Source organism: Schistocerca serialis, chromosome 10, assembly GCF_023864345.2.
Source record: "Schistocerca serialis cubense isolate TAMUIC-IGC-003099 chromosome 10, iqSchSeri2.2, whole genome shotgun sequence".
Lineage (NCBI taxonomy): Eukaryota > Metazoa > Arthropoda > Insecta > Orthoptera > Acrididae > Schistocerca > Schistocerca serialis.
Window position 1 is genome coordinate 69,782,142 of NC_064647.1, and position 144,179 is coordinate 69,926,320.

Here is a 144,179-nt window from a genome sequence, read left to right on the forward strand (position 1 = left end):
GGGTGCCACTGACGGAACTGCTTCTAATGAAATGATGTCACTTCTTGGTGTCTGCACCTGTTCAACATTGCTGACTGCCACTGTTGGAGCTGTTTAATTACTGCTGATGAAATGTTATGAGGCTGCTATTTGCACCTGTTGACCATTGCTGGGTGCTACTGTTGGAAGTGTCAACTACTCTGAGGAGTGCTACTTGTTTATTGAACTATTAAAAAGATTTTATGTGAATAATTGTATAAACTGATTTGTTGTGTATTTACTGTTTATGAAATGTTATGAGACTCTTACCTACACCTATTCGTCATTGCTGGTGCCACTGATTGAATGATACTTGTGTAAACTATTATGTAAAGTCACATGTTTGAAAGAATTTGTATTACTTACTGTATTTTATATATTAGGTTATTGAAGGGTCAGTGCAAAGCCAAAATTTATTTAGTTATGTGATATTTACTTATTAATATTATCTTTTATTTTTGTCTGTATTTTTTTTGACGAATTTGGTGGTATTTTCACCACCAATGCTGGCAAAAATACCATCAAATTCTAGCCCGTGGAGGAGGGGCATATAAAAGGTGGCTACACTGAGTCACAGCGCCAGAGATCGTGCCAAAGAGTTTTATTCCGCCGCTTCCACTGGTAGTGCTAGTTGAGAAGTTGCCGTGGTTAGTGGTTGTTGAGAGGATGTCAATAGCAGTACTAGTTGTGACCATGTCGTGTGCAGTTGTTCTGATGGGCTAGACACCCGATGCTGTTCGATTGGGGATTTTGTAATAACCAGAGTGTATTTTTCGTCAATATATATGAGGTAATAAAAAAAATTTTGTATTTCAAATTTCCTAACTAACAATGTCTCTTGGTCACAGGTTCAGTCAACAAAGCATCTGGCTTGTGTTCATGTATTAGAGTGTAATTCTGGTTTCTATGTGCAATCATAGTATTTCTGGTATTTTAATTACTTCATTGTGAATGGCGTTTAAAGCATCTTGTCGAAGTGAGGAAGAACCGTGCTAGATGTCTACATTGAATCGCACTTCCACACACGGAACAGTTACACTTGTTCTTTGTTGTTTCGGAGTTTTTTGTTTCGTAGCTTTTATAGTTGCTGGGGACTTAATTAATTAATTGTGTTAACGGAAATTTCCTTTCATTCTTTGTCGTTATTCTATGCAGTCAGATTGCGGAGTAATACTAGTCAGGGCCAACCGGTTACGAGACTGCGTAGCCGGACAGACAGCTACTGAAATTAAAATTATTTGCGTTATATTTAATTAAGCCCCCATGCAATTGCGTTCCAATAGTGGAGGAACACGCTATTAAGCACATGGTAATTATGTTTTGGCTCAGCAATAAATATATGCATTTGCCACAACAAAGCATTTCTGGGTTATCATCTGAGGCCGATTTCAATTGTTTGGATGGTGGCCAATTGAGGCTAATTGAATTTAATGGCCGGCCAGAGTGGCCGAGCGGTTCTAGGCGCTTCAGTCTGGAACCGCGTGACCGCTACGGTCGCAGGTTCGAATCCTGCCTCGGGCATGGATGTGGGTGATGTCCTTAGGTTAGTTAGGTTTAAGTAGTTCTACGTTCTAGGGGACTGATGACCCCAGAGGTTATGTCCCAGAGTGCTGAGAGCCATTTGAACCTCTTTTTTCTTTTCTTTTTTTTTGATTTAATGATGCAAAATATTTTCTGAGATCGTATAAAAGAAATTTGTACAATTCAAAAAATTAACTCTTTCATACCCAGCAGCGAGGAACCTGTCCATAGCTACCAAGGTGCGTGTTTTGTGAGCCAGTCTTTGGTGAGTCTTAGTAGCACAGAGAACCACCGTTCCCCTTTCTGGAGGCCCGAAACAACAGCCACACTGCAATACTCACGTCTGGTGGTCACCATTCTTCACTCGGTCTCTTTCCTAGTGTATTCAACTACAAGAGTCCAACAACTGCTCCAGCCACTCGTCAAACACACACTCTATTTGTTCATCCAAGTCATGAGGTCATCACACATATCTTACCAGATGGATCCTCACAGGTTACCTGCGCCCAATAAATGTTCCAGGTCTTTGTAAATGTCACCCAATATGTTCACATAATCCCTCTGATTACACAATAGGTAGAAATTCTCCACAAAGCTTATGTCCTTATGGACTGCCTTCCACACCTGTTCGTTTTTAGGGTTGAGCCTGTACAGGTCACCACCAGCCTCTAGCAGCTCCAGACCTGGGACACTGCCCACATCCTGGCGCTGAAACATGCTGTGCCTACTGTCATCAAGGCAGGCGTTCGTCAGCAAGACGCATGTGACTCTGCCCTTCACCAGTGACTTGTTAATTTCTCTGAAGGAAGTGCAGTACTTGCTGAAACTGAAGTCAGGCCTGGGAGACAGGGTCAGCCACATGCGGCTGGGGATGGTCTTCCTCACAGAGGATTTGTGTTTGACCTGGACGAGCAGGGCGTGCGCCTCAGAATGTTCCTCGCGTCGCCACACCAGCACCACATCGTCGAACCTGCCTGCATCGCGATTGTTGGGAGACAACTGGAAGAGAAGCCCACGCCTCAGGCAGCGGAGGAGGACCAGGGCCAGCACACGCTTCTCATACAATGCTCCAAATTCTGCAGTGAGTGCTCCCTTCTTGTACTCCATAGCAGCAGACCTACAACAAGCAGGATGATGATGATGATGATGATGATGATGATGATGACAGTGGTGGTGGTGATGTTGGTTTTAGGGTACTCAAGTGCGAGGGTAGCAGCACCGTTTCTGAATATGAATATACTTATTTAGTACGAAAGTAAGTCAAAAAGTATCTACACAACACCTTTCTAATACATTAGAACACCATTATAAAATCTACAATGGCACAATTTCGCAACATAGACACCCTACCCTGCCTGCCAACATCTTCTGTCTATCGCTGCATCAGTTTTCCAGTACCTTTAGAAACAAGTTTCTCAGTCGAGCAGCATGGGATGTACTCGCCACTCCCTTCCAAAATCTCTTTCTTCACTGGAGGAGAACTGACAGCCTTTTAAATTAGAGGTGCTGTCTAGGCTCCAGCAGGGTGGGCAGCTACGTCAAAAATTTAAAATTAATACCAATAGTTTGGTGTGGAGTTCCTTACAATCTTGCAAGACGAAGACGTTTTATTTTGAATGGACTGCTTGTGCTAAACACATTCACTTTTCAAACTTTGCTCTCCATAAGGACAAACTCCGAGTGGTTCCCAGACAAACGAATCGCACATGAATTAGCATAACCAGAAGCTTTAAAGGACTTTCATATGAGTTGGTATCCAGCGAAAGTCGATTTTTCCGTTCCTCATTTCATCCCAAAATTGGCCCTATAAGGCATCAAACATTGTTTCCTTGATATCACTGCTGTGGAAGGACGTACTTGCCCCTTATAATCGCAAAGAACAGTGGAAAAATGTCAATTTCAAAACTGAAATATATCAGAAGACGGATTCGAACCTTTATATTATAACACAATGCTCAACGATTTGACACCATTAAGTAATGAAAGTGACGTCTTAAAACAACTAAGTCAACAAGGTATTATAAGAAGCTTGATGAGAACATCGAAGTAAAACAATCGATTCAGTGGTTTGTTAGAAAACATTCGACTTACTCGTATTTGGTTGCAGTTTGATGTATCGATTGAATCCTTCATTCATCCTTTTGAGTGAAACCAGTCTACGGAGACAACTGAAAGGAAATAATTGATTTAGCTAACTGTTGTTTTATAGCCATTCATTTTTTTTTAGAGAAACCAGAAACCGAGGGTACATTCTGTTGTAGTTATACATATTGACTAAGTTATTCGTTCTTTCTTTTCAAGTGAAACTATTCTGTAGTCTTTCTGTTGGCCACCCGTTAGATTAATTGTTGTTTACCTGTTCATTCTTTTGAGAGCAGTCAGTCTGTGCTACTTTTATTTGTTGAACCAAAGAACTGGTATACATCGGGCATATCTGTGGTACGAAAACATCTCGGGGGGGAGGGTGGGGGGGATGAGTGCGGGGGGGGGGGGGGGGTACACCAAAGTTAAAATACGATATTGCAGTGCCTGTGGTGTTCAAAAGTACGATGCATAGTTCCTTCAGACTTGCATGCATGATCGGAGGAACAGGTGCTGTAGCGACTACAGCCGTTATGAAAACCATCAGCTGTATATGGGAATGATGACAATGAAAATTTATGCCAGACCAGGACTCGAGCCCGAATTTCTCGTTTTATGTGTGTGGTCGCATTAACTGCTTTAACTATCTGTGTACGACTCACGGTCAGAACCAAACTTCCATATGTTGTCGTTTCTGTCGCAACATATATTCATACACACATTATGTAACTCCCTTACAGGGGAGGACATTTTAATTGAAAGTTGCTGCCTGGTATCGGTGGATAAACACACTATTGCGGTGTCTGTGTTGTCAAGAATGGCACATTGCTCCTTTGGATATGCATGCATATTCAAGAAGCGATAGTAGAGAAGAGGAATAGAAAGGAATGACGAAGAACGGCAAGATCAAGGTATTTAGCGACAGAGATGTGACGTGTGGCGAGAGCTGTAGAACCCCGCCGCAAGAAGAAGAAGAAGAAGAAGAAGAAATATTATGAGTGATGGATGAAAACTAGCCAAAAACGATAGAAAGAATTTCAAAAATTCAAATCAAAAAGTAGTTGTTCATATATTCTAAGGGCAAATTTACAATGGAGAACCGCTTATCAAACTTTGACGTCAACCGAATATTGAATGTAACGGCAGAAGTACAAAAAAATAGCTTTTAAGTAAGTGAACAAGTGAAACAGTTTAGAACTGTAGCTTTTTTACATCTCTTTGAAATGAGATACATTACTTGTGCCTTAAAATTGTCATAATAATGTAGTAACGAGTACCTGGTGCCCTCGTCGCTATCCTGCCAGTACTCATGCCACTTCGCTGCTTGCCCACAGCCACTGGAGCCTGCTGGAGACCCCACCTGATCCTCTGGCAGGGGTGTGGTGCACCCATCTGCAACGCCAGTGGCACGACAGGGGCTACTGCTGCTGTAGCTGCCATTTCCTCTGTTCTCGCGAAGATAGCTCAAAACTCCTACTGTTCTGAAGTTGTGAGGGTCAATGAAAATGGGCACCTGAAAAATAACACCTGTCTTTAGAATATAATCGCAACAAAGTGATAACGTAATAAGAACAGTAACTGTTTTGTGCTGTCTGCAGTACTAGGCACCCATGCCATGCCTAATTCTCAGGAAAGGAGAAGTATTATAGTGTAGTCAGCTGTTTTTCTTTCGAGGAAATGATTTACATATCGGTATTACGGAGGTTTTTAACATAGTCGGAACTGGAACTTTTTTTATGGCTACTTACAAGTCACCGTTCACCTTCCAAAATGCACGTTAAGACAAAAAAAAGTACCACAAAGGAACTATCCGACTGGGATAGAAATGGGTAGTTGTGATGTGCATATACAGCCAAACAAGTGATTGCAATTTCAGGAAAATTGGGTGATATATTCAAGAGAAAGATCTTCACAAATTGGGCAAGTCAGTAAATCGTTGGTCCACCTCTGACCCTTATGCAAGCAGCTGCTCGTCGTGGCTTTGGTTGACAGAGTTGTTGTATGCCCTCCTGACGGGTACTGTCCCAAGTTCAGTCCAACTGGCGCTTTAGAGACTCAAAATCCCGAGTTGGTTCCTTCCAGTAACGCTAATGTTCTCAATTAGGGAGAGATGTGGCGACCTTGTTGGCCATGACAGGGTTTGAAAGGCACGAAGAAAGGCAGTATAAATTCTATGTGTGGTTAGTCATTATCTTGCTGAAATGTAAGCCCAGGATGGCTTGCTATGGAGGACAAGGACAACGAACCTGGCCAAAGAACATCGTCGACATATCGACATACCGCTGTGCTTTAAAGGCAGCTCAGTTGACAACCAAAAAGGTCCCACTATGAAACGAAATGGCATCCCAGATCATCACTCCCGGTTATTGGGTGACAGTCAGGTTGGTATCTCACCAGTGTCTGGGGCGTTCAAATGGTTCAAATCGCTCTAAGCACTATGGGACTTAACATCTGAGGTCATCAGTCGAACTACTTAAACCTAACTAACCTAAGGTCATCACACACATCCATGCCCGAGGCAGGATTCGAATCTGTGACCGTAGCAGCAGTGCGGTTCCAGACTGAAATGCCTAGAACCGCTCGGCCGCAGCGGCCGGCGTCTGGAGCGTCTCCGGACACGACTGCGCTGGTCATTGGGAGCAGGAAGGAGGATTCATTACTGAAGACAATTTTACTCCAATCAATGAGATTTCGGGCCAAATGTGCCCGACACCACTGAAAACGGGCTTGTTCACTTGTGGATGTAGAGAGGTTCAAAAATGTTTCACATGGCTTTGAGCACTATGGGACTTAACATCTGTGGTCATCAGTCCCCTAGAACTTAGAACTACTTAAACCTAACTAACCTAAGGACATCACACACATCCATGCCCGAGGCAGGATTTGACCATAGTGGCCATGTGGTTCCAGACTGAAGCGCCTAGAACCGCACGGCCACACCGGCCTGCTGTAGAGAGGTCAATGGTAGTTGGTGCAAGAGACGCCGTGAGCTTAGTCCCCTTTTTGTGAGCGTATTTATGATCTCTGTGGGTACTGAAGCATCTGTTGCACGTATGTTGGATGACAATGGTGAACACAGGGCTATGAGTACCTCTTGACGATTGCTTGGTCGACACATTCTGTCATCTTTCTAGGTCGACCACTTTCTTCCTGGCATTATATTCGACCATAGTTCACTCATTCCTGCAAACGTCGTCGAATAGTGACATCAGTCCCATTCAAATGTCGAGCAAATTACCTATTACTCCAAGTGGCTTCTTTGAACTCAACATCCTCTCTGAAACGCAGACATCTGTGTGTATTGCTCATGTATCTGTCTGTGGGGCATAATCACTGTGCATATGAATATACGGAACGAAATTTGGAAAAAATTTATGCCCTGGTATCGACACGACCGTTGTTTACTATCCTTGCCAGCTATGAGGTGAAACTGCTCTGCAACATCACACATCCATCCATCGGCCGCCAAAGTTTATAAATTTGATTTTCTGTCGATACCTTCATGATTTACGATTTGTGACCAACTTGCATAACTCTGTATCGTTTTCTTTTTCTTAAGAGTGTATTAAAAGTACTCCGTACCACCTGGTTATCCCCCCCTACCCCTACAAAGTAACGTATGGGCACACTACAGGACTATAACTCAAAAGTAAGTAATAAGTTTGCATAATCTATACACTGAGCGGTTATAGTTAAACTTACCCTACTTAACACGTTATAGGACAGAAACTAATTAGCGTACAGGTACCAAACTTGGTAGCATTAATCTCCAGAGAATGAAGTTCACGATTTCCATGCATCACAGCGCCACCGTCCAGTTCCAACTATGGCCACCAGGTGTCATGATCAGTCATTGTGATTTACAGTCTCACACACACCTGACCAGCCGCAGTGCACCTGACATGTCAACATGGCCTTGGACAAAAGGAGCAGGGCATTACTGGTGAAGCTCTGTTATCAAAACAACAGCAATGCTGCAGCTGCACTTCGGGAATATTGCTGGCTGAAAGGATTATGGAAGGGGCTTCTTTATCCACGTGCTGTGTGGAGCATTTTGAAGAAGTTTGAATGAACTGGAGAACCGGGCGTCGCTATGGGAAGAGGCCAACGACCGCTTGCACTACAGGTTGTTGCTGAAAACGCTGTTGCTATGGCAGACAAGGCAGCTCAAAACTCCCGATTGTCAGGCAGTACACGTGCTGTGCCACGACAGTTGAACATCCCGTGTTCCACTGTGCGGAAGGCGCTTCGAATCATTCTCAAATGGTGTCCATACAAGATCCATATCGTACAGCAGCTTGCACCTCAGGACGCACGACAGCGTGCTGATGTCGCTCTCCACTTTCGCGTAAGGATTGAAGTTGACGAGGGCTCGCCCTGGACCATCTTATGGACAGACGAAGCTAATTTTTCTCTGACGGATGAGGCGAACACACAGAAATGCCGAGGGTGGGAATCTTCACCACAATTCATTCTGCATGAAGTTCCTCTGTATGGTGAACGTGTCAGCATATGGTGTGGCTTCACAACTACGTTCATCATTGGTCCATTCTTTTTTGAAGAGACTGGCGCTATAGGATGAAAGACGTGCAGTGTGACTGGCCAGCGTTACTGCAGTATGCTTCTCCAGCATGTCATACCCGCTCTGCACTAGAGAGACGCCTTGAACTCAACAGTTTTTATGCAGCATGTGACCCCACCGCACTTCGCTCGTGAAGTTCACCTGCTTTTCCGAAACACAGTTGGAAACGATCGAATTATCAGCCCGTCGTTTCCAAAAGCTTGATCGGTACCATCACTTGATCTCACTCTCTGTGACGTCTGGTTGTGGGGCTTATCTGTAGGACAGGGTTTACCAGGGGAACATTCACACATGTGCTGGTCTGAAGTGCAGCATATCAAGAGAGGTAGCCACCATACCCACGGACATGTTTCGTTCTGCCGTGCAAAATGCAATCCTGCGCTTTCAGACTCTTCTGGACACTGATCGGCGCCATATTGAACAGCTTTTGTAGAAGTCATGATACTGGTATGTAATGGCATGATGTACCGTAGCAGCGTATTAAAAGTGTTTCAATTGAATTGATCCTGCATTATTCCTCTTCCTTAACATCAATGCCACCAAGTTTGGGGCTTGTAGGGCAATTAGTTTCCATGTTATAACGTGTTAAATAGGGAAAGTTCAATTGTAACTACCCGGTATATAAAAAAAGAGTGTTCGTTTGATTATTAGTTTGTAATTCACAAAAAAACTACAGTTTTATTCCGACCTTCATGATATTTTTCGCACTTTATCTTGAAGACAAGAGGAAGATCATTTTCAACATAAGATTTCTGACTTTAAATATATACATATGCAATCTATAAAGAGGAAATGTGGTTTCCAAAAATCTCTAAAAGTTCTTGGCCGATTTACTTCAATTCCGTAACGATACTCGAGCGGACATAGGCTACATATTTTTTCTCCCCCCCCCCCCTCTCTCTCTCCATATATATACAGGTTGAGTCAGGAGGTAAGGTACGTGCTTTGACGGGTGATACTACTGGTGATTCTGAATAAAAAACTTCTAATAAATAGATGGCCTTTTCTTAACCGTCTCTGGGTAAACCAATGTAAACAGCTAGGAGCAGGAAAGGCGCAGGTGACGGAAAATTAAGATACTTTTATGTTATGGTTTGTTTAATTGTGTACGTTTCCTCACAGAAGATGTGCAAACAGTCCACCGTCAAATTCAGCGCATGATGCTGCTCTTGTAGACAGGTGTTGCGTCGCCAATCGGAGCTCAGTTTCGCATTCCTTTACCTAGGCACAAGCATGTAAAATACGAGCTAGAAGTTCCTCTCTTGTGTCCACTCTGCGCTTGTAGACGTCGCTCTTCAGCCACTCCCACAAACAGTAATCCAATGTGGTAAGATCGGGTGACCTCGGTGGCCAAGCAATGACTCCACGGTGACAGATCCAACGACCAGGATATGTTGTGTTGAGATACTGTGTCACTGGCCGTACGTAATGTTTAGGAGCTCCGTCATGCTGAAAGTATACATGGGCTCGTGTTGCCAAAGGAATATCCTCCACGTATTCAGATAACACATTTTGAAGAAACTCAAGATACCGTGTCCCAGTCTAAAACAACTGGACCCATGAGTTGGTCATCAATAATACGGCATCACACGTTGACTGAGAAACGTCGTTGAAATTTCGTTTCCACAGTAGCGTGCAAATTTTAATTTGCCCATACATGATAGTTGCGCGTGTTGCTGATTCCGTTGCGGGTAAATACTGACGCATCAGTGAACTGAATACGTGGAATTAATCGATCGTTGGCAATGATCCATTGACAGAATTCTTGCCGGGCGGCAGCATCATCTTCATGCAGATGTTGTACACTCTGCCGATGAAAGGGATACAGACTGTGCTCGTGTACTGTGCGTATCACTCGTGTCTGTGGAATACCAAGCTGGGCAGCAATTCTTCTAGAGCTAGTAGTAGGGTTGCGTTCCACTAATGAAGAATGTTCTCAGCTACATCAAGAGTTTGTTGTACGGGACGTTCAGAGACAACATTTACGCTGGGAAGCGTACCACGCTCACGCAATCAGTGAAACACGCAGCTAAACCTCCTGCTATCTGGCCCTCTGCGATTCGGAAATCGTTGTTGGTATTCTCACACAGCACCTCTTTAATTCCCATTCGACAAACCATAGACAAACACCATGTCAGCATACTCTGCATGTGTGAAGATCCGTGGCATTTTCACCACACAAAACTGTATTCGTTGTTCGCGTAACAACACTGTAGTACCTTGCACTACGACAAGCACTGTCAGACTGAGACTTGAGGTAAACAACTGCACCATGCACAAGTGAACTGCGTACTGACATAGTAAGGACGACGCTACACGTTTCCCTTTCCTAGTAGTTTTCATTGGTTTACTCGGAAACGATTACGATAAGGGCATATTTATTAGAAGTTTTTTTGTTCAGAATCATCACTTGTATCGCCACTCAAAGCTTGTACCTTTTCTCCTGACTCACTCTGTATATACACACATCAAAAAAAGTTTTGCATCGCCTCAGTTCCGAGAGTTCCGGAACCTGTGAAGGAAATTGGAATAGTGATCCATATAAACATCATTTCTGCCCTTTTTATTGTTCGTGAAAACCACAAATTGAATGTTGTACCAACATACAGCGAGACATTCAGAGGTGATGGTCCAGATTGCTGTACACACTGGTACCTCTAATACCCAACAGCACGCCCTCCTGCACTGATGCACGCCTGTATTCGTTGTGGCTTACTATCCACAAGTTCATCAAAGCACTTTTGGTCCAGATTGTCCCACTCCTCAACGGCGATTCGGCGTAGATCCCTCAGAGTGGTTGGTGGGTCACGTCATCCATAAATCAGCCCTTTTCAATCTTTCCCACGCATGTGCGATAGGGTTCATGTCTGGGGAACATGCCGGCCACTTTACTCGAACAATGTCGTTATCCTGAAGGAAGTTATTCAAAAGATATGCATGATGGGGGCTCGAATTGTTGCTCTTGAAGACGAATGCCTCACCAATATGCTGCCGATATGGTTGCACTATCGGTCGGAGGATGGCATTCACGTATTGTACAGCCGTTACGGCACCTTCCATGACCACCAGCGGCGTTCGTCGGCCGTACACTCTTTGACATAAAACTTGACCGGCGGCCGGCCGCTTCAGAGGTTAAGTCCGCGCCGATCGCGACATGGGACAAAAAAACTGGCCAACTCGCTAATTCTCTAAGTCCGGTTATCTGCACAATCTGGCAACACTGTAGACTGCGGCACTTCCTGGAGGAAAACTTGTCCCATGATGGAGAAACTCGAGGCTGATTACGCCTGTGGTCTAGCGGTAGCGTGCGTTGTTTCTGTTCATAATGTCAGTGGATCGAGAGCAGCTGGCATAAAATATTTTTATAGCCTCTTCTGTCTGAATGCTGAAGACGTGAATGTAATGGTAGCGCAGATTCAGTCTATTTCGCTTTGTGACACACCGATATCAAAATTTTATCCAGTAACGATTTTGCGGCAGATTTCCTGCAGACTGTCCTCCTCTGGACGCCGTATGCGGCAAAGCTCCGGGATCCATTTGCTGGCTACTGGCAGCGGCCGTGGCGACAGCAGCGGCGCTGCACACCCCCGTTCTTTATCGAAAGCGCCTGCTACCGCTCATCGCTTTTGATGATTTAAAACGCTTTATTATTAAATGTTGCTCCACAGAAAATTTCTACAATTTCCATTCACGCTCAAAAGCAACGGAGACAGACGCCCTGATTAGTAGGCGGGTATTATATTACATTAATCGGCAAGAGCTGAGTATGGCCCGAAATTAATTTTATAGACTGGGACGAAATGAAACCACCTCACTACATTCGATGAATTTATAAATGCTTCATACCTCGTTTCTTTTCCTTTCAAACTCAATTATTTGTGCAACCTTTGGTCAATGTTTGGATGTTTTCGTCAAGCCAGAGTGAGCGTCTGTGGTGTAAAGTGTATTACAGTTCTTGTTTCATTCCTTATGGTAAGTCTATGCGATAAACTGTGTGAATACCTTGCAATGCATGCTCTGTAGCAGTGCAGGAACACTGCACATTTGGAGTTCATGAAGTATTTATTGTTGATCGGAAGTGATAGTTAAGGTCATCAGATTTAAACCAGAAAAATTTGTCGTTTTGAAAGTTTCAGAGAACGGAAAGGAATTGCTAACGCCGGTGTTAGAAAACGTCTACAGTTAAATGCTATTGCAAAAATTTAGAAGAAGGGAAGTATATTAATGAACATGTGCACTTCATAAACAACCTTCTGACATGTTAGACCTATATGACGAACAAAGCTCAAATTTATATCGTTGACAGTCGGTTTGAATCTTTTCAGGGTCTATTTTACAGTGAAGCACCTTGGAATTTGCAAAGCAGAAATCCATGATATTAACTTAATTTACTAAGTCGAAATCGGACGAAGATTGATGTTTAAAGGCATTCTTCAGATTTCGCACAAGAAATTTTTAGTAGCAGTTTGCAACTCCATTAATTAAAATGGAAAATAAAAGGTTGTAGTCAGCGGCTTCTACCGTGATTCGAACTGCCATGTCTTATAGCACAAGCACTGCAACGCACAAGGGAACCTCTGAGCTAACGACACACTGGCTGCCAGAGGCGGAATATAGTCACTGCGATGTTGCGTGAGCCTCAAAACGCAACCTTAAACACACGAACAGAGGAGGTGGAGATTACTGTTTTAACGTCCCATCGACAACGATGTCATTAGAGACGGAGCACAAGCTCGGATTAGGGAAGGATGGGGAAGGAAATCGGCCGTGCCCTTCCTAAGGAACCATCCCGGCATTTGCCTGAAGCAATTTAGGGAAATCATTGAAAACCTAAATCAGGATGGCCAGGCGCGGGATTGCACCGTCCTCCTCCCGAATGCACACACAAACAGGTGTTACTTATGTGAAGAACGCCGTTCTTGGAGTCCAGAAATTAAATATACTTTCTAATTGTGTCATCTTGCAGTGGATTATATCGTACGAGTCTTCGATGTGGAAAACGAATGTCAAGTGAATTTAGCGAGGTAACGCCGGCCTTCACCCGGAAGTAAATGCACTATCAGAGTGTTGACAAATATTTGCTACGACGCTGCCATTTCTAGGCTCTCTGACGAGGCAGCTCTTCAGCGAAATGCTGGCCGTGATTCTCCGATACGGTTCTTCAGAGTGGAGACGCGCGCGCACGTTTGGTTTTTATGCGGCGTTCTCCCCTGATGGTTTCTGACGTCGCCTTGTGGGCTATGTATACGTATGAGACATTCAATTATCATTAATCCAGAATCATACAAGTTTCAGCTTCCGGCGTGGAAGAAGGCTGTTGACGCCGACATTATATCATTTCAACGTAGGGAAAGCAAAACGGATCATTCAATGTTTCTCATTCAACATAAAGCATGTGAAATAATTTTCCGTAACGTTCATAATCATCTAAAAATACAAACGAAGTAAAAATACACCGGAAGCTTATTCGAATTGAATATAACGCTTTGCACCTCGATGTCGAATTTGTCCACTTGCAATCTTTTGCAGCATACACATAGAATGTCATGATTACCACGAGAATGAAGAAATATGTTGGTAAGGATGGAAGCAAGAAGAGACGCAGTCAACAAATATTCTATTCCTCATGGCATTCATTTCATTTGACACGTAAGAAGAGGTAAAGCGGGAATTTACTTTCGTTAACACGAAAGATATGCCGCACATATTGATAACGAGGAAGTCTGCGTCTTCATACGTTTCCTCCTTGAAATCTGTATGCTCTATTATATACTAAGTAGCCCGATCATTGTTTCAGTAATGTTACCCTCTTGTTTGACCCCGTAACGATGAACAGATTCCAAATGCATGTCTCCCTTCCTGGGTTGTTTTTTGTGTTTTATTGCTTGGAATTCCTGAAGCAGACCACTGTGCCTTCCCCCCTCGTGGGTTAGGTCTCAAAACTAAACCGCTTTGTATCCAATGGCATAATTTATTCAGACAGCATCAGCATAAGACTATCAAACAAAGCCTTCCATTTACAGTTGCAGCACTCTAACCAGCACTGACCAAAGTGTAATCCACGGTCATGGTCCTAAATTACCAGCTGTCTGCTACTGTGGCAAAGTCCGTACTACATTTTCGATTCCGCAGCACCATTTTATCTGGTAACACTGTGTAGTTGCACAGTTGTGCTACCAGGTCTGTCCTCACACTGTCAACTTTATGTATCTCACTTCTCCTGTAGCGTAGATCACGAGGAGCCGAAGTAAATGAGTGTATTCTGCATGACGTAACATTCAGTATTCCCTTCTTTCATAGCCACTCTTCATGTGCATCGATACCAAATAGGAATGCGAAAACTCTTGCGGGTGAGAGAATGACAATAACAATCGTAACAAGAACAAGCAAATAATGAATGATGTTTATTCCAACGCAGAACGAGAATGGCTTTAAATATAAAAATCTGTATCTATATCTATATCCATATCTATTGATTTTTGAGTTGGCACAATGCAAATATATTCTTAGCATTTAGTTACTGAATTTAGTTCTGGATGTTTGCAGAGAAAAGGAAAAGTCGGTACTTCTCGCTAGTGTAATATAATGTGAACCAGCAACTACCCTTTCCTTAGTACACGACTCAAGCAGGTCCTCAAGTAGGTAGCAAGGCACTGCTGCATTCTGTTCCCTGACATTGCTCTGATGACGGTTAATGCAGATAGTTCCGATTATGAAAAACAAAACGTATTGCAGGTTAGTTCCTAGGATAGTAACATTAAATTTGCGGTGTAGACGACACATGAACGTGACGACTATCCATATTACTCATCAATATAAAAAGACAATATTTTGGGAATTTAGCAGGATTACTCAAAATGAATTCTGAAATTGGGTGACAGACTGCACAGGTGCTAAACGTCGTCAAGAGTATACGATGTCCTAATCGCATTAGGAATATGAAGATCGTCTTCGACAGCTCGCAACTTTCACATTGCTATCTCCACCCTACTCCAGACAGCCCTCGGTGGAGTTGCACTACGTTGCCGATGTTATGGAAGGCCTTCAAACCGACAACAGACCACATATTGAAAAATACAAGCGAATTCTCTTGCAGCGTAAGCTTATTGTAACTAATCTAAAAATTATTGGAGAGGAACATTGTCCTATTCAAAAAAAAGTAAAATGTTACACACTGTTGACGTCAAACGGACATTATCTATGTCCTGTCTTGTGTCCTACTCATCTATAATATCAAGTGTACTATGAAAATGATTATATATAATGGATGATAAGGTAATGCATTGATACCAGATGGTGGGGGCCGGCCGGTGTGGCCGTGCGGTTCTAGGCGCTTCAGTCTGGAACCGCGTGACCGCTACGGTCGCAGGTTCGAATCCTGCCTCGGGCATGGATGTGAGTGATGTCCTTAGGTTAGTCAGGTTTAAGTAGTTCTAAGTTCTAGGGGACTGATGACCTTAGAAGTTAAGTCCCATAGTGCTCAGAGCCATTTGAACTACTTAACACAAAATGACATTAAAAATTAAAGTTATTCACGAGCAGCTAGTTGAGAATATGTATGAACATTAAATGACACGACGAACTGAAATAATATGACGAAGAGTTCAGCGCTCACTGGGAATAGAGCCCCACACATATCGTTGTTGACTACACAAAGAGACGTCAGCTACCGAATTTTTCTCCACCAGCTGCTCAGAATAGCATCTTGAACTTACAGTCATCTCGCACATAGTTCTGTGTCTCACTGGGAGTTAAAAACGTCAGATATCGTTAGTGTTGACAACGAATGAAAATACATTAAAAATCAAAATTATTATCCACCTGCAGATAGGTGTTCTCCTGATAGAGCTTGATAATACATAATTAAATCTTTAGTGCCGGGCCAGGATTCGATCCCATTCACGCGTAATATGTGAAGGTGTTGAGGAATCTGCAGTTTTGAACAAACAACAAATTGTAGCCGAGCTGTATTGCCACGAAGGGATCAAATTCCGCGTTAAGGGCGGTCTGAGTTGCATTCCCAGTTTAGAACCAATTTTATCGACATACAGAAGCTCAAATAAAAGATGGAATAAGTGTCCTGTGACCATACATAGCGTTTGTGTCGTCACTTGAAATAAATAACTAGTATAAGAAAGGTTACTGGTGATAGAGTTTCTACATGTCGCCACTCCAGACTTTATTGTGGTTCAACCTACCGTCTACGTGGTAAAGAAGGAATATCATCTTTAATGTGAATTTTCAGACCACGCAGCCATTATATCTCCTTCACTTGGTGTAGCCAGGAGAGAATGGAATCTGTCTCTCCCTATCTAAAATCATTGACGGAAGTGGGAATCGAACCCAGACCATAGGTATAACAACCTACCATCCGTCCAACAGACCACGAAATCCTCTTCTCTGCGAGTCATTTTTCTATCGTAACGCAGTTGCGCCACACTGGATGAGAATTCTGACACACAGGCTCCCTGTAGTAATTTGCAGCATGTTCAGTAAATTCATTTACTTGGTTGACCAAATCACCATGAACTAGCTGCCTCGGCTACCCAGTGCATACATTCGACTATTTTGTAATCACAGAAATAAAATCACGTAACTGCCACCTACACACAACTGCCAACAGTGTAGGATGCAGAAGTTTAAATTGGAAGTGTTCCTTTCCACTTGAGCTATTCTATTGCGCTATCTGTTACTAGAAAACGTCGTTCAGTCCAAAAGAAAAGCTGTAACTGTTTGTCTCTCAGAAGTCAAGACCTGGCCATATGCATAATCTCACAGTGCTGTGGAATCCAAAAGTTCTGGAGGAATAGTTGCCGAGCTCTGGAGCTTATGTAGCTACGTGTCAGCTTGTAGCATAGATAAGATGTCGCGAGTTCGAATACATTCAGTGCTACATTTTTTAAAACGCAATTCTGCTCTCTGCTGAAGGTATCAATCTAATGGAACTTTGGACATAATTCCCTTCACTTCTCAACCCAAAGTAGTCGCATGTGGAAAAAGGGCTAACTACTGTGACATTTTGTTCTATTCGGGTTTAATAGACAGCAGGCAGCAGATGCATCTCGAAGATGTGGAGGGAGAGCGCATCGTGCCATAATATGTCAGAAAAGTATTTTCTACATTAGCCGTCGTGTGGTAGTGATATTTTATTCTTCGTCAAACTTTGTTTGACAGCTTCAACTCAGAACAAGTTTTCTACATGCATGTAATCAATAAACTGCATGTGCATTGTCAGACTGTCATAGGTAACATCAGAGAATTCGCATATATCGTTGATGATTAATTTCTCTCTCATGTTTACTATTGTTTTAACAACACTAAAGGAAACCTTACGAAAATTGTCCACTGTATTATAAGAAATGAAATAAAACTAACCATGATAACCTTACGACGAAAGTATCTGTACACAAGCATGCCTCTATCGACATGAATTAGTAAAATACTACTCACTCAGATTTTGATTGGGTCTGTGTTTAATTGGTATGCTGTGTCATACTCAAGAGGTATGCAAATGTGGCAATTCATAAATATAGTTACGTATTCCTAGAAACCCAAAATTCGCTTGGCAACAGCGGAAAGAGGCCTTACCTGTTGTGCAGCATTGTAAGTTTTTCAACATTGCACTATGAGCTGAAAGCATTTTCTTGCGATTTCCTTATTGATGTTTGATCTGACTGCTTGTAGCTCTTTCACAGAAGGGATAAAAACGTTACAGTCAGTGAGACTGGAACTGCGAACCGTAACAGACGCTTTTTCACAGGTCAACACGATACCACAGAGCTGGCGAGGAGGTATGGGTCTGAGCTTCCTATTACGAAGGCAATAGGAACTCGAACTCGTAAACCGCTATTTGAAGGTCGAGATTAGTTGCGGTTTCCACCTGCAACGACTTTCCTGGGCTGAAAACCGTAAATTTTCAATCTTTTGTTACCCTTCAAGCGATAATAACTCAGATTATTCAATGGAAATGACAGGTAAAATCAAGTGAACTTTGAGGCTTAATTCCGTGCACACCAGGAAGTAACTCGTCGATCACAGAGTTGCCAAACATACGTTGCCTTGTTGCCAAATCTCAGTTACAGTACCAGCAGGAAGAAGACGAACCGATGTGATCCTACAGCGGTCTGGGAAGTGACCATAGCTGGTGTCTCCAAGTCGCGGCTGCTACGGCCTGGAATACGTAATGCGTCTGATTCGCTTTCTGTAACTAGGTTTAGGGACTGGAGCGTAGTTACTAATAATACTCAGAACTGACTGCTAACTGAGCATCATAAATCAGTAACTCTCATTGTTGTTTTTATATTTCTTTCGTAAGTGTACTCAAAACTAAGAAACTCATTCACACGCGTTTTCGTGCCTCGCCGATAGTCGAGCACAACATACAAATAAAAATAAAAAAGAATGTGTTTGTGTATGTGTGTGTGTGTGTGTGTGTGTGTGTGTGTGTGTGTGTTTGTGTGTGTGAGAGAGAGAGAGAGAGAGAGAGATAAATAAAAAGCAATGAGAGAGAGTGTAAAAAATTGTTGTAAAGAAATTGAATCATGGTATTTAAAGAAATCTTTCATTAAAATGACACGTTCCACATCATTACGAAATGTCGTATTCATGATCTATGGAACAAGAGTTAATCTAATGTAATCTAATGTAATCTAATCACATCATATTGATGATTAGCCATGAAGAGTCATGAATTACCGAAATTTTGGCCCATACCAGTAACCAAATCTAAACTTGAAAATAAAAGACGACAATTTTTGTAATAAACCGTGACTCCTATCAAGACCCTTTCGTCCCTGTTATCTAACCACGAAAGATGTCTGATGTGCCTCCATTCTGAAGTAACAAAGTGTGCATGCATTTAAAGATGAAGTGCATGATGTGAAGTTCTGTGACGGAGATACGAACCCAACACGTAAACCGATTGTTAACTAAAAAAAATCAAATGTTACGTATCGGCTTTTCTTACGAGCCGCTAGGTGTCTGAATCTAAAATAAGGATACAAACTTTTGTGCCTAAGCGACAATCGAACTGCACACCTACCGTGCATCCACGAATATAGCTTAAGTATCAGTTGCTTACTCATGAACAGTAAGATGTGTGCGTGTTTGACCAGAAATAACGACACCTGTTGCGATTGTTGGAAACACATGAACAGACATTGAAATTGCGCGTTAATTTTCACTAGCAGGTGGGTGTGCACTTGATAAAGCTAGAAATGAAATTATGAATATTTTTGTACTGGATCAGGTTTCAGACCCACATACTTACCTTTGGAGGAGACCTAGAGAAGATTGCAGTCTTGGGAAAAGGAACGAAATGACTGGACTATACTGTTCCGAGAGATTCAGATCCTCGAAAGAGGAGATACGAATTTGAATCACAGTCTAGCACCAAATTTTTAAACGTCTCTAGTTCAATCAAGTACAAGTAAAATAAGAGCCCTGTCCCTTTAAATGGCTATCGGTTCATCAAATAAAATAAAATTTTCTAATGTAAGTAAGCTTACTAGCGACTGTATTTCTGTTTACCATGACTTCCGCTGTGTCATTTCCCAACGTAAATCGGCTCTGTCCAGTTGGTAATGAAGGAACATGATGTTTAATGCGGATTCTGGATTATAACGTCTTTCTCTTGAGGTTACCACAGGTAAAATAAATCTGTTTGTGCCTCTTAAAAGTAAATGCCTGAACCCACGCATTGCACCTGTGATAGTTCGTTCCACCAGACCATTGTGGCCACATTACCCAGCCCCAAGAGTGTGCTGTAACGGATGATGTGCTTAGCTTACAAAATTAGTCACGGTGGAAAAAATGCGAGTCTATTAAATGGTCAAGTAGAAGCAAGCTTCTGACGCAGAGATTATGCTATTCTCATGTCAGCAGGATGTAAAGATTCTTCTAGGCATCATAGGCTGGATGTGAAGCCATTTTGATTTTTCACAAATTCAGCAAATTTCTTAGTTCGAGAAAATCCACTGTGAAGTGTTAAGTTGCCGGATAATTCGATTATTACTGTTATTATTACTATCATTTTATTCATACCGCTGCTGGAACACGACCGTAGTCTTCAGGTAAAACGCGAGACCAGCTAATATGACGTCTGCCGACCGAAAGCACATATCGACAGAATTTTTATCGCCCCTTTCCTCTCGGGGCTGAAGCTATGAGTGTAATTCAAGCGAATCTACAATATCATATTAGCTGGTCTCGCGTTTTACCTCAAGACTACGGTCGTAATCAAGAGTAATGTACTAAGACTGGAATCAAGACTTCCTCTGGGAAGTGCCGCAGTCTACATGTTGCTAGATCGAGCATATTGCCAGACATAGAATTCTGAGAGGAGCACGACTGTATTGTCCACCTTACGTGAACGACTCGGCGGTCAATTTTTTGGTCTGAGACTGTATCTACAACACATATTGCACGCTGAAGACCCAGAAGAATTTAAAAAAAAGTAGTTTATGAGTGCAACGTTAACCATAGCGTTCGAAGTATTCATAGTATTGTATACGTGTGTGTAACGCCTTCCAATGACCACTCAAGAAAGACAAGGGTACACAGTCTAGCTCCAATATTAAAAATACGCCTCAGTTTGTGGATGAACTCAGACTTAGGTTGATAATAATTGTGAAAATTTAGCAGCACTGTACCCATTGGTGTTAAACTCGTTTTCAACCAATGATTCCCACAGCTACAGGGATACTACTTGTGATACCTCTTAGACAAAATACTTAAGCAGTGTTATCCGACGAAAAGATCAACCTGACACAAACTGTGGGAAGTTTGTTTTACAACCTTCGTACCTGGATATTCAGCTTTTTCCTATTTGAGGTATCTGTGAACGTTGCTGCTTAAGACTATTTAAGCAGAAACTAAATTCCCTCAGCTTCGACAATGTTTAAAGAAATCGTCTTATTGGCACTAAATCGTGGTTTGTGAATTGTTTACCGGCCGTACTCTGCCGTATTTTGCCGGTTGGAAGGCAAAAGCTTACTGACAAATTTCACACAGAAATTACTGTTACAGTGTACTTATGGAGCCAAATGAGTGAATTGCGTATTTTCCGGTGAGAAAGAGCACTGGCAAACAGTCTTCGCTACATTAGGTTATTTAAACTGGTGTCACTCTGAGCTAGAATTTATGGTCAGCGACTAAGTGTAAGGTCAACGTTTCGGATGCGAGTTTTGCGACTGTGAAATACTTTCCTACATTATAGAAGCGAATATTAAATTTGAACTAATATTGCGAAAATTTTGTACTTGGACAGCTTAGAATGAAAATACTTCTGTTTATTTCAAGGGGAAACAATAGATTTTCTAAAACACTGTCTGTCATACACAACTTGAAACAGGTCATGTCGACCAAATCATGTGGAAGAACTAACAGCAACGTATATCCGAAGGCAGTAAGATCTCTTGCCTTTTGTTTTGTCAGTACTCGATAGCCATTTCTAGCCGAAAGTAAATGAAGAAAGGCAGTGCATTTTTGTTACCAAGTAACGTCTTCGTCAATTACTTTAGTTTTAAAGTAATCTACGAGTAATTGCTGGTGTTTGATACTACCATGAAAAAGATTCCGTAGACAGGGAAAGAACCTGTTCTTGGGAAACTACATCTATAGTGACCAAAAGGCATTAAATGATGTTCAAGCGCTTGTGTTCCAGCAGCGGTATGAATAAAATGATAGTAATAATAACAGTAATAATCGAATTATCCGGCAACTTCACACTTCACAGTGGATTTTCTCGAACTAAGAAATTTGCTGAATTTGTGAAAAATCAAAATGGCTTCACATCCAGCCTATGATGCCTAGAAGAGTCTTTACATCCTGCTGACATGAGAATAGCATAATCTCTGCGTCAGAAGCTTGCTTCTACTTGACCATTTAATAGACTCGCATTTTTTCCACCGTGACTAATTTTGTAAGCTAAGCACATCATCCGTTACAGCACACTCTTGGGGCTGGGTAATGTGGCCACAATGGTCTGGTGGAACGAACTATCACAGGTGCAATGCGTGGGTTCAGGCATTTACTTTTAAGAGGCACAAACAGATTTATTTTACCTGTGGTAACCTCAAGAGAAAGACGTTATAATCCAGAATCCGCATTAAACATCATGTTCCTTCATTACCAACTGGGCAGAGACGGTTTACGTTGGGAAATGACACAGCGGAAATCATGGTAAACAGAAATACAGTCGCCAGTAAGCTTACATACATCAGAAAATTTTATTTTATTTGATGAACCGATAGCCATTTAAAGGGACAGGGCTCTTATTTTACTTGTACTTGATTGAACTAGAGACGTTTAAAAATTTGGTGCTGGACTGTGATTCGAATTCGTATCTCCTCTTTCGAGGATCTGAATCTCTCGGAACAGTATAGTCCAGTCATTTCGTTCCTTTTCCCAAGACTGCAATCTTCTCTAGGTCTCCTCCAAAGGTAAGTATGTGGGTCTGAAACCTGATCCAGTACAAAAATATTCATAATTTCATTTCTAGCTTTATCAAGTGCACACCCACCTGCTAGTGAAAATTAACGCGCAATTTCAATGTCTGTTCATGTGTTTCCAACAATCGCAACAGGTGTCGTTATTTCTGGTCAAACACGCACACATCTTACTGTTCATGAGTAAGCAACTGATACTTAAGCTATATTCGTGGATGCACGGTAGGTGTGCAGTTCGATTGTCGCTTAGGCACAAAAGTTTGTATCCTTATTTTAGATTCAGACACCTAGCGGCTCGTAAGAAAAGCCGATACGTAACATTTGATTTTTTTTAGTTAACAATCGGTTTACGTGTTGGGTTCGTATCTCCGTCACAGAACTTCACATCATGCACTTCATCTTTAAATGCATGCACACTTTGTTACTTCAGAATGGAGGCACATCAGACATCTTTCGTGGTTAGATAACAGGGACGAAAGGGTCTTGATAGGAGTCACGGTTTATTACAAAAATTGTCGTCTTTTATTTTCAAGTTTAGATTTGGTTACTGGTATGGGCCAAAATTTCGGTAATTCATGACTCTTCATGGCTAATCATCAATATGATGTGATTAGATTACATTAGATTACATTAGATTAACTCTTGTTCCATAGATCATGAATACGACATTTCGTAATGATGTGGAACGTGTCATTTTAATGAAAGATTTCTTTAAATACCATGATTCAATTTCTTTACAACAATTTTTTACACTCTCTCTCATTGCTTTTTATTTATCTCTCTCTCTCTCTCTCTCTCTCACACACACAAACACACACACACACACACACACACACACACACACACACATACACAAACACATTCTTTTTTATTTTTATTTGTATGTTGTGCTCGACTATCGGCGAGGCACGAAAACGCGTGTGAATGAGTTTCTTAGTTTTGAGTACACTTACGAAAGAAATATAAAAACAACAATGAGAGTTACTGATTTATGATGCTCAGTTAGCAGTCAGTTCTGAGTATTATTAGTAACTACGCTCCAGTCCCTAAACCTAGTTACAGAAAGCGAATCAGACGCATTACGTATTCCAGGCCGTAGCAGCCGCGACTTGGAGACACCAGCTATGGTCACTTCCCAGACCGCTGTAGGATCACATCGGTTCGTCTTCTTCCTGCTGGTACTGTAACTGAGATTTGGCAACAAGGCAACGTATGTTTGGCAACTCTGTGATCGACGAGTTACTTCCTGGTGTGCACGGAATTAAGCCTCAAAGTTCACTTGATTTTACCTGTCATTTCCATTGAATAATCTGAGTTATTATCGCTTGAAGGGTAACAAAAGATTGAAAATTTACGGTTTTCAGCCCAGGAAAGTCGTTGCAGGTGGAAACCGCAACTAATCTCGACCTTCAAATAGCGGTTTACGAGTTCGAGTTCCTATTGCCTTCGTAATAGGAAGCTCAGACCCATACCTCCTCGCCAGCTCTGTGGTATCGTGTTGACCTGTGAAAAAGCGTCTGTTACGGTTCGCAGTTCCAGTCTCACTGACTGTAACGTTTTTATCCCTTCTGTGAAAGAGCTACAAGCAGTCAGATCAAACATCAATAAGGAAATCGCAAGAAAATGCTTTCAGCTCATAGTGCAATGTTGAAAAACTTACAATGCTGCACAACAGGTAAGGCCTCTTTCCGCTGTTGCCAAGCGAATTTTGGGTTTCTAGGAATACGTAACTATATTTATGAATTGCCACATTTGCATACCTCTTGAGTATGACACAGCATACCAATTAAACACAGACCCAATCAAAATCTGAGTGAGTAGTATTTTACTAATTCATGTCGATAGAGGCATGCTTGTGTACAGATACTTTCGTCGTAAGGTTATCATGGTTAGTTTTATTTCATTTCTTATAATACAGTGGACAATTTTCGTAAGGTTTCCTTTAGTGTTGTTAAAACAATAGTAAACATGAGAGAGAAATTAATCATCAACGATATATGCGAATTCTCTGATGTTACCTATGACAGTCTGACAATGCACATGCAGTTTATTGATTACATGCATGTAGAAAACTTGTTCTGAGTTGAAGCTGTCAAACAAAGTTTGACGAAGAATAAAATATCACTACCACACGACGGCTAATGTAGAAAATACTTTTCTGACATATTATGGCACGATGCGCTCTCCCTCCACATCTTCGTGATGCATCTGCTGCCTGCTGTCTATTAAACCTGAATAGAACAAAATGTCACAGTAGTTAGCCCTTTTTCCACATGCGACTACTTTGGGTTGAGAAGTGAAGGGAATTATGTCCAAAGTTCCATTAGATTGATACCTTCAGCAGAGAGCAGAATTGCGTTTTAAAAAATGTAGCACTGAATGTATTCGAACTCGCGACATCTTATCTATGCTACAAGCTGACACGTAGCTACATAAGCTCCAGAGCTCGGCAACTATTCCTCCAGAACTTTTGGATTCCACAGCACTGTGAGATTATGCATATGGCCAGGTCTTGACTTCTGAGAGACAAACAGTTACAGCTTTTCTTTTGGACTGAACGACGTTTTCTAGTAACAGATAGCGCAATAGAATAGCTCAAGTGGAAAGGAACACTTCCTATTTAAAGTTCTGCATCCTACACTGTTGGCAGTTGTGTGTAGGTGGCAGTTACGTGATTTTATTTCTGTGATTACAAAATAGTCGAATGTATGCACTGGGTAGCCGAGGCAGCTAGTTCATGGTGATTTGGTCAACCAAGTAAATGAATTTACTGAACATGCTGCAAATTACTACAGGGAGCCTGTGTGTCAGAATTCTCATCCAGTGTGGCGCAACTGCGTTACGATAGAAAAATGACTCGCAGAGAAGAGGATTTCGTGGTCTGTTGGACGGATGGTAGGTTGTTATACCTATGGTCTGGGTTCGATTCCCACTTCCGTCAATGATTTTAGATAGGGAGAGACAGATTCCATTCTCTCCTGGCTACACCAAGTGAAGGAGATATAATGGCTGCGTGGTCTGAAAATTCACATTAAAGATGATATTCCTTCTTTACCACGTAGACGGTAGGTTGAACCACAATAAAGTCTGGAGTGGCGACATGTAGAAACTCTATCACCAGTAACCTTTCTTATACTAGTTATTTATTTCAAGTGACGACACAAACGCTATGTATGGTCACAGGACACTTATTCCATCTTTTATTTGAGCTTCTGTATGTCGATAAAATTGGTTCTAAACTGGGAATGCAACTCAGACCGCCCTTAACGCGGAATTTGATCCCTTCGTGGCAATACAGCTCGGCTACAATTTGTTGTTTGTTCAAAACTGCAGATTCCTCAACACCTTCACATATTACGCGTGAATGGGATCGAATCCTGGCCCGGCACTAAAGATTTAATTATGTATTATCAAGCTCTATCAGGAGAACACCTATCTGCAGGTGGATAATAATTTTGATTTTTAATGTATTTTCATTCGTTGTCAACACTAACGATATCTGACGTTTTTAACTCCCAGTGAGACACAGAACTATTTGCGAGATGACTGTAAGTTCAAGATGCTATTCTGAGCAGCTGGTGGAGAAAAATTCGGTAGCTGACGTCTCTTTGTGTAGTCAACAACGATATGTGTGGGGCTATATTCCCAGTGAGCGCTGAACTCTTCGTCATATTATTTCAGTTCGTCGTGTCATTTAATGTTCATACATATTCTCAACTAGCTGCTCGTGAATAACTTTAATTTTTAATGTCATTTTGTGTTAAGTAGTTCAAATGGCTCTGAGCACTATGGGACTTAACTTCTAAGGTCATCAGTCCCCTAGAACTTAGAACTACTTAAACCTGACTAACCTAAGGACATCACTCACATCCATGCCCGAGGCAGGATTCGAACCTGCGACCGTAGCGGTCACGCGGTTCCAGACTGAAGCGCCTAGAACCGCACGGCCACACCGGCCGGCCCCCACCATCTGGTATCAATGCATCACCTTATCATCCATTATATATAATCATTTTCATAGTACACTTGATATTATAGATGAGTAGGACACAAGACAGGACATAGATAATGTCCGTTTGACATCAACAGTGTGTAAAATTTTACTTTTTTTTGAATAGGACAATGTTCCTCTCCAATAATTTTTAGATTAGTTACAATAAGCTTACGCTGCAAGAGAATTCGCTTGTATTTTTCAATATGTGGTCTGTTGTCGGTTTGAAGGCCTTCCATAACATCGGCAACGTAGTGCAACTCCACCGAGGGCTGTCTGGAGTAGGGTGGAGATAGCAATGTGAAAGTTGCGAGCTGTCGAAGACGATCTTCATATTCCTAATGCGATTAGGACATCGTATACTCTTGACGACGTTTAGCTCCTGTGCAGTCAGTCACCCAATTTCAGAATTCATTTTGAGTAATCCTGCTAAATTCCCAAAATATTGTCTTTTTATATTGATGAGTAATATGGATAGTCGTCACGTTCATGTGTCGTCTACACCGCAAATTTAATGTTACTATCCTAGGAACTAACCTGCAATACGTTTTGTTTTTCATAATCGGAACTATCTGCATTAACCGTCATCAGAGCAATGTCAGGGAACAGAATGCAGCAGTGCCTTGCTACCTACTTGAGGACCTGCTTGAGTCGTGTACTAAGGAAAGGGTAGTTGCTGGTTCACATTATATTACACTAGCGAGAAGTACCGACTTTTCCTTTTCTCTGCAAACATCCAGAACTAAATTCAGTAACTAAATGCTAAGAATATATTTGCATTGTGCCAACTCAAAAATCAATAGATATGGATATAGATATAGATACAGATTTTTATATTTAAAGCCATTCTCGTTCTGCGTTGGAATAAACATCATTCATTATTTGCTTGTTCTTGTTACGATTGTTATTGTCATTCTCTCACCCGCAAGAGTTTTCGCATTCCTATTTGGTATCGATGCACATGAAGAGTGGCTATGAAAGAAGGGAATACTGAATGTTACGTCATGCAGAATACACTCATTTACTTCGGCTCCTCGTGATCTACGCTACAGGAGAAGTGAGATACATAAAGTTGACAGTGTGAGGACAGACCTGGTAGCACAACTGTGCAACTACACAGTGTTACCAGATAAAATGGTGCTGCGGAATCGAAAATGTAGTACGGACTTTGCCACAGTAGCAGACAGCTGGTAATTTAGGACCATGACCGTGGATTACACTTTGGTCAGTGCTGGTTAGAGTGCTGCAACTGTAAATGGAAGGCTTTGTTTGATAGTCTTATGCTGATGCTGTCTGAATAAATTATGCCATTGGATACAAAGCGGTTTAGTTTTGAGACCTAACCCACGAGGGGGGAAGGCACAGTGGTCTGCTTCAGGAATTCCAAGCAATAAAACACAAAAAACAACCCAGGAAGGGAGACATGCATTTGGAATCTGTTCATCGTTACGGGGTCAAACAAGAGGGTAACATTACTGAAACAATGATCGGGCTACTTAGTATATAATAGAGCATACAGATTTCAAGGAGGAAACGTATGAAGACGCAGACTTCCTCGTTATCAATATGTGCGGCATATCTTTCGTGTTAACGAAAGTAAATTCCCGCTTTACCTCTTCTTACGTGTCAAATGAAATGAATGCCATGAGGAATAGAATATTTGTTGACTGCGTCTCTTCTTGCTTCCATCCTTACCAACATATTTCTTCATTCTCGTGGTAATCATGACATTCTATGTGTATGCTGCAAAAGATTGCAAGTGGACAAATTCGACATCGAGGTGCAAAGCGTTATATTCAATTCGAATAAGCTTCCGGTGTATTTTTACTTCGTTTGTATTTTTAGATGATTATGAACGTTACGGAAAATTATTTCACATGCTTTATGTTGAATGAGAAACATTGAATGATCCGTTTTGCTTTCCCTACGTTGAAATGATATAATGTCGGCGTCAACAGCCTTCTTCCACGCCGGAAACTGAAACTTGTATGATTCTGGATTAATGATAATTGAATGTCTCATACGTATACATAGCCCACAAGGCGACGTCAGAAACCATCAGGGGAGAACGCCGCATAAAAACCAAACGTGCGCGTGCGTCTCCACTCTGAAGAACCGTATCGGAGAATCACGGCCAGCATTTCGCTGAAGAGCTGCCTCGTCAGAGAGCCTAGAAATGGCAGCGTCGTAGCAAGTATTTGTCAACACTCTGATAGTGCATTTACTTCCGGGTGTAGGCCGGCGTTACCTCGCTAAATTCACTTGACATTCGTTTTCCACATCGAAGACTCGTACGATATAATCCACTGCAAGATGACACAATTAGAAAGTATATTTAATTTCTGGACTCCAAGAACGGCGTTCTTCACATAAGTAACACCTGTTTGTGTGTGCATTCGGGAGGAGGACGGTGCAATCCCGCGCCTGGCCATCCTGATTTAGGTTTTCAATGATTTCCCTAAATTGCTTCAGGCAAATGCCGGGATGGTTCCTTAGGAAGGGCATGGCCGATTTCCTTCCCCATCCTTCCCTAATCCGAGCTTGTGCTCCGTCTCTAATGACATCGTTGTCGATGGGACGTTAAAACAGTAATCTCCACCTCCTCTGTTCGTGTGTTTAAGGTTGCGTTTTGAGGCTCACGCAACATCGCAGTGACTATATTCCGCCTCTGGCAGCCAGTGTGTCGTTAGCTCAGAGGTTCCCTTGTGCATTGCAGTGCTTGTGCTATAAGATATAGCAGTTCGAATCACGGTAGAAGCCGCTGACTACAACCTTTTATTTTCCATTTTAATTAATGGAGTTGCAAACTGCTACTAAAAATTTCTTATGCGAAATCTGAAGAATGCCTTTAAACATCAATCTTCGTCCGATTTCGACTTAGTAAATTAAGTTAATATCATGGATTTCTGCTTTGCAAATTCCAAGGTGCTTCACTGTAAAATAGACCCTGAAAAGATTCAAACCGACTGTCAACGATATAAATTTGAGCTTTGTTCGTCATATAGGTCTAACATGTCAGAAGGTTGTTTATGAAGTGCACTTGTTCATTAATATACTTCCCTTCTTCTAAACTTTTGCAATAGCATTTAACTGTAGACGTTTTCTAACACCGGCGTTAGCAATTCCTTTCCGTTCTCTGAAACCTTCAAAACGACAAATTTTTCTGGTTTAAATCTGATGACCTTAACTATCACTTCCGATCAACAATAAATACTTCATGAACTCCAAATGTGCAGTGTTCCTGCACTGCTACAGAGCATGCATTGCAAGGTATTCACACAGTTTATCGCATAGACTTACCATAAGGAATGAAACACGAACTGTAATACACTTTACACCACAGACGCTCACTCTGGCTTGACGAAAACATCCAAACATTGACCAAAAGTTGCACAAATAATTGAGTTTGAAAGGAAAAGAAACGAGGTATGAAGCATTTATAAATTCATCGAATGTAGTGAGGTGGTTTCATTTCGTCCCAGTCTATAAAATTAATTTCGGGCCATACTCAGCTCTTGCCGATTAATGTAATATAATACCCGCCTACTAATCAGGGCGTCTGTCTTTGTTGCTTTTGAGCGTGAATGGAAATTGTAGAAATTTTCTGTGGAGCAACATTTAATAATAAAGCGTTTTAAATCATCAAAAGCGATGAGCGGTAGCAGGCGCTTTCGATAAAGAACGGGGGTGTGCAGCGCCGCTGCTGTCGCCACGGCCGCTGCCAGTAGCCAGCAAATGGATCCCGGAGCTTTGCCGCATACGGCGTCCAGAGGAGGACAGTCTGCAGGAAATCTGCCGCAAAATCGTTACTGGATAAAATTTTGATATCGGTGTGTCACAAAGCGAAATAGATTGAATCTGCGCTACCATTACATTCACGTCTTCAGCATTCAGACAGAAGAGGCTATAAAAATATTTTATGCCAGCTGCTCTCGATCCACTGACATTAAGAACAAAAACAACACACGCTACCGCTAGACCACAGGCGTAATCAGCCTAGAGTTTCTCTATCATGGGACAAGTTTTCCTCCAGGAAGTGCCGCAGTCTACAGTGTTGCCAGATTGTGCATATAACCGGACTTAGAGAATTAGCGAGTTGGCCAGTTTTTTTGTCCCATGTCGCGATCGGCGCGGACTTAGCCTCTGAAGCGGCCGGCCGCCGGTCAAGTTTTATGTCAAAGAGTGTACATAATGCCACCCCAGAAAATCAGGAAACCTCCACCTCGCTGGACAGTGTGTTTAAGGCGTTCAGCCTGACCAGATTCCCTCCAAACACATCTCTGACGATTGTCTGGTTAAAGGCATATGCGACAGTCATCAGTGAAGAGAACGTGATGCCACTCATGAGTGGTCCATTCGGCATGTTGTTGGGCCCATCTGTACTGCACTGCATGGTGTCGTGGTTGCAAAGATGGACCTCGCCTTGGATGTCGGGAGTGCAGTTGCGCATCATGCAGCCTATTGCACAAAGTTTGAGTTGTAACACGAGTCACGTGAGTGTGCGAATAGCATTATTGAACTTGGTAGCATTGCTGTCAGGGTTCCTCCGAGCTATAATCCGTAGATCCACTGCAGTAGTAACCCCTGGGCGGCATGAGCGAGGCATGTCATCGACAGTTCCTGTCTCTCTGTATCTCCTCCATGTCTGAACAACATCGCTATGGTTCATCTGAGATGCCTCGACGCTTCCCTTGTTGAGAGCCCTTCCTGGCACAAAGTAACAATACGGACGCGATCGAACTTCGGTATTGACCATATAGGCATGGTTGAACTACAGACAACATGAGCCGTGTACTTGCTTCCTGGTGGAATGACTGGAACTGATCGGCTGTCAGACCCCCTCCATCTAATAGGCGCTGCTCATGCAAGGTTGTTTACATCCCTGGGCAGGTTTAGTAACATCTCTGAATAGCCAACAGGACTGTGTTGTGATACAATATCCATAGTCAACGTCTATCTTCAAGAGAACGGGGGTGACGCATAACTTTTTTTGATCTGCCAATTTACTTCAAATTTCTACATGCAGGTGAGATACATAATCTGATGATCACTCAACATGGCACAAGGCCAATCACTTTGTGTAGTAGTGATAACCGCACACGTATGAAGCCATCTCAAAGGACATTCTGAGGATGATTCCACATCGAAAATGATCATACTCCTTCAGCACAGCACGACTGCAATATTCGCTCCTGCCAAGTTGTTCGAGGTGCCTGCAGGCAGACAACCCCTCGACACACCTTCTGTTTCACGTGCCTGCCTATAGGCGCCTAGGAATACTTGACAGGTTGAAACTTCCTGGCAGATTAAAACTGTGTGCCGGACCGAGACTCGGACTCGGGGCTTTGCCTTTAGCGGGCAAGTGCTCTACCATCTGAGCTACCCAAGCACGACTCACACCCCGTCCTCACAGCTTTACTTCTGCCAGTACCTCGTCTCCTACCTTCCTGCGAGTTCGAATCTCAGTCTGGCACACAGTTTTATTCTTCCAGGAAGTTTCATATCAGCGCACAGTCCGCTGCAAAGTGAAAATCTCATTCTGGATACTTGTTTCAGTACAGTTTCACGTTTAAGGTAGGTGGATGTCACGAATGATTTTCCTGAACCGAAGACTCTTAGAGGAACCCTTTGCCGCTCTGTTCACATGTGTGTCAATATTGCACCCCCTCATCACCAAGCTACAGGAGGATGCGAAACAGGAGGTTTCAAAATCATAAGCACCTTCTGCTGCTTCGAGTCACGTTCAGATTCCATCGAATGGTACTGAGGGGTCCCTAGTGGTACCAACCTCTACACGAGAGTAAAATTGCCGATCGCGCTGTATGTCGAATGAATGCAATCACGTTCATTAGAGGTGCCACCCCCAGTGTCCTCAGGGAAGACTTGAAACGTCGAAGGTTGTCAGTAGTGTCGAAGGCTGTGAAGAACTTCGTCCTGTTGCTCATCGCATTGTGAACTGTAGTTGTCCACAACGAAATGTGTGGATATCAACGCCCCAGGGAAAATGGTGGTTGCTTTTATGCAACCCCCCCCCCCCCCCTCCGTAGCCCTTCCGTGTGGATCCTGAGCGGCTGTGCGTGTGAAACGTTTTCCTCGGGCACCCGTAACCAAACCACGCGACTTCAACGCTGGCGTCGCGGTTCTGACCTCCACAGCAGAGGCGACAAGAGAAGGGGTGAAATGTGGGTAAGAGGGGTTACGACGACCTTCCCATCATGTGACACGTCGACGGCGGCGTTGGGAAGAGTTGTAGGGAAATTTGGTGCCAATGTGACACCATTAACCCACCTTACACCTCACATGAAGTTCTGAGCTTTGGCCTTTTTTTCGCACGTGTCGACACGTTGCTGTTTGAAACGCCGCAAGGCAAAGGCTGACATCGCAGGGCGCCACGCTTTTGCACCGTTGCCACGGAATTTTGTTGGCACCTTTTAGCCAAATTTCAATCCCGCCTCCGTAGCGCAGCGGTAGTGTTACCGCCTACAGCGCAAGGGGGCCCGGGTTCGATTTCCAGCAAGGGGCTGGGTGTTTTATGTCCTTCACCATCATTTTCGTCGTCACTGACACGGAAGTCGCCGAAATGGTGTTAACTTCAAAGACTTGCAATACGGCGGCCGAACCCCGAAGGGGATATCCCGGCCAATAAATGCCATACGCTCATCTCATTTTCAACCCTTTGCATCGCGATTGGGAATAACTGCGGAATAAGGGGATTTCGAAAAAAATAATCCTATAATTCTGTTGCGCAGCGCGCAATATTAGCTAGAGACCTTACCACTTGTAAATAGTTAGGTCAATAAAAGCTAATTACAGTCCATTCGTCAGTATATTGTACACTATATTAGGCAACCTTCAATATCATCTTAAGACGGTCATTATTACTGTGCAATATGAAATATTGCGCAATATGATCGCCACTTGAGGTACGTTTCACATGTCGCGTAGATGAGCTAAAGAGAGATTCCATTGGCTAATTTTGTGATTGTCTTACAGTAATCGTATTAATTCAGTTGAGGACTTGGTGCGTCAAGATTGATTCTTAGATCCACAGTAAAGCAGTAGGTATTTCTAGGCAACCAGCGAGTACTCATGATCATATGTGCTTCTTCTTCAACACTCTGGAGTCATTCATTGTGAGCTAAGAAGGGTTTCACTTACTGGCTAAGATAGTACAGTTTTTCAGTGGATGGCTTTAGTCGTATCGAGAAAGTGACTTTTGTCGTATCGGGGTACGTGACTGAATGCGAGTTTGCACATTTCATCAGATGCTTACACATTTTTTTCGAATGCGCCCTCCTCAGCTGACATGGCCCTTCACTGCCCCAAAAATTTTGCCTACTATATTCATGACGAATATTCTTCAGTCCCAATTTTCACATGCATATGTTGACTATAAGTGATTTATAGATCTCCGTTTTTGTTTTTCTATATATACATTTGCTCTTTAGGATACCACACAGGGCATAAAATATTTCATGTACGTTTTCAATCCTAATTTTACGTTGTGGGCTTCATTTACGAATCCTCCATCCCACATATTATACTTCATTTATTTCCGCAACTGTTTCGGTTTGAACGTTTACAATTCTTATTATCTTTGGCAGTATAACTGAGCACAGAATAATTTGTTTTGTTGCTGATATTGTTGAAGGTAAAGCTAAGAAACTGAAATTTGGATCTTCGGTAACACTTGAACATTTTAAGTGTCAAATTCCTAAAAAAAAAAAATAAATGAATAAATAAATAAATAAATACAAGGGGAAGTCAGAAAGTAAAGAGATTTTTGAGAAAAAGAAGTCGGCCGCTGTGGCCGAGTGGCTCTAGGTGCGCGAAGTCCCGAACTGCGCGACTGCTACGGTCGCAGGTTCGAATCCTGCCTTGAGCATGGATGTGTGTGATGTCCTTGGGTTAGTTAGGTTTAAGTAGTTCTCAAGTTATAGGGGACTGATGACGTCAGACGTTAAGTCCCATAATGCTCAGAGCCATTTGAGAAAAAAAAAATATTTATTCTGATGACAGAAAATTGAAACACACATTATTTTTCTACATAACCTCCCTCGACTTCAACACACTTTGTCCAACGTTTCGCAAGTTTTTTGACTCCGTCGGGAAAAAGCTTTCTGGTTGCGCCTGTAAACAATTTTGCACCGCATCAATGACTTCTACATCGGTTTGCGAATCTTCTTCCCCTGAGCGCTTCCTTCACTGGTCCAAACATGGAAACCGATTGGAGCCAGGCGTCGACTGCATGGCGGGTGTTCCAGCAATTCGAGTCCCAACTTCTTTACTGTTCCAGCCGTCCGTTTGGAAGAATGTGGCCGAGCGTTTTCTTGCTGCAGGGTAACAACTTTTCGCAGTTTTCCGCGATCTGATTGCAAGTAGCAGTTTAGTTCGCAACACATCAAAGTAGCTCTCACTGTTCACAGTCTCGCGTCTTGGGGTGAACTGAACGGCTACAAGACCTTCCATGTCCCACAACATTCTTAGCATAATCTTTACCAGGTGATGGCTGACGTTTAAATTTCTTAACCTCTGGTGATGATGGGGGTTTCCAAACCATGCTCGCGCCCTTACTTCCCAGTTCGTTATGCGGCATCCACGTTTCGTCTACCGTAACGATTTGCTGTAAAAATCAATCTCCCTCGCGATGATAACGAGTCAAATTTTTACGAGAGATGGCCATCCTTCGCGTCTTACGCTACGCTGGAAGTTCGTCGGTACAAATCTTGCACATTCTTTCCGAAAGTTTAGCCTGTCGTATAAGACGGAATGTGCTGAACCATGGCTGATATGTAAAGTACTGGCGATTCCGTCCACTGTGTTTTCCATCACCACTCCCTCAACGACTTGCAAATTGTCCACAGTTGTTGACGTCGATGACCTGCCCGATCTTTCCTCGCCATTCCTTGTTTCAAGCGCTCTGTTCATTCGTAGATCTTGCTACGCTATAAATAGCTGTCACCACACTACACTTGCATTCGACGAATAATTTTCACAGGTTTAACGTCTTCTGCAAACAAAGAGCGAAAGACTGCCCCTATATCCTCCTTGGTGCAGATTGACAATGGAGCTGCCATGTTCCACGGTCTGCTACAATACACAACCAGCGCGAGAATAAGACTGACATGTTGTGTAGAACTGATCCAGACGACATACTTCAGCCCTGGATACTAGCAGTGTTACCAAGCACTTCGGTGGCAAACTGCAAAAGTCCCTTTAGTTTTTGATTCCTCCTCGTTGTTGCCGAAAGAGTTACAGTGAAGCGCCAAAGAAATTGGTATAGTCATGCGTAATCAAATATGGAGATTTGTAAACAGGCAGCATATGGCGCTCCAGTGGGCAGTCCCTACATAAGACAACAAGCGTCTGGCGCAGTTGTTAGATCGGTTACTGCCGCTACAATGGCAAGATATCAAGATTTAAGTGAGTTTGAACGTGGTGTTATAGTCAGCGCACGAGGGATGAGACACAGCATCTCCGAGGTGGCGATGAAGTGGGGATTTTCCCGTACGACCATTTCACGAATGGACCTTGAAATCAGGAATCCGGTAAAACACCAAATCTCCGACATCGCTCGGTCGGAAAAAGATCCTGCAAGAACGGGACCAACGACGACAGAGGAGAATCGTTCAGTGTGACAGAAGTGCAGCCCTTCCGCAAACTGCTGCAGATTTCAATCCTGGGCCATCAACAAGTGTCAGTGTGCGAACCACTCAACGAAACATCATCGATATGGACTTTCGGAGCCGAAGGCCCACTCGTGTACTCTTGATGACTGCACGACACAAAGCTGTACGCCTTGCCTGGGCCCCTCGACACCAACATTGGACTGTTGATGACTGGAAACATGTTGCCTGGTCGGACAAGTCTCGTTTCAAATTGTATCAAGCGGATGGACGTGTACGGATATGGAGACAACCTCATGAATCCATGGACCCTGGATGTCAGCAGGAGACTGTACAAGCTGGTGGAGGCTCTGTATTGGTGTGAGGTGTGTGCAGTTGTATTGATATGGGACCTCTGATACGTCTAGATACACCTCTAACATATGACATGTACGTAAGCATCCTGTTTGATCACCAGCATCCACTCAAGTCCATTGTGCATTCCGACGGACTTGGGCAATTTCAGCTGGACAATGCGACACCCCACACCTCCAGAATTGCTACAGAATGGCTTTAGAAACACTCTTCTGAGTTTGAACACTTCCGCTGGCCACCAGACTCCCCAGACATGAACATTATTGACCATTTCTGGGGTGCCTTGCAACGTGTTGTTCAGAAGAAATCTCCACCTCTTGTACTCTTACGGCTTTACGAACAGCCCTGCAGGATTCATGGTGTCAATTCCCTCCAGGACTATTTCAGACATTAGTCAAGTCCATGGCACGTCGTGCTGTAGGACTTCTGTGCGCTCGCTGGGGCCGTACATGATATTACGCAGGTGCACCAGTTTCTTCAGCGTATTTTCGAAAGGAAATCTTATAGTTCTACTCAAACCAAATACTTAAATTTGCAATAGGCATGAACCACTGAACAATCGAATTACAATATCATAGTGCAATAACGCAATCAGAACACCTCCAAATATTTTCAGTCAGAAAAATTTCACAGACCTTAATGTGACACCTCCTTCATAGATAAAGCATCAGTTGTTATAAAAAAGTCATCATACTTACCCATACGTGTCCTTGCTCCCAGGCCTTTTCGGCGATGAGATTGAGACACTGTCTTGGGATATCTTCATACATCAGGTTTACAGCAAACTGAAACGTGAGACTATGTCAGTAGGGATTCTATTTTTAATGATCTTACTTGTGGTAAAACAAAACAATAATCACTAAGAAGTTATTGAGTTTTTCGATATGGCTACATTTTGTGCCACAATGAAAATACTCTTTCGTCCCAACCTTGTCACAAAGCACTCTTGAACTATTAGTGTCGGCCGCGTCTGTACGATAAACATCGTAGAGTTCTGGATAGTACAGTGACCAGTGCGATATTTTACATTAACTACAGCAACGCAGATACATCGAAAATGATGCAACATATTCACATGTTAACCCTGTCAATGTGTGTGTACTGTTCCATAGCTCTGTATTTTAATCACTTCACTCAAATTCCACATTTGCACTTCGATAATGAATAAATGAAGCACCTACAGAAACACATCACCTTCTGTTTTGGGAAACATGAGTCTATAAGCAAGTGGTAACATACAATGTTTCGAACAAATGCTGGGCTTTTTGCCAAGTAATAACTCATTTATGACTCTTGTGAATCTGATGGATATAATAGTTATCCATTACACTGTAGTGTGTATTTTGTATTGAAACAGGGACCTACAAACGACGGAGAGGCTTCGTCTCGTCGTAGCTCTCAGTGGTTTACAACCCCACAACAGGCCACAGCAGTCCACATACCCCACCGCCGCCCCGCACCGAACCCAGGATTATTGTGCGGTTCGACCCCCAGTGGATCCCTCATGGAAACGTCTCATACCAGATGAGTGTACCCCAGATATTTGCGTGGTAGAGTAATCATGGTGTACGCGTACGTGGAGACAGTGTTTGTGCAGCAATCACTGACGTAGTGTAACTGAGGCGGAGTAAGGGGAACCAGCCCGCATTCGCCGAGGCAGATGGAAAACTGCCAAAAAACCATGCACAGACTGGCCGGCACACCGGACCTCGACACTAATCCGCCGGTCGGATTTGTGCCAGGGACCGGCACGCCTTCCCGCTCGGGAAGCAGCGTGTTAGACTGTGTGGCTAGCCAGGCAGGCCAGCTACATGTGCTTCTGTAGTCTTTACGACCATTAAGAGAAATTTGTGGCACAACTTGACTAGAAGAAGGGATCGGTTGGTAGGGCATATTCTGAGGCATCAAGGGATCACCAATTTAGTACTGGAGGGCAGCGTGGATGGTAAATATCGTAGAGGGAGACCAAAAGATGAATACACTATACTGATTGAGAAGGATGTAGGTTGCAGTAGGTACTGGGAGATGAAGAACCTTGCACAGGATAGAGTAGCATGGAGAGGTGCATCAAACCAGTCTCTGCAGTGAAGACCACAAAAGCAACAACCTCCAAGCATTGACTGCACATATAAACTGAGTTTGAAAGTTAAATGATCTTGATAGGTCGCAGAACTGATTCGTCTTAGAATTTTAGAGGTACTTTTATTCGACTGCAGCCGTTCGTGACAGGGTAATTCTCTTGTTGTAAATAAAAGGCGGTAACGTGGAAAAGCGAAATACGTTTGTAGAAAATGAAAAACGTCACTAAATATTTTTTCTGATGAATGTACAATTTTCTCTCATCGAACGGCGACTATATTCCGAATATCCCTCGAATGTCACCAACAATACTGAAATGAAACTGCATACAAAAACCTAAAACTGCAAAGTCCATACTATATTTCACTAGTCAAGGTAAGAACTGAAGTAAATTGCCACATTATTATGTAAATTAAAAAGGGAGTTAGACTATGAGCTACACAGGAATGGCATATCGTATCTGATAGTTAATGACATGTACACATGTTGCCGTTCTTAGGAGTCGTCAGTCGCGTTTTCTGTGGCATTTCGCTAGTTATTTGCAAATTTCTTTTTTTCCAATGTGTAGCTGGAGTCAGCACAGACAAATGCTGCTCATCACTTTTGTAAGCGACGCCAAACGTCAACGGAAAGCGTAAGTTTATTTGCCATTACAAATAAAGTTTTATGTGCCCAATCGGCAGAGCGGTGGAAAATTAGTCTAGTGTGATATTCCTTTTATCGATGTGTATTAACGGGGGCAGTAAAACACGAAGAATAGCCAGTACCCCAGCACCGCTATGGCCCACTGCGTTTGCTACTGCGTGCAGCAGCACTTCTTAGTCGCTTCTGTAGTACTGGTTAATCTTCGTGTTTAACTGTTGCTGTTACGAGAGTCACTCCAAAAGAAATGCACGCTATTTTCCTAAAAAATAAAGTTTTCATTCTGCATGTGTGAAAGTTTCACAGGGTGTAGATACATCATTCCCGCTTGTTTTCAAACTTAGTTCAACCTGCTCCCGTGAGTGGCGCCGTCACATCATGTCTTCAAGATGGCTGCAACACTTGACGTTCGTCAGAAGCAACGTGCTGTCACAGAATTCCTGTGCTGTCAAAACGAGACAGTGGGAAACATCCACAAGAGGTCGAGAAAGGTGTATGGAGATGATTCTGTCGATCGCAGTACAGTTAGTCGGTGGGCAAGCCGGTTACGTGATGAAAGCGGGCACGGCAATATTTAGGATTGTCCTCGCAGTGGCAGGCCTCGTACTGCACACACTCCAAACAATGTGCTGAGAGTTAACGAATTGGTGACTGCTGACAGACGCATCACAGTGAACGAATCGTCACGCTACATCGGAATAGGGGAAGGAAATGTTTGCAGAATACTGAAAGTGTTGGCGTTATAAAAGATTTGTGCCAGGTGGGTTCCCAGGATGTTGATAGTGGCTCACAAAGAAACAAGAAAAACGGCATGCAGCGAACTTTTAAAACAGTACGAGAATGGTGCAGATGAATTTCTTGGAAGAATTGTGACAGGTGATGAAACATGGGTCTATCATTTTTCACCAGATACGAAGAGGCAATCAATGGAGTGGCAATTGAAAATTCGCCAAAAAAATTCAAAACTACACCTTCTGCTGGAAAAGTTACGGCTACGGTGTTTTTCGATTCCGAAGGACTCTTGCTTGTGGATATCGTGCCAAGTGGAACCACCATAAATTCTGATGCATATGTGACGACACTGAAGAAACGTCAAGGTCGACATCGGCAAAAGCATGATGTTCTGCTGTTGCACGACAATGCACGGCCACATGTCAGCTAAAAAACCATGGATCACAAAACTCGAATGGACAACACTGAAACACCCGCCTTACAGTCCTGACCTGGCTCCATGTGACTATCATCTCTTTAGGAAACTGAAAGACTCTCTTCGTGGAACAAGATTTGAAGATGATGACTCCCTTGTGCACACTGCCAAACAGTGGCTCCAACAGGTTGGTCCAGAATTTTACCGTGCGGGTATACAAACGCTGGTTCCAAGATGGCGTAAGGCCGTTCAGAGGGATGGAAATTATGTGGAGAAATGAAAATATTGTTCCTAAAAGATGTATCTACACACTGTAAAACTTTCAAACATGTAGAGTAATAGATGGATTATAAAAAAAATAGTGTGCATTTCTTTTGGAGTGACCATCGTAATATGCACGAATAAAGCACTAGACTACTCTAGGGCACCTAAAATTCCATTTTAAAATCATTCCGTTTGTAACAGGAAACAAACCTACCCCCCCCCCCCCCCTCCCCCCCCCGTCGACGCTGGCCATCTCGTGAGACACTTGATAAGCAGCATTTGTCTGGGCTCACTCCGGCTATACCTTGCAAAAGCTAAACTTCAAATACCTATCGCAACAAGAGAGAAATAGCGCCTGATGAACCGTGGGAGACACATCCAATATGCGGGGTGAAAACGGTATAAACTGCCAAAAAATCATCGCAGTAGATCACAAGTAATTAATTTAAAAGTCTAGTAACATGATTGTCCCTTTCCTGCGGTTGTCCCAGGTCACTGTTTTTGGACATGTTGACATTGGACAGCGCACCCGGATTAAACGTGACTTGTGGAAATAATTACGCACAGAGGTCCGCCTGTTTAGCTGGGTGGTAACGTGCCTGCCTCCCATGCAGCGGGCCCGAGCTTGGTTGTAGATTTTTCTCCACTCGTGGACTGGGTGTTGTGTTGTCCTCACCATCGTTTCATCCTCATCACCGGCACACAAGTTGCCCAATGTGGCGTCGACTAAAATAAGACTTGCACTTTGCTGCTGAACTTCCCCGGTTGGGGCCTCCCGGCCAACAATGCCTTACGATCATTTCATTTTTTCTTTACGCACAACAGACTGGGAGAATTCATTAAACAGGATCAAACATTTACGAGATTGCCTGCTGCACCCCCTCCTCCAACACAGCCGCATCGGTTCGTGCAAAAGAACTTGCTCACCTTCTACCAGTAATTTATCGTAGATCACTTGAACCATGAAAGGTTCGTAACGACTGGAAAAAAAAGCAGGTCATTCCCGTTTTTAAGAAAGGCCGTAAGACAGATCCACATGATTATAGACCTATATCGCTGACGTCAATCTGTTGTAGAATTAGGGAAGATGTTTTACGCTCAAGAATTATGATGTTTTGGCAAAATGAACATCCTCTCTATAAAAACGAAAATGGATTCCGCAAACAGAGACCCTGCGAAACTAAGCTCACTCTGTTCCTCCATTAGATACACAGCGCAGTGGACAACGGCGCTTAGGTTGAGGTCGTGTTCCTTGATTTCAGTAAGACATTTGACACCGTACCGCATTGCTGTTTAATGAAAAATATACGAGCTTACGGAGTATCGGAGCAGACCTGCGATTGGATTCAAGACTTTTTTGCAGATAGAACTTAACACGTCGCTCTTAACGGAACTAAATCTACAGATTTAAAGGTAATATCCGGAGTACCACAGGGAAGTGTGATAGGACCGTTGCTGTTTACAATATATATAAAGGATCTAGTAGAAAGCGTCGGCTGCTCTTTAAGGCTATTCGTAGATGATGCAGTTGTCTATACCAAAGTAGCAACGCCAGAAGTTAGTTAGAATTTGCAGAACGACCTGCAAAGAATTGATGAATGGCGCAGGCTGAACGTAAATAAATGTAACATATTCCGCATACATAGGAAAAGAAATCCACGATTGTACAGCTACATTATTGATGATGAACAGCGGGGGACAGCGTTTGCCGTAAAATATGTAGGAGTAACTCTCCAGAGCGACATTAAGTGGAACGACCAGATAAAACATATAGTGGGAAAAGCAGACACCACACTCAAATTCATAGGAAGAATCTTGAGGAAATGTAACTCATTCGCGAAAGAAGTGACTTATAAGGCGCTTTTTCGTCCGAGTCTTGAGTATCGTTCATCTGTCTGGGACCCCTATCATGGAGGACTGATAGATGAGATACAGAAGATCCAACGAAGAACGCCGCGTTTCGTCGCGGGATCGTTTAGCTGACGAGAGAGCGTTATGGAGATGCTAAGCAAGCTCCACTGGCAGACGTTACAAGAGAGGCGTTGTGCATCACGGAGAGATTTACTATTGAAATTTCGGGACAGCACTTTGCAGGAGGAGTAGGACAACATATTACTTCCCCTTACATACATCTCGCATATTGACCACGAGGAGGTAGTTCGAGAAATTAGAGCCAATACAGAGGCTTACCGACAATCATTCTTCATTCCCCCGCACTATTAGCGAGTGGTCAGTGTTGGAGGGATCAGATAGTGGTACCGAAAGCACCCTCTGCCACACACCATTAAGTGGCTCGCGGAGTATGATGTAGGTGGAGATTTTCCGCTGCGCGTGTTGAAATCGCGAGCTTGAGTCGCAAACACGTAGGCAACGACGGCCTGCGTGGTTGAGTCACTGCAATGCTCCAATCCTGGGCAGTCGCCATGTTGCCTGTGTTGACGTTATTTCAGCTCTGTTAAGGGGGAAACCACATTAGTAGGTTCAAAATATACGATTTTTTTTAATTGCGTAAATCTTTAGGTTAACTATCCAAGAACACCTGTCAAAATTTCAAAGCGAAATTCGCACGCGTTTAGATTTTATGAGCATAGAACCGAGTGCACATCGGGTAACGAAATTCTTCCAATATATTAAGATTTAGCAAGGGATGAATTACTGGAGAGATGTTTAGGTGGCCACACACAAACTGCGAATGAAAGTTTTAATTCCACCTCCTAAACACTTGCACTCCGCACTGAAAAGTCGTTGAATTGGCATCGTATTTAGCAGCGGGCTTATTCAATGAAGGAAATTCATCCCTTCTGATGGTGATGAACGAGGCAGGAATTGTAGTAGGCACACGAAGCTTCAGTTATGCCGAACAAATGGATAACCAGCGCGTGAGCCGGCAGAATCTACGTAGTTAGCTGGAATCGAAGGAAGGTCGGAAAGCTCGAAAGCACTGCTGCAAGTGCAAAACGAAGCCTATCACGAAGAGAAAGGATTGGTATATGATGCTGGACTCGCAGATTAATCGATAAGCATTTTACCCTATTGTTAACTTCTTTGAATTTCTAGTTTCCGCGAATTTATTTTTCAAACGCGCTTATCTCGAAATGACTTTTTTCACATTTTTCTAGAAGTATAGAACGGATCATCATGAAAATAGATAGTATGATTCTTTGGAAAATTACGAATTATATGAACCAACTTCTGAGATGATATGATTTTAAGGGTATTTTTATTTATATAATTAGAAAAAATATAGTGAAAATCGAAGTAAATTCTTCCGACGCCTGCAAAATGTTTCATTTTCATTATTTTCACCTGTATTGAGGTTCATATTCTTAGAAAATAAGAAATCAATATAAACTCAAAACCTTTTTGATTTCAGATGAAAATCGGGATGACTATGCTGAACGCAGTTGAAGAACTATACTCACAGCCTTCAGCGGACATCACAACGTAGCTTTGTTATTTTTGGCTGAAATTATTGAAAAAATTCGCAAAAACTGTTCGAAATATGGATGAAATGATGTCAAAATTTGATTAAATTCTAATTAATTGTTACCACCCAAAAAAATCCCAAAAAATCAGTGTCAAACAGCCGTCTAATGTGGTTAGGGTGGAAGGGAGATTTACTGTCACTGAGCTATGCAACATTCATTTAATTTATGGCGAATTAAAAGGTGTTGCGAGGGCAGCTATACGTGATTGTCGAGAACGCTTCCCACGACGAAGAGTTCCCGAACGATCGATATTTATTGGTATTCACCAAAGGTTTATATCATCATGAATCTCTACTTTTAGTCGATTATTTTGATTGGTTCGTTGATTTGGGAGAGAGGAGTAAACGGTGCTATAGGATTAGGAAAGGATGGGGAAGGATATCGGCTGTGGCCTTTCAAGGAAACCATCCCGGCATTTGCCTGAAACAATTTAAATAAACCACTGAAAACCTAAATGAGGATAACCGGATGCGAGTCTGAACCGTCGTCCTCCAGAATGCGAGTCCAGTATGCTAACAACTGCGCCACTTCGCTCGGTTGATTATTTTGCAATTCACTCGTAACACAGTACACCTGTTATCAAACTGCCCGTTAGCTACTGTCTCTGGTTCTGCGGCCGATGTTTGTTTGATGATTTTTCTGACGTTTCGCCAGCTCAAATGGCTGGCATTGTCAGAGCTTCATCCTCCATTGCTGGTGGTGGACGGAAGCCAACAGACAGTTTGTCAACAAGAGGTCACGAAAACCTTATCAGTTTCGTGCAGTAGTTATCTTTACTTTTTCATATTTAAGTCTGTACGCGAAACCTATTGTCTGCTCTGATATGCTTTCGTTTTATTATCAAATAAATAATCACAGAATACAACTTACAGTACCTACTTAATTTGTATAGATTGAGAGATGCTGCTCTTTACTACCCCACGTAGAGGGCAGAGGCCCACAACGCGAAGAACGTACGTTGGAGGCTGAGGAACAAATTCTCGACTGCATCCACTAAGATCCTACTTAGGGTATTAGAGGCATCGCCCGCCAAGTGAGTGTATCGCACACTGTCGTTTGTCGCAGTTTGAAAGAGGAGCGTCTGTGGCCTTACCACATTTAACGCGTACAAACGTTGGAAGAGGAAGATTTCCCTCCGCAACGACAATTCGCAGTGTGGTTTTTGTTACAAAGCGCGCAGTATGAGTTTGTAAACAAAATACCCGTCACAGATGAATCGTGTTTCACACGCGACGGAATAACTAATTTCCTTAACATGCAGACATGGAGTGTACACAATCCACACCAAGTAGTAGCAACACTTTTCCGTAAATGTATGAGCGGATAAAGTCGATGCTTGGATTATTGCGCCTTATGTTTTACCTACACGATAGACTGGTAACCATTACCGAACCTTTCAAGAGGAAACATAGCTACCAACTTTATTAGAAAATATTCCGTTAACTGTACGTCAATGGCACGCGGGGTAGCCGCGCGGTCTCAGCCGCCTTGCACGGTTCGCCCGGCTTCCCCCGTTGGAGGTTCGAGTCCTCCCCCGGGCACAGGTATGTGTGTTGTAGAGTAAGTTAGTTTAATTAGTGTGTAAGCCTAAGGACCGATGACCTCAGCAGTTTGGTCCCACAGAACCTTACCACAAATTTCCAAAAAATTTCCGTACGTTATAACATGTAGGTCCTCAACGATGGTGCTGCATCCCACATTGGTCACAGAGTACGAAGATTTTTGAATAGACGATTTCCAGGACGATGGATAGGACGTTTTCGTCCACATTGATAAACAGCACGCAGCCCTGATGTAAACCCACTGGATTTTTACTTTTGGGGCCATATGAAGGAACTTATTCGTGCTCAGAAGGTAAATAATGTGGATGAACTTACGCAGAGGACTTTTTCACGGCTGCCAGTACCATAAAGGCAAATGTGCATGTGTGTGAACGAGTGTGACGAAGTGGGTGCGCAGTAATGAAGCATTTGTCGAACCGAATGTTGGGGGGGGGGGGGGGGGCGGCGGGCGCTGATGACCTTGCAGTTTAACGCCCTCCGCTACAAATTATTATCATCCCAAATGGTGGGCATTTTAAACACTTATTTTAATATTTGTGTACAGGAGCAAAGTAATCTCGGTGTCATTATCATTGTGGCACTGTTGCAGCAAAGGAAAATAATCTGATTTTAATTTTCGTTATGGTATTGTTGTAAAAATCGGAAACAGTTCATTGTAATTAATGCATAACAAATTACGTGGTAAGTGGTTCATTTTGTACTGAAGGAGACACATTTTATTTTATGTTAGCTTCTCTTTACTACCACAACCTTCGTTATGGTAACGCTGTAAAAGAGCAAACGTCTGTTTTTACTAAATTCATTGTTTATGTAAAACGAATTACACGTTCTGGACAACCCTGTGACTGTTTACATTGCTTGTTTCCGTAGTACCTAGCCGCCGCGCCGTCTCGTACACATCCAATGTTTACATTTCTCTGGTTCGTCCGTTACCTTTCTCTGACCGCATCAGTTGAGAATGTAAAGAGAAATGCGCCTACCATCAAACCTATAAATATCTGTTTTTAGGAATACAAAAATAAAGGACGTGATTCAACGATATTTCATTAGACTTTTTTTTGTCAAGCACACCGAGATGTGCCGCCTGAATAATTTTAGTAGCTTATTCTGTTTACACGTTGTACCGAGTTAACCAAAGTTGTCGCTGATAGGGCGACGTAATACCAGTATAATGATACACACTTTCCCTCCACTGTTACTAAGGTCGCAACTACATATCTTTGTAGCATATTATGACGAATCTATTTTTAAAAAATATCCACGTGTCTTGAATTTCTGGTTAGTCTTGCCGAGTCTACGAGACACAGGCAGAGCTGCAGAGGGTCTATGTTCTGCTGATCATTCTCCTTTCGTTTCCCTGTCTACTATGAAGTCCACTTTTCGGGTTTGGAAAATTTTATTTTATTACTTAACTTCGAGTCCAGGCATATGCTCTTCCTAAAGCCACAGTCGTGAAGGTAGGCTAAGTGGAGGAAGTCGTGTACACCATCTGTGTGTGAAGCCTGTTAAGTCTCTTGTGTGTGTTCTCGTACCTTAACTGTGTGCATATCGTATACTTGGAGGTGCAGTTCGGGGAGCAGCGCAGCATTTGCGCAAACGACCGTGACAGCTGCCTAAAAGTCACGCGCAGGGTGGCCGCTGTACCTTGTCTCGACCGCTATCGCGACGCGCATTCGATTCAGGTCGGACTCACCTCCCTGTCTAGCAGACTAACGCGCTACATGTTAAGCTATTTGAGGTGGTCACTGTTAAGAGCAGACTCATTACGTTAATTCTTGTCAGACCACGGTGCTTCATGCTTGTTTTTTCGTGATAACACTACAGACGGGTGTGAAGCTGGCTTCTACTTTCAAGTCAGGTTTAGTGTAACCTAACAAGGCCTTCGCCTACTGCTAAAGATAATGTCTGTTTTCGATGGGATGACTTTTTTCACATTGCGACAGTTCTTACTGCGGGATCGCACTTTGTAATAAACATCGTAGATATAAACTGCACTATCATTAAAATTACGTGCATGATTGCTAATTGTAAAGGTCTAGTAACATTCACACATACACGTGTTAAGAGAATATTAGCTATGTTTATTATGAGGAATAGTCAATGAAAACCGGACACCTGCCACCATGGGACATGGAATGGTTCCATTCAAAAGTAATCACCACATGCGTCAAGACATTTATCCCACTGGGAAACAAAACGATCAATTCCTGTTTCGTAGAATGCGTTCGGCTACTGGCGTTTCCACAACCACACCCACTCTTACACTTCCAGAACCATTACACAACTGAAACCGACGTACATGCACGTCTTTCTTCAGGTCACCAATGTTGAGAAAATCGCATGGTGAAATATCCAGGCTGTGCAGAGGGATCCCAACCAAATCGCTGGAGCGTAGCCATCTTCTGATTGGCAGCGTCGGGGGTAGGCATTACAGTGCAACGGGACGATTTTATGCAAGAGCATTCCAACAGCCGGACGTTGTGGCCCAGCGGTTCTAGGCGCTTCAGTCTGGAACCACACAGGTTCGAATCCTGCCTCGGGCATGGCTGTGTGTGATGTCCTTAGGTTAGTTAGGTTTAAGTAGTTCTAAGTGCTAGGGGACTGATGACCTCAGATGTTAAGTCCCATAGTGCTCAGAGCCATTCGAACCATTTTGAGCATACCAACAAGCCGAAGGCAAACAGCAATGACGATAGTGGAAAATTCCACATCTACCGCACCAAACAAATCCAAAGCTGTTGGCAGACGTGCTGCTAAGGTCATGATGACCTGCTTTTTCAACCTCAGGGCCCCTCTACGCATCTAGTTCCTCGCGTGTGGTATCACAATTGATCTCCAATGCTCTGAAGACACTTGCAGAGAACCAGTGCGCAATAAAGTCAAAACGTCCAGGAATGCTGTCAGAGGGATTCATCCTGTTGCACGATAGCGCCCATCCCCACACTGCCAATTGGACGAAGACTTCACTTCAATGATTTGATTAGGAAACACTCCAACATCCTCCATACAGCCTGGATTTTTCACTGTGCGATTTTCAAGTCTTTGGTGACTTGAAGAAAGACGTGTGGATGTCGGTTTCCGCCAGACGAGGAAGTACAAGAGCGGGAAATATTGTGAATCTGTCATTAACTGATCACATTCTATGAAACTGAAATTTATCATCTTGTCTCCTAGTGGGTTAATTGTCTTAATGCATGTAATGATTACTTTTGAATGGAACCATTGCACGGTCCCATTGTGGAGGGAGCTTGGTTTTCATTTAAGTGTCCCTCATAATTTCACTCCATTGTGGAGTGTGCACCTTTCTTGGCAAATGAAAACCGCGAGCCAGACCAGGCCTCAAACCTGCAAGCTTTGCCTTTTGCAGACAAATACTCTTATGTACTGAGCTACTGAGGCACGACTTCCAAACCACTCCCACAACTACACTTCGTCTCTACTACTTTCTCAGCTTCACAGAAGACATTCTGCACAACTTTTGGAACAAGTGCTCCTGGAAGAAACGAAGGCAGAACACACTTCGCTGCATAGTGAAAATTCACGTCGGTAGCAATCTCCTCAGCTGGGGTGTTGTGTACATAGTTCCACGTAGTCAGCACATACACAACTTTCCCAATAGAGTGCGCCCCGCTAAGCACAACAGTGCAGGCGCAGCGCTCATCCGTCTCCGCACTACGAGATGGCGCTGTCTTAGAGACGGACCAAATTCTGCTTCCGCCAATCCAGTTATTAATATGTAACGCAGCCAATGAGATTGCTGCTAACGTAGAACCTTTTCTCCTTGCGGATCACACTCGCGCAGTGATACCTGAATGCTCGAGGTATTATAACGAGCGTACAGACCTCCGATTAGTCAGTCTGCATTAGTCTGTAGTCAAGTTTCACTCTGCGCCTAATAAGATCATCATATTACTGTACATAGCCATGAAGATAAATGTATAGACACTTTGTCAAGTATCAGAGATATGTGAGAATGAGATTAACGTACCAAGACCAAATGAACTTCAGATTGTCAATTGTAAACAGCATCCAGAATCAAGTTAAGTAATTTCTATGCTTTTTATTATTTTAATAAATGTGTGTGAAAATTAATCAAGTTCTGTTTAAAGTTGGTCACCGTCAGCCTGCTACTCTAAGCGTGCAAGTGGCATTTCTACCGTCTGACCTAACGGCAGAAAATAAACAGGCCGCAATAAGACTACGAGATATATTGCTGACACTCGCCTACTTCGTTAAAGCAACAAGTCAAATAATCAGATGGTGTGCGTACCGAATGTCTTACAGTACGCACACCACATGGGGTAAGCCATTTTTTGGCAATATACTTTCTTCCGAGAGTACCGATCCCTGGTATGCTTCCAAACTTGAGTGGAGTTTGGAAAGTAGGGGAGAGTACTGTCGGAAGTAAAGCTGCAAGGGTGGGGCGCGAGTCATTCGTACCTGAGTCGGTAAGAGCATTCGTCTGCAAAGGCCAAGATTCCAAATAAGGTTACCAGCCAGCAGTACTGGATTAGTTACATGTAATGCACGGTACATCTTAATTTACCTCTAATTCTTCTCGCACCATACAGATGTAGGTGTCATTCTGTACGCGACGTTTCACCTCCAGGATGTGCTGGTACAGGGCCCGGCATCCGCCCTGCTGGAACGCGGCCTGCAGTTGTACGGGGTCGTGCTGCCCTGCCTTCACGACCCCCAGGTGGCTGAATTCACTTCCCGCCATCAGCAGCACTTCCACAGCAGACCAGCATTTGCGCTCCCAGGCGTACCTCACCGGCGTCCACCCGAGCAGGCCGTCCTCTGCAGACAGTGTGCCCTCCCCCGCGCGTCTCCACAGTCGCTGCAGCAGATGGAGCGACCCGTGGGCCACCGCCAGGTGCAGCGCGTTGCGCCCACACGCGTCTGTCTGCCTCCAGTCGGCACCCCCGGCCAGCAGTGCCCTCATCTCGCCCTCGTCGCCACCCGACAGGGCCTCCAGCACCGCCTCCAGCAGTGGCCGGCCCCTCACTGCCCTGCGGTCGAAGGACTCTCGAAAGAAATCCAGTCTCCCGGTGAGGTAGGCCTTACGGTACGCCACCGCACGGCTCCGATCTCCGTATCCGAGGAAGCACCACTTGGCGAGGAAGTGTTCGGCGAACGTCCTGTGCAGGAACTCTGGTTTCCTGTAGGAGAACTCGTACACGATTCCAGCTTTCACGAAGTCTCCCCTATCGGACGGTGACATTGCTGGTACGTCTGCGCTGTGCAACAGAACTGACGCCGCGAGGAGCATCAGCTGTTCTTCGTGCTTCTCCTGTGCCTTCTCGACCTCTCTCCTCTTCCCGGGAGCGGAAAGGTTGTCACCTAATTTTTCCTCGTACAGCCTTCTGAATTTATTTTGGAAGAAAGCTTCGTACAGAGTCACAATGTCATACGTCTCATCAATTTCCTGCGACAGATTTACAAACATTTCAGCAAACAGAGGGATCCTCAGAAGATTCCTCAAGTTCTTGTTGAGACCACTGATGGCTGGGATGTTTCCCTTCGAGGAATGGCTCGTGAAGAAATATTCTAGCTCCGATTCACTGAAAGGCTCCAGCGTGTGTGGCGACACTCCCATCCGAGCCTGTAAGAGCTTCACCGGTTCTGGCCTCGTCGTCACCAGGAGCTTTCCCTTGCGTGGAGACAGCAGAGGGAGCACCTCGAGACACTTGTAGACATAGTCGGGGCACACCTCGTCGAAGCCGTCCACGAGACAAACGACTTGCGTGGACTGCAGCAGGCAGTGTCTGAGCAGTGTGTACTCCAGTTCACCTAGAACGCCCTCGTTAAAAACTGTCCACCTCAAGATGTCTTCTGCAGCACTCACACCATTCTTACTGTGATCTAAAACTGCGTAAAACTTAAATAGATTAACTCTCAATAGCCAGCAAGAAGGGACCTTCTCTTTTATTTTTTCCGCCACATGTGACAGCATCTTTGACTTGCCCACTCCGGGCTTCCCCTCCACAATTATTGTGTTGCTGCCAGTACCTTTGACGTGCTCTTTCTCTCGCTCTCGAATCTTAACCAGAGTGGAGAAAAACTCGCCCGTCAACACTCGCTGGTCCACGAGCTTCCTGGGCACGTAGTGCGCGGGCAGAGTTTCCAGCTCCCGGCCCATCCTCAGAGGCTGTGACAGCTGTGCTAGAGCCAGCAAGAGTGCCGGCTCGCCATCCAGCAGTGACTGGAGGGCGTCGACGTCCGCCACCAGGTCCTGCAGGCGGCATCCGTAGCGGTCCCCGTTTAACGCGACACTAATGTTCAGGAAGTCGTTCCAGCTGTCGCCGCTGATGTCGGCTGTGCGGCAAGTGTCGCTGAAGCAGTGCCTGCCCCTCCACGACACAACGACGAAGCGGCGATGACTTCGGCGTTCACTTTGCATCTCGTTCGTAAGCTCATCCAGAATCGCAGAGCTATCTTCAGTCTCATCATCTACAATCACCTGAAGATAGTTGAAACAGATCAGTTAGACACAAATATATTCAAAAATCGTTTTTTTAAATACAACTTGCATAATTATTTCACAATTTTCGCATATTGAAATTTACACTACTTATTCACAACATAAAACAGCTTTAAATGCCTTGTTTCTCTTCAGAAGAATCAATTAACACATTTTTGTTCTATCTCTGTATGATTCCATTTTCACTTCGTAGTAATTAAACTTGATAAGATCTATTGGCACTAAGAACCACCATTACTCCCAGTGAACTAATACACTATGTGGTCAAAAGTATACGGACAAAAACATAGGTTTTTCATGTTAGGTGCATTGGGCTGCCACCTGCTGCCAGGTACTCCATATCTGAGACCTCAGTAGGTATTAGACATCGTCAGAGAGCCGAATGGGGCGCTATGCGGAACTCACGAACTTTGAACGTGGTCAGGTGATTTTCACTTGTGTCATACGTCTGTAAGCGAGATATCAACACTCCCTAACATCCCTAGGTCTACTGTCTGCGATGTCATACTGAAGTGGAGATGTTGTGTACATAGTTCCACATAGTCAGTGTGTACACAACTTTCCCACTAGAGCGCGCCCCGCTAAGCACAACAGCACAGGCGCAGCGCTCGTCCGTCTCCGCATTATGAGATGGTGCTGCCATAGAGACAGACCAAATTCTGCTTCCACCAATCCGCTTATTAATATGTAACGCAGCCAATGAGATTGCTGCTAACGTAGAACCTTTTCTCCTCGCAGATCACACTCGCGCAGTGATACATGAATGCGCGAGGTATTATAACGAGTGTACAGACCTCTGATTAGTCAGTCTGCATTTGTCTGCCCCAGTCTGTACCAGTCTGCATTAGTCTGTACCAGTCTATAGTCAAGTTTCAGTCTGCGCCTAATAAGATTACCATATTCCTGTACATAGCCATGAAGATAAATGTATAGACACTTTTGTCAAGTATCAGAGATATATGTGAGAATAAGATTAACATACCAGTACCAAAGGAACTTCAGATTGTCAATTGTAAATAGCATCCAGAACCAAGTAATTTTTATGCTTGTTATTATTTTAATTAATGTGTGTGAAAATTAATCAATTTCTGTTTAAAGTTGGTCACCGTCAATCTGCTACTCTAAGCGTGCAAGTGGCATTTCTATCGTCTGACCTAACGGCAGAAGATAAACACGCCACGATAAAACCACGAGACATACTGCTGACACTCGCCTACTTCGTTAGAGCGACGAGTCAAATAATCTGATGGTGTGTGTACTGAAGGTCTTACAGTACGCACACCACAGGAGACGTGAAGGGACACGTACAGCACAAACACGCATAGCCCACCTCGTCTGTTGACTGACAGAGGCTGCCAAGAATTCAAGGGGGTTGTAATGTGTAATAGGCAGATATCTATACAGACCATCACACAGGAGTTCCAAACTGCATCATGATCCACTGCAAATACTATGACAGTTAGGCGGGAGGTGAGAAAACTTGTATTTCATGGTCGAGCGGCTGCTCTTATACCACACATCACACCGGTAAATGCCAAACGACGCTTCGCTTGGTGTATGGAGCGTAAAACATTGGACTAATGAAAAGTGGAAAAACGTTGTGTGGAGAGACGAATCACGGTGCACAATGTGGCGATCCGATGGCAGGGTGTGGGTATGGCGAATGCCCGGTGAACGTCATCTGCCAGCGTGTGTAGTGCCAACAGTAAAATTCGGAGGCGGTGATGTTATGGTGTGGTCGTGTTTTCCATGGAGGGGGCTTGTACCCCTTGTTGCTTTGCATGGCACTATCACAGCACAGGCCTACATTGATGTTTTAAGCACCTTCTTGTTTCCCACTGTTGAAGAGCAATTCGGCGATGGCGATTGCATCTTTCAACACGATCGAGCACCTGTTTATAACGCACGGCCTGTGGCGGAGTGGTTACACGACAATAACATCCCTGTAATGGACTAGCCTGAACAGAGTCCTGACCTGAATACTATAGAACACCTTTGGGATGTTTCGGAACGGCGACTTCGTGTCAGGCCTCATTGATCGACATCAATACCTCTCTTCAGTGCAGTACTCCGTGAAGAATGGGCTGCCATTCCCCAAAAAACCTTCGAGCACCTGGTTGAACGTATGCCTACGAGAGTGGAAGCTGTCATCAAGGTTAAGCGTGGGCCAACACCAAACTGAATTCCAGCATTACCGATGGAGGCCGCCACGAACTTGTAAGTCATTTTTAGTCAGGTGTCCGGATACTTTTGATCACATAGTGTAGATTTTGTGGGGGACAAGAGCACTGAAATAGTCTGTGTTAGGCGAAACAGTTTATTGTGGAAATATTCCATTCAACATCTATTTTAGTAATACTGTACAGAGATTTTATATGTTTCTAACACTAGTGCTGTTATAACACTCCATAAAATAAGTATCTTGTAAAAGTGATTTAAATGTTCAAGGAAGTCATATTTTGTGACTCAATAAACGACACAAAAATATCTTACAATGTTTCAGTGCTAACTACAATGATCGCTTCACTGTATAGTATTTAATAATAGTAAACTAGAAAACAGCTCTGCTTAGTGGGCCATAGACAACAGTAATGGTAAAATAATTTCGGTAAATATGAAGCAGTTGGAGGTCAAAGGCATACTCGCCAGAATATGATCATTTTGAATCTATTACTCAGAAATAAAAAATGTATGCTAGGGGATAAGTTTTCACCTTCGTAGACTTTAAATAAGCTTATGACTCAGTGGACCGTAACAGCCGCTTCAAAAATCTAAAGGAGTTAGGCCTAGACCTCAAAGTCAGTGCACTTATTAGACAAACACTAGATTGTGCAAAATCTAACGTAAGGTTCAGGGAAAATTTTCAGCATACACGCATGTGACAAGATGGTGGAGTGTCTCCATTAATTTCCGTCTGTCCCTCTCAAAACTTTTCGAAAACTTGAACAAATCAAAGGTTAAAATGGAACAAAGACTCAAGTTAAGAAGAGCCATTACCATGGTAGTCAGATTAGCTCTTGCATAATAACCTATTATTCTGATTTGGAACATTCCAACAGATCACAGCGAGTATATATTCTTAAAGAAACAAAAGAAAGGGAAAGAATCCGTACCTCGTCATAAAAGGAAACGTAAGTGTTTGGCATCCAAAAAAAAGAGAGAGCTTCCCTATTTTTTGGCGAAATCATTTAAGACACTAGCATATAAAATATTGTTTATGAAATTCAGTACCACAAAAACTTAAACAGCAAGATATTTACGATAAAAGATGCATCAGAAAATGGACAAAGCTAAGAGGCTGTAATATGATAATCAAATACTAGTGGTTTATGGAGCTGAAACGTTCATTTTAAACAGATGCACTGAATAAATCCAAAAATATCTGGGGAAGCTGTGGAGTTCTGCAAAACTCGCAACAAAGCTAAAACTGGAACAATGTAATTGATCACTGCAGTAAAAGAGGCCTGTAAGAAGAAGAGGTAACAAACACAACGGGAAAGAAAATTTTGTAGCAGAAAATTCATGGTCACGTAGTCAGCTAGTCGTTAGGTGTTTATTGCCTAATTTTCAGCTTTCCCGTGTTTATTTCCAGATGAGCTGGCCTTTGGAGACCTTCAGTAATTTAAGACTGTAGTAATTTTCATTAAGGAATTCAGTGCTACAGATGGAGAGTTTGCTTAAGGAGCTGTAATGTGACAACATTATGAGGACCGATGAATTACAGACTATACAAGATGGTCAGAAAGAATCTGAGAAACTTTTCAGGGTGTCGCATGGTAAGGTGTGCTGAAAAATTATTGTTAAGAAAAAAATTCGATACATTGCGACGTTTCAGAATTAATTAGCATTTAAGTTAGCAACCCGTTGCTTGTGCAAAGCCAAACGACCCGCCATAGACGGTGTTGCCAAATGTGTTCTTCGTTTCGTTTCCTAAAACCAAACAAGAGAGCGATACAAAATTTGGACATGACGATATTAAGGGCCGAACCAGAGCCAAATGCTGAGCTATCGCGTGCGCTATCACCAACAATATGAGAATAACTGACACTAAGCGTATCTGACGGGGTGCCTGAACTTCCGCTCAGCGTTCTGGTTGGCTAACTTCAATGCTAATTGACTCGGATACGAGGCGACGTATCCAAGTTTTTTCTTGGCAGTTATTTCGGATCGCACCTACCCTGCAGAACCCTTACAAGCTTTACAGACTTTTCCTGACCGCCCTCCGTATGAGTCAAAACATTATGACCATTGTCCACAGCGAGACTGAACGCCGAATGGTCACGCTGCAGTCATATGACAGGGTGAGCAAAGTATACTGGTGCAACAGAGACTAATGGGGAACTGTAATATCGACGATACAAACAGCAGTTGAGGTAATCCACCGATCTAAGCGACTCTGACAAATAGCATGTTACTATGGCCCAGCATCTGGGAACGCGTATCTCGGAAATAGCGAAACTTGGTAGGCTGTTCGTAACTACATCTATGGAAAATGGTTAAACCATTGTGGAACCACAAGCAGGCGCCAAGCTGACTGACCTCCACGCCTCGTCACAGAACGTAGAGGGCAAAGGCTTGACCACCCAGGACAGAAATGATGACAGAGTACTAGGCTGGTGCAGGCACAAGTGTTTCGAAGCTCACCATTCAGCCACGTTTTTGCACACGGAGCTTCGCAGCACAGGACCCCTATGTGTTATCTGCATCTACACTACTGGCAATTAAAATTGCTACACCAAGAAGAAATGCAGACGATAAACGGTTATTCATTGGACAAATACATTACACTAGAGCTGGCATGTGACTACATTTTCACGCAATTTGGGTGCATAGGCCTTGAGAAATCAGCACCCAGAACAACTACCTCTGGCCGTAATAACGGCCTTGATACGCATAAGCATTGAGTCAAACAGAGCTTGGATGGCGTGTACAGGTACAGATGCCCATGCAGCGTCAACACGATACCACAGTTCATCGAGAGTAGTGACTGGCTTATTGTGACGAGCCAGTTGCTCGCCCACCATTAACCAGACGTTTTCAACTGATGAGAGATGTGGAGAATGTGCTGGCCAGGGCAGCAGTCGAACATTTTCTGTATCCAGAAAGGTCCGTATAGGATCTGCAGCATGCAGTCGTGCGTTATCCTGCTGAAATGTGGGGTTTCGAAGGGATCGAATGAAGAGTAGAGCCACGGGTAGTAACACATCTTAAATGTAGCGTCCAGTGTTCAAAGTGCCGTCAATACGAACAAGAGGTGACCGACACGTGTAACCCATGGCACCCCATACCCTCACGCCGGGTGATACGCCAGTATGGCGATGACGAATACACGCTTCCAATGTGCGTTCACCGCGATGTCACCAAACACGGATGCGACCATCATGATGCTGTAAACAGAACCTGGATTCATCCGAAAAAATGGCGTTTTGCCATTCGTGCACCTAGGTTCGTCGTTCAGTACACTATCTCAGGCGCTCCTGTCTGTTATGCAGCGTCAAGGGTAACTGCAGCCTTGGTCTCCGACCTGATAGTCCATGAAGCTGCAAACGTCGTCAAACTGTTCGTGTAGATGGTTGTTGTCTTGACTCAGGGATCGAGACGTGGCTGCACGATCCGTTACAACCATGCGGATAAGATTCCTGTCACATCGACTGCTAGTGATAGGAGGTCGTTGGGATCCAGCACGGCGTTCCGTATTGCCCTCCTGAAACCACCGATTCCATATTCTGCTAACAGTCATTGGATCTCGACCAACGCGAGCAGCAATGTCGCGATACGATAAACCGCAATCGAGATCCGCTACAATCCGACCTTTATCGGAAACGTGACGGTACGCATTTCTCCTCCGTACACGAGGCATCACAACATCGTTTCACCAGGCAACGCCGGTCAACAGCTGTTTGTGTAAGAGAAATCGGTTGGAAACTTTCCTCATGTTAGCACGTTATAGGTGTCGCCACCGGCGCCAATCTTTTGTGAATGCTCTGAAAAGCTAATCATTTGCATATCACAGCATCTTTTTCCTGTCGGTTAAATTTCGCTTCTGTGGTGTAGCAATTTTAATGGCCAGTAGTGTATATCTACATGATACTCCACAATCCGCCATAATGCGTGGCAGAGGGTACCCCATACCACTACTAGTCACTTTCCTTCCTGCTTCACTCGCAAACAAAGGGAGGGAAAAACGACTGTATATGTTTCCGTATTAGCTCTAATTACTCGCATCTCATCTTCGTGGTTCTTACACGCAACGTGTGCTGGAGGTGGGAGAATCGTTCTCCAGTTAGCTTCAAATGCCGGTTCTCTGTTCTCAGTAGTGTTCCTCATAAAGAATGTCCTTCCTTCCAGAGATTCCCATTGGAGTTCCCGAAGAACCTCCGTACATTTGCATGTTGTTCGAATCTATCAGTCACAAATCTAGCAACTTACCTCTGAAAATATCTGATGTCTTCCTTTAGTCCGACCTGGTGCAGATGCCGAACGCTCGAGGTCATCATGATGATTCAACGACATCATCAGTTATGATTCAGTGGTCACAGGATCATTGAGACTTGACCGTGGATCAGTCGAAACGTATCTCCTGGTCAAATGAATCTCGTTCCTCACTACACACAATCGGTGGTCATGTCCAGAGTTGCCGTCATTCGAGCGAATGCCTGTGCGAAACATTCGCTGTGTCATGCTAGGACTCTGGTAGTGGCAGTATTGTGCTATGATGGAGGTTCCTCTGGACTTCCAGGGGACCTCTGGTGGTAATCCAAACCACTATGAGACCTGTGGACTAGTTACTATTGTGGACCACCTGGATTCCTTCGTGCTACATGTCCTCCCGAGGGCTGTGACATCTCCAGCAGAATATCAGTTCCTGTCACAAGGACAGAATTGTGCTGCAGTGGTATTAGGAGCGTGTTAGTTAACTCATGTAGATGTTTTGGCCACAAAATGCACCTGTTCTGAAGTAAATCGATGGGACACATACGGGACGCTATGGGGTGCCAATGTATATACATCAAAAAAGTTTTGCAACTCCTCGGTTCCGAGAGTTCCGGAACCTATATAGAAAATTGGAATAGAGATCAACATAAACATCATTGCCGCGCTTTTTATTGTTCATGAAAACCACACACTGAATGTTGTACCACGATACAGCGATACCTTCGGAGGTGGTGGTCCAGATTGCTGTACACACCGGTACCTCTAATACCCAATAGCACGCCCTCTTGCATTGATGCACGCCTGTATTCGCTGTGGCGTACTATCCACAAGTTCATCAAAGCACTTTTGGTCCAGATTGTCCCACTCCTCATCGGCGATTCGGTGTAGATCCCTCAGAGTAGTTGGTGGGTCACGTCATCCATAAACAGCCCTTTTCAATCTTTCCCAGGCATGTTCGATAGGGTTCATGTCTGGAGAACATGCTGGCCACTCTAGTTAAGCTATGTCGCTATCCGGAAGGAAGTCATTCACAAGATGTGCACGATGGGGGCGCGAATTGTTGCCCATGAAGACGAGTGCCTCACCAATATGCTGCCGATATGGTTGCAATATCGGTCAGAGGATGTCATTCACGTATCGTACAGCCGATATGGCACCTTCCATGACCACCAGCGGCGTACGTCGGCACCACATAATGCGACCCCAAAACAGCAGGGAACGCCCACCTTGCTGCACTCGCTGGGCAGTGTGTCTAAGGCGTTCAGCCTGACCGTGTTGCCTCCAAACACGTCTCCAACGATTGTCTGGTTGAAGGCATATGCGACACTCATCAGTAAAGAGAACTTGATGCCAATACTGAGCGGTCCATTCGGCATGTTGTTGGGCCCATCTGTACCGCAAACAAGGACCACGCCATGGACATCGAGAGTGAAGTTGCGCATCATGCAGCGTATTGCGCACAGTTTAAGTCGTAACACGGCGTCCTGTTGCTGCACGACAAGCATTATTCAACATGATGGCGTTGCTGTCAGGGTTCCTCCGAGCCATAAGCAGCAAGTAGCGGTCATCCACTGCAGTAGTAGCCCTTGCGCGGCTTGAACTACGCATGTAATCAACAGTTCCTGTCTCTCTGTATCTACTCCATGTCCGAGCAAAATCGCTTTGGTGCACTGCGAGATGCATGGACACTTCCCTTGTTGAGAGCCCTTCCTGGCACAAAGTAACAATACGGACACGATCGAATCGCGGTAACGACCGTCTAGGCATGGTTGAACTACAGTCAACACGAGCCATGTACCTCCTTCCTGGTGGAATGGTTGGAACTGATCGGCTGTCGGACCCCCTCCATCTAATAGGTGCTGCTGATGCATGGTTGTTTACATCTTTGGGCCGGTTTAGTGATATCTCTGAACAGTCATAGGAACTGTGTCTGTGATATAATATCCACAGTCAACGTCTATCTTCTGGAGTTCTGGGAACTTGGGTGATGCAAAACGTTTTTTGGTGTATAGAGGGAGAGAGACACACATACACACTCATAAGTCATGCTCAGCCTACAGGCGTCACTGGATGCGGATATGGAGGGGCTTGTGGTCAAAGCAACTTATCTTAATGGATTTCTCCATTTACAGCCCGTATCTTTGCTAGGATGATCGCCTGTTACCAAGTCACGCGCTCGCAACACCACTAGGTGGCATCCTATGTCATGTGGTCAGCACACCGCTCTCCTGGCTGTATGTCAGTTTCCAAGACTGAAGCCACTACTTTTCTATCAAGTAGCACCTCAGTTTGCCTTACCAGGGCTGAGTGCACCCCGTTTGCCAACAGTGCATGGCAAACCGGATGGTCAGCCATCTAAGCTTCTTCCAAACTGTTGGATTGGATGCAGAGGACCTGTACCTTGGCTGGCCCATTCCCTGGATTTGACGCCTGTAGACTTTATTCTGTGGGGAAAGCTGAAAGATGTAGTCTACAAGGACATAGCAACTACACCCGATGATATGCAATGATGTATTACTGTAAGTCTGCTGAAATGCTAGCATGTGAGCAGACGTTTTTTCATACCAGACTGGAAGCAGTATTGCCACTGATATTGTGGTTTTGAACACAACCTTTGATGGTCAATTGTCTCAATACTGGTCACAATCCACATAACTAGTGTACACACTTGTGTCGTTTATTGTGTGCTACCATAGGTATCGTACAACTGTTGGTATAGGGACTTCGCAAAATACGATATCTCATAAAAGATTCTGCCGGCCGAAGTGGCCGTGCGGTTAAAGGCGCTGCAGTCTGGAACCGCAAGACCGCTACGGTCGCAGGTTCGAATCCTGCCTCGGGCATGGATGTTTGTGATGTCCTTAGGTTAGTTAGGTTTAACTAGTTCTAAGTTCTAGGGGACTAATGACCTCAGAAGTTGAGTCCCATAGTGCTCAGAGCCATTTGAACCATAAAAGATTCTCACTAAAATCCTGCAACAAACACCACTGACATTCTGATTTAGACTACTTTTAGTTTGTTAATGTCAATAGGCACTGTTCCATTCAGAACGTATACGTTCGCACAAAAAATGTACTTTCTAAGTAACATTAAAACAGGTTTACTGGCTAACAATACAAGCCCCTGACTAGCAACACATTCTGTGAAAGCCACACATCAATAGCACTTTCCAGTTCCGCAATATTTGTGGTGCAAATTTTAGGTGATACATCCTGTATACAGGGTGTTACAAAAAGGTACGGCCAAACTTTCAGGAAATATTCCACACACACAAAGAAAGAAAATATGCTATGTGGACATGTGTCCGGAAACGATTACTTTCCAGTTAGAGCTCATTTTATTACTTCTCTTCAAATCACATTAATCATGGAATAGAAACACACAGCAACAGAACGTACCAGCGTGACTTCAAACACTTTGTTACAGGAAATGTTCAAAATGTCCTCCGTTAACGAGGATACATGCATCCACCCTCCGTCGCATGGAATCCCTGATGCGCTGATGCAGCCCTGGAGAATGGCGCATTGTATCACAGCCGTCCACAATACGAGCACGAAGAGTCTCTACATTTGGTACCGGGGTTGCGTAGACAAGAGCTTTCAAATGCCCCCATAAATGAAAGTCACGAGGGTTGAGGTCAGGAGAGCGTGGAGGCCATGGAATTGGTACGCCTCTACCTATCCATCGGTCACCGAATCTGTTGTTGAGAAGCGTACAAACACTTCGACTGAAACATGCAGGAGTTCCATCGTGCATGAACCACATGTTGTGTCGTACTTGTAAAGGCACATGTTCTAGCAGCACAGGTAGAGTATCCCGTATGAAATCATGATAACGTGCTCCATTGAGCGTAGGTGGAAGAACACGGGGCCCAATCAAGACATCACCAACAATGCCTGCCCAAACTTTCACAGAAAATCTGTGTTGATGACGTGATTGCACATTTGAGTGCGGATTCTCGTCAGCCCACACATGTTGAGTGTGAAAATTTACAATTTGATCACGTTGGAATGAAGCCTCATCCGTAAAGAGAACATTTGCACTGAAATGAGGAATGACACAATGTTGGATGAAACATTGACAGAAGTGTACCCGTGGAGGCCAATCAGCTGCTGATAGTGCCTGCACACGCTGTACATGGTACGGAAACAACTGGTTCTCCCGTAGCACTCTCCATACAGTGACGTGGTCAACGTTACCTTGTACAGCAGCAACTTCTCTGACGCTGACATTAGGGTTATCGTCAACTGCACGAAGAATTGCCTCGTCCATTGCAGGTGTCCTCGTCGTTCTAGGTCTTCCCCAATCGCAAGTCATAGGCTGAAATGTTCCGTGCTCCCTAAGACGCCGATCAATTGCTTCGAACGTCTTCCTGTCGGGATACCTTCGTTCTGGAAATCCGTCTCGATACAAACGTACCGCGCCACGGCTATTGCCCCGTGCTAATCCATATATCAAATGGGCATCTGCCAACTCCGCATTTGTAAACATTGCACTGACTGCAAAACCACGTTCTTGATGCACACTAACCTGTTGATGCTACGTACTGATGTGCTTGATGCTAGTACTGTAGAGCAATGAGTCGTATGTCAACACAAGCACCGAAGTCGACATTACCTTCCTTCAATTGGGCCAACTGGCGGTGAATCGAGGAAGTACAGTACATACTGACGAAACTAAAATGAGCTCTAACATGGAAATTAAGCGGTTCCGGACACATGTCCACATAACATCTTTCCTTTATTTGTGTGTGAGGACTGTTTCCTGAAAGTTTGGCCGTACCTTTTTGTAACACCCTGTATATGTATTTCATCTGATAAAGTATTCGTTGATTACCACCTCACACTATTTTCAATCTTTTTGATGATGACCAATAGTGGCTGACTGGTTAGCAAAATAAAATATTTTCTTTGACTGCCTCAAATCTCAAGTTAAAATAACAATTTCTTACTAGCTTCCATCACTCTGAAACTTACCAGCCATCGGCAGTACGGTCCCCAACAGCGGAGAATCCGGTGTCGCAGCACTCTGAATCGGTCCACAGCCACCATGATGTGCGTTTCATTAGCCAGTGCCTGGTGAATCTTCGTAGCAGAGAGAGCCGCCATTTGCCTTTCTGGAGGCCTCAACCACGCTGGGTTACACGACTCCACGTAGCTCCGTACGTTTTCCACATTGCAGTACTCGAGTCTGGCGGTCAGTGCTCTGCACTCGGTCACCTCCTTCCTGACGTATTCGTCCACGAGTGCCTGCCATGTGCTCCAAGCACTCGTCAAACACGCACTTTGGTTGTTCATCCAGTCCCTGATGCTCTTGCACAAGCTGTCACACAAGGTTTCACATAGGTCACCGGCGCCCAGCAATTCTTCCAGCTCCTTGCAAATGTCGCCTACAATGTTATTAGAACTGCTCTGCTGGCACAGCAGGTAAAAATTCTCCACAAAGCTGATGTCCTCATGGACTGCCTTCCAAACCTGTTCGTTGTTCGGTTTGAGGTTGTACAGGTGGCCACCAGCCTCTAGCAGCTCCAGACCTGGGAAGGTGCCCACATACTGGCGCTCAAGTATGTCGAGGCTACTGTCGCCCAGACAGGCGTTCGTCAACAGGGCGAATGTGGCTCTGTTCGTATCCAGTGTCTCGCTAATTTCTCTGTAGGAGGTGCAGTACATGCTGAGCCCGAAGTCGCATTTCGTGGCCTCTGACAGCCACGCGCCACTGTGTACGGTCATGGCCGTCGGGGAGGTCTTGTGCTTGAGCTGGACGAGCAGGGTGTTCACCTCATTTTGTCCCTCCGGTCGCCATACCAACACCACGTCATCGAACTTCCCAGCATCGCTATTGTTGGCAGACAACTGGAAGTGCAGCCCATACCGCACGCAGCGGAGGAAGACCAGGGCCAGCATGCGCTCCTCGTACCGGTCCCCCTCTCCTGTAGAGTGTGATCCTTTATTGTATTCCAGAGCAGCAGACCTACAACAAGCAAGGTCATAACGATGATGATGATGATAGTGATTATGACGATGGTTTTCGTGTGCTCAAGGGCGAGGGTAAAACACCCTTGCTGTATATGAATGTATGCATACACGAGGGTAATCCCAAAAGTAAGGCCTCCTATTTTTTCATAAGTACATAGACCTGTTTATTTCTACAATGGTTTACGTCAGTTTACAGCTTGGACATTTAGCTATTTTTCGACCTAATCAGCATTTCTGTCAATGCATTTTTGTAGACATTGTAACTAACCTGTTTCTACGGGTTATTACATTGTTATTGGGAATGTAAATACTTATTGCTTGTGAAGTTAACGTGAGAAGATTAGGGTCGCCACCGACTCTAACCATACAACTAATCGAAGGTTTGGTTGAGTCGGAAAATAAATTAATTTGATCACAGACCAAAAACTCACAAAAATGCATACGTTGTGATGTCGCTCATGGGGGATACGATGTAGTTAATAGTATTGCCCATGCACTGTTCACGACAATCAGACATTTAAAATAAAATAGTACATGAATGAACACTGTGCAGAAGATCAGCTCGCAGCAACACACCTGAAAATAAGACTTAATCTAAAGCATTTGTTAAAAAATACAAGGGGAGACTAATCACTGGACCTGTGCGTAAGGAAACGCGTTGGATGTGCTAACGGGAAAGCTACGAGGTGAGTGGCTTACGTGCAAAAAAGTAATCTCGGAACACAAGAGAAAATTGTAGATAAAATCATTTATTCCAAAGATAAGGATGTGAGGCATGTACACAATTCCTGATAACATTAATTCCTAAAACATTAAAGAAAACCGTCGATACGTTCACCGCTATAATCTACAACTACAATCTTTGGTGTGAATCATTCATACAACTGCTGTTGTCTGATAACTGATCGCAATAACTCGTGAAACGGTACACGTTTCGCAGTACACCCGCGTGCCCACGTGGTATGTGGTGACGCAATTTCTAGGTATCGTGGCCAAGTTGCAACAATATCACATCATACAGTCATGAACAGTTAACGTTCTTTAAAACAAACATGACACCGGACAGTTAGTGACGACGGTAGCCCAACAAAACTTTAATGTTGAACCACGTGGTCGGCTCCCCACGGACGAAAGATACATAAAGCAAGGAAAATTGACGATAAAGCAAAGCTTATAATATTTAGAAAAATGAAAGCTTTTACAGGCACAGCTGAAGGCAAACAGACATTCATACAGAAGCGAGTACTCACTTCTTCTCGACACCTTTGTGTGGCGCTCTTCCGGTGGATCCAAGTCTGCTATAGAAATTTACTAAAAGAAAAATCTGCCAAAGTTTTACATTCCTTGCTGCGACAAGGCAAAGCAATCTTTCAGAGTTGAAAAGTGGGACCAAAAGCTAACATCTCTCCTCTCTCCAAGTAACAGCGCGCCACGCGGTCAGTCTAACTCACACTCCTTCGACTGGAACACAGCTGTGGACGCTTCCCGTACCGGCGGCAGACTGCCTCCCGCTTCTTCTCCAGCCTCTTCCACGCTTCGCGTGGCCCGGAAAACCCAAAGATGCCACTTCTGCCACCAACCTAACCCATGTGGATTTCTCACAAGTAGCGAAAACCTCTTTGCCTACTTGACCACTACGAAAGTTGGCTATTCTGTACAACTGCTGCTGAATCTGTACGACTATCGCAGACTTTCTGCAGCAGACTACGGCACCGTCTAGCAACGTGACACACAACCACATTCATTCTATAACACCACTATGATAATTATGAGAAAAGAGAAATACCAGTGAAAATGGGCTACCGGACTAACGAAAGGTGGCTACAGGACCCTTTCAACACTGTAGCAGTTTTTGTTTGCCCATGTCATACCTGCTCGCCGCCGTGCTGTTCAGAAAGTTATGAACCTTTTCTTTCACCTTGTCGTCGGAGCTGAAGAGGAATGTTGAGCAAGGGCGTACACATTCTCCATGACAACACTCGCCCACACATCGCTCGCCAAACCGTTGCTCTCCTGCAACAGTTTCAGTGGAACATAATCACCCACCCTGTAGTCCTGACTTGGCGCCAGTGAATATCACCTGTTCCCTAGGTTAAATGAACATTTGGCCGGAAAGCGATTCAGCTCCGACGACGAGGTGAAAGACGAGGTTCATAACTTTCTGAACAGCATGGCGGCGAGCTGGTATGACATGGGCATACAAAAACTGCCACAGCATCTACAAAAATGCATCGACAGAAATGGTGATTATGTCGAATAACTAAATGTTCAAGCTGTAAACTAATGCAAAACATTGTAGCAACAAACAGATCTATGTACGTATAAAAAAATAGGAGACTTTACTTTTGGGATTACCCTCGTAGCTCAAAGTAACATGAAAAAGTATAGTTTCCAGATTTATCATAACAGTATAAAATTTACAAAGGTACCATTTTCCTAGATAGGAACCCTGCTTGTCAGTGCAATCGGCCGATCATTGCACAAGTTTTCCGATACCATTAGAAAATTAGAAACAAGTTTTTCATTTCAGCAGCAAATGATGTACGAACCACTCACTTGCTCCACCTCTCCCTTCACTGGAGGTAAATGGATGGCCTCTTAAATCACGGCTGCTATCTAGTCTGCAACCTAATGGCCAGCGCCATCAAAATTTAAAATTAAATATTCTGTTGTGTCATCTCCCTTACAGTCGTGCAAGACGGAGACTTAAATGGCTTGTTTGGCTGAATCACCTGATGGACAGCTGCGATGAGTTAAGGCAACATTCATCTCTCAGACTTCGATCTCTATCACATCAAACTCGCAGTAGGATCCATAGCAACGCGTGGCGCTTGAGTTGGCAAGACCGCAACAGTTTTAAAAGAATGGTTAACGGAATTTTGGCTGTTTCATATCAGTTCGATTGCACGAAAGGACAATTTTTATCGCACCTCACTTCATCCCAATCAGCACCAATAAGACATCAAACACTGTTTTCCTAATCCTGGACACACTCTAAGAACATCACTTATGATCACAAAGAACAATTGCAAAATGGCAGTTTCAAATTTGAAACTGAACAAAAAATGGCTTTGAATCCTCTTCTTAGAAGACAAGTTTCAACGCTTTGGGATTGTTAATTATTGAAAGTGATGTTTGAGGGCAACTGAGTCAAGAAGATACTATGAATAACTTCCGGAGCTGCGTCACAGTCGCGAATTAAAACAGTGATCCAGGAAATGTAGAATAAATTTCTTTTTCATTTATTTTCGTCAATGATCACAAGACTTTTGCCCAGAAATGATCACTTTCATACCTTCAACAAAACATTGGAAATGAAGTACAACTAACAGATTACATCTTAAAACAATAAAATTTTCCATAATGAAAAATTATTACTTTCATACATGTGAAAACATGCGCTTAAAATATGACGAGACATACCTATTTTCTCACATATAGGCCTACTACTATAAAAAAGCCGTAAAATGTTCACAAAATCAGCTTAGCTTGTCACACATTTAAAATACGGTGTAAACCAAGCCACAGTTCCGGCGGAGTCATGCTACCAATAGCGCTGCTGTTCATAGCACACTGCAGTACAGAAGCACAACATATGTTTGTCCCATAAGCTCGTTAGCTGTCGCTTCTGTGAGTCTACAAAGTCTATAAAATTGTACAGAATGCAATAAGTAAATAGTGCAACAGGTAAAGTCTACAGCAGACTTGCCAAGTGCGTAACTTATTAAAGTGATAAAATGTAATAATTAAAACATGAATAAAGGTAAATTTAAAATTGTTGAAAAGTAAATGGTTAATTAATAATATGCGATTCACAAACGATCTCATTGTCATTTTAAAGAATTGCCTGGTGATTAGAAACTGTATACTGCCACCTCACCTTATTGGCCAAATGTTTACTATGGAGATTTCTTCCGCTACCATTGTTTGAATTGGCTCTCTCTGATCCAAGTGCCACAGCACAACACCGCCGTGCCAGCATTGTCCACAGGGGTAAGTATACAATTAGTGAAACTAGCATCCTCTTACCTTGTAGGCAGTTCCCTCGTGTTGGTGTATCAAGACTGCCTGGCAATATCAATCAGCTGCTGTAGGTACAACAAACCTTTTGCAAATTCCATAAAGAATAAACAGAATACTCACCCTTCATGACCAGATGCCATTGCAGTTACTATGTCCTGTAGCGTAGGCATTCTGGAAAATAAAAAGAGGAATATGGAAACAGAAATGGCAAGCTGTATTAATTGCATCATGATTTTTTTCTTTTATTAAGAACTATAACCCCATAGCAATCATATTTTCTCACACTCTCTCCCAAGCATGCATGTGCACACACGCAATATACGAGGGTGAGTCAAATGAAAACCTTAAATATTTTTTAAAATATTATTTATTGTGCAGAAGTGGTACAGAGCTGTATCACTTTTCAACACAATCTCCCCCACGCCCAATGCAAGTCCCCCAGCGCTTAAAAAGTGCATAAACTCCTTTAGAAAAAAATTCTTTTGGTAGTCCACGCAACCATTCATGCACCACGTGGCGTACATCTTGATCCGAACGGAACTTCTTTCCTCCCATTGCGTCTTTGAGTGGTCCAAACATATGGAAATCACTTGGGGCATGGTCTGGTGAGTATGGTGGATGAGAAAGACACTCAAAATGCAGGTCTGTGATTATTGCAACTGTTGTACGGGCAGTGTGGGACCTTGCATTGTCATGTTGTAAAAGGACACCTGCTGACAGCAATCCACGTCGCTTTGATCTAATTGCAGGCCGCAGATGATTTTTTAGGAGATCTTTGTATGATGCACTGATGACAGTGGTCCCTCTAGGCATGTAATGCTCAAAAATGACGCCTTTTTCGTCCCAAAAGAGAGTCAGCATAACCTTCCCTGCTGATGGTTCTGTTAGAAACTTCTTTGGTTTTGGTGATGAGGAATGGCGCCATTCCTTGCTCGCTCCCTTCGTTTCCGGTTGGTGTAAGTGAACCCAGGTTTCGTCCCCAGTAACGATTCTTGCAAGGAAGCCATCACCTTCTCGTTCAAGACGCCAAAAATATTCTTCACAAGCATCAACACGTCGTTCTCTCATTTCTGGAGTCAGTTGCCGTGACATCCATCCTGCAGACACTTTGTGAAACTGGAGCACATCTTGCACAATCCTACTCCATTCGTAGACTTACTGCTGTGACAAACCTGCATCACCGTACTGAACCTTCATTCGTCGATGAATTTCAATAGGTTTCACACCTTCACTACGCAAAAACCGAATAACAGAACGCTGTTCTTCCCTGGTGCAAGTCGCAAGTGGGGCGGCCATCTTTATACTGATACTGCGGCGGTAGGTGTGCATCTGCACTATGATGCGACCTACAGGCCATTCTGCACGCTGTTTTTAGCAAGTTTACCAACTTACAGGATAACGGTGCGAAATTTCGATTTGTTATTACAAATTTAATGTTTTCATTTTACTCACCCTCGTATAGATATTCTTTCTCATTTCGTATATTTTCAAACAGAAACTGTCTAAACAACAATGTGCTGTCCTGTTTTCGTCCTCCCAGTCAGTTTTCAGAGGAAGTGGGAAAGTTCACTATGTAATCTGAATTTGCAAATAGCAAAAAACATGGCTCAAGATTAGAGAGGGAGGGAGGGGATATACATAGAGGAAGTGATGCACAGGGAGAGAAGATTAGAGAGAGAGAGGAGGGAGAAGGAGATGATCCACGTGAGGAGAACGAAGAGATGTACAGAGAGAAAATGGAGAAGGAGACTGGTACATACATCCAATTCCCATATATATTTAGCAATTGCAAAGCATTGGCAAGACCATTAAAACAACATGATAACAGTGCAAATGTCGACGGGGTGTGCTGTGCGTCTTGTTTGGAAAGAATATTGTTCCATTTACGCATGGAACTTCTTGACAACAGTAACGCCCACTTTTCTCCATGTCCTCAACCATGCATTCAGCACTTCTTGTTTTTGCTTAGGTTTATTTTCCAGCAGTGTAAAATGTGCATTAACGGTAATGGAAAGGTTTATTGATGGAGACTTAACTGACACGTAGGGTCTACCACGTGTACGAATTCACTGAGTGCACTGAAAGAGCGACACAACGAACTGTGGTGAAATTTTCCCACAGCGACGGCACCCACAGCACAGTACCGTAGGGTCTGTCTGAGGGATATTGTATTACTCTGTTTCGCATTGTCCTGCTATGTGACGAGCCACAGATCCCTTAATCCGAGGTACTCAGGAAATATCCCCGCAGAAACTTCGAAATTTTTGCCGGAGGAGTCGTATTTACGCTAAACGACCTCAAAACTGCAACAACGTTGTGATTATTCTCTTTCACAAGAAACTGAACAAGTAACACACATGTCGACCTCATGTTCGTGATGTACACGATATCCATTGAAATTATCACCAGTCACACAGAACAGAACAAATTAAAATGCTGTTTTGAGAAGCTGATATAACACAGAACGTCATTTGCACACCTAACATGGATACTCTGCAAATCACATTTAAGTGCCTGCCAGAGGGTTCATCGAACCAACTTCACAATTCTCTATTATTCCAATCTCGTATAGCGCGCAAAGAATGAACACCTATATCTTTCCGTACGAGCTCTGATTTCCCTTATTTTATCGTGGTGATCGTTCCGCCCTATGTAGTTCGGTGTCAACAAAATATTTTCGCATTCGGAGGAGAAAGTTGGTGATTGGAATTTCGTGAGAAGATTCCGTCGCAACGAAAAACGCCTTTCTTTTAACGATTTCCAGCCCAAATCCCGTGTCATTCCTGTGACACTCTCTCCCATATTTCGATATAATACAAAACGTGCTGCCTTTCTTTGAACCTTTTCGATGTCAAACATAGGTATTTAGTTGAATTTACGGCTTTTAGATTAGACTGATTTATTGTGTAACCGAAGTTTAACGAGTTCCTTTTAGTACTCATGTGGATGACCTCACACTTTTCGTTATTTAGGGTCAACTGCCACTTTTCGACCATTCAGATATTCTTTTATAAATCGTATTGCAGTTTGTTTTGATCTTCTGATGATTTTATTAGTCATTAAACGACAGCGTCATCTGCAAACAACCGAAGACGGCTGCTCAGATTGTCTCCCAAATCGTTTACATAGATAATGAACAGCAAAGGGCCTATAACACTACCTTGGGGAACACCTGAAATCACTTCTGTTTTATTCGATGACTTTCCGTCAATTACTACGAACTGTGACCTCTCTCACGGGAAATCGCAAATCCAGTCACATAACTGAGACAATATTCCATAAGCACGCAATTTTACTACGAACCGCTTGTGTGGTACAGTGTCAAAAGCCCTCCGGAAATCCAGGAATACCGAATCTATCTGATATCCGTTGTCAATAACACTCAGCATTTCATGTGGATAAAGAGCTAGTTGTGTTTCACAGGAACGATGTTTTCTAAACCGATGTTGACTGTGTGTCAATAGACCGTTTCCTTCGAGGTAATTCATAATGTTCGAACACAATGGATGTTCTAAACTCCTGCTACATATCGACGTTAACGATATGGGCCTGTAATTTAGTGGATTACTTCTACTAACTTTCTTGAATATTGGTGTGACCTTTGCAACTCTCCAGTCTTTGGGTACGGATCTTTCGTCGAGCGAACGGTTGTTTATGATTGTTAAGTATGGAGCTAATGGATCAGCATACTCTGAAAGGAACCTAATTGGTATACAGTCTGGACTAGAAAACGTGCTTTTATTAAGTGATTTGAGTTGCTTCACAACTCCGAGGGTATTTTCTTCTACGTTACTCATGTTGGCAGCTGTTCTCGATTCGAATCCGTGAATATTTACTTCGTCTTCTTTTGTGAAGGCATTTCGGAAGGCTGTGTTTAGTAAATCTGCTTTGGCAGCACTGTCTTCGATAGTATCTCCATTGTTATCGCGCAGAGAAGGCATTGATTGTTTCTTCACATACGACCAGAATCTCTTTGGATTTTCTACCAGGTTTCGAGACAAAGTTTCGCTGTGGGAACTGTTATAGGCGTCTCGCACTGAACTCCGCGCCAAGTTTCGAGCTTCTGTAAAGAATCGCCAATCTTGGGGATTTTGCGTCTGTTTAAATTTGGCATGTTTGTTTCGTTGTTTCTGTAACAGTGTTCTAACCCGTTTTGTGTACCAAGGAGGATCAGCTGCGTCGTTTGTTAGTTTATTTGGTATAAACTTCTCAATTGCTGCCGATACTATTTCTTTGAATTTAAGCCACATCTGGCCTACACTTATATCATTAATTTGGAGTGAGTGGAGATTGTCTCTCAGGATGGCGTCAAGTGAATTTTTATCTGCTTTTTTGAATAGGTATATTTTTCGCTTATTTTTCGAGGATTTGGGGATAACAGTGTTCAATCTCGCCACGACAACCCTGTGTTCACTAACCCCTATATCGGTTTTGATGCTGGTTATTAACTCAGGATTATTTGTTGCTAAGGGGTCAAGTGTGTTTTCACAACCGTTTACTATTCGCGTGGGCTCATGAAGTAACTGCTCGAAATAATTTTCAGAGAATGCGCTTAACACAATTTCGGATGATATTTTGTGCGTACCTCCGGAATTAAACATGTATTTTCGCCAACATATCGAGGGTAAATTAAAGTCATCACCAACTATTATCGTATGAGTCAGGTACGTGTTTGAAATCAGACACAAATTTTCTTTGTACCTTTCAGCAACTGAATCATTTGAACTGGGAGATCGGTAAAAGGATTCAATTATTTTATTCCGGTTGCCAACAATGACCTCTGCCCATACTGACTCACAGGAGTATCTACTTCAATTTCGCGACAAGTTAAACTACTTCTAACAGCAACAAACACGCTATCGCCAACCATGTTTGGCTTATCTTTTCGGAACACCGTTAGGTTCTTCGAAAAAATTTCGGCTGAACTTATATCTGGCTTTAGCCAGCTTTCAGTGCCTATAACGATTTGAGCATCCATGCTTTCTATTAGCGCTTGGAGCTCTGGTACTTTCCCAACACAGCTACGACAATTTACAACTGTTATACCAATGGTTCCTGTATCTACGTTTTTCCTGTGTTCAGCCTGCGCCCTTTGTGACTGAAGCCCTTCTTGTGTTTTCCCGAGACCTTCTAACCTGAAAACCGCCCAATCCACGCCACACAGCCCCTGCTACCCGTGTAGCCGCCTCCTGCGTGTAGTGGGCACCTGACCTATTCAGCAGAACTCGAAACCAACCACCCTTTGGCGCAAGTCGAGGAATCTGCAGCCTACACGGTCGCAGAACCGTCTGAGCCTCTGATTCAGACCCTCCACTCGGCTCTGTACCAGAGGTTCGCAATAGGTCCTGTCGACTATGCTGCAAATGGTCGGCTCTGCTTTCATCTTGCAAGCAAGACCGGCAGTCTTTACCACTTCTGTTAGCCACTCGAAATCAGAGAGAATCTCTTAATCCAAAGCGACACACATCATTGGTACCGACGTGAGCGACCACCTGCAGTTGTCTGCACCCTGTGCTCTTCATGGCATCCGAGAGGACCCTTTGCACATCTGGGCCCGCATCTCGTGGTCGTGCGGTAGCGTTCTCGCTTCCCACGCCCGGGTTCCCGGGTTCGATTCCCGGCGGGGTCAGGGATTTTCTCTGCCTCGTGATGGCTGGGTGTTGTGTGCTGTCCTTAGGTTAGTTAGGTTTAAGTAGTTCTAAGTTCTAGGGGACTGATGACCATAGATGTTAAGTCCCATAGTGCTCAGAGCCATTTGAACCATTTGCACATCTGGAATAACTCCACCCGGTATGCACACGGAGTGCACATTGGTTTTCTTTCCCTCCTTGTCAGCCAAGTCCATAAGGGGCCCCATAACGCGTCTAACGTTGGAGCTCCCAACTACCAATAGTCCCACCCTCTGCGATTGCCCGGATCTTGCAGGCTACGTGGTTTCCTCTGAAACAGGACAGGCAAAGGCATCCGGCTCAGCGACAGTGTCAGCCGCAGACAGTAGGTGGAACCTGTTTGCCAGACAAACCGGAGAGGCCTTACGTGCGGCCGCATGGGAAGTCTTTCGCCGCCTGCTTCGCCCTGGAGCGACCTCCCACTCGACCGCTGGTGAGGGGTCAGCCTCAGTGCGAGCAGTAACTGGATTGGCCACCGGCGAGGGCCGATCGGAGGACTCTGACGCGCTGGACGTCCGTTGGATCCCCACGGCCGTTCCACAACAGTGGTTCCCATCCACTGCAGCCGAAGCTATCACAGCCTGAAGCTGAGAGCAAAGTATCACCAACTAGGCTCGCATCCCCATACGACAATCGCAGTACCTAGGCATATCAAAGACCGTGGAAAACTAAACTATGCAGCTAAACGGACTATCGACTCGAGCTACGGAAATCTACTGCAGACCCTGACGAAAACGCACGAACTGTGTCTAGTAAAACGCAGATATTCAAGAACCTAACTACCGAAGCACTCAGGTGAAACTAAATAATTTCCCCCTGACAAGGAACTTGTAATATATCACAAAACCTGTTTACTTTCTAACGCAAACGAAAACGCGAAAACTGTGGCTATTATATTTTAAATTGACACGCAGAAACTCAAGAAACTAAACTATTAAAGCACACAGATGATATAATAAAATTCGCTCCTGGTTAGGAACTCGTAAATGTCACAAAAGCGGTTTACTTAACTGTTGATGCGTCTGTCGCGGTCGGCTACTATTGCCTGACTGTACATCATGAACGTAATTATTGAACAGAGCAATGAGTATGAAAGCCCTACACTTAGTTCAACAAAATCTTTAATGACAACACTTGAGAGCACTGCGCCCGTGCAAGTATACTGACTAAATATTTAGGTTCATACGACGACTTCCATTATAATTGAACAGGGTAAGGAGGAAATAAAAACTGGAGACTGTGTCAAAAAAAACTGCATGTTCCCTAAACTGATCTTAGCTGCCCTAGAGGACGTAAGCAGATGTTTGAACTGTGAAAGCGGACACGTGATACCTGTTAATAGCACAGTGGAAGCACCCTCGGTTTGCTGATGAAGTATGAAAGTTATTAGGAACACTAGAAAGACGCTGGACGTTAAAAAGGAGGTTGTAGTTTTTGTGATACTTACGTCTTTGCCGCAAGGAGACTTGTAACTAAGCACATGAGTGAAGCAGATCTCTTTTTATTCAAAGTTTATGTTGGTGCTAGCTAAAGTCACAACTAAGGATTATGTCGGTTGTAATTGACGTCAGTCTTCTTTCTCGCCAATTCTCGTGTAAATTCCTTTTTTGGCGAACTTAATGCGAGGAGGCTGTTTTTCAGCACACTGTCGCTGTCTGTTTATGTATGCTGCGATCGCTAATATCCCCTTAATAAGCATAGGGCAGATTATACATGTTGTGAATTCTATACAAATAGGATCATTGGACGTAGCTGAAACTTAGTTGTTGTTGTGATCTTCAGTCCACAGACTGATTTGATGCAGCTCTCCATGCTACTGTATCCTGTGCAAGCTTCTTCATCTCCCAGTACCTACTGCAACCTACATCCTTCTGAATCTGCTTAGGGTATTCATCTCTTGGTCTCCTTCTACAACTTTTACCCTCCACGCTGCCCTCCAATACTAAATTGGTGATCCCTTTATGCCTCAGAACATGTCCTACCAACCGATCCCTTCTTCTAGTCCAGGTGTGCCACAAATTTCTCTACTCCCTAATTCTATTTAATACCTCCTCATTAGTTATGTGACCTACCCATCTAATCTTCAGCATTCTTCTGTAGCACCACATTTCGAAAGCTTCTATTCTCTTCTTGTCCAAACTATTTATCGTCCACGTTTCACTTCCATACATGGCCACACTCCATACAAATACTTTCATAAACGACTTACTGACACTTAAATCTATACTCGATGTTAACAAATTTCTCTTCTTCAGAAACGCTTTCCTTGCCATTTTGCTATTGCCAGTCTATATTTTATATCCTCTCTACTTCGACCATCATCGGTTATTTTGATCCCCAAATAGCAAAACTCATTTACTAATCTTATACCCTCAGTAACACCCGATTTAATTCGACTACATTCCATCATCCTTGTTTTGTTGCTTTTTTTGATGTTAATCTTATATCCTCCTTTCAAGACACTGTCCATTCCGTTCAGCTGCTCTTCCAGGTCCTTTTCTGTCTCTGACAAAATTACAATCGCATGGATTTTAATTCCTACTCCGAATTTTTCTTTTGTTTCCTTTACTGCTTGCTCAATATACAGATTGATTAACATCGGGGAAACTTAGTACTTACCTATTTAATTACTATTCTGGCTCCAAATATGTAGACTTTTTCCATGCATGTTTCCATATTTTGACCATTTGGGGACAAATACCTGCATAATGTACATATAAAGCACTTTGCGCTTAACTGTGTGTATAATACACATACACTCCTGGAAATTGAAATAAGAACACCGTGAATTCATTGTCCCAGGAAGGGGAAACTTTATTGACACATTCCTGGGGTCAGATACATCACATGATCACACTGACAGAACCACAGGCACATAGACACAGGCAACAGAGCATGCACAATGTCGGCACTAGTACAGTGTATATCCACCTTTCGCAGCAATGCAGGCTGCTATTCTCCCATGGAGACGATCGTAGAGATGCTGGATGTAGTCCTGTGGAATGGCTTGCCATGCCATTTCCACTTGGCACCTCAGTTGGACCAGCGTTCGTGCTGGATTTGCAGACCGCGTGAGACGACGCTTCATCCAGTCCCAAACATGCTCAATGGGGGACAGATCCGGAGATCTTGCTGGCCAGGGTAGTTGACTTACACCTTCTAGAGCACGTTGGGTGGCACGGAATACATGCGGACGTGCATTGTCCTGTTGGAACAGCAAGTTCCCTTGCCGGTCTAGGAATGGTAGAACGATGGGTTCGATGACGGTTTGGATGTACCGTGCACTATTCAGTGTCCCCTCGACGATCACCAGTGGTGTACGGCCAGTGTAGGAGATCGCTCCCCACACCATGATGCCGGGTGTTGGCCCTGTGTGCCTCGGTCGTATGCAGTCCTGATTGTGGCGCTCACCTGCACGGCGCCAAACACGCATACGACCATCATTGGCACCAAGGCAGAAGCGACTCTCATCGCTGAAGACGACACGTCTCCATTCGTCCCTCCATTCACGCCTGTCGCGACACCACTGGAGGCGGGCTGCACGATGTTGGGGCGTGAGCGGAAGACGGCCTAACGGTGTGCGGGACCGTAGCCCAGCTTCATGGAGACGGTTGCGAATGGTCCTCGCCGATACCCCAGGAGCAACAGTGTCCCTAATTTGCTGGGAAGTGGTCGTGCGGTCCCCTACGGCACTGCGTAGGATCCTACGGTCTTGGCGTGCATCCGTGCGTCGCTGCGGTCCGGTCCCAGGTCGACGGGCACGTGCACCTTCCGCCGACCACTGGCGACAACATCGATGTACTGTGGAGACCTCACGCCCGGCGTGTTGAGCAATTCGGCGGTACGTCCACCCGGCCTCCCTCATGCCCACTATACGCCCTCGCTCAAAGTCCGTCAACTGCACATACGGTTCACGTCCACGCTGTCGCAGCATGCTACCAGTGTTAAAGACTGCGATGGAGCTCCGTATGCCACGGCAAACTGGCTGACACTGACGGCGGCGGTGCACAAATGCTGCGCAGCTAGCGCCATTCGACGGCCAACACCGCGGTTCCTGGTGTGTCCGCTGTGCCGTGCGTGTGATCATTGCTTGTATAGCCCTCTCGCAGTGTCCGGAGCAAGTATGGTGGGTCTGACACACCGGTGTCAATGTGTTCTTTTTTCCATTTCCAGGAGTGTATTTTCAGTTCAGATGCATATTTTAATGGTTTTGTGCAGACACTTCAGTTTTTTAGTTTTTATGATCCTAATATACGCTTCAGGAATCGGGCTTGAAGAAGGGTAAGGAGGGGGGGGGGGGGGGGGGAGGATAATACAAATAGAAAGTTAAGATTATCACAAGAGGAAGCAACCCTCCGCAGAACGTGTGTGATAAACAGCTCTATTTATCCACAACCACAACCAGCAAGCCTTTCATTTCATGACAGTGTAAATATAACCTTCTAAGCCAGGTACCATGGCTGACGTGACAGTGACACAGTAGCAGAGTTGTCTTGTGGAATTTGAACAAACCCTGCCAGAGTGGCTGTCAAGATATTGGTTGCCTCTAGGTCACACCCACTCTCTGTCAGGAAATTGGACATCTCAAGGTCACACCCACTCCCTGTCACGAAATTGGACACCTCAAGGTCACACCCACTCCCTGTCACGAAATTGGACAACTCAAGGTCACACCCACTCCCTGTCACGAAATTGGACATATCAAGGTCACACACGCTCCCTGCAGTTTGCCAGGACTAAGACCCGTGGTTCACGCACCCCATAGCCTAATTAAAGAAGTATGTGTAAAATTTACGAATATTTCAGTGTTAATGGTTCTAAATCTCTCAAAATAAATCAGTCACTTTAAAATAATATTCTGTTTTATACAGAGATTTTTAAAGCCACTGCTCGTGTAGCTCCATATGAAGAGAGTCTGCCTGAGTAGCCGGCCTGTGTGACCGAGCGGTTTTAGGCACTACAGTCTGGAACCACGCGACCGCTACGGTCGCAGGTTCGAATCCTGCCTCGGGCATGGATGTGTGTGATGTCCTTAGGTTAGTCAGGTTTAAGTAGTTCTAAGTTCTAGGGGACTGATGACCTCAGAAGTTAAGTCTGATAGTGCTCAGAGCCATTTGAACCATTTTCTGCCTGAGTTACTGTTACCCCATCAGCCTATCCATACTAGATGGGGTACTTGATTGGGGGCGGCAATGTTTTATTCTTATAATTTTGGTGCCATTAAATCACTATGAAATAAAATGAATACTTGTATATTTAATTCTAAAGCAAATACTTCTTACATTGTAGGTTTACTCATCATATGACGCCGCACGTATCAGAGTCGAAAAGCAGCATTTGACTGCAAAAATGTGCAGCAGAATGTAATTAACATTTCGACAAACTACTCTAAATTTCCCTCTACAATGAGCCACGTGTCTCCCATAGGCAGACTCAGTACCTGTTGCTGAGGAATTTCAGAGATTCTTCGGTCGTGGCCTAGGGAAATGGGATGGTTTCATAATCAGTAACCTGCATTACTAACTCTTTTGTTTCATAAAATTGGTATTTTATGGTGAAAGCGTAAAAAAGAACTTGATCTGAAACTGTCACAAATATTTTCGCACAAATTTGCGCCTATACCTTCTTGTGATATAGGTAGTCATTTCCTGTCTACATAAATATGTTGACTGATAACTGCAGGAACATCACAGGAAAAAATAGCAATGTTGCCAGTTATTAACCTCACAAAAAGGAGAAGTGAATTAATAAATTGGGAACAATAATGACATTGCATATTTTAATGTATTTCAACTTGATATGAAGAGCTACAGACGAAAAATTTAACTGACAGGAAGAAGATGCTGTGATATGCAAATGATTAGCTTTTCAGAGCATTCACACAAGGTTGGCACCGGTGGCGACACCCACAACGTTTCCAACCGATTTCTCATACACAAAGAGCAGTTGACCGGCGTTGCCTGGTGAAACGTTGTTGTGATGCTCCGTGTAACGAGGAGAAATTCGTACCGTCACGTTTCAGACTTTGATAAAGGTCGGATTGTAGCCTATCGCGATTGCGGTTTATCGTATCGCGACATTGCTGCTCGCGTTGGTCGAGATCCAATGACTTTTAGCAGAATATGGAATCGGTGGGTTCACGAGGGTAATACGGAACGCCGTGCTGGATCCCAACGGCCTCGTATCACTACCAGTCGAGATGACAGGCATCTTATCCGCATGGCTGTAACGGATCGTGCAGCCACGTCTCGATCTCTGAGTCAACAGATGGGGACGTTTGCAAGACAACAACCATCTGCACAAACATTTTGACGACGTTTGCAGAAGCATAGACTATCAGCTCGGAGACCGTGGCTGCGGTTACCCATGACGCTGCATCACAGACAGGAGCGCCTGCGATAGTGTACTCAACGACGAACCTGGGTGCACGAATGGCAACGCAGATTGGAAGCGTGTATTTGTCATCGCCATACTGGCATATCACCCGGCGTGATGGTATGGGGTGCCATTGATTACACGTCTCGGTCACCTCTTGTTCGCATTGACGGCACTTTGAACAGTGGACGTTACATTTCAGCTGTGGTACGACCCGTGGCTCTGCCCTTCATTCGATCCCTGCGAAACCCTACACTTCAGCAGGATAATGCACGACTGCGTGTTACAGGTCCTGTACGGGCCTCTCTGGATACAGAATATGTTCTACTGCTGCCCTGGCCAGCACATTCTCCAAATCTCTCATCAATTGAAAACGTCTGGTCAATGGTGGCCGAGCAATTGACTCGTCACAATAAGTCAGTCACTATTCTCGATGAACTGTGATATCGTGTTGACGCTGCATGGGCAGTTGTACCTGTACACGCCATCCAAGCTCTGTTTGACTCAATGCCCCTGCGTATCAAGCCCGTATTTCGGGCAGAGGTGGTTGTTCTGGGTACTGATTTCTCAGGACCTATGCACCCAAACTGCGTGAAAATGTAGTCACATGTCAGTTCTAGTATAATACATTTCTCCAATGAATACCCGTTTATCGTCTGCATTTCTTCTTGGTGTAGCAATTTTAATGGCCAGTAGTGTAGTTCCATTTAATTAATAACGGAAATCTTTAATCGTCAAAGTTTTCTTAGTGAAAATACACTGATGAGCCAAAACATTAAGACTACCTGCTTAATAGCTTGTTTGTTCGTCTTTGGAACGAAATACATCACTGATTCTGCATATCAGGGATCTGACAGTGTGTTGGTAAGTTTGTGGAGGAATGTGGCGATAGATGTCTACGAACAGGTCATGGTGAAATCGGCAATTGCGGAGCTCAGCCTCACGAACAAACATAATATATTGTTAAATGAAACAAAAATTCTGTCCCATGCCTCCACGTACTGAGATTCTCTTATTAAGGAAGCTGTTGGAATAAGACTGTACCAAAAGAACTTTATCCGCGATAGCGCATACCATCTGAGCTGTGCATGGAAACGAGCGCTTGATGCAGAGAAGCAGCAGAGGCGTTCCTTCCAAGATTTTCGTTCCAACGGAAGCTGTGGCCCCACCGGCGCACACAGTGACCCCGTCTGCGACAGCAGTACGTAATCGCCGACCAATCAGAAGCCGTCCACGGGCTATAAAGAAGCTACCACAGCAGCAGTGAAGACAGTCAGCTCCTGACGATGACGATGGAGGTAGTCGTCGAAAGCTCGAGATTTTATCCAGAACTGACGCGGCAAGAATACCGAGAAAGTTCGGCAAGAATACCGACAATGTTTTATATACAATTCCTTCATGGCGCGTCGTTTTTTTTAATTTTTTTTTCTTACAGGGAGAGCTCCCCAGCCGTGCGATCGACTTTTTTAAACTATCTGGCCGAGCGGTTCTAGGCGCTTCAGTCTGGAACCGCGCGACCGTAGCCTGCCTCGGGCATGGATGTGTGTGATGTCCTTAGGTTAGTTAGGTTTAAGTGGTTCTAAGTTCTAGGGGACTGATGACCTCAGGTGTTAAGTCCCATAGTGCTCAGAGCCATTTGAACCATTTTTTAAAACTATCTGGTGGGCCCTCCTTTGCGAGTAATAAACAAAAAAAAATGGGAATTTTGTGTCAGTCAACAGCGTTAAAAAAGGTGCATTAGAGAGTCTGGTTGCATGGTGGAGTGGCTAGGATAAGAACCTCCCATGCAGGAGGCTATGGGTAATCAGGGGCAGTAATCCTTTTTTTTTTCATTGTTAAATCTTTATCAAAATGACTTTGACCATTTTTATTCACTTAATTGATTTAAATGTAATTTTTTTAAATTCCATTCGTTTGTCACACAATTTTAATCATAATATCTACTTCTTCATTTGCTCCCATTTTTCTTCTTTCCTCACTTGAAATCTTTGTTCATGTGTTTTTAATTAATTTTATGTAATAATTTTAATTTAATTTCTTTTGTTTTACAATCCTCTTTTTTTCGTCCACATTATTGCGTACATTATATCTATTTGTCATTTTGCTCGGCTTTCGTTTCACTTACTAATCCGTCTCTCATTTAAATTTTCAACTGCGTTATTTTTTCCATGGCGCATTAGGTATTCAGCAAATGTTTTAAATATTTCTATGACAATTATCGTGCAAAAAAAATCGCACATCTGGTAACAAAAATACATTTTTCAGACCATTGCACAACATAAATAGATCATGTCCCCTTTTGTTTTTTAACTGACAGATTGGAACTTTCAAGCAATTGAATATTATATGTGATAAATATAATTAAATTCATATTCACTACAATTGCGATTGGAAAAAGAACGGTTTAAAGAAAAAAATGAAACAAATGAAAAAGTTCATATGGTGACGAAAATCATATGACAAAAGAATAGAGATTACATTTAAACCATTTTATTGAACAAAAATAATGATCATAGTAATTTCGATAAAGATTTTAAAATAAAAAAAGTTACTTCATATGAGGAGAATTGTGGAGACAACCTCTTGCATGCAAAGCTATTATCCTATCAAGTATACCACACAGCCATACTACAGAATGGGACTACTTTAATGCTATTGTGCATTACACAAAATTCCGAATTTCTTTTTTCGTCCAGCTGTGCACCACTGAAGACCTCTCCTTGTTAGGGTGTATAAGAATAAGAGAACTTAGCGTCTCCCAAAAATAGCTTTGTCTGGGTTACATGCTTGAAGTCAAATGTTTAACACATTAACTCATATATAAAGTAAACAGACAACTGAAGCTGTTTTAGACACGGGAGCTAGATTTTTTTAAACACTCGCGGTTTTAGTGGTATCTATGCACATATTTCAACATACACAAGACCATCTTTGGATATAAATGAAGATTCTTAAGAAGGACACCTTATACATGAATAAGAGTATTACACAGGGTCTATCAAAGGGTTCGAGGCAAATAGTAAATCTGTCCGTGGTTATAGCAACCTTCCTTTTGAAGACGGTAATCAAATACCTTGGTCTCTTCATCGACCATAAGCTAACCTGAGAGGCGCACACAAAAGATGTAGCTAAGAAACGCGATATGGTTGTCAATGCAATCAGAGCTATGGCAGGACTCGGTAGGACTTTAACGTCTGCACCAAATTTACAGCACTATGGTATGTCCATTCACTGATTGTAGAAGTTGTTATGGATCTGCACTTGGCATTCAGCTCAACACAATTAATAAATGCCAATAGAAAGTGCTGAAAGCTTGTTAGGGTGCAATACGCTTCACCTCTGCCGATGCTATCTTGGTCGAAGTGCATGAACCTCCAATCTATCTACGCTGGCCGTACATCTCCGCCACATTTCGCCTTAAAAGGAACCAATATGAATCTAATAACCTGAGACCGATCGCCACAAATCTAACCATGCAGTGCGCAACTGGATGTTTCTGGATCACTAGAGCTCTCCCCCCCCCCCTCCCCCCTCCTTCCCAAGCAGCGCAAATGTATGTAGATAATTAGGATATTTCCGGAAATATCATTAGAGAACCTAGACTAAGTAGTTTTAGCATCCCATTTACGGCAAGAAAAAGAGGAATAAAAGTGAGATAGTGTTAATACTTTCATCCTTCTTTACCTCCTCTGCATTACTGCAGATGACGTGTAACTGAGCACATTTGTAGTGTGCATGCAGTACACATGAGGTGCCTAATTGTTTCCACTGCCCTGTGTGGAATACGTAAGTTCTTGTACACTTCACTATCCCGCTGTCTTCATGATGATGATGTCCCCAGCGCAGAAAACAGCACTCAGGTCGTGGATTCTTTTTCTTGAGGCTGAAATTAACTTCGCAAGGAACTGCTACTACGAATAAACTATAACTCATTTGGGATGCCACTCGCGTTTTTATTGATGTAGACACGAGAAACTATTCTTGATCACAACGTATTGAACATATCTTTCCACAGTCATTATATCTGGCTAAAATAACATGAAATACATCCTGCCACAGACAACATGTCTGTCTACTGGAACCGTCAGAACTGGAGAATAAAATTACATGAATCAAATACTACTATTACAGACAACATGTCTGTACCTAGCGACGGTCGGAACTGTAGTAAATAAAATTGCATGAAACAATTTCTGCTATAACAGACAACATGCCAGTCTACTGGAACGGTCAGAACTGGAGAGCAGGACTGCCCGAGACACTTCGCGCGCCAAGCCAGCAAGGCGTGACCCGAACGCCACCGAAGTGCATCGGTAGTAATATCATCAGTCTTTTGTTTTAGTAATACTTTGATTTTAATAATTTTGAAATGACTGATTGATAGGTGGCTGTAGAGAGATGTTTATTTAAAAAAATGAGGTAATTTGGATGGCAGGTTTAATTAATGATAGCAACTATAGTTTAACGTTTTGGCGCCATACCGCCGAACACAGCAGCCAATCACAGAGCAGCAGCATCATGCAGGCGGCCTTTCTCACGGGAATGGTACCGAATCTAACATCTGTCACCGCTACCTCATCCCACATTGCGTCATCTCTGTGCTTCTTGCATCTCCATTGCCCTGGGAATAGCTTCCTGGAGCCTAATATGATGGCTGAAAAAGCCAGATGTATTACACATTTCCAGTGAAACTGCCTAAAGTGAACATAATAACTGGCATTGCCTTTGAGAATGAGACTCACATTAACAATAAAATTCTGGCGGTGTTCTTATCACAGTATCCGAAAGCCATATATATCTACACTGGCGCCACCAAAACCAGTGATTCTGTCTGAAGCGCTACTGCGTACCATGTTTGCAAAAGTCTGGGCTATTCAAATTACCAACAGAGGCAGTATCGTGATTGCGGCACTTGTTGCGTTGCTAGAAGCACTTCGCTTCCGTTCGCGGCTGCCCACTTCTCTGAATTTCCTACTGCCGTGGAGGAACGTAATGCGTTAGGATAACACCATCCAGTCGTACACGAGAATCACCATAGTTTCACCATACTGGGGCTCTGACGCACTTTCGACTTCTGCAGCGACCCATAACGACGCCATTCGTTGGATTGGCGTTTCAGTTTTGGCTCGCACGATGTGGCCCATGTCTCATCCAGTGTTGCGATAAAGCCTCTCCTTCGCGCTCATAGCGTTCCAAGTGCGTCTGAGCAGCGTCGTAACGCATCCATTCCTGCATTTCCGTCAGTTCATGCGGAACACATCAAGATGCAATTTTTCGCATGCCCAGGCGTTCCTTCAGGATGCGAAGCACAGTCGTATGCGCTAATCCGGTTTCGTGGGTAAGCTCACGAATCGTATGGTGTCGATCAGTGTCCACTAACGCGGCAACAGCAGGCACTTCTTGTTCAGAGACGCTAGGTCGACCTGCCCGAGCACGTCTCCCACAGTCTGCCGACCTTCGTTGAAGGCTTTTACCCAGCGTGCCACTGTTCAGTACGCAATGCCGATTCCCCGCACGCCTCTTGAAGACCTTGATGACACTGTCGCGCTGTACGAACTCTGGCACATTCAATCTTGATCCAACTCCGTTGTTCCTGTTTCGAGAACAAAGTGACACTGTTACGTTAGACCGCTCGCACACAAGTGACTGTGTTTCCCTCGACTGTGCACACGCCGGCGACGTGGGACGGGCGAGTCCATTAGCTGGACGTAAGGTAGATATGTCAACAACGTGTGCTATCAGCGACAATGCTAGAATCCACTGCATGGTGTCTCCACAGAAGTGTTGCCATCATTTAAGTTCCATCCCTCGTAAAAGGATAAATTACCCTTCCATGTTGCACAGTGGTGATAAAGGGTCGATATAAACCAGTAAATCGCTTCACTGACAAAGAAGGAAAAGTAAAGGTTTCTTTATTTACGCTTTCTTTTCGTATTACTGTGGCATACAACACACTTTGGCCTGAAGCCCAGGCATGAATGTAAAATTGCAGAGTCTGTTCTCACAATGTTATCACATGTTATTCGCAACACAGATTTAGTTGCACTGGTAAATGGAATAAGGGGCCAGTTAAATAGAGTCGTACCCATCCAGTGAAGACCATAACTACATTTATTAGCAATATTTTTCTTTGCCTGACAGCTACTCACAGATACTGACACCCTTGTCACAGGACCTGCAGACTTTCAGATCAATTCCTAGTTTCTCGCAATGCTTCAGGTAAAGCTTTCTACATAGCTTGCTTGCTATTAACAGTCACTTCAGGGACTGAAAGTGTATGTAGTAGAGGTAACAGGTATAAATACGAGATGATACTGCCCTAAATTTATGTTTTACAGTAAAGTACGACCTATACAGGACGACTGAATGTAGAAGAAGAAATTTTAACTTGCATTTGTAGATGGACTGATCTTCTGCTGATGATTTTTTTGGATGACGGTTACACAACAACACGAGGGACTACACAAGTACAGGGACTAAGGTAAATAATCTGCAAACCTGGACTGCATGTGCATGAGTAGTTAAATTCGGAAGTGAGAAACTGAGTGAGTGACAAGTAAGGGAACAACATGTGTAGTGGATGGAATGGTTCAAATGGCTCTGAGCACTATGGGACTTAACAGCTATGGTCATCAGTCCCCTAGAACTTAGAACTACTTAAACCTAACTAACCTAAAGACATCACACAACACCCCGTCATCACGAGGCAGAGAAAATCCCTGACCCCGCCGGGAATCGAACCCGGGAACCCGGGCGTGGGAAGCGAGAACGCTACCGCACGACGTGTAGTGGATGGACAGTGACTCAGTTGCTAGTATGCAGGGCAGTGACTAGCAGCCAAGTATTTGGAATAACTGAGCTCGAGAACTGTAACTTGTGTAAAGTTACCCCATGACTGGTTTCATGTAAAAATAGTAGAGTCGGATTTGTCTTGTAACCTGTAAGTGTATTTACTACGCTAAGGAGGTTATTGGTTTACTTCTGTGTGGATACCTGGTGCAGTAATATAACAAACTTGTCAGAATAAGGGAAGGGGAGGATGTGCCGATACTTTTTGCTAAGTTTATGGTCAATCCGGAAAAACAGAAACAAGAAGACAGAGAAATTAGAAAAAACAAAAGGGAAGGAGAATTAACCTGATTCTTCAACTGTATGAGACAGAAACATCAAAGCTGAACAATTATTAGAGCATCTTCCTTCTAGTCTAATAGTCGGTTTGGTTCAGTATTAAATACGGTGGAGGTACAAGTGACAACTCTGAATGCTTCTGTCGCCTAGCTTATAGCAAAAGAGTAACAGAACTGTGAAGAATTTCGCAAATTGCGAACTCTGTCCAAAGTGTTCGAGTAGGAACCAGCATTATTGAAAAATGAGAGTCACTATCTCCAGCATGGTTTAGCATCATTAAAAAAGAAGGTAGTCACAGACAGACGTTCAGATGAGGGATGTAGAAAGGCTGAGAGAGAGAATGACATGTAGGTCGATAGGTTAAACTGTTGTTGAATTAACAGATTCAAAGTGATTCAAATGGCTCTGAACACTATGGGACTTAACTTCTCAAGTCATCAGTCCCCTAGAACTTAGAACTACTTAAACCTAACTAACCTAAGGACATCACACACATCCATGCCCGAGGCAGGATTCGAACCTGCGACTGTAGCTGTCGCGCTGTTCCAGACTGTAGCGCCTAGAACCGCTCGGCCGAATTAACAGAAATAGCAAAAAGGCAACAAAAAATACCAACTAGTTTTCACTATGCCCCACCGCAATATAAGGCACCAGACGGCAGTAGTGAATTTGTGGGCCTTGGAAAGAGTATACAACGGAATACACAAGTAACAAATGGTTCAAATGGCTCTAAGCACTATGAGACTTAACATCTGAGGTAATCAGTCCCCTAGACTTAGAACTACTTAAACCTAACTAACCTAAGGACATCACACACGTCCAAGCCAGACTGCTCGGCCACAACGGACGGCACAGAAGTAACATCTAGCAGTCTGGTGGTGGTGGTTAGTGTTTAACGTCCCGTCGACAACGAGGTCATTAGAGACGGAGCGCAAGCTCGGGTTAGGGAAGGATTGGGAAGGAAATCGGCCGTGCCCTTTCAAAGGAACCATCCCGGCATTTGCCTGAAACGATTTAGGGAAATCACGGAAAACCTAAATCAGGATGGCCGGAGACGGGATTGAACCGTCGTCCTTCCGAATGGGAGTCCAGTGTGCTCTAGCAGTCTCTTTAAGAGTATAGACCAGGGTGAGGTAAATCAAGGAGAATGTGGCAAATCGAAAGAAGTGTTAATGATTGGTACGGGTAAAGGAATGTACAAAAATTTCCCACATTTAATCCATAGGGGGAAACACATTCAGTATTTCCAAGATGGTTAGAGAAATATACGTTTCGTAGCCATCCACATGCACTTTAGTGGAGTTTACTGAATTTAGAAGTTTGAATAATACAGTCTGTTTGAAATGGATTTCAAAGTAGAAATTTGCTCGCCAGGTATGTAGAAGAAACTGCAGTTACAGTTGTTGGGCCCATAGTTTAAACCGATTCTTGGGGAGGATACTGGAATGTTGTGCAGCAGTGTGCTGCCCAATCAAGAATTCGTGACAATGATGTACCTGAAGCACATTTAATGGAAGTATTAATTAACAGTTTACCTGACGCATCTAGAGAGAAGCTTGTTGGGAGAACGTGGAAAAATAAACAAGCTTTATTAGAACTCTTGGATCAGCGAGATTTCCTAACATGTCCGACGAGAGTTGAGAGAATCAGTGTTGATTGGGCATTCGAGGAAGAAGATTATTTAGATCTCCTGAAAAAAGATGTCAAGCGAATAGTGTGCACTACAGAAAAACTGTACGCTATTCTTAAGCATTCATCTCTACATCTACATCTACATCTACATCTACATCTACATCTACATTTATACTCCGCAAGCCACCCAACGGTGTGTGGCGGAGGGCACTTTACGTGCCACGGTCATTACCTCCCCTTTTCTGTTCCAGTCGCGTATGGTTCGCGGGAAGAACGACTGTCTGAAAGCCTCTGTACGCACTCGAATCTCTCTAATTTTACATTCGTGATCTCCTCGGGAGGTATAAGTAGGGGGAAGCAATATATTCGATACCTCATCCAGAAACGCACCCTCCCGAAACCTGGCGAGCAAGCTACACCGCGATGCAGAGCGCTTCTCTTGCAGAGTCTGCCACTTGAAATTGCTAAACATCTCCGTAACGCTATCACGGTTACCAAATAACCCTGTGAAGAAACGCGCCGCTCTTCTTTGGATCTTCTCTATCTCCTCCGTCAACCCGATCTGGTACGGATCCCACACTGATGAGCAATACTCAAGTATAGGTCGAACGAGTGTTCTGTAAGACATCTCCTTTGTTGATGGACTACATTTTCTAAGGACTCTCCCAATGAATCTCAACCTGGTACCCGCCTTACCAACAATTAATTTTATATGATCATTCCACTTCAAATCGTTCCGCACGCATACTCCCAGATATTTTACAGAAGTAACTGCTACCAGTGTTTGTTCCGCTATCATATAATCATACAATAAAGGATCCTTCTTTCTATGTATTCACAATACATTACATTTGTCTATGTTAAGGGTCAGTTGCCACTCCCTACACCAAGTGCCTATCCGCTGCAGATCTTCCTGCATTTCGCTACAATTTTCTAATGCTGCAACTTCTCTGCATACTACAGCATCATCCGCGAAAAGCCGCATGGAACTTCCGACACTATCTACTAGGCCATTTATATATATTGTGAAAAGCAATGGTCCCATAACACTCCCCTGCGGCACGCCAGAGGTTACTTTAACGTCTGTAGACGTCACCCCATTGTTAACAACATACTGTGTTCTGTTTGCTAAAAACTCTTCAATCCAGCCACACAGCTGGTCTGGTATTCCGTAGGCTCTTACTTTGTTTATCAGACGACAGTGCGGAACTCTATCGAACGCCTTCCGGAAGTCAAGGAAAATAGCATCCACCTGGGACCCTGTATCTAATATTTTCTGGGTCTCATGAACAAATAAAGCGAGTTGGGTCTCACACGATCGCTGTTTCCGGAATCCATGTTGATTCCTACAGAGTAGATTCTGGGTTTCCAAAAACGACATGCGAGCAAAAAACATGTTCTAAAATTCTACAACAGATCGACGTCAGAGATATAGGTCTATAGTTTTGCGCATCTGCTCGACGACCCTTCTTGAAGACTGGGACTACCTGTGCTCTTTTCCAATCGTTTGGAACCTTCCGTTCCTCTAGAGACTTGCGGTACACGGCTGTTAGAAGGGGGGCAAGTTCTTTCGCGTACTCTGTGTAGAATTGAATTGGTATCCCGTCAGGTCCAGTGGACTTTCCTCTGTTGAGTGAATCCAGTTGCTTTTCTATTCCTTGGACACTTATTTCGATGTCAGCCATATTTTCGTTTGTGCGAGGATTTAGAGAAGGAACTGCAGTGCGGTCTTCCTCTGTGAAACAGCTTTGGAAAAAGGTGTTTAGTAGTTCCGCTTTACGCGTGTCATCCTCTGTTTCAATGCCATCATCATCCCGGAGGGTCTGGATATGCTGTTTCGAGCCACTCACTGATTGAACGTAAGACCAGAACTTCCTAGGATTTTCTGTCAAGTCGGTACATGAAATTTTACTTTCGAATACACTGAACGCTTCACGCATAGCCCTCCTTACGCTAACTTTGACATCGTTTAGCTTCTGTTTCTCTGAGAGGTTTTGGCTGCGTTTACACTTGGAGTGAAGCTCTCTTTGCTTTCGCAGTAGTTTCCTAACTTTGTTGTTGAACCACGGTGGGTTTTTCCCGTCCCTCACAGTTTTACTCGGCACGTACCTGTCTAAAACGCATTTTACGATTGCCTTGAACTTCTTCCATAAACACTCAACATTGTCAGTGTCGGAACAGAAATTTTCGTTTTTATCTGTTAGGTAGTCTGAAATCTGCCTTCTATTACTCTTGCTAAACAGATAAACCTTCCTCCCTTTTTTTATATTTCTATTAACTTCCAAATTCAGGGATGCTGCAACGGCCTTGTGATCACTGGTTCCCTGTTCTGCACTTACAGAGTCAAAAAGTTCGGGTCTGTTTGTTATCAGTAGGTCCAAGATGTTATCTCCACGAGTCGGTTCTCTGTTTAATTGCTCGAGGTAATTTTCGGATAGTGCACTCAGTATAATGTCACTCGATGCTCTGTCCCTACCACCCGCCCTAAAGATCTGAGTGTCCCAGTCTGTATCTGGTAAATTGAAATCTCCACCTAAGACTATAACATGCTGAGAAAATTTATGTGAAACGTAATCCAAATTTTCTCTCAGTTGTTCTGCCACTACTGCTGCTGAGTCGGGAGGTCAGTAAAAGGAGCCAACTACTAAGCTAGCTCGGTTGTTGAGTGTAACCTCCACCCATAATAATTCACAGGAACTATCCACTTCTACTTCACTACAGGATAAACTACTACTAACAGCGACAAACACGCCACCACCAGTTGCATCCAATCTATCCTTTCTAAGCACCGTCTGTGCCTTTGTAAAAATTTCGGCAGAATTTATCTCTGGCTTCAGCCTGCTTTCTGTACCGATAACGATTTCAGCTTCGGTGCTTTCTATCAGCGCTTGAAGTTCCGGTACTTTACCAACGCAGCTTCGACAGTTTACAATTACAATACCGATTGCTGCTTGTCCCCCGCATGTCCTGACTTTTCCCGGCACCCTTTGAGTCTGTTGCCCTTTCTGTACTTGCCCGAGGCCATCTAACCTAAAAAACCGCCCAGTCCACGGCACACAACCCCTGCTACCCTTGTAGCCGCTTGCTGCGTGTAGTGGACTCCTGACCTATCCAGCGGAACGCGAAACCCCACCACCCTATGGCGCAAGTCGAGGAATCTGCAGCCCACACGGTCGCAGAACCGTCTCAGCCTCTGATTCAGACCCTCCACTCGGCTCTGTACCAAAGGTCCGCAGTCAGTCCTGTCGACGATGCTGCAGATGGTGAGCTCTGCTTTCATCCTGCAAGCGAGACTGGCAGTCTTCACCAAATCAGATAGCCGCCGGAAGTCAGAGAGGATTTCCTCCGATCCATAGCGACACACATCATTGGTGCCGACATGAGCGACCACCTGCAGATGTTTCCTAAACAAAGCCCATCAGCTGAGTATTGTGTTATCAGTAAGTTACTGCAGGGACTTGATTGGAGCGTAACAGAGTGAAGTTTTCATGGGTATTATTTGGTTAACTTCCAGACCAGTTTTCGATTTAGTGTCACACTGAACAAAGAACATGCCTCACAACATCCATTAAAAAAGCCACATGATTAACACCAAATGGATGGAAACAACACATCCTACTACCTACAACGGTCGAACACACGTTTCAGATATGGACAAGAAGACTGAGATGTGATAGTGAGTTCCATTTCACACAACTGGAGGCCACGACGTTCGCATAACGGATTTACTTGAGACGTTGTACATTCTAAACAGTCCATTACGACAACCTAGGCCGGCCGCGGTTGTCTAGCGGTTCTAGGCGCTCTGTCCGGAGCCGCGCGACTGCTACGGTCGCAGGTTCGAATCCTGCCTCGGGCATGGATGTGTGTGATGTCCTTAGGTTAGAAAGGTTTATGTAATTCTAAGTTCTAGGGGACTGATGACCACAGATGTTAAGTCCCATAGTGCTCAGAGCCAACCACGACAACGTAATGTGCAAGTAGTAAGGCGCAGTACTAAGACGATTTCGAGAAAATCGCACGCGAAGCTTTACGCGTCGATGATGTACTGTTGCGTTGTGACCCTGACCACGAACTGCCGGCGGTCATCTTGTTAGCGTTCAAGCTCCGTACTCGGTAGATCGCCGGAACGAGACCCACTGCGCTTCCATTTCTTTAAATATGTATGTTTTTAAACGCCAGTCATTATTTCGCACATATTACATTTGAAAGGTAATACGAGGAGAATACACGTGTGTTTGCATGACCCTTTTTGAATTTCCAATGCTATTTCACTGTTTACTAATTTTTTCATTACAAGTTAAAAAACTTTATCCAGCGCCTTCAGACTTGTTCATATTTTATTGACAACGAACGAGAAATTGCTTCTCGTGAAGATGCTCTCAAATTATATTCTGTCGTACATCACCAATATTCGACACAAATATTTACAAAAATGTTGCGTTACTCGTGGTCTGTATCCAAATTGTCGGAAGAAAGAGAAATCTTTCAAAATGTCAGCTAGTATTGTTTTTTCCCAGAAACTCTGAAGAGTACTTATGAACGCGGGAAAACTGCATTTGTTCCACTTGTATTGTATGGAACTGGGGACCTAGAAACGAGGGAGAGGCTTCGTCCCCGCCGTAGCCATCAGTGGTTGACAACAGGCTACGGCAGTCCACCCACCTCACCGTACTGAATAAAGTTATTTACACTTTATTTATCGATGTTTGCTATCCAAGGCTGTCTCTCGTTCTTAAAACCTGTGTGTGCAGATCGAAACGTTCAGGTACAAAGCAATTATCAGTATCTTACCCGACTGCAGGTATAAAGGATTTCGGAAATCACAACAAGCATGCATTTTTAGGAAAACTTTATGCGTTTGGTCGTTTACTTGTCGATAATTATAAAAGTAACATTTGTTGTGATAACAAAAATTGGCGAACAACCATATAACACCGGAAGTTCAATACAAGTTCATATGAATGGTTCAAATGGCTCTAACCACTACGGGACTTAACATCTGAGGTCATCAGTCCCCTAGACTTAGACCTACTTAAACCTAACTAACCTAAGGACATCACACACATCCATGCCCGAGGCAGGATTCGAACCTGCGACCGTAACAGCAGCGCGGTTCTGAACTGAAGCGCCTAGAACCGCTTGTCCACAGCGGCCGGCACATATAGATTTTCACTATATTACCTTTCAGACGTAAAATGCTTAAAATAATATATTAGTGTTGGAGAAAATATTCCTAAATTAAAAAGAAAAAAGAAACATGAGCGGGAGTCGACCCAGCGATTCTCTAAAATCGTATTAGTGTCCCAGTCCGCAAATTCATTTATGACTGAGTGTTGCTATAATCACTTGGGATAGGAGTTTGGTTCACATTGATAGAATCGAGTGATCGACGTGGAGAGTTATAGAACTATGCACTCGTCGAGAGAATAGTGTGTTGCGTCATTGTTGTAAAAAAGCTGACTGGTTTTCGCTTTGCGGAACAGAAACCTATCTAGCGACGATTGGTATTTAGTTGGCACTAACGAATTTTAGGACATGATGATTGGTCGTACAATATTAAAATCGTTCACTCATCGACAAGATCTTACTTTAAAAGTCGATTAATAATCAGCTGGAATCTTTTACTTATCACCTTCAAGGCTTTTTCTGTGTGACGGGTGGCCTTTAAAGCAGGAAAAGATAGGTAGTTATTAGCCAACACTGGAAGCGACTTAATTTTGTTCTTATTATTTAAGTGTATGGCACAAAATGGTTGTGGCAAGCATTTATTTTTTTATTTTCAGAAGCAAAGGTGTGTTAAAATGAAATAAAATACCGACTCTTAATTTCAAAGAAAACTGATGATGATGTTTTGTTTGTGGAGCGCATAACTGCGCGGCCATCAGCGCGCGTACGAAGTCCCAAGTTTTTCACAGTCCTATGTAGCCATTGTCACGAATGATGAGGAAGACAACACAAACACCTAGTCCCCGGATAGAGAAAATCCCCAAGCTGACCGGGAATCGAACCCGGGATCCAGAGGCAGCAACGGTAGCCCCTAGACCACGAGCTGCGGATAAAGAGAAATGAAAATATCCCCACTACAAGAAGTAAACTAAAAGACCTTTTTTCTTCCTGCTGAAATAAAGGGAAGTATAAGAAATAAAATAATAAGATTCATTACAAGGGATAGTACTGGACATTACCAGACAGATATTTTCTTCGATGCTAATATTTGAGTTTGCGAAGTTCAAAGATTTAACACTTTAACATCATGTCAAGAGATACTGTCTGAAAATAATTACTACTGAAGTCCAGAAACTTTCAAAACAGTTCGCTTAGTTTAAAGGCAGGAGATGTGGATTATTTATTTGAAGTCTAAATAGATATGTAGCAAGGATATTAATGTTTTTACGTGAAAAAACAAAAACAATCTATGGCGAGGGAATATTATATCGCAGACTGAACAACCAGTTACATCTCTGGATACTAATTTGACGCCAGATGTATGAAACTTAGGCTTCCTTAACAAACCAGTATCGTAAGTAACAAGTTATTTACCATATAATTAATAATAACAAAGAACTGCAAGTATAAAATGTTTGCTAGCCTTGTGATGAGTTAAGTCGTTTTACGTCATTTTAAGGCAGAAAACGATGATGCAAATTGATCAACGGCGCACGTAGACGCATTTTGTCATCTTAATTATTTTTGAAGGTTCATTTATCAAAAAGATTGAGTATGATAAGGAAATTCGTTGAAATTCATTACATTTGCTAGATAACTGCAGATACCTACTGTGAGGTTTTCGTTGTGATAATAACGACAGTGTGGTGCACGCAAACTTGTTCATTATGTGCCGAGAATTCATTTTAATTAGTTATCACCATAAAGGTACATTACGTGCGTAAAATCACAAAAAGTACGTAGCGTATACATCGACGTGCAGGCTTTAACCGTAATATTAGGATCGATTCCAAACTTACGATTTTATGCCTACAAAGAAAGTTTGCAAGAACTGTTATATCTTAGTACTGTCGATCCAGATGCGTGCGCATATATGACTGCAACAGTTTAATAACTTAATAAGTAAAATCATCTTACGTTGGAACGCAGTAACTTTAGACGAGTTTAATAACTTAATAAGTAAAATCATCTTATTCTGGGACGCAGTAACCTTAGACGACTAGTCAGGGCATTTCCACACAGTAACAATTTCGTTGTGTGTAGGAATTAGTAGCACATTGGGGTCACAGGGTAGGTGGTGACTTATAGACTGCTTCTTAAATTATAAGTGGTATTTATTGTACGAAGCGTACACTGGTATAAATTTTGTATAATTTACTACTGCTTAAAGTTAACTGCTTCCCGAATTCCACTCTAGGTAAAACAATACAAGAAGTGGTTACCGACTAAGATCTGCTCCTAGCTACTGCACAGGAGGTGTTAGACCGCTGCAGTAGACCACAAGGAGTTACGTTGCCTGTCAAAATTGTCGCTTCTGCGTATTAACACATGGAGTAGCGACAATTTACCACACAAATATTACTACGTAACTGTTGTTCCGTCACAGTGGATCTACGACTGTATTTGAACATTACTCGAATTTTTCGACCCGTTTAGGCCACAGTCCAGGAAATCTCGGATTATGTTCGATCTTTTCATAATGCACTGTGGATTTTAGTAACAAAAATAACTGTGAAACACTGACTGGAATATCTTGCAAGGTGCAGCTCACGCGTAACAACGGCAACTAACAAATAAATAAAAAACTTCCATCATGATCTGCCCAATTCTCGAGCTTTCGCTCGTCCTGCCATCTAGTGAGATGTACTATCTCCAAGACAAGTCTTACGGCTGTGATTCATTCTCACGATACAAATTACTGTTACTTTATTACCATACATTTCGGTTGTTCGGCATTTAATTCTTGATTAACAGTCTCCATTGTTTCATCGGAATGTTGCAGTCTTGTGTTCAAACTGATTAAAAGCTGGTAATGTTTTTGTCTGTTATTCTATTATGTGACCAGGGATTTAACTGCTCACTTACAACCCATCATTACTGCCTCTCATAGACAAATAAAATATTTTACTGAGCTCAGTCAAGAAATACTTTCTAGAGCACAATAGTTTCTTCTTTGTTACCTTTACTTAAAAATCAACATAAATGTTTATCTATCCCTACAGATCGGTAGTGTATGAGAACTCGTATTGTAAATTTCTTCAAACACAACAGGAGTTTGTGCAGTGGTAGGATTTAATGCTATTTACTCCAGTGTTTCAAGAAATTGCCAAATTTTAAGCAGAGCCATAGCTTTTTCTTGTGGCTAGTACGTAGTTTCTTGCCTCTCTCTTGCACTCACTCTGCGCTAGTCAAATGTCACTTGATTGTTCGAACTAGCTCGATACTGCATCAAACGCTGAGGTGTCTCAAGAAATCTGGAGCCTGTTCGAGTGCAAGTATCGATTGCCCAGCCCTAAGTGGAACAGTATGTTACGTAAAGGAAATGCAGTAAGTAGTGACCACTAAATTATGACCACGAAGCAGTTATGAGGAGAGCACGTGGCTAAGAGGAAGCCAGTGGTTAAAATTAAACAATTATGAAGTAGCCACAGCATTAGATTCAGGGAACGGTTATTGCTTAATTCAAGAAGAGTTATGGGTAAATGCATGTAAAGTGTAGAGGCTAGAGAACTTTGTAACTTCTATGTGTATTTACAACAATATCTGGAACAAATGGCTGTTACGTACAGGAAGAGGTTCCAGTAAATTTGTGGACTGAGGATAGACAATATACACAGTCATTACTGTCGGCAGTAAACTTGAATGCAGGTTCTTTTGCTTGGTCTAGAGTGATTCGCAGAGAAAAAAGTTGTAATGATGGTGAACTTAATTTTTTTCTCTTTGTTTTTCAATCTTGCCAGTAAGGAGAGAAGTGAAGGCAAAAATAAAACAACGATATATCGCTGATGAGGAACTACTATGTTTGGGTAATATAGTAATTGGTTGCCGGGAGACCCCTCGCGGGGTGAACCGGGCTGCCGCTCCACAAGTTCTTTCGAGTGAAAGAAGATGAAATGATTATGAAAGACACACAACACCCAGTCATCTCGAGGCAGAAAAATTGCCTGACCCTGCCGGGAATTGAACCCGGGACCCCGCGCGCGGTAAGCGAGAGCGCTACCGCAAGACCACGAGCCGCTAATTTTCTGTAAGATGGTTCAATATAATAAGAAGGTGCTCTGTGTGGATCGAGAGACTGTTGTCTGTGCAAGACGTTGTGGGGCGGTGGGTGGAAAATTTCTATATATTGTTGTTGCCATTCTCAACACAGGCTCTCTAACTACAATGTGGGCAACCAGAAAGTGATTAACAAAAACGTGATGCCTGTAAATAAAGTTCACTGTGCCCACACAATGGAAAGCATATGAATTCTGTATATCGTGAGTAGGCTGCTTCCATATAACGTGACTGACGTTTACTAAAGAACAGTACGAGGAGGTAACCAATAAAAAAGCAGAATTATTTTTTGAAAGCTATATATTTTCAAATCGTTTACAAAACAACCTTATTGCCTTCAAAATACTCTCCATTACAACTGATACATTTCCCCCACGGGTGCTTCCACTGTTCGAAACATTTTTTGTTGTCATCTATAGAAATGGCTGAAAGCTCCTCCCTCGTTTTTTCTTGACTTCGTCAGTGTAGTGTAATCGGTGTCTTTCCGTGCCCATTTTTATGCGCGGAAATAGAAAAAAGTCGCACGGAGCCAGGTGAGGCGAGTAAGATGCGTGGGTCAGCGGAACCATATCACTTTCAGCCAAAACCTGAGACGGATGGCTGTGTGTATAGGTGCGTTGTCGTGATGGAAGAACCAGTCTCCTGTCTCTCACAAATCGGGTATTTTTTTAAGAACGCGGAGCTCCAAGATAACCCACTAATCTCTGACAGTTTATCAATTATCTGTCGACGATCTATGAGCACAAGCTCTCTAATTTTTTCAATGTTTTCGTCGATTCTGGAGTTGATGGACGTCCAGAATGAGGTTTGCATCAATCGACAAGGCGCCATTTTTAGATCGAGCAAACCACTCGTAAAGTTGAGTTTCTCCAATAGAGTTATCTTGTTAAGTTGTTCTCGACATTAAAACAGGTTCAGCAGCATTTTTACCGAGTAGAAAACAAAATTTCACAGCTGCGCGCTGTTCACTTAAACTTGTCGTCATAAAAAAGCTAGACAAGAACAAAACAGTGTTAACAAAAACAGTCACTGCAGATGAAAGGCACAAGCCCGGTGAACACAGGCGGAACTGAACTGGCATTGAGCTGCGCCACACGCGCCTCGCGGCACGAATGTGTACTACACAAGCTCCGCCCACGGCAATGTTATTCCCGTTTTTTGGGTACCCCCTCGTTTAAGCATATATCGGCCGTGAGAGTATAAGGTGCTGAAAAGCTTGATTGGTGTAGTACATGAGAGAATCACGGGACCAGAGAAAGAAGAGGGTCAAGCTAAAGTATGGGTGCCAGATTAGGTCAGTGTTCTAGGCTTCTAGGACAACTAAAGGTGAAAGAAGAGGGTCAAGCTAAAGTATGGGTGCCAGATTAGGTCAGTGTTCTAGGCTTCTAGGACAACTAAAGGTAAATGTCGTGTGACTAGGGCCTCCCGTCGGGTAGACCGTTCGCCAGGTGCAAGTCTTTCGAATTGACGCCACTTCGACGACTTGGGCGTTGATGGGGACGAAATGATGATTAGGACAACACAACACCCAGTCTCTGAGGGGAGAAAATCTCAGACCCACCCGGCGATCGAACCCGGGCCCTTAGGACTGACATTCCGTCGCGCTGACCACTCATTTATCTAGGACAACTGAGATAGGAACAGCTCCTGCGGTGAGCCAAGAGTATGTGATGTAGATGATAATGTTTTCTGATGATGCAGTGGGAATTATTTGAGTACAAATTGATGAGATGGGTAATTGAAGGGGAGGCAGAAGGCCATAAGAGTAAGTGAGTAACACGGAGGTTTATAGAAAGTACTTGGTATTAGTTGGCTGGTACCTGCATTTTATTATTGCAAGACCAGAGAAGCAACACATTCTTGTTTACCGTTCCATGCTTAATGCTCTTCTGGGGTTAGTTTCTGTCACACTCTTGCAGACATTATATCAAAAAAGGATAAAATATGCATTAGGTACAGGCCAGAGAGCCAAAATTAATCAGAGAAGGATAGCATTCTACCGCGGCAGTCCACAGGTTTTTTTTTTTTTTTTTTTTTTGGTGGATGTCATCTATTTTGACACTATTAGCAGCCCAAAAAAAGAATAAATCACCATTCAGCATGCACTGGAGGTGAAGAATCGATTTCTATGACATAAATCACTGCACTGGCAAAGAAGGAAGGCGCACTATCAGTTTTTTATAACTTTTTTGTGTTGCTGACCGAAGATAAAAATGAAAACGTACAAAAACAGAGGTTTTTTGCTATTCGACTAGCACTTAAAAGTTACCCTGGCCTGGAGAGGAGTCAAATGTGGAATAGCACACTGTTATCAAATGTTATTTGTAACATTACATCTAGCAGTTTCGTTAAATAATGAGGTATGGGTCCGCCCCCGCCCTGCCCCCTCCCCCCCACTTTGGAGGGGGGATGGGGGACAGAGAGTAATAGAACGGGTCGCTGGCTTTCATTGAAATCTTTGCATTTCGTATTACAACAGACATCCGAAGAACAAATATTACTAGCGTCAGATCCTCCTTCCATTAACCAAGTTAGGAAGCTGCCGCATCGGTAAATAAATGTGTGTCCAGGGCCTCCCGTCGGGTAGATCGTTCGCCAGGTGCAAGTCTTTCGATTTCACGTCACTTCGGCGACGTGCGCTTCGATGGGGATGAAATGATGATGATTAGGACAACACAACGCTCAGTCCCAGGGCAGAGAAAAATCTCCGAGCTAGCCGGGAATCGAAACGGGGACCTTAGTATTGACAGTCTGTGACGCTGACCACTTCTTTTTTTAATTTTTAGTCTCATTTTGTTCGTTTCCGTTCATTGCATTTGCTCGGGGCGGATGTCGCAAAACACCCGTTTTAGTTCGTTGTTGATCCATTAACTCAGTTGTTTTAGTACAGAGGGCAGCTAACCCTCTGACCGAACACGCTGAGCTACTGTGCCGGCTTACCTTCACTTAGTTTTTTATTACAGAGACCCTGAGGAAATCTGAGAATCAAACCAAACACGCAGAGGTTTAGTTGCTTACCAAGCATTTACCAATCACCAATGACAATAAACCACTGGACAATGTGACTACCACTTCTTTACAGCGCTGACTTCAATAGCAGATTGTTAATCATAGTCACTGTGACGGTCCACACGATTTCAGCCAAGCTTCCGAAACCAGTCGAAAGGTAGTACGTAGGCTGGAAGCTGAGTACTAGTGCATGTTCAGTGGAAGCAGTCAATTGGATTTAAAATAAAGTAATCCAAATTCTTCCATTGCCATAGATAAATGGAAGATTCGCAGTGGGGACAAGAGATCCCACGGTAGGGATTTACCGAGTGCCTTCTCCTTCGAAAGTATGCGATTCTAATAAGGAAAAAGATTCAAATTTAATCAATCTTGTGTGTCTTCCTCTATTCTTATCAGCAATGTTAGTTCTAAACCAAAGCGCGTAAACATCAAGTTGATAATCTGGCACTACAGTTTAGCAGCACCAGTTTGAATAACGAGGAAGATTGTAATGTGTTTATTTAGCCAACAATAGCTTGAAGAGTGTAAAACAAAGGAGACACCTGAAAAAAAAACATCCAAATCGTATGAATGAAACCCTCGAATTTTTACAGCGTAATTAGCAACAACTAAAACGAAATTTCAGATTCCTCAAAAACCAGGTATTAGCTTCTACGAAAGCGCTACGAGCATTCAAGATTTATCGTACTTAATTGCAATATGCAAATCAGCGCCCATTGTTTGTGAGAAATTACTTCTTCCCACAACCGTCGAAATACACGAAGAAAGGTTTGGCACGAGTCTGAAACCGATACCACTCTCAGATGATACCGTGATCGTCATAGTAATGCTATAACGTGACATGAAAAAGTAATTACTACCACATCTTCATGATAGCCGAAAATTCCCCCTGCGACTTTATGACTGTACTGATACCGGAAATCTTTCCCAGCTTCTTGTTTTTGTACGCTAGTGTTACGAACGCGAAATACACGAGGACGGTCTATTTTGTAAATCTCTGAAAGGGGGGACCGCAGGCGAAGATAATTTCTTTTCTGTAAATTACTTTTTGGCTGACAACAATCTGTGATGGACAAATTGTGTTGTTACACGTAACGATGGGATAGCAGCGTTTACTGGAACTGAAAAGGGGTTCAAGGAAGAGTGCGCCATTTCTACTTCTGTAAAATTCACACATTTCACGGTGCACAAGGATGCATTGTCTTATAAAGTAGTACGAACGGAATTAATGAAGTGCTCAACGATGCAGTCAGTGTTGCAAATTTTGTGAAAGCTCGAGCTTTAAACAGTAGGCCATTTTCCGTCTCTGTGAGGAGATGGGTTCTAATCATGATCGCTTCTATCGCACGCGGAAGTACGTTGGTTGTCTCGTGATATAATTCTCCGTCGCGTTGTGGACCTGAAGGATGATGTTCGTCTTTTCCTGTTGAACAGCTGAACCGACGTTTGTGAGAAACTGAACGATCTTGACGTATCAAATCAAGATCGAAATACTAATATATTTCCAAGAGAAGACTTAGACGTTTGAAAACACAGATGGAGAATAACAACTGCGAGATATTTTCTCTGAATTCGTGAAGAGGAAAGGACTTGCATCTAGAGAAAATTAGTAGAATTGGCGTAGTATCTCAAACCTTCGTCAGCAATTCAAGGACAGATTTCCAGAACCTTCATTTGAGTACGACTGGATCTACAACCCGTCAGATCCTATCATACTACACCATTAACCACACTTAAAACAATAGAACATGAGGAGTTAACAGAACTCTCAAGTAATAAAACATTTGGAAATAAATTTATAGCAAAGTTTCTTACAAACTTCTAAATGCAGATTCGGAATGATGAAGGACAGTGGACACGTTATTACTCTTCGCATGAGCTTACATGTGTGAGTCAACATTTCTCGCAATGGTATTAAGACGAAATACGGGCATCGAATGCGCCTGAAAGGGGATCTGAGAGTTTCTGTTTCAGAGATACACCAAAACTGGTTCTGCTTTCTTCACAAATTCACGTATACACATCACAGTAAACGTGCAAATTAAAGAAACAGCCCGAATTTTCATCGAGTGCATTTTTGCTCTTATTTCCTTTTTGGATGATCAGTTTGAATACAAGAGTGTTTCAATTGGCATTTAAATGTTGACTGTTCTATCGTCAATTGTACGTCGTAATATTTCACATAATAAAACGTTTTAAATACATTAGAAGCAATGCAGACGGAAAAAGCTAAGCATTAACTAACAAATTTGTGAAAAAAAAAATGCAGTGAAATGAAGACTTTGTTCAGATCTAATAACACACAGAGTCGTGATTATAAACTAGAAGTAACCGTTAAGTTTCATCCCCTTTGAATAGCCCTAAATGTGATAATTAAAAAACAATGTTTGATGTGTTTGAAGGGCAGTCTGTAATTTTTATTATTATTGTTGTAACTGTTAGTTGCAAAAATTAGAGCGAAGTAAGTGGACTACTTTTGTGCCAAGGACGAGAAGTGCTGAGGAGGATAGAGAAGTAGGAGGGAGAGGGCAAAATAATTTGCGTTTCAGAAGAAAAGCACGACGGAAAAAGTTTGAGAACTCCCGGTTCAGCAGGCTAGTCTCAGAATATTGAAATCTGTACTGCCCTTAGCGAGTAGTCTACAGTTATATGCAGGTATAGTTATATGCAGGCATAGAATCACGTAGAAAGGCGTGAAAAATCGTAATCCACCCAGCGAACTTACGTTTGGAGATATCGGCTCTTGCCGCGTGACACTAACTGCGAACTCGCACAACGGCCGCCCCGCCCGAGTCTTCGTCAGCGGCACTCCGCGCATGCGCGGTGCGGTTTTCCTCTTCGATGCTGATTCCTGCTACTGCGCGGCGCGAGGCAACAGCAGCGGCGTGCGTTTTTCCGCGGTGACGCGGCGGATCGCGGAATAGGCGTTCCCATCTGGAAGCGGCGGAAGTCAATGACGGACCGCCGCTGAGGTACGCGCCGTGCATTTGATTAACTGTACCGTGAATCTACAAGAAGAAAGACGAAGTTGGGCCAAGACACAGCAATTCTTCACTTTCTTTACGACGTACTCTTTCGCACATTTCATTATTCGTGTTTCCTTATTTCACCATAAACAGATTTGATGATTAACGTTCATGATTCTTCACTATCTCATTTAGAAAACCAATCGCCCCAGTGTTGAGTGGTACTTAAGATAGGTAAATAAAGTAGTGAAATCAATGTGAAGTGAAGTAGAAATTAGAAAATAAATGAAAAACTTAGTTTAGTTTAGAAGAATTACACACTGGCAAACAGCGGACAGAGCAACAGTGGCAACGTCCGGCGCTTGCAAGTCAGCACGTTCAAGAGAAGCCATCGCCCTCCCCACATAAGCGGACACTGTCGAGTCAGCTGTCAGGGCATCGCCAGACCGGCTCACGTATTTCTCAATTGTCACGTGTGATCACAGGCCCTCGCCTACATTCCAACAGCCAATGACCGACATTAAGAAGATTCTTCGAGAAGCTTTTCAACGTGACAGAAGACGCAATGACCGGCTCACGTGTTTCTCAGTCGTCACATGTGATCAAAGGCCCTCGCCTACATTCCAAGAGCCAATGACCGACGTCAATGTGACAGAAGAGGCAATGACCCTGAAGTCGTTCACCTCCAGTGAACTGAAGAGAATAAATACGCGAGATGCAGTGGGCCCGACAAGATAGTTTTCAGTTCAGTTTCGGTGCTGAAGACCGTCATGTAGGAAGAGACTACATCGTACACAGAAGCACCAAGTCCGTCGCTGTGATGGAATAGCAAGGACAGCCTCGCCGCCAGAAGACAGAAATTAAAAGGTATTTGAAGACTGATTTTTACGTACCCGGGTGACTCGTGAGGACGGGAAGGAGACGGCCTCACATCAGCAGTCACCTGTGAGCTGGAGATGAAGATCTGACAGCCGAAGACTGGCGAGCTGGAGTCCGTTGTTCGAGTCCGGGACGCTGGCGTTCCCCCGCCGCGCCGCTCCGCTGGCCGACGCACAACACTGACACATGTGGCCTCATAGAGAAGAGGAACACTGGACGCCACATCCAAGGTATCACCATCCGATTCACGACTTCGTTCTCAATAATTAAACGGGCCACAGCACGTGCGCGTCTTCAGTCAACTGGGCGAGACGGCGACATCAGATACACAGAGCCAGGCGTACACGCCGCCGCTCACGCAGCATGAAGGCTTCGCGAACGACACAGCTGCCGCTCTCCGAGCCAGAACAATCCAGTAAGAAAACCATTGTACAAATCTTCAATAAATGTTATCTTATCTAAAAATGCTGTTTCATTCTACCTCATACTCGAGCCAAGGAAGAACCCACCCTGCCCACATGTTGTTAAAAGAGAAAAAGTAATTTATTTAGTGTTTTTCACCCTGACATAATGCTTTAGAATCAAATGCCCTTTGCAGTAATGCTTATCCTGACAATTGACTAGCATCAAAAGAGAAAACCCAGTTACACCAAAACAGAAACTTATTGTTTTTTTTTTCATACTAGCTTTTAGTATTGGAAATTGCAGTCCTAGACGCAGTTTACTATAACGATAGCACTTTACCTGTTATGTGGTAGTCATGTATTTATAACTGAAAATATATGACAGTTGATCCTCGGCATTTTCTATGTTAAGATCATGTATTTCAACCACTCTGTGAGTGTCAGCTATTGAAACTGCCAATGAAGTAGTATCACAAAACTCAGCTCCATCTCTAAACTGGCAATAACATTATCATTACCGAGACAGACATAACGCTAACATTCACACCACGGTGATACAAATGGTTCAAATGTCTCTGAGCACTATGAGACTTAACTTCTGAGGTCATCAGTCGCCGAGAACTTAAAACTAATTAAACCTAACTAACCTAAGGACGTCACACGCGTCCATGCCCGAGGGAGGATTCGAACCTGCGACCGTAGCGGTCGCTCGACTCCAGACTGTAGCACCTAGAACCGCTCGCCCACTACGGCCGGCACGGTAATACAGGTTTACACGCTTACCTACACCACAGATGATGAACTGATTGGAGCAATGTACGATAAAAGAAATTATTCAGGTAGTTAAGCGAGACAAAAGTTTAAAATGCGATGAGAGAATGGAATTCGTTTGCAGATATAGGAAGAGAAAATAGTAGGAAAAGGTAGAGCTTGGGGAATGGATGAAAGGGGCAGCCTCCTGATTGAATTCTGCGCAGAGCACAATTTTATCATCGCCAACACTTCGCTTAAGAATCATGAAAGAAGGATGCATATTTGGAGCAGAATTTTCGAAACTCGATTTTAAATTGTAATCCATTTCCCATTGCAGACGCTGAACGAGGACATTTTATTGGCTATGAAATGCAGTTACAATTAGAGAGACCGTAAACGATAGAAAATTGAGGATATGGAACCTGAATAATTTAAGACCCAGCGTTTTTCGATAATCTTAAAGGGACCATTAGGCATCGACTAACTGAAACAGAGGAAGGAATCCACTACAGTACGATTGAATACCTTTGAGAGAGGAAGGAGTACTCGTATTTAGAGAGGGGAGGGAGAGGGCTTATACAAGCTAACATTAGCACAATGTCAGATTCCTGTGAAATTTCTGAACACGCGAGGCAATACTAATACTACAACTTAGCTAATTAAACAGACTGAAGAAAGGGAAGCCTTTGTTTATGGCATTTTTATATTCAGAGAAAGGTTATGACAGTCTTTACTGAAAGAAAATCTTAGAAACTCTGGTGGTATCAGCGGTAAAACACAGAGACACAAGATATCTGAAACTTGTACAGAAATCACACTGCAGTTGTATAACTTCAATGACTTTAAAGGGATACAGTAATTGAGAAGACAGAAGTAGGGGGGATACAAAATGCAGACTGCCAACAGCAAAATGAGCGTTTCTGAAAAAGAAAATTTTTTTACATCGTATAGATATTTAAATGGTTGGGTAGTAGTTTATGAAGGCATTTGTGTGGAGTGTAGCCTTGTGTGTAAGTGAAACTTGGCCAATGAACAGTTCTGTCAAGAAAACAATGGACGCATTCAAAACATGGTGATAAAGAATAATGCTGAATATTAGGTATGTAGATTGTATAACTAAATAGGTACTGAATTAAACTGCGGAGGAAAAGAAAATTGTGGCACAACTTGTCTAAAAGAGGGAATTGTTGACAGGCCATATTCTGGGGCATTAAATTGCAGAGAGAGAGACCAAGGCTGGCCAACGGTAAGCAGATTCGATTGGCTGCAGGATGCAGTAGTTAACGTAGAGACGAAGAGGCCTACACAAGGGAGAGTGTCGTGGGGGCACTGTATCAACACAGTCTTCAGGCTGAACCTCACAGCAAACGAAACAGTGAGACGAATCGTACTTCTTGTTAATGCAGCCCAGTAGCCGTATTTATTGCCAGAATATTCCTTTAATATAGCCCCTAGCACATATCACTTGTGATGTATTTATGTATGCACCTCTATTCCCCATTACAAACAGCTTTATGTTAGGGAAAAGTTACAACTTGAACGCAATTTTCTTATGGCGACTATCAACAAATGATAAAGTTGAATTACTGTTTTGGCCTCTCTGACCAACAACCAATGATCGGTTACGTATTATCCATGATTTTCGAATCCACGGGCAGTTCTCGAACTGTGTAGAAGTCATCGATGACAAATGTATCGTAATGCAGTACTGCATATGCCGCCATACGTTTTTTGTGAAGTGGAAAATTTTCCGCTGACTTCAAATATCATGTGACCATTCTCAGGCATATTAAAGGATGAATTAACGTTGTATAAAATTGTTTTTAATTGCCGTTTGCGTTGGTAAAGCAAGTTAATCAAAAAATAAATATGGCATTTTGGTAACCAAATATCGAATCGGAAATTTGATCGTAACATCTAAAGTAGTAACTATGAAACCAATTATTATTACTGCTCCTTCATAACTACTTGCAGGACCGGAATCAATGAGACTTTAAGGATACTGAAGACGACGCACAGAATATTATATTTGGTACTTTATACCAAGGTGTTTGACACAAAGATTCGATTAGGGATTTAAAACCGTTCGGAAAAAGAAATCAACAAATCAGAGGCAATATATTCTGTCTGTGAAGACTATTTCAGCCATGCTGGAAAGATTAATTGGCAATCTGGAGTTACTACTTCTAATCATGAAGTATTCTAAACGCTGCAAATAAACAAAATGTCTTAAGGTAAAACGAAATAATTAATAACAAGTTTGTTTGCGTGGCCATAGTCCGCAGCAACACACAGAACTATTCGCTTTGTAAATAATAGACGCTTCTTTCTTGCTGTAATATATTTTATTTGCTCCAGACGCTTTTGCCTATTACTTTATGGCATTTCCAGTGGTATCTTTGCGATATTTGCAGATTGTAAAGCAGTTCACGTCTTATTTTTGTACGTTAATAAGTGACTACGTACAGTTAATCGAGAGTTTGGCTGGCATCTGCGTTTCCTCTCATCTGGTCGGAGGCTGGAGGTCGCACTATAACTGCAATTACGGGACATAAGCACAGTTCCACGTTACAGACATTTTTCTCCCCATTTTCATGTTCTCTCCTGTAACTGGTGTGGAACACTGTTATTCTTCTGTCACTAGCTGAGGGTATTTTACCAAAAACTGATTTAAAGTCATAGCTACTGTGCCTTCGATTTATGTCTCTTCTTATTTGGTTTGTTTATGTACACATTGCCAACCTATGCCAACCTAAGGAAGAATATGCTGAAAACTAAAGTCTGTTCATTTCCGTTTTCGTTTCTACATCTGTGTTGATGTGTGTGTGTGTGTGTGTGTGTGTGTGTGTGTGTGTGTGTGTGTGTGTGTGTGTGTGTGTGTGTAGTTATCGAGAGTTGAAGAAAGTTGAATGTGAACGTAACAGGTCTCACATAGTGGTTGAAAGTTTTCGTGCTCAGCTGATTTGAGTTTTGGTTTAAATGTTTTGTGGAGGGGTTCATGTAAGATTGAGCAGAAAGGGGTTGGATGCTAATGTTCTGATAATAACCATCTTTTGAAGTGATATTCTATCATTTTATTTATTAATGTAAGCAATGAGTTTACTCTTGCATGAACCTCCCCACACAAAAAAATATAAACCATAACTCAAGTCAGATGAACACCAAAACTTGCTGTCACATACAACTTTCTATATCTCTCACTGACTAGCCACACACACTTACAGATATGAGGAGAACAGAAATGAACAGATGTTACTTTTCAGCATGTAATTCGTTAGGTTGTAGGTTGGCAACATGTACATAAACAAACCAAATTGGAAGAGATATAAAGTCTACACACTGTGGTTACAACTTAAAATCGCAGTTTTCTGTAAAATGTATATGGCTAGTGAAGCAAGCACTCCGTCTTCAGGCCACAAGTGGCCAATCGGGACTATCCGACCACCGTGTGATCCTCAGCTGAAGATGCGGATAGGAGGGGCGTGTGGTCAGCACACCCCTCTCCCGGTCGTTATGATGGTTTTCTTTGGCCGGAACCGCTATTATTCGGTCGAGTAGCTCCTCAATTGCCATCACGAAGCTGAGTACACGCCTATATAGCTCGTGACAGACGAATAATAGCGCAAAGAACATGAAAAAGTAGAACAAAAATTTCGAACCTAAAAACGTGCTTTCGTTTCGTGCACTCTGTGATCAAAAGTGTCCAGACACCCCCAGAAACATACGTTTTTTCATATTAGGTACATTGTGCTGCCACCTACCGCCAGGTACTCCAAGTCGGCGACCTCAGTAATCATGAGGCATCGTGAGAGAGCAGAATGGGAACTCACGGACTTCGAACGTGGTCAGGAAATTGGGTGTCACTTGCGTCATACGTCTGTACCGAGATTTCCACACACCTACTGTCTCCGATGTGATAAGTGGAAACGTGAAGGGACACGTACAGCACAAAAGCTTACAGGGCGACCTCGTCTGTTGACTGACAGAGACCGTCGTCAGTGCAGAGGGTCGTAATGTGTAATAGGCAGACGTCTAAACTGCATCAAGATCCACTGCAAGTACTACGATAGTTACGCGGGAGGTGAGAAAACTTGGATTTCATCGTCGAGCGGCTGTTCATAAGCCACACATCACGCCGGTAAATACCAAACGACGCCTCGCTTGCTGTAAAGAGTGTAAACATTGGACGATTGAAAGTGGAAAAACGTTGTGTGGAGTGACGAATCACGGTACACAACGTGGCGATCCGATGGCAGGGTGTGGGTATGCCTAGTGCCCGTTGAAAGTCATCTGCAAGCGTGTGTAGTGCCAACAGTAAAATTCGGAGGCGGTGGTGTCATGGTGTGGTCGTGTTTTTCATGGAGGGGGCTTGCACCCCTTGTTGTTTTGCGTCTCACTATCACAGAACAGGCCTACATTGATGTTTTAAGCACCTTCTTGCTTCCCACTGTTGAAGAGCAATTCAGGGATGGCGATTGCATCTTTCAACACGATCGAGCACCTGTTCATTATGCAGGGCCTGTGGCGGAGTGGTTACACGACAGTAACATCCCTGTAATGGACTGGCCTGCACAGGATTCTGACCTGAATCCTATAGAATATCTTTGCGATGTTTTGGAACACCGACTTCGTACCCGACCTCACCGACCGACATCGATACCTCTCCTTAGTGCAGCACTACGTGAAGAATGGGCTGCCATTCCCCAAGAAACCTTCCAGTACCTGATTGAACGTATGACTACGAAAGTGGTAGCTGTCATGAAGCCTAAAGGTGGGCCAACACCATTCTGAATTCGAGCATTACCGATGGAGGGCGCCACGAACTTGTAAATCATTTTCAACCAGGTTTCCGGATACTTTTGCAGGGTGTCAACGACCCGGGACAACCGGGAGATCCGGAAAAAACCCGGTAATTTTTTCATCCGGGAGAAAACCGGGAAAAACCTGGGATTTTTTTAAATTCTGGATAATTTTTCATTGTTTTTGTTCTCAGTTAAATTTTTGTAATTTTGACTGGTAAGAACCAATACTCTGACAAAGGATATTACTGTATCCTGCTACTGCAGAATAATCTACAGCAATAAAACATGAACGAGAGAAAAAACTGAAATAAAACTTAAATTGCAAAGGAAATGCGCCATATACAGCAACTAAACACAGTGCTCATACGAGCGTCTGCCAACAGCAAAATGTGTCAAAGGCTTTAGGAAGACTATGCAATGCTTCGTAACAACCAATTTCCTCCGACGAGCATGACGTCACAACTGTTTGTTAACATTAGATTTGTTTTAGCAGTTACGAGTGGGATCATGCGATCATGCGCATGCGCAGTTGCGTAGTACCTTCTTCCGCTTGTGGCTACAAAAACGTGGCTGTTGGCTCTGTAAGCAGTCGCAGGGAAAAAAAAAAAAAAAAAAAAAAAGCAGTTAGCTGCTACCGTGAAAAATTTTACTGGCGCGCCCAAGCTCACAGATTGCGCAGCAGCCCTGGATCTAGGAGTGAGTGTGTGTGTGTGTGGGGGGGGGGGGGGGGGGGGGGGGGCAATCTATCGATTATTCGTATGATTTTGAAACGTGTTTTTGAACAATGTTGAACACATTCTAAGTTAATTTCTGACTGAATCATTAGTTGATTTGTGAATGCGTGCAGGTCTATTCTGGAAGTAGCGCGGAAAACGCGTTGTACGAACACGTAATAACGCCTAACCCGAGAATAATTGCGGGATAACTAAACTGCTTGAGAAACTGGAGCGTATGAATGAAGTGTAAAACTATTCAGTAACGTAAAGCTTTTTGCTTGTAGTAGGCCTAATATGCATTTGATATTGGTAGTCTCGTTAAGTTGGCGTGTGTTACAATTGATGCAGTATTATAAAGGCCTATTTTGTTTTATCCCGCAGACTGTGACAAAATATAGGTAATCAGGTCGAGAAACCACACCAGTCTTAGACAACGACATTTCGATTTTTCATATAGCAAAACGTTTGACGAACTTTGATGAGGTAACAGATCCTTTCGCAGAAAGGAAAGCACGCCATGTAAAGCTGTAGCAAGATTAGAGAGAGGAAAATTCTAGGAGCTAAGGATTGAAGAAATGTGTACTGTCTTGCTTGTCTCTTCTCTTTACTGGTTTTAAGTATCCTATACTTAATTTTATGTCACACAAAGAAGCAAGTTGTTAGCTAATAGGGAATAAAGAGTGCAAATTGTTTGAAGAGTTGTTGTTGTTGTTTTTTTTAAAAAAAAAAAAAAAAAAAAAAAAAGAGGAGCAGGATGTCAAACCGACCGACTGGAAGCAGGAGAGGCACCACAGGACATTTTAATTTCCACTGTCCTGAATATAGTTTGATGGCTTCCAGTACAACATATACACGTTTCAATTCCACAGACCGAAATACAGTGACGTGCGATAGAAGAATGCTGTGTGAAGAGGAGTGGCGCTGCACTTTGGCACACTTAAGATCAAATAACATGTCTTACGATTCCTCGGACACGTATGTTTTATGTATCAGAGTCTTCAGAAAGATGTGCGCTACAAAATGAACGTATTTTTGAAAATTCGACTTTTTTTTATTTTTGATGTCCTTTCTCAAACGCTCGAGGGACGCCATTATCTACTATTGCCCCAGTTCGGAAATATCGTAGATACGGGTCTGATGCACAGAGCAGTCTGAGTTATAATAGAGAAGCGGGTAGTCTCCACGTGACCCGTGTTTACATTTAATGATTTTGCTGTTTCCTCTTTGTCTACTGCACTCACGTCAAATGAAAACAAAATTGATTTCTTTGGCCGGGAGCTATCATGTGAATTAAAATACATTCACATCATTACGGAAGGCTAAAATTCGTTATTAGTTTCAGATTTTATTTTATTTCCACCTTTCTGACAGTCAAGCATTAATTGCCATGCAGAACAAAGAAGTTATTTTTATCGGTTTGCTGAAGAAATTTTGTTTTATTAATCTTTTCCGCTGAGGCAGTCAATATATTTGAAACAAAGGGTTTAATTTCAAACTATTGGCTAGTTTCAACTGTTCACTGAGTTTCAAGTGTACGTTTTCATCTTCTAGCACGTATGGCATAATGCCATAACAAAGAACCAGACATGACATAACAAAGTACTGGTACCCAAGGAAATTTACATCCCGAAACCACATTGAAAAGTTAAATATCAGGTCGATGCCTACTTCACTGGGAAACTGGGACTCATTTAAAAATCAGCTCTTTGATGACGAAAGAATTTATAGCCCAGAAGATCACTCTTTTATGTCGTTATTAAAAATTTACTGGCATATTTGTGTGATATATCTTAAAATGTTATACGTGCATAAAAGACCAACATTGTAAGTAAAATCTTAGCTTGTCTTGCAGCGTATTGGCCGTAGAGACCAATATTATATGTGAAAGTTTTGTTTTCCTTGTAGCAACATTGTTGTTGTTGTGGTCTTCAGTCCTGAGACTGGTTTGATGCAGCTCTCCATGCTACTCTATCCTGTGCAAGCTTCTTCATCTCCTAGTACCTACTGCAACCTACATCCTTCTGAATCTGCTTAGTGTATGCATCTCTTGGTCTCCCTCTACGATTTTTACCCTCCACGGTGCCCTCCAATGCTAAATTTGTGATCCCTTGATGCCTCAAAGCATGTCCTACCAACCGATCCCTTCTTCTAGTCAAGTTGTGCCACAAACTTCTCTTCTCCCCAATCCTATTCAATACCTCCTCATTAGTTACGTGATCTACCCACCTTATCTTCAGCATTCTTCTGTAGCACCACATTTCGAAAGCTTCTATTCTCTTCTTGTCCAAACTAGTTATCGTCCATGTTTCACTTCCATACATGGCTACACTCCATACAAATACTTTCAGAAACGAATTCCTGACACTTAAATCTATACTCGATGTTAACATATTTCTCTTCTTCAGAAAAGCTTTCCTTGCCATTGCCAGTCTACATTTTATATCCTCTCTACTTCGACCATCATCAGTTATTTTACTCCCTAAATAGCAAAACTTTACTTTACTACTTTAAGTGTTTCATTTCCTAATCTAATTCCCTCAGCATCACCCGATTTAATTTGACTAAATTCCATTATCCTCGTTTTGCTTTTGTTGATGTTCATCTTAAATCCTCCTTTCAAGACACTGTCCATTCCGTTCAACTGCTCTTCCAAGTCCTTTGCTGTCTCTGACAGAATTACAGTGTCATCGGCGAACGTAAAAGTTTTTATTTCTTGTCCATGGATTTAAATTCCTACTCCGAATTTTTCTTTTGTTTCCTTTACTGCTTGCTCAATATACAGATTGAATAACATCGGGGAGAGGCTACAACCCTGTCTCACTCCTTTCCCAACCACTGCTTCCCTTTCATGCCCCTCGACTCTTATAACTGCCGTCTGGTTTCTGTACAAATTGTAAATAGCCTTTCGCTCCCTGTATTTTACCCCTGCCACCTTCAGAATTTGAAAGAGAGTATTCCAGTTAACATTGTCAAAAGCTTTCTCTAAGTCTACAAATGCTAGAAACGTAGGGTTGCCTTTTCTTAATCTTTCTTCTAAGATAAGTCGTAAGGTCAGTATTGCCTCACGTGTTCCAACATTTCTGCGGAATCCAAACTGATCTTCCCCAAGGTCGGCTTCTACCAGTTTTTCCATTCGTCTGTAAAGAATTCGCGTTAGTATTTTGCAGCTGTGACTTATTAAACTGATAGTTTGGTAATTTTCACATCTGTCAACACCTGCTTTCTTTGGGATTGGAATTATTGTATTCTTCTTGAAGTCTGAGGGTATTTCGCCTGTCTCATACATCGTGCTCACCAGATGGTAGAGTTTTGTCATGACTGGCTCTCCCGAGGCCATCAGTAGTTCTAATGGAATGTTGTCTACTCCCGGGGCCTTGTTTCGACTTAGGTCTTTCAGTGCTCTGTCAAACTCTTCACGCAGTATCTTATCTCCCATTTCGTCTTCATCTACATCCTCTTCCATTTCCATAATACTGTCCTCAAGTACATCGCCCTTGTATAGACCCTCTATATACTCCTTCCACCTTTCTGCCTTCCCTTCTTTGCTTAGAACTGGGTTTGCCATCTGAGCTCTTGATATTCATAGAAGTGGTTCTCTTCTCTGCAAAGGTCTCTTTAATTTTCCTGTAGGCAGTAGCTATCTTACCCCTAGTGAGACAAGCCTCTACATCCTTACATTTGTCCTCTAGCCATCCCTGCTTAGCCATTTTGCATTTCCTGTCGATCTCATTTTTGAGACGTTTGTATTCCTTTTTGCCTGCTTCATTTACTGCATTTTTATATTTTCTCCTTTCATCAATTAAATTCAATATTTCTTCTGTTACCCAAGGATTTCTATTAGCCCTCGTCCTTTTAGCTACTTGATCGTCTGCTGCCTTCACTACTTCATCCCTCAGAGCTACCCATTCTTCTTCTACTGTATTTCTTTCCCCCATTCCTGTCAATTGTTCCCTTATACTCTCCCTGAAACTCTGAACAACCTCTGGTTCTTTCAGTTTATCCAGGTCCCATCTCCTTAAATTCCCACCTTTTTGCAGTTTCTTCAGTTTCAATCTGCAGTTCATAACCAATAGATTGTGGTCAAAATCCACATCTGCCCCAGGAAATGTCTTGCAATTTAAAACCTGGTTCCTAAATCTCTGTCTTACCATTATATAATCTATCTGAAACCTGTCAGTATCTCCAGGCTTCTTCCATGTATACAACCTTCTTTTATGATTCTTGAACCAAGTGTTAGCTATGATTAAGTTATGCTCTGTGCAAAATTCTACAAGGCGGCTTCCTCTTTCATTTCTTCCCCCCAATCCATATTCACCTACTATGTTTCCTTCCCTCCCTTTTCCTACTGACGAATTCCAGTCACCCATCTATTTCTTCATCATCTGCAGAGCTAGTTGGCATATAAACTTGTACTACTGTAGTAGGCATGGGCTTTGTGTCTATCTTGGCCACAATAATGCGTTCACTATGCTGTTTGTAGTAGCTTACCCGCACTCCTATTTTTTTATTCATTATTAAACCTACTCCTGCATTACCCCTATTTGATTTTGTATTTATAACCCTGTAATCACCTGACCAAAAGTCTTGTTCCTCCTGCCACCGAACTTCACTAATTCCCACTATATCTAACTTTAACCTAGTCATTTCCCTTTTTAAATTTTCTAACCTACCTGCCCGATTAAGGGATCTGACATTCCATGCTCCGATCCGTAGAACGCCAGTTTTCTTTCTCCTGATAACGACGTCCTCCTGAGTAGTCCCCGCCCGGAGATCCGAATGGGGGACTATTTTACCTCCGGAATATTTTACCCAAGAGGACGCCATCATCATTTAATCATACAGTAGAGCTGCATGTCCTCGGGAAAAATTACGGCTGTAGTTTCCCCTTGCTTTCAGCCGTTCGCAGTACCAGCACAGCAAGGCCGTTTTGGTTAATGTTACAAGGCCAGATCAGTCAATCATCCAGACTGTTGCCCCTGCAACTACTGAAAAGGCTCCTGCCCCTCTTCAGGAACCACATGTTTGTCTGGCCTCTCAACAGATACCACTCCGTTGTGGTTGCACCTACGGTACGGCCATCTGTATCGCTGAGGCACGCAAGCCTCCCCACCAACGGCAAGGTCCATGGTTCATGGGGGGGGAGGGGGGTAGCAACATTATATATATTAATTTAAACCATTAACTTTTCCTGTTCGTGTGTTTGCGCTACTTGACAGTGATGTTGCTATTGGTTGACTACACCACGTGTCCGAAGCTCTGAATATTCGCTGTCATCGGCTGGCGAGATCACGTGACATGAGCTATGACTGGCTTACGAATACGCATCGCAATCTCGATTTCATGGCTTCGGAAAGTAACATGCGGTGTTTGGTGGAATTCGAATTTATACTTCCGTAATACGAAAATATGAAGCGTACATGTTACTCCACATCAAACATCTTTCCAAAAGGTGTTTCGTTTTCTAAAGCACCGGGAAATTCTACGCCCGTGTATAAAACCATAACCATTCAAAGGATTGATAAGTTATACAATTCCGAGAGAAAATATACTGTCAATTAACAGGGAAAAACTATGTTTCCACCCGGGAGAAAGTGTATTTTTAAGCGGGAAATACGGGAGAAATCCGGGAATTTTTTTCATTGTCCACGTATACACCCCGTTTTGATCACATAGTGTAAGTTAAGTTTTAGTGCGATCTCCAGCATGTGACCAGATGAGAGAAACGCAGAGGTCAGCCAAAAACTCGATTAACTGTAAGTAATTACTGATTTACATAAAAAAAGAAGATGCGAACTGCTTTATAATCTACAACTATCGCATATCAAAGCAAAATTGAAACATTGTAGACAGAACTGAATACAGTAGAGCGTCGATTATCCGAACGTCGGTCAACCGAACGACCGCCTAACCGAACTGTGTACTCGCTCGCACCTGTTACCCTCCCACCCTACCGTCCATCATCCCCTCACTTCCAAACCAAGCAATAGATTGCCACGAATGTGATGAAGAAGGCGTTCATGAATGGATGAATATCGATGATGCAGATCCAGGAAACCAAATCATGCAGGACAGCGAGATTGTAAACGTCGCCACTGATAAAGATGACGCCGCCAGCATCTCATCAATCAGTGCTCCAGAAAGTCAAGATGAAAGTATACCAACAGCTTCTGAGGCGTTCACTTGTTTAGATACTGCCTCGCGATGGTTTGAAGCCCAAGATGAAAGTGACCAGTTTCAGATATCTGTAATGAAAAAAGTACGTGACTTAGCTGCTCGTAAGCGTGTAGGCTTGCTTAGACAGACCAAAATAAAGGATTTTTTACGCGTTAATTTTGTATACTGTGTGTATTGTTCATGCAAAATGCGTATGTAATAGGTATATATTTTGTTTGATAAACTGTGCCACATACTATATATTTCTACTGAAGTTGCCTTTGTATGTTACTTTGTAATACTAAAAGAGATGCCTGTTTTTATGAATAAATTTACTGTACAGTACTTCTTTTTGGCAAATAAACCAGTTTTCCGAACACCCATGTCCCCCAATTACTGTAATAATGATAATGAGCCTATGGCATTGGTGGCCGGGAGACCCCTCGCGGGGTGATTACGCCAATTAATATCTTGTGAGGCTCTCGACTGAAATTCTCTTCGCCTTTGCGCGTTATTTGACATATGTGCGTTACTTTGCTGGCCGAATTCCGCTGTCTATGGATTATTCGACTCTCTGGTATTTTTTTGTGTTTATCAAGCGATCGGCTGGTTATTGCCGGTAGCCTGTGTCTGTACATGTTGTACTTGCTGGCCATACGCTAATTGCCCGTTGTAGTTGTTTTTGTTAAATTTTTGCCCATTTCTTTTATATCCGCCCTTGAATTTACGGCGTTCTCCAGTGCCGTTGTGAATACCGCTACCGTTACCATAGGTCTGTGTGAGGTAAGGTTGCCATCGGTGTTGTAGTACTAATCCGTTTTCACTTGGTCCGTAAATCTCTGTGGCAGTATCTGCGTATTAACAGGCTTGGGTTGTACTAGTCTGTCTTCAGATATCAAATCTACTGAGTCCAGTACAGATAGAAAGTATTCTGTGTCGTATTCCGAAATGTTAATGAGTTTTTCCCTAAAGTGGGAAGGATGGCGGCTCTTTGCAATTTTCAGCACGTCTGCTTGAGATGCCGAGCTCGTCCTGTATCTGGTTTTATTAAAATATTTTTCAAAATAGCCCCTTAAGCTTCCATGTCTGGTATCTAATAGGGCTGGGTTGAATACTTTAAGTCTGAGCTTCTCTTGTGCGGCCTCAGACCAATATTTACCCAGAAAAGCTCTCAAACTGTTCATACGAGTGGCAACGTTCCGCTATGTCCATAGCCCATAACAGAACGTCACACAGTGTGTGTTTCCAAGAACGAATCTAATTTTCTGGGCTTTGGTCCAGGTACGAGGTAAAACATTTCGAAATGCTCTGATAAAAACAACGGGGTTTATTCTTTTCTCCTCGGAGGTAAATACCGGAAACTGTCGATGCCTTAGTAATCCTTCATCTCCAAGTAATGTTGAGAAACTCGCCGCGCTGTCAGTGACAGGGGTGTTTATGGCCGTTTATGGTGTAGCGCACGGCAACTGCGCGTGCTCGACACTTAGAGCTGCCGCAAGTGTTGCTGCATTCTGCAACATTCGCTGTTTTCCTTCGACGGGCAACCCACGTATTGTGTGTAACCAGTGAAAGTATCTAACCTCTCTAAAAGCATGGCTTTGTTTTCTGTCAAATGCTTTGAAATGTCAGTAGTTTTCGCAGTAATGCCTCGTAACCTTTCCTCTTCTTCCTTTAAACCTGAATCAATTTTTGTGGTGTCACCGCCAGACACCACACTTGCTAGGTGGTAGCCTTTAAATCGGCCGCGGTCCATTAGTATGCGTCGGACCCGCGTGTCGCCACTGTCAGTGATTGCAGACCGAGCGCCACCACACGGCAGGTCTAGAGAGACTTCCTAGCACTCGCCCCAGTTGTACAGCCGACTTTGCTAGGAAAGGTTCACTCACACCTACGCTCTCATTTGCCGAGACGACAGTTAACATAGCCTTCAGCTACGTCATTTGCTACGACCTAGCAAGGCGCCGTATTCAATTGATATTTATTATGTGAAGCATGTATCATCAAGAGAGATGTTCCACAATTGTGGATTAAAGTTAAGTATTACATCATCTACGTACTTTATTTGCAATTCTCAAGATCTTGTCCTGTTTCAGACCTCACGCCAGTCAGCGTGTAATTAAACGCGTGCATTTCGGCCTCCTCTAGAAACACAGTGTTGGCTCTTCTGCCAACACTACAATTTTAGCTAGAAATTGACTTTCTTTCTCTTTTAGACCTTCTTCTACAGTATCTACATAAATTTTGCAGTCTGACCCTACCTTTTCAGCAAGGGTGCTGCCCTTATCCAGCATCCCAACTTCAGCTTTTTTAGTTATTTCCTTTACATCGTCACATATCTTATCTCTCTGTTTTTGCCAAATTTTGATTCTAAAGTTGACTGGCCTATTCTCACACTTAACTTCTGTACTTTTGTAGTTAAATTTTGGCACACGTTTTGCAGCTCGCTGACTGCGTCCATCACAATTTTTTTCGACCCATCCACTTGGGACTGCGTCTCCTGAATTTGAGACTGTGCTTCACTAAGATTTTCTAACTCTCCTGCAAGTTATTCCTGCTTATTGTCCAAGGATGATACTTTTTCAATATTATGAAAAGGAAAGTTGCTACTCACCATATAGTTCGTCAGATAATTCAGAGTGTATAGCTTTGCTTACCTCACTTAACTGTTGACTAATACTATTCTTGAAATCGCTAAATGAATAATTTTGCTGTGTAAGCTATTGTCCTATATTTTCCTGGTGTGTCATGTCCTTAAGTTATTGTGTTACACTTTCCTGAAATACCTGTTGTTTTGTGAACTGTTGTGTTATTTGTTGCATGAATTGTATCAAATTGTGTGTCTCAATAGTATTTACAGTGTTTTCACGAACTGTTTCCTGTTCTTACGTTTGCTACGTCGTGAACATTTGTTCACGTCGTTTAACAATATTCTGCTACAGTAGTCACGAAGGCGTCATGCATTGCTCCCTTGACAAGTGAACTTTTTTTTTTACCATCTTCCTATCTATAGGCCTATGTTTTGTTTTACACCTATTATGCAGTAATCCCTGTTTCTTTACAAGTTTTTTTACAGTGACTGTATGCGATGGTGGTTCCCTCAGATTATGAACTGTTCTAGTGGGTACATATCTACCCAGTGCATGGTCAACTATTCTTTTAAATTGGAGCTAGAGTTCCTCTAAATGCTCCTGATCTATGCCGGAAGTTTCGTGATGAGGTATGACATCACTGAGTTTTTATCTAGATTACTGAAGATATACATGTTTCTGCTTGCTTTAGTTGCCCTTTGTACTTTTGTAATCATTGTTGCCACAGCCACATCATGGTCACTGATACAAGTTTCGATGTACACACCCTCAGAGAAGTCATATTTCCATCATGAGTTGGGTTTCTAACTATCTGTTCTAGGTAGTTTTCAGAGAAAGCATTTAGTAAAGTTTCACAGGATGTCTTATCACACCCACCACTATCAAAAGGGTCAAGCCATATGAACTGATCCCATGAGGGTTACTTGACCATTTTTAAATATTTTAATTTTTTATATGTGATTACCACATAACTAAGAAGTTTAAAACAGTTTTTAAAAAAATTTTGCCTTACACCCTTCCTGAATGGCAGCCACATTTATTTGTAAGCGCACGACGGTTATTCAATTTGGAGACAATTGTGTTAATTTGAATATCTCTGCACTGGGTTAAGTTACAACTGACAAGACCGTTTTTAGAAAAGCCTCTTCTACAACATAGTTTATTACCCAAAATACCCTAAATTCAAAAATAACCAGTCAAAATGACCTCCAAAGTTTGGTACTGAAAATTTAGAAAACCTGCTTTTCAGACCCAAAAATACTAACCAAGGAGTGATTAATCAAAGTGTATTTTTTCCTCTAGTTAGATATCATAAATTACTAGCCTTATATAGAGTTAGAACATGGACAAATATTTCCTTAATTTGTTACAAATTTTTGAAATTTGAAAAATCTAAATTTTTTGTAAAGTTTGGAGCTAGTTATGGTGTTGCTGAATATAAAAATTCCATTTTTGCACATTTTCTACACCTATATGACAGCAAAGTACTGGAAAAATTTCAAAATTGATATTTAACTGTGAACAAAAAGATATGAGTTTTTGAAAATAACGAAGTCACTCACATTACACTGCAATTGATCTTATGGTTATTGCCTATTGAATTGGTTTATTGTTTCACAGTAATAAAATTTAGCTGTAACCTATATTTAGTTAATACTACGACCCTATATTTAGCTAGTAATATTTATCTTAATAATAAAATAACAAACAATAGGAACTTACACTTAATGATATGTTAAAAATTGACCTTTACATCTTGGCTTATTCTCAGTTAAGTAGCACTTTATTACAAGTTACAAACGATAAAAGTAAAATAAAAAGCATGTGAAGTATCTCTACTGTTGAGAAGAATATCTGACATGCTCTGCACGTTCGGAAAGACTCCCGACCGTGCTATTCCACGCTGTGACGTCAGAAACTCGGCACGCTCAACGCTCAACGTTCGGATGCGCGGTCCGTGTGCCGACGGCTTAAGGCTTTGCCACACAGAACGCGGTCTGCCCGCGAGATCTGTGACCTGCGTCGTTGAAATGCGCGTCGTTGCATCGTGTCTATCACACACAGAGGGCTGTCTTGCTGCCGCGGGGACTGGCCAGCCGAAGGCGCGAGCGCGTATGTCTCAAAATACAGATTCGCCGCCGCGGATGGCGGCTGTGAGCGCCCACAGGCGCATTTTTTGCCGTGTTCTCACACCGACGGCTGCGGCTGAGTCAGCAGCGGCTGCAGGCAGATCCTTGCTATCAGTGAGCGTGTGGAAATGATGCAAACAAACTTATCGAACAGTCGAGGAAGTACACCTTCGTCTACGGTACAGAGGATGCAGATTATAAGAGAATTCTGAAGGCCGATGCTAGTAGGAATGTGACTGATAAAATGGTTCAAAATGGCAAACATTTTTGCAAAAAGGTTAAATTTTCACACATGCAGTATGTTACACAAAATTAAGTACAGTATAGTGCTATGTACTGGAAGTTATATAGTGTATATTACATCTTAAAGCATCTGAAAGATATTACGGCAAGCAGGCAAGCAACCATGTGATCAAAACGGAAAGCACCACTTAGAAAATCGAACTCCATGTAAGAAAAAGCCGGTCGCTGTGGCCGAGCGGTTCTCGTCGCTTCAGTCCGGAACCACGCGGCTGCTACGGTCGCAGGTACGAATCCTGCCTCGGGCATGGATGTGTGTGATGTCCGTAGGTTAGTTAGGTTTAACTAGTTCTGAGTCTAGGGGACTGATGACCTCAGATGTTAAGTCCCATAGTGATTAGAGCTAGTTGAACCATTTTTAGACATTCTACAGTATATATTCACTGGTTTCTAGTCTTCAGCAAGTAAAAACAGAATAACAGAACGTTGTTCGACTAATGTGGACGTTTGAAGCAGACTCGCCATCTTGAAATGTATTTTTGAGGTTATAAACAGAACACTGTTGATACATCAGCTGATCAGGGCTCATCCCAGTGATGCCAACTGAAAGCGATATAAGTACCAAACTTGCCCTAGTAACGGTTCTTTCCACAGACCAATTTGTCTCTTTAATTACTGAATGACCCTCGTACAATTTAAAGCAATGGCTCCTGTCCTACGAGAAATTGTATACTTAACGTATGCAGTCAGTAAAGAGTTTCTCTACTCTTTAAAATTGAACAAAGCCCCAGGGCCCGATGGAAACCATCAGATTTTATATTGCAGTATAATTACCCCCTTTTAAATGTAATCTGTCGTAGATCCCTCTAACAAAAAACCGTGCCCAGTAATTGGAAGGAAGCATAAGGTCACATCCATCCACAAGAAGGTTAGGAGAAGTCAGCCACAAAGCTAGTAACTAATATTCTTCACGTGAATTTGTTGTGTCATGGAACACATCCTGAGCTCAAACATAAGAGGTATCGGGAAGGGAATGACCTTCTCCTTGCCAAAAAGCACGGATTTCGATCATGTGAAACCTAACTCACACTTTTCTGATATGCCATACTGAAAGCCAAAAATAAAGCAGTCAGGTAGGTGTAGTATTTCTTGATTTCCGACTAGCATTTGACTCGGTACCACACCTACGCTTATTATCAAAAGTATGATCGTATGGGCCGGGCAGAGTGGCTGTGCGGTTCTAGGCACTACAGTCTGGAACCGCGAGACCGCTACGGTCGCAGGTTCGAATCCTGCCTGGGGCATGAATGTGTGTGTTGTCCTTAGGTTAGTTAGTTTTAAGTAGTTCTAAGTTCTACGGGACTGATGTCCTCAGAAGTTGAGCCCCATAGTGCTCAGAGCCATTTGAACCATTATGATCGTATGGGATATCAAGTGAAATTTGTGACTGGATTGAGGAGTTTTTGCTAGCGGAGATGCAGCAAGCTGTCTTGGATGGAGAATCATCAAGAGATGTTGACGTTAATTCGGGTGTATCCCAGGTAGTGTTTCGAGACCCTGTTCATGTTTGTTTTTGTTACCTTGCCAACAATATGAATAGTAATATCATTTTTGCAGGTGGTGCAGGTATCTGTAATGAAGTACTATCTGAAAGAAGCTGCCTAATTATTCATTGAGGTATTGCTAAAATTTAGATGTGATGCACATTTTCAGAAATGTAAAACTGTGCCCTTCACAAACGTCCGAAGAACGATGTCCCGTGACAAACCTGGCGCCTCGCCACGAGACGACAAGTAAGTACAGTCGCTGCCAGATGCAATGACGAACGAGAGACACCGGCTTAGACACACCCTCAAGAGTTCCATACGTCGCTTCTATAGAATGCTGGGCCCAACGAGGTATAGGGGCCATGTGACGTACGGAACTCTGGCAGTAGAGGTCTTATGATTTGCAGGGACCGCCTACAGCGGGAAGCGAGTTACCATTTCAGACGACTTTGATACTTCGTGGCTGCGTGTTTAAATAGACTCATGCTTTCGATGCCATACGACGTATTGATTTCCAGCTTGGCCCCAGACGTTTTTCGAGAGGCTGTACGCGAGAAGACTGATGCGTCACGTCACCCAGGAGGGCATCATCCCTGACGAGCAGTTCGGGTTCCGAGAAGAACATGCCACTTCGCACCAGCTCTTGCGGGTGGTAGAACCGGCGATGAGGGCACTGGAAACAAGGGAATTCTTTAGGGCAGTATTCCTCGACGTCACCCGAGCGTTTGACTCAGTGTGGCACGACGGTCTCGAGTTCAAACTTTTTGAACAAGGGATACCGACGTCCCACATGACGCTGCTGCGGTCGTACCTGTCTGAACGAACCTTCCACGTGAGGGCTGACGACGGTACGTCCACAGACCGGCAGACACGTGCAGGGGTGCCGCAGGGGTCGGTTCTCGGCCTCTCGCTGTACTCCCTGTACACTGCCGACGCTCCGAGAGTTGCAGGAGTCGAACTGGCGCTGTACGCTGATGATACAGCCCTGTTCACTCGCAGCATGAACGCCCAAGTGCTGAGAAACCGCCTCCAACGCGGGTGCGACGCCTTGGGCTCATGGGAACAAAGTGCGGGTGAAATTCAACGCCACAAAGAGCCAGGCAGCCGTCTTCACCCGGAGACTTCTGCCGCCAAGGCTTACGTCGGTCGAAATCCTGGGAGAACCCATCCCATGGAGTGGGACGACGAAATACCTAGGATTTACCCTAGACCGCAGCCTCACCTGGAAGCATCACATCCGCGATGTGAAAGGGAGAGCAATAGGACGCCTCCGCGCCCTGTATCCGCTGCTAAACCCGCAGTCGTCATTGCCACCGCAACACGGCATCACGCTTTACCTAACACTGGTTCACCCACCGTTAGAGTATTCGGCCGTGGTCTGGGGGAAAGCCGCAGATGCTCACATTGTGACTCTGCAGCGGATACAGAACCGCGCCCTGAATACTGCTATGCATCTTCCGAGGCGCTTCTCGACCCGCCAATTCCACGAGGACACCGGGATCCTGCCTCTCCGAGACAGGTTTCGCGCCATATCCGGGAAGTTCTACGAGAAGACGGGACGCTTCCGCAACCGGCTCATCCGTGGACTGGGTCAACAACCTCACCACAGGCCAACGACGCGTTGGCCTGACCTGCTGAGGGGTTAAGTTTTACTAATCCCTCAAAAGAATGTGTCTCTCTTTTTTTTCAGGTTACACCAGTTAGGAACAATCAACAAGAGTGGTAATATATCTTTCTCTCTTTTACAGGAACCGCAGGAATGACAAATCTTGTCTAATCTGCAACACTTCGAGCCAAGGATACGCTCGTCTTTTCAGCGTTAGCGTCAGCGTCAGCGGCCTCAGACGCAACCGAGCGTTCACGATCTACACTCTAAGACAAAAAGAATGGCACACCACGGAGGAATTATCCGAGTAGGACGAAGATCATGCACAGAGAAGCGAATGATAATTTCAGAAAAATTGGACGATTTATTCGAGAGAAAAAGCTTCACAAATTGATAAGTCAGTAACACGTTTGTCCACCTCTGACCATTGTGCAAGAGGTTATTCGGCTTAGCATTGATTGGCAGACTTGTTGGATGTCCACCTGAGGGACATTGTGCCTAATTCTGTCCAACTGAAGCGTCGGATCGTTAAAGTCCTGACACAGTTGGATGGCCCCACCCTTAATGCTCCAAACATTCTCAGTTGGTGAGAGATCCGGCGACCTCTCTGGCCAAGGTATGGTTTGGAAAACACAAAGATAAGCAGTAGAAACTCTCACCCTGTGCGAGCGACGATTATCTTACTGAAATGTAAGACAAGCGTGGCTTCCCACGAAGGGCAACAAAGAGCCGTGTAGGATGTCGTCGACATACCACTGTACTATAAAGGTGTTGTGGACGAGAACAAAATAGGCCCCAGCCTGAATGTCGCCCGCTGTACGGAAGGGAGACTGATATTAACGTCTCGTTGACATTAAGTCCATTAGAGATGGAGCACATAGAAATCGGCTATGCCCTTGCACGGGAACTATCCAGGAATTTGCCAGGAGCAATTTACGAAAATCAGGGAAAACCTAAATCTGGATCGCCGGATAGAGATTTGAACTGTCATCCTCCCAAATGTGAGTCCGTTTTGTAACCACTGTGACATCTCAATCGGTCCCACCATGCAGTCTGACAAACAGGAGTGATGATATGGACTGCCATTTCATTTCATGGCAGCATGCTTTTGGTGGCCGACAGCCCACTGGTACGTCGACGATATACTGTCCCCATTTTGTTGTTCTTCATGGCAGGCCCTCCTGGGTTTACATTTGTTGTGTACATAGTTCCGCGTAGTCAGCGCGTACACAACTTTCCCACTAGAGCGCGCCCCGCTAAGCACAACAGCGCAGACACAGCGCTCGTCCGTCTCCGCACTACGAGATGGCGCTGCCATAAAGACGGACCAAATTCTGCTTCCGCCGAACAGCGTATTGATATGTAACGCAGCCAATGAGATTGCTGCTAACGTAGAACCTTTTCTCCTCGCGGATCACACTCGCGCAGTGATACATGAATGCGCGAGGTATTATAACGAGTGTACAGACCTCCGATTAGTCAGTCTGCATTTGTCTGCACCAGTCTGTACCAGTCTGCATTAGTCTGTACCAGTCCATAGTCAAGTTTCAGTCTGCACCTAATAAGATTACCATATTCCTGTACATAGCCATGAAGATAAATGTATAGACACTTTGTCAAGTATCAGAGATATGTGTGAGAATAAGATTAACGTACCAATACCAAAGGAACTTCAGATTGTCAATTGTAAATAGCATCCAGAACCAAGTTAAGTAATTTTTATGCTTGTTATTATTTTAATAAATGTGTGTGAAAATAAATCAAGTTCTGTTTAAAGTTGGTCACCGTCAATCTGCTACTCTAAGCGTGCAAGTGGCATTTCTATCGTCTGACCTAACGGCAGAAGATAAACACGCCACGATAAGTCCACGATACATATTGCTGACACTCGCCTACTTCGTTAGAGCGAGAAGTCAAATAATCTGATGGTGTGTGTAGTGAAGGTCTTACAGAACGCTCACCACAACATTCCAGCAAGATAGTGCCTGCCGACACACGGTGAGAGTTTATACTGCTTATCTACGCGCTTTCCAAAATCCTACCTTGGCCAATGAGGTCGCCACATCTCTCCCCAGCTGAGAATGTTTGAGGCATCAAGGGCAGAGACTTCCAACTATCTTAGAATTTTAACTATCTAACGCACCAGTTGGACTTAGATTGACACGATATTCCTCAGGAGGACATCCAACAACTCTGAATGAAATTTTCACTCTGCAGTGGAGTGTGCACAGGAATCAAACTTCGTGGCAGATTAAAACTGTGTGCCGGACTGAGACTCGAACCCGGGACCTTTGCCTTTCGCGGGCATGTTCTCTACCACCTGAGCCACCCAAGCACGGCTCACGACCCGTCCTCACAGCTATAATTCCGCCAGTACCTCGTCTCCTGCCTTCCAAACTTCACAAAGCTCTTCTGCGAACCTTGCAGAACTAGCACTTCTGGAAGAAAGGAGGTACTGGCGGGATTAAAGCTGTGAGGACGCGTCGTGAGTCGTGCTTGGGTAGCTCAGTTGGTAGAGCACCTGCCCGCAAAAAGGCAAAGGTCCCGAGTTCGAGCCTCGGTCTGGCACACAGTTTTAATCTGCCCATAAGTTTCATCCAACAACTCTGTCAACGACTGCCAAGCCGAATAAATTCTAGCATGAGGGCAAGAGGTGGACCAACGCATTATTGACTTGCTCAATTTCTGACGCTGTTTCTCTCGAATAAATCATCCACTTTTTCTACAACTGTAATTATTTATTTGTCTCTACACATACATCACATCTACTGCTTTCCATCCCATGCTGGTAATTTCTGAGTGATGTAACCTTTTTTTTTTTTTTTTTTTGTCTTTGAGTGGTAATCGGTCAAATCAGCTAGTATGACGTCAAAAGTTCGTTGCGGGGGCCCATATTTCCCGGGGGCACCATGAAAATGCTTACTTACGACACAGCGGAGGCCCCTCACACCCCACTCTGCACACATCGTCTCACTACAGATGCCAGAGTTCCATTAGTCAGAAGTATGTAGCAGAGTTTATAGTCAACTGTACTTTAAGAGAAGAGACAATTATCTTGTTCTGCATCAGATGATACTATCGTATTCAGTGACATTTGCAAATAAGTTTGACATTCCAGTGACCATAGATTGTTTCAAACATAAGTATTGCATATTTTCGAAGTTATTATAAAGTGATCTAATATTTTGTATGTGCTGCAGTAACAACTGGGACACCTCCAGAAGTAAATCTAAGAACCCATCACAGCGCCAACGATTGTTTTGTCGTCCAGAAGAACAGATATGACGAAAACTTGTAGCACTATTTCGCTGACTTCTCCATTTTCAGTTACATTCTGTAGAAAATGTAACAAAATATGTTTCAGTAATTACAACAGACACACTATGAGCTACGGTACATACCAAGAGTATGGCAGAAAGAGTTGTACTAAAATGTGCTCACGATCGGTTTCTACGTTCTCAGTCTATGCAGTGTGAGTTATGACTTGCTACATCAGCCGGCGAAAATTCAGGCCAGGCGCGATCCTTAACGTCAGATCTCGGGCGTGTCAGACGGTTTGAAGCGGATATGATTAAAGACTTGGTGGTGCAATAAGAGAGCTGCCATGCTGATAGCATTTATCTTATCCGCACAGGCCTCTGGCCGCAGCCCTGCTAATTGTAGCTCAACTAACTTTCCGGAAAATAATTTTTAACACAGAATTTCGTGTAACTAACCAATACCCCTTGCCAAGGACCACAAAACCAGAGTAGAACGGATATTTACATTGTTTGTAGATGAAGCACTCCACGCATATGATGCGTTCTCGCAGAGCTTTTTTTTATGTAGTTACTGGAGAGGACATCGGTTCGATCATGAAATTTGAAATTTCACTCTCCTTTTTCTCTTCTAGCATGAAAAATTGTATTTTCTTTTTACAATCTTTTTTTTAGTGGCTCTTGCAACCTACGTCCGCAATTATTAGCTGGATGTATTCCAATCTCTGTCTTTCTCTACAGTTTTTGCTCTCTACAGCTCCCTCTAGTACCATGGAAGTCTATCCCTGATGTCTTAACAGATGTCCAACAATCACACTGTCGCTTCTCCTTGTCTGTGTTTTCCACATTTTCCTTTCCTCTCCGATTCTGCACAGAACCTCCTCATTCCTTACATTATCAGTCCACCTAATTTTCAACATTTCTCTGTAGCACCATGTCTCAAATCCTTCCATTCTCTTCTGTTCCGGTTTTCCCACAGTCCATGTTTCGCTACCTTACAATGCTGTGCTCCAAAAGTACGATCTCAGAAATTTATTCCTCAAATTAAGGCCTGTGTATGATACTGGTAGAATTCTCCTGTCCAGCAATGCCCTTTTTGCTAGTGCTAGTCTGCTTTTGATGTCCTCCTTACTCCAACCATCATTGGTTATTTTGCTCCCTACGTAGTACAACTCCTTACTTCATCTACTTCGTGACCATCAATCCTGATGTTAAGTTTCCCGCTGTTCTCATTTCTACTACTTCTCATTACCATCGTCTTTCTCCGAATTACTCTCAAACCATACTGTGTACTCATTAGACTGTTCATTCCGTTCAGCAGATCATTTAATTCTTCTTCACTTTCACTCAGGATAGCAATGTCATCAGCGAATCGTATCATCCTTTCATCTTGAATTTTAATTCCACTCCTGAACCTTTCTTTTATATCCGTTATTGCTCCTTCGATGTACAAATTGAACAGTAGGGGCGGAAGACTACATCTCTGTCTTACACCCTGTTTAATCCGAGCACTTCATTCTTGGTCGTCCACTCTTATTATTCCCTCTTGGCTCTTGTACATATTGTATATTACCCGTCTGCCCCTGTAAATTACCCCTATTTTTCTCAGAATTTCGAACATCCTGCACGATTTTACATTGTCGAACGCTTTTTCCAGGTCGACAGATCCTATGAACGTGTCTTGATTTTTCTTTAGCCTTGCTTCCATTATCAACCGCAACGTCAGAATTGCCTCTCTGTCGCCTTTATCTTTCCTAAAGCCAAACTGATCGTCATATAACACATCCTCAGGTCTCTTTTCCATTCTTCTGTGTATTATTCTTGTCAGCAACTTGAATGCGTGAGCTTTTTAGCTGATTGTGCGATACTTCTTGCACTTGTCAGCTCTTGCACTCTTCTGAACTGTGTGAATGATATTTTTCTAGAAATCATATGGTATGTCGCCAGACTCATACATTCTGCACACCAACGTGAATAGTCATTTTGTTGCCAATCCCCCCAATGATTTTAGAAATTCTGACCGAATGTTATCTATCCTTTCTACCTTATTTGATTTTAGGTCCTCCAAAACTCTCTTCAGTTTTGATTCTAGTATTGGATTCCCGTTCTCTTCTAAATCGATTACTGTTTCTTCTTCTGTCACCTCAGACAAATCTTCTGCCTCACAGAGGCCTTCAATGTACTCTTTCCACCTATGCGCTCTCTCCTCAGCATTTAACAGTGGAATTCCCGTTGCGCTCTTAATGTTACTGTTGTGACTTGGCAAGACAGCCAAGCCACTAGGAGGTGAAGCCGAAAGGCACGCGTTTAAGCTCACGCAGGCTGGCGTGAGGTCTGGAACAGTTAAAGGATTTGAGTCTAGCAAATAAAGTACGTAGCTGTTGGAATACTTAACTTTAATCCATAATTGGTGAACATCGGTCTGACGGTACACGCATCACAAGATAAATAGCAAATGATAATGGCGCCTTGCTAGGTCGTAGCAAATGGCGTAGCTGGAGGCTATGCTAACTATCGTCTCGGCAAATGAGAGCGCAATTTGTCAGTGAACCATCGCTAGCAAAGTCGGCTGTACAACTGGGACGAGTGCTAGGAAGTCTCTCTAGACCTGCCGTGTGGCGGCGCTCTGTCTGCAATCACTGACAGTGGCGACACGCGGGTCCGACGTATACTACCAGACCGCGGCCGATTTAAAGGCTACCACCTAGCAAGTGTGGTGTCTGGCGGTGACACCACAGTTACCACCCTTGCTTTTAATTTCATCGTAGGTTATTTTGACTTTCCTGTATGCTGAGTCAGTCCTTCCGACAGTCACATCTTTTTCGATTTCTTCACATTTTTCATGCAGCCATTTCGCCTTAGCTTCCCTGCAATTCTTATTTATTTCATTCCTCAGCGACTTGTATTTCTCTACTACTGAATCTCTGTGAACATTTTTATACTTCCTTCTGTAAACGATCAACTGAAGTATTTCTTCTGTTACCCATGGTTGCTTTGCAATTATCTTCTTTGTACTTACGTTTTTCTTTCCAGCTTCTGTAGTTGCCTTTATAGACATGCCCAGTCCTCTTCAGCTGTACTGCTTACTGAGCAGTTCGTTATTACTATATCTACAGCCTTAGAGAACTTAAAGCATATCTCATCATTCGTTAGTACTTCCGTATCCAACTTCTTTGCGTATTGATCCTTTCCTGACTAATCTCTTGAATTTCAGCCTACTCTTCATCACTACCACATTGTAATCAAGTCTGTATTTGCTCCTGGGTACGACTTAGAATCCAGTGTGTGATTTCGGAATCTCTGTCTGATCATGACAGCCTTTTCCAAGTAGTTAGTCTTCCTCCTCTCTCATTCCTTGTCCCAAGCCCATATCCTCCTGTAACCTTTTCTTTTGCTCCTTCCCCTACAACTGCATTCCATCCCCCATGACTATTAGACTTTCATCTCCCTTTATATACTGTATTACCCTTTCAATATCCTCATTTGCTTTCTCTATCTGTTCATCCTGAACTATCATTGCCGGTGTTGATTTTCCGTCGATTCTGATAGGAACAGTCGTATAACTGGACTCTTGACAGCTGCACACTCTCTGCCCTACCTTTCTATTTATAGTGAATCCTACTCACGTTATACCATTTTCTGCTGCTGTTGATATTACCCAATACTCGTTTGACCAGAAATCCTTGTCTTCCTTCCATTTCACTTCACTTACCCCTACTACGAGCGTGGTTTGAAAATTTCTCGAAATCACCACGAGAGGTCAGCGCCAGTGCAATGAATTGTTCACGTGACATTCATTGGACTGTTGTCTGTAATCAAATGTCACGTCAGTGCTCTTGGAAGAGAGGTGTGGCAGTGACGTGGCTCTGTTGTTCCCGCCTAGTGATTTGCGAAGATGGAAAAAAAATCGAGATTCGAGCGGCTTACATTAGATTAGATTTGTTTTTCGTTCCATAGATCCGTGCTGAGGAGATCCTCGTGGATATGGAACATGTCAATTTTTTTTAAGCTGAATTAAAAATTTCGTCAATGGAGTAGAAGGAGTTGGCCACTAGTAAGCTTTTCAGGCTCCTTTTAAACTGATCTTTATTTGTAACTAATTTTTTTATGTTTACTGGCAAATTATTGAAGATGAGTGTTCCTGAGTAGTGGACCCCTTTTTGAACTAAAGTAAGTGCTTTTAAGTCCTTGTGCAGATCATTTTTGTTACTGGTATTGTATGTATGAACTGAGCTGTTTGTTGGAAAAAGGGATATAGTATTTAGGACAAATTTCATTAAGGAGTAAATATACTGAGAAGCAGTAGTTAGTATACCCAGTTCTTTGAAGAGGTTTCTACAGTACGTCCATGAATTTACTCCACAAATAATACGTATTACACACTTTTGGACTCTGAAAACTTTTGTTTGACTTGAAGAGTTACCCCAAAATATTATACCATATGACATTATGGAATGAAAGTGGGCAAAGTATGCAAGCTTTTTCATTTTTATGTCGCCTATGTCTGGTAACACTCGAATTGCAAATACAGATTTGTAAAGGCGTTTCTGCAGTTCTGTGGTGTGCTCCTCCCAACTGCATTTATTATCAAGTTGTAATCCCAGGAATTTAAGACTGACAACCTCTTCTATCTGCTCTTCTTTGTACTTTATGCATATGCTGGGTGGAAACCTCTTACAGGTTCTGAATTGCATATAGTGAGTCTTTTCGAAGTTTAATGTCAGTGGGTTGGCTTTGAACCATTTATTAATAACCATGAAAATATCATTAGCAGATCTTTCTAGAACTACACTCGACATATTATTTATTGCAATACTTGTGTCATCTGCAAACAAAACGAACTCTGATTCTGACAGTGTAACTGATGAGAGATCATTAATGTGCACAAGAAAAAGCAGTGGCCCTAAGATGAATTCTTGTGGGACACCACATGTAATTTCTTCCCATTCTGATGATGACTGATGACTTAATTCATTAGTCCCTTGTACTGACACCCTTTGTTCCCTGTTAGTGAGATATGACGTGAACCATTTGTAAGTAGGCTGTTTAGGATTTTTTATTGGTAACGCCACCTCTGTATGAAAATCACTGGCTGTGCTGTGTGCAGTCTGTGGCTGCTTTGCATTGTTGTAATACTCGCCATTGTAGTGTTAGGCAGCTGGCTGTGAACAGCGCGTAGCGTTGCGCAGTTGGAGGTGAGCCGCCAGCAGTGGCGGATGTGGGGAGAGAGATGGCGGAGTTTTGAAATTTGTCATGAACTGCTATATATATTATGACTATTAAGGTAAATACATTGTTTGTTCTCTATTAAAATCTTTCATTTGCTAACTATGCCTATCAGTAGTTAGTGCCTTCAGTAGTTTGAATCTTTTATTTAGCTGGTAGTAGTGGCGCCTGCTTTATTGCAGTAGCTCGAGTAACCAAGATTTTTGTGAGGTAAGTGATTTGTGAGACGTATAGGTTAATGTTAGTCAGGGCCATTCTTTTGTAGGGATTTTTGAAAGTCAGATTGCGCTGCGCTAAAAATATTGTGTTTCAGAATAAGCACAGTCTTGTATAATTGTTTAAAGGGGACGTTTCATATGTCGACCCTTAGCCTAGGATACCTCACTGGAATCTTCTGATTTTTTTTCTTGTAGTTTGTGTAATTAGTGTAGCTTTTGTTTATTGCTAGCGCGTAATTGTAGAGAAAATCTCCTTTGTAGTTGCAGTCTTTCATTGTTGTACAGTAAAACAGTTGTGGCATGCATGTAGATTTGCACCAAGTATTTCGCAGCTGCAATTAACTAGATATTATTTTCAGTGTTATGTTAATGTGTTCTCTTATTTTTGCTCTTCAAATTGTGTTTTTCTGTGTTGTTGTGTGAAATACTGTGACAATAATGGCGTGTGAAAAACGTAATACTAGGCTCCAAAGTAAACTGAGAAATGACAGTGAAAACGAAAGCAGTGTGTTAGCGCCACCGAGTAATGAATTAACTGATGTTCAAAGTAGTAATTTGGTAATTGTGCATAGGGAAATGGAGCGGGCGGCAAACAATGGCGTGGACAGTGAAACAATTAGTGAAGAGGGAAGCATTATCGATCGATCGGTCGGCAACAGCTCGCCTCAGGAATCGGGAATGACAGGACACAATTTTGCAAATATTGTAGACTCAGGTTTTGGGTTCTCACCGTTTTCTCAAATGAGTCAAGAAACATTTTCCACTTGTCAAAATGTGAATGTTGCCGGTGCAAATTCACTGCCGAAAAGCACTGAGGAACATGTTTCAGACACCAGTGCATTGTTATTACAATTAATGCAACAAATGGGACAAAAGCTTGAAAAATTAGACACAATGGAACAAAATCAGAGACAAACACAGCAAAAGCTTCAAAAATTAGACACAATGGAACAAAATCAGAGACAAACACAGCAAAAGTTAGACACAATGGAACAAAATCTTCAAAAGTTAGACACAATGGAACAAAATCAGAGACAAACACAGCAAAAGCTTCAAAAGTTAGACACCACACTTGAACAAACACGTGAAGATTTAACTACTGAGTTACATAACATTGAATCGAAATGTCAAAAAGTCTGTAATGACGTAAAAACACAGATTTGTGAGCATTTCCAACCTATTTTCTCGCGTCATGAAAATGCATTACAGAATCACGAAGCAGCCATAAAAGAACTGCAGACTATTGTTCATGAAAATCACGACACCTTGCAAGCTAAAATTGACTCAGTTGCATCTACCGATTCGGTTACGCAACTTGCAAAAACTCAGGAAAACTTAAAAGACACAGTAGATACGATTTCAACACAAATGGACACTCTGAAACTTGGTTCAGAAAAACACACAGAGGAAATAATTTCACTATCGGATAAAGTAGCCGAACTTTCAGATCAGTTCACTAACTTATCTACAAAGGTAGATGATGATCTGAATGACACAAGACCTGTAGCCTTCACGGACACTGAAGAGTATGAACAAATTAGAAAATTCAAACAAAATCAAAATCAAATCAATACACAGTACAAAAGAGAAATCCGGGAAGTACAAGATCATTTGGCACAAGTAATACAAGAATTACATATTTCAGAGGACACTCGCACTCCAGTACGGGAAGAGGGACATAGAAATACGGAACAGCCACAAAATAATAACACAGCGCATTTCGGAAATTATGAAAGAAATTGGCAAGGCACACCGAATTTTGAGATGGAACCGCCGAAACGACGTAATAATGACCGACATGCGACTCGCCGACATGATGATTTTGACTATAAGCTTTTCATTACTACACGTAAATTCAAAACATTTAAGAATTCCGGCAACGACATTCATCCACAAGCGTGGCTTCATTAATTCTCTCATTGTTTTCCTCCCAACTGGTCATTAGAGCACAGATTAGAATTTATGTGTGGCTACTTAGAGAATGAACCAGCTGTAAGAATGCGGTCGATCATTCACGATTGCCACAGTGAAGGAGAGTTTTATCATGCCTTCCTCTCAGCATATTGGTCTCAAGCCACACAAGACCGAGTAAAACATAGCATCATAATGATGAAACGTTTCGAACAATCTGAATTTTCCAGTCTTATGAAATATTTTGAAGACATGTTGCATAAGAATCAGTATCTTTCAAACCCATACAGCTCCTCAGAACTCATCCGCATTTGCTTAATCAAATTGCCTGAACATTTACGACATATTATTTTGGCAGGACGTTGCAAAGACGACATTGAAGCTTTTCAGGGACTCTTACAAGAATTAGAAATTGACACAGACAGTCGCCGGATGCGAAAACAGGAAAACAATCACTACAGGTCACATACGTCACAGTTTCGTGACGACAGAAACAATAACTGGACACGACAAGGCTATTCTTACAACACAAATCGTGACCAAAACAGACACCACCCATATGACAACCACTGGCAGAGTAGTAATAATTACAGGGAAAGATCACCTCTCCACGGTAATGACTATCACAGAGACAATCAGACAAACAGACAATATGGGAACCAAAACAATTATTATTACGAGAGACAGAATAACTTTAGACGCAACGGTCCAGCGCGCAGTTACGATTCAGGGAGAAATTCTCCACCACTTAACCGACAAGAAAGAAACCACAGGAACTACCGACATGACGATAGACGATATGATCGTAACGACAGACCTGAATTGCATCAGAACTGGCGGGATTCAAACAGAGCAGGGCCTTCTCGTCAGAGTGAATTTGTAGAAGTTAGGTCTCCTAATCCCAGTAACGGCGCGCGCCAACAAAGAGACAGACAATGACTCGCACAGCAGGCAGCCGCATGCGCCCGCTGGCTCCGAGAAAAATAACATAAGACGCTAGCCTTGAGAAAAAATTTTAGCATTCTTTACCGATGTATACAACATGATAATTGCTTTGAAGTTGAAACTCTGCGTACTAGGAAGAGCAAAGGGTTACACCATATTTCACATGTAAAACCATTTATTGAGAGGTAATCTGCTTTTTAACTTAGTCTTTACTATAAAATTTTTCACTTCACGTTACTAGTACTCTTTTTAAATCTTAGAAACTGTTAACATGCAACAATGTTTGAAGTTAAATATCCAGCCTAGAACCTAGGGAACATTTTTAAACAGAAATTACGAATGCATTGTTATAGTGAACAGACGACACAGTGTTGTATTTGTACATTCTTGCTTGTTAGTTGCACGATTCGTAACGACTGTCAGGCTTACATACTTAGGACACATACTGGTACTGCTAATGAGATTTTAATGCAACATTTTGGTTTACTTGAAAATACATTCTGGGTTTAAAGTACTTTCTGTGAGATACCAGACGACACAGTGGTTAGTTTATGTGACAGCTACACGATTTTATCACGACGCTACTAATGAGTGACAATTTACATTTACAATCTGCACAGTTTTCTGTTTTATTCTGGAAAGTAAAACATGTTTTAGTAGTAACTTTTGTGGTATAGCTACAAGGAGACATCCTTTTCTGTAGCACAACAATACGTTACAGCACAGTACTTTCTTCATCACGATTGTCCATCCAAAGGGCCCGGGTTCGATTCCCGGCTGGGTCGGAGATTTTCTCCGCTCAGGGACTGGGTGTTGTGTTGTCCTAATCATCATCATTTCATCCTCATCGACGCGCAGGTCGCCGAAGTGGCGTCAAATCGAAAGACCTGCACCAGGCGAACGGTCTACCCGACGGGAGGCCCTAGCCACACGACATTTTTTTTTTCATCACGGTAATAAGAGTAATAACTAAGATATCTATACGCAAAGCATTTCACTTTTGTTTATCATGAGGTAAGTACATTGACTTCTGCAGAACTTAGCTTTCGGAGGACGATAACTACGAGACTTCCACAGAGATTATCTTACAACATGACGCACAGTTTAGCGCTACAGTACACGTATTTGAGTGATTAATTTCGCACTTAAAACATTTTTTTTAAGATATTTGAAGTGCAATGATACAAGGGTTTTCCTTGATACATTTCATTCCATTGCTGTAACCTGTAACACCTGAGGGTATAATTACATTAATCCTCAGGGGGGTACACACTTACTTTGTGTATCATGTGTTTGGCAAGCACAAGGAGCCCTAGCTAATATGGTATTTGCTTATACAACTTTACACATCGGTACCATATTTCTCCAACACAGTATTACACAGCTATCAGATGATTTAACTGAGAGACAAACATTTTTTTTTACTACGTCAGTGACATGTTTACGCAATTACACAGTTGGATAACTTCACACTTATGAAACTGTATTTTGTCTGTACTTTGTAAACTGTTCATATTTTTTCGGAACCATTGTGATACTATGAGAGCTTTGAATGATGTATTTAGTATGGGATCATGATTTTTAAAGTACATTTGAGGCAGATGACACTTTTGACATGAGTAGAGAATTTTTTTTTAGGTTTTGAAATTATTGGAGGAAGCTACGACGATTTGGAGAGTTGACTGAGGTGTTATGATGTTATTATTACGATGACTATGTGTATTCTGCTGTTGCGGTATGTTTATGATCAGTAAGCTGATGCTATATGAGTTATTTGATTATGCTACATATTTATTATCATGAAATATTGAAGAAGCGTCGACGAATATGTATATGTGTAATAAGGTAAGGAGTAATGAATAGTGGTTAGGGACTCTGACTTGTGAAAAAGGATGTTGGAAACCAAGAATCGTACTTTAAGAGTTATGAAATGTGTGTAAATGCGTGAATGTATCACAATGCCCACGAAAATTTTTTGGACGCTTTTATATATACAGGATTTTGTTTCTACATTTGTAACGCAAATTCTCGATCTGTGAAATTTTTTATATGAGACTGTCACCGTAGCGGAAACTGGTGTCGTAAATATTTCGTTGAGAAAGGTAAGTGACCTTGACGTAATGCGTTTTTGGCGCCCCGCTGAGAGGTAGTCGTCTGACAAAAGAAAGCCATTAGGTGGAGAAAAAAAAGAGGCCATTATCCTCGCCATTGACATTCCTTTAGAGAAAGCATCGCAAATACGACACGCTCATTACTTGGAAAGATACATCTGCACACCTGATTATGACAAGCATCTTTCTACGAGAGTTGAGAGAATTTCTTCTAACTTATGAAATGTCACATGACTATTGAATGATATTTTTATGCTTTGCTTTTCATAGTTGCTTATTTCATTTGATATCTAGTTTCCAGCTGTCTTGCAGCATTGGTTTCATAAAATAAAATTAAATGCATTTGCTAATGTGAACACTTTCTGTCAACAGATCTATTAAATAATTACTTTATGATCCATATTCTTCGAAAAAGGAGCTCTTGGAATGGAAAGAACAATAAGAAAAGACTAATAACAGTAACTGCAAATATAATTTTCTTTTCAAGTACTTGGTAATTTTTATGGTAGAGTAAGTTGTGGTGCACCACTTTAATTACATAGACATTAAGATGTGAATATACATTTCCCTTGACTGCATTGTTGTCTTTACTGTAATATTTTTCTGCTTGAGCTTTGTCATGTTTAGATATAATTTATTACCTTTGCTTCTGCTGTTTGCCAGGCATAGTGCTACTAAATTTCACTTTGTATTATTCTCTTAAGCCAGTTTTACTACTGATTTATTTTTCTTGTTTGCTGCTCATTGCCTTTATTAGTTGTAATTTATGCTGCTTGCTTTGCCTTTTGTATATTTTTGTCATTGCTATTTGTATTAATTGTTTTATGCTGCTGCATTGCCTCATCCCTTAGTTTAGCATCTGAGCTCAGTAGATTTAAGTTAGCTTAAGAGGGGGTAGACTTTATAAGAGAATGAGTTGCGATGAATTGGAAGAAATGCATTGAGAAGTTATACGAAAAAAGTACAGAAAGCAGGTATAGAGAGAACTTTTTGGGAATAATGATGAATGAAGGGAGATCTCCAAGAAGTAAAGAAAGTTTTGTTTGCAAAATACTGCAGTAAAACGAATCCTGTCCTTTCCTTTAATGTTATTCCGCTAAATGTTTGTGTACCCTTGTGTATTTATGTTCTTCCTGTCTTTATATGTTTATCTGATAAGACTTATGTTGTAGAATTTTTCTAATACTCAGCTACATGAACTATGATGAGGAATACTGTTATCCTCAAATATAATTTGCATTAATAATATGTTATTTACTTTGTAAAGATGTTAGACATTATTTATCTGTTCTGTTTTGTTGCTCATGTGTGAAGTTGATGTTTCAAAAGTTATTCTGATCTTTTATGTATGTACTTATGTCATTATTTTTGTAACACTGATGTATATACTGTATTTTGATTCTTTTGTAAAGCCTGTACTACAAATGTTATCTGTATTGTTATGTTCTTTAATTATGTATTTTGTACCTTTGTAATTGTATTCTTATGTTATAAAATTGTAATTGACACCAGTTCATCAAATTAAGTAACTTGTAAGTTACATTTCACTGCACACGTTTCTGTTGGTCATAGTGTATGGACAATATGTGAGAAGTAGTGACTGTTAGTGGTTGCACATGTGTTTATAATTCAGCAAGGGAGTGTATAACAGCATTGCTGGTTCTAAGGACAATTCCAAAAACTTTGTGAGTGCACAAGTGGTGGTTATGGACTTGCTATATTATCCGCAAGACTCTTCAATTGTGATTGTGCACCTGCACAGTCACAACAGATGGCTGCTGGCCAGCTCTACAAGGACTACAGTGGGTCTGCATCTTTGATGACCCACCAGTACCATTATCTCTACAAGGACTACAGTGGGTCTGCATCTTTGATGACTCACCAGTACCATTATTTCTGCAAGGACTGCAGTGGGTCTGCGCCTCTGGTGGCCCACCAATACCGTAATCTCTACCAGGACTGCAGTGGGTCTTCTCTGTGATGACCTACCAAACGATATTCTTCAAAACTTCGATTGACTCCGCTGTGGGTTTACTCTGTTGTGGCCCATTACCTGTCAGCATGTCAAGAGTCAGCACTGTCTTTCCGTTGGAAGGACAACACTACTTCTTCAAGACTGCATGGAAATCCACTACTTCTGTGTGCAATTTCTTTTACTATTGAGACTTTTTGAAAAAAAAACTGTAATTACTATTATGATGAATGATCAGGACTATCTTTATGGACTGTGAGAAAATTTTAGCTTTTGACAAACATTGTATCAATAAGTGTGTGCATTTGATTTCTTTGTTATTGTAATTACGATTATGAAAAATTTTAACAAATATGTATTGCCCAGTGCCCAAAACAATTTGTAAAATTATTTGTGGGGAGCCTATGTAAGTAGGCTGTTTAGGTTTTTTTATTGGTAACGCCACCTCTGTATGAAAATCACTGGCTGTGCTGTGTGCAGTCTGTGGCTGCTTTGCATTGTTGTAATACTCGCCATTGTAGTGTTAGGCAGCTGGCTGTGAACAGCGCGTAGCGTTGCGCAGTTGGAGGTGAGCCGCCAGCAGTGATGGATGTGGGGAGAGAGATGGCGGAGTTTTGAAATTTGTCATGAACTGCTATATACACTCCTGGAAATTGAAATAAGAACACCGTGAATTGATTGTCCCAGGAAGCGGAAACATTATTGAAACATTCCTGGGGTCAGATACATCACATGATAACACTGACAGAACCACAGGCACATAGACACAGGCAACACAGCATGCACAATGTCGGCACTAGTACAGTGTATATCCACCTTTCGCAGCAATGCCGGCTGCTATTCTCCCATGGAGGCGATCGTAGAGATGCTGGATGTAGTCCTGTGGAACGGCTTGCCATGCCATTTCCACTTGGCGCCTCAGTTGGACCAGCGTTCGTGCTGGACGTGCAGACCGCGTGACACGACGCTTCATCCAGTCCCAAACATGCTCAATGGGGGACAGATCCGGAGATCTTGCTGGCCAGGGTAGTTGACTTACACCTTCCAGAGCACGTTGGCTGGCACGGGATACATGCGGACGTGCATTTTCCTGTTGGAACAGCAAGTTCCTTTGCTGGTCTAGGAATGGTAGAACGATGGGTTCGATGACGGTTTGGATGTACCGTGCACTATTCAGTGTCCCCTCGACGATCACCAGTGGTGTACGGCCAGTGTAGGAGATCGCTCCCCACACCATGATGCCGGGTGTTGGCCCTATGTGCCTCGGTCGTATGCAGTCCTGATTGTGGCGCTCACCTGCACGGCGCCAAACACGCATACAACCATCATTGGCACCAAGGCAGAAGCGACTCTGATCGCTGAAGATGACACGTCTCCATTCGTCCCTCCATTCACGCCTGTCGCGACACCACTGGAGGCGGGCTGCACGATGTTGGGGCGTGAGTGGAAGATGGCCTAACGGTGTGCGGGACCATAGCCCAGCTTCATGGAGACGGTTGCGAATGGTCCTCGTCGATACCACAGGAGCAACAGTGTCCCTTATTTGCTGGGAAGTGGCGGTGTGGTCCCCTACGGCACTGCGTAGGATCCTACGGTCTTGGCGTGCATCCGTGCGTCGCTGCAGTCCGGTCCCAGGTCGACGGGCACGTGCACCTTCCGCCGACCACTGGCGACAACATCGATGTACTGTGGAGACCTCACGCCCCACGTGTTGAGCAATTCGGCAGTACGTCCACCCGGCCTCCCGCATGCCCACTATACGCCCTCGCTCAAAGTCCGTCAACTGCACATACGGTTCACGTCCACGCTGTCGCGGCATGCTACCAGTGTTAAAGACTGCGATGGAGCTCCGTATGCCACGGCAAACTGGCTGACACTGACGGCGGCGGTGCACAAATGCTGCGCAGCTAGCGCCATTCGACGGCCAACACTGCGGTTCCTGGTGTGTCCGCTGTGCCGTGCGTGTGATCATTGCTTGTACAGCTCTCTCGCAGTGTC

The 144,179-nt window shown here is 43.1% G+C and overlaps 1 protein-coding gene across 1 annotated transcript; it reads right to left on the reverse strand.

Moving 5' to 3' along the window:
- Positions 1 to 1,666: 1,666 nt before the first annotated feature.
- Positions 1,667 to 104,610, reverse strand: LOC126424840 (uncharacterized). The gene is made up of 7 exons (XM_050087646.1): positions 104,484 to 104,610; positions 68,841 to 68,891; positions 63,699 to 64,692; positions 50,350 to 52,266; positions 37,320 to 37,406; positions 4,899 to 5,134; positions 1,667 to 2,656 (listed from the first exon to the last, which is right to left on the reverse strand). Exons 2-7 carry the CDS (start codon positions 68,888 to 68,890, stop codon positions 2,029 to 2,031), a joined length of 3,912 nt encoding a protein of 1,303 aa, XP_049943603.1. The 5' UTR covers position 68,891; positions 104,484 to 104,610; the 3' UTR covers positions 1,667 to 2,028.
- Between the last annotated feature and the right edge of the window lie 39,569 nt (positions 104,611 to 144,179).

Bases quoted from the DNA above. Each gene is read 5' to 3' on its own strand.
- LOC126424840 (XM_050087646.1), bottom strand. From the start codon at position 68,890: ATGCCTACGCTACAGGACATAGTAACTGCAATGGCATCTGGTCATGAA. The intron at 64,693-68,840 runs GTGAGTATTCTG...TGCTTGTTGTAG, and splicing joins ATGGCATCTGGTCATGAAGG to GTCTGCTGCTCTGGAATACA. The intron at 52,267-63,698 runs GTAAGTTTCAGA...AACTATCTTCAG, and splicing joins GACCGTACTGCCGATGGCTG to GTGATTGTAGATGATGAGAC.